Source organism: Cynocephalus volans, chromosome 6 (assembly GCF_027409185.1).
Source record: "Cynocephalus volans isolate mCynVol1 chromosome 6, mCynVol1.pri, whole genome shotgun sequence".
NCBI lineage: Eukaryota > Metazoa > Chordata > Mammalia > Dermoptera > Cynocephalidae > Cynocephalus > Cynocephalus volans.
This window is the reverse complement of record NC_084465.1, coordinates 111,358,414-111,502,592: the sequence shown is the minus strand read 5'-3', so window position 1 is coordinate 111,502,592 and position 144,179 is coordinate 111,358,414. Positions and strand designations below refer to the sequence as shown.

The 144,179-nt window shown below is 44.8% G+C and overlaps 2 protein-coding genes across 3 annotated transcripts; both read left to right on the top strand.

Moving 5' to 3' along the window:
- The first annotated feature begins 7,054 nt into the window (after positions 1-7,054).
- ITPRIPL2 (ITPRIP like 2) lies at positions 7,055-8,701 on the top strand. Its single transcript, XM_063098633.1, has one exon. It carries the CDS (start codon positions 7,055-7,057, stop codon positions 8,660-8,662), a length of 1,608 nt encoding a protein of 535 aa, XP_062954703.1. The 3' UTR covers positions 8,663-8,701.
- A 54,403-nt stretch (positions 8,702-63,104) lies between these two features.
- Positions 63,105-143,673, top strand: SYT17 (synaptotagmin 17). Of its 2 annotated transcripts, XM_063100911.1 has the most exons (8): positions 63,105-63,119; positions 66,916-66,933; positions 67,598-67,746; positions 73,989-74,137; positions 76,456-77,075; positions 110,128-110,248; positions 112,013-112,168; positions 143,477-143,673. In XM_063100911.1, the coding sequence occupies exons 1-8, from the start codon at positions 63,105-63,107 to the stop codon at positions 143,671-143,673; spliced, it is 1,425 nt and encodes a 474-aa protein (XP_062956981.1). The 2 variants fall into 2 exon arrangements, with proteins under 2 accessions (XP_062956981.1, XP_062956982.1); XM_063100912.1 differs by lacking the exons at positions 63,105-63,119; positions 66,916-66,933; positions 67,598-67,746; positions 143,477-143,673 and adding exons at positions 118,589-118,593; positions 129,755-129,762 and having other exon boundaries at positions 73,990-74,137; positions 112,013-112,172.
- The last annotated feature ends 506 nt before the right edge of the window (positions 143,674-144,179 follow it).

The window sequence follows — 144,179 nt, the reverse complement described above, 5'->3', positions numbered from 1 at the left end:
ATGGGTACAAAACTATGCTATCTACCCTAAGTGAATCATTGTGCATTATATGTGTGTACTGAAACAACATAATGTACCCCACAAATATGTACAAGTAAATGTTAAAATATTTTGAATAAACAATAAATTCAAGAAAAATGTCAATAGCCTCCTTACATTTCTACTGGCCCAAATCCTATTCATTCACTCATTCACTCACTCACTCACTCATTCATTCATTCATTCATTCAACAAAACTCTATAAAGTACCAAGTGTGGCGCTGGGTTCTGGGGATACCAAGATGAACATGGCAAAGTCCCTGCCTTCAGGAGCCTCATTACCTGGTTAGGAAGATCGACATGAATAGACATTAACCTGCCTTTTCCAATGTGAAAGAGAATAAAGCACAGGGGTTAAGAGCCGATCTCTGGAGTCACACTTGCCAGCTGTGTGACTTTGAATAAGTTACTTAACCTCTTTGAGCCTCACTTTTCTCATATGTGAAATGGCATTAATAATAGCACCAGCCTCATCAGGCTTGTTCTGAGCATTCCAAGAGCACCACATGGGAAGGGTCACATCTAGGAGGCATGCAATATATATACATAAAAAATGGACTGTCCTTCAAAGCCTGATCATTTGTCACCTCCCCATGAGCCTTCCCTGGTCCTCCCATGAGAAATGAGTTGCTTCCTCTTTCTGTTTTCCTCTCATCAGTGTTCCTCCAGGGGACACACCTCCAGGATATCAGAAACACTGGGAGGGATGTGTGTATATATTTGCTGAGCTATTTTTTTAAAAAAGAAAAAGGAGTGGCCTTTGTCAAATATTAAACATTAAAGGAGATTTTTAATGAAATAATTATCAAAAGTCTAAGGAACAGTGGCAGTTCTCTGAATCCACCCCCACAGTGTACCGTTTTTGTCCACAGGCTCAGAGCACCCTGTTTTGGTTCTTATTTTCATTTTTTTCCTCGCATTCTCCTCTGCCTGACATGCTGTAAGCACCCACAAATGTGGATAATAAATTAATGAATAAATGAATTTGTTTTTGTTCTGATACATACAGTAGACTTTCGAAGTGGAAAGTTCTGAAGCCTGTACCTGGAGCTCTTTGGAGGAAATGAGCTATGGAAACCAATTATAGGCAGGAAAAACAGTAGCAGTAATAAATCATTTACTTTCTTTAGTGGAGTGAATTGTGTCCCCCCCCCAAAAAAGATATATGTTCACATCGTAACCGCTGGAATTTGTGAATGTGACTTTATTTGGAAAGAGGGTCTTCATGGACATAATTAATTTATGGATCTTTAAGTTAAGTGTCCTTAAATTATGGATCTCCAGATGAAATCATTGGGATTACCCAGGTGATCTCTAAATCTAATTAAAGGTGTCCTTATAAGAAACAGAAAGGGCAGGGCTGGCTGGTTAGCTCAGTTGGTTAGAGCACAGTGTGATAACACCAAGGTCAAGGGTTTGGATCCCCATACCGGCCAGCTGCCAAAAAAAAGAAAAAAGAACCAGAAAGAGAGAAGACACAGACCCAGAGGAGAAGGCTATGTAAGGACAGAGGCAGAGATTTAAGTTATGCAGCCACAAATCACAGAAGCCTGGAGCCACCAGAAGCTGGAAGAGCAAGGAAGGAATCTCTCCTCCAGCCTTCGGAGGGAGCACGGCCCTGCAGACACCTCGATTTCAGATTTCTTCCCTGGGGAACTGTGGGAGAATACATTTCTGTTGTTCAAGCCCCCCGGTTTGTGGTAATTTTATTACAGCAGCCACAGGAAACTAACGTACTCAGCAAGTATTTATGCACGATTACTATGTCCTGGATCCTATTCTAGGAGCTGGAAATACACTAGTGAACAAGAAAATAGATGCACATTTCTGCTTTCATGGAGCTTATGTTACAGAAGAGGACACACAACAAATAAATATACAGACAGCAAACAGATATATAATGGGGCAGGAGGTGAAAAATATTTAGAAGGAAAGTAAAGCAGGTGAACCAATAGAGAGTAATGGGGGCTGCTGTTTTATGGGGGCGTGGGGTTAAGGAAGGGCTCTCTGGTAGGGTGACATTTCAGCAGAGACATGAAGGGAGCCAGGGAGTGAGCCATCAGTCTATCAGGGGAAAGGTCCTCAAGAAAAGGGAACAGCAAGTGCATGGGGGACGGTGAGTGCAAAGGCAGGTATGTGCTTGGGATATTCAGGCAACAGGGAGGTCATTGAGAGGGGAACAGAGAGTGTAGGGGAGGACGGCCAAGTAGTGGCATTTGTGTGTAGGGCTTCATAGCCCATGGGGAAGACTGTAGATTTTACTCAGGACAAACAGCAAGGCAGGTTTTTGAATAGAGAAGCAGCATGCTCTGACGTAGGTTTTAGAAAGATCAATCTGGCTGCTGGGTACAGAAGAGAATATGGGGGTCAAGAGTGGAAACAGAGAGACCAAGTAGAAGGTTGTATTAACAGGGCAGGTGAGAGACGAAGATGGCTTGGACTATGGTGGTGGTACACATGGTGGGAAGTGATTTCATTTGAAGATGTAACCAACAAGATTCTGTAATGGCAAATAATGATTGGATTTGATACACCAGATATGGTACTAAGACTACTTTAATCTCCCCAGCACCCTGATTCTTGTTATTATTATTAGTATTTTGGTTTAAACAAAGAGAATTTTATTTTTCACATCCTTGGCAGGGTTAGGGACCCAAGCTCCTTCTACATTGTTATTCCTCTTTGCTTTAGGACCGGGGTTGGCGAACTAAGGATGGTAGGCAAAATCTGGCATCTGTGTTTGGATGACCCTAAAGCTGAGAATGGTGTTTACATTTTTCAAATGGTTAAAAAAAATCAAAAGAAATATATTTCATGACACTTGAAACTTTTACGAAATTCAAATTTCAGTGTCCATAAATAAATTTTATTGAAACAGCTTTATCCATTCATTTACATATTGCCTATAGCTGTGTAGTGGGTTGAATTGCGTTCTCCAAAAAAGATATATTTAAGTCCTAACCTCTGGTATCTGTGAATGTGATCTTCTTTGGAATCAGGGTCTTTGCAGAGGTAATCAAGTTTTGATGGGGACTACTGGATTAGGATGGGCCCCATATTCAATGGCTGGTGTCTTCATAAGAAAAGGAAGGCAATTTGGATACAGAGACCCAGACATACACACAGGGATGAAGGCCATGTAAAGATGGATCCAGAGAATGGGATGACACAGCTACAAACCTAGGAATGCCAAGGATTGCCAGCAACCACTAGAAACTAGGAATAAGCAAGGAAGGATTCTTCTCTGAAGACTTCAGAGGGAGTCTGGTCTTGCTGACACTTTGATTTTGAATGTTCAGCCTCCAGAACTGTAAAAGAGAACATTTCTGTTGTTTTTAGTCACCCAGTTTATGGTACTTTGTTATGGCAGCCCAGGAAACCAATATGAGGGTACTTGGACAAGTTCATGGAAAAATTAAAAGATAATATGAATCTTTCCATGAACTTGCTGAAGTACCCTCATACAGCTGTTTTTGGGCTACAACAGCACTACTGAGTAGTAGTAGAGATAATATGGCCCACAAGTCTAAAATATTTCCTCTCTAGCTCTTTGTCTTTACCAAAAGTGTTTGCCAACCTCTGATCTAGAGGATCGCCCTTATTTGTATAGTTAGAGATAGCACACCACCATATTTGCTAGGAAAAAAAAAATAGATCACTCTGTTAGTATTTGATAGATGAGGAGATTGAAACGAAGCAAGGCTGAGACTGATCCAAATGAGGTGGCCATCTGTCACTTTCACAAGCTGAAACATCCCATCCCTCTTCTTCCAACCACAACACCATAACTTTCCTTAGGGAACACCTCTCCCCACAGTCCCCACAGTTTAAACAGGGCTGATCCCACCTCTTGGTTGCAGGGTTGGATACTTTATTAGTTTGTTTCTGTTGCTTATAACAAATACCTGAAATTGGGTAATTTGTAAAGAAGCAATATATATTGCTTACAGTTTCAGAGGCTAGGAAGTCCAAAGCCCAGGGAACACATCTATTGAGAGCCTTGTTTGTGGGTAATGACTCTTTATGTCACATGGAGGGTGATGGAAACAGAGAGAAAGCTAACTCTTCACTCCTCCTTTTAGAGTCCTCATAACCACGCCCACGACCACCATTAAACCATCAATGGATTAATCCATTTACTGAGCCACGGTCCTTACAATCTAATCACCTCCTCAAGGCCCCACCTTTCAATTACTATAACAGGATTTCCCACCCTCTTAACACTGTCATAGTGGGAGTTAAATTTCTAACACATGTTCTTTGAGGGACACAATTCAATCCACAGCAGATACCCAAGTGTATTACTCAGCTCAGGCTGCCTTAACAAATACCACAGACTGGGCGGCATCAATAAAAGAAATTTATTTTGTCATAGTTCTGGAGGCTAACAAGTCCAAGATCAAAGTCTGGTAGGGGTTCGGCTCCCAGTGAGAGCTCCCTTCTGGATTGAAGGCAGCCACCTTCTTGCTGTGTCCTCACATGGTCTTTCCTTAGTGCAAGTACATAGAGTGAAGGAGACCTCTTTCTCTTATAAGGCCACCAATCTTTATTTATTTATTTATTTATATTTTTTTACATTCTAAGATGTTGTTGTGGAGCAGTTGGTGGGGGAAGAGGGGAAAGGGAGGAGGATATGGTGGGAGGAGGAGGAAGGAGGGGGGTGCATAGTCAAGGCCCGTGGCAACCCCCTCATTCCAGCAGGGGAGCCTGGTGTGTTTCTTGTGGCAGCTTAGTAGGCAGTTGCTGGGCTGGGTGCAGACGTTGGGGAGGGGTGGTGTGGGCAAGGTCCTCAGCCCCCCACTGCCCCAGCTTGGGAGCCCAGGGTGCTTCCAAAGGCAACAAATCTTATCAGATTAGAACCCTACCATTATGACTGCATTTAACCTTAGTTACTGCCTAAAACTCCTATGTCCAAATACAGTCACACTCAGGATTAGAGCTTCAATTCATGGATTTGGGGGGGACATAACCCAGGCATGGATAATCAATGCATTCCCTTGCTTGGTAACTTCTAGCATATAACTCAAGTCTTAAGGCATGGCATTTTCTGCAACTTTCAGGAAAGCAAGGCTCTCTTTTCCTCTGCACTGAGGATAATGTGGGACTACAGCAGCTATAGCATATGGAGAGGACCCGCTAGAGGGTACAAACCACTTAGAAGAAAGCAGAGCTAAGTAGTGGAGGAAGAACAGGTCCTTATAGCATTGATGCACCTAGATCCAGCTGCACCTGAAACCCACAGATTTCTCACTTAACATGATATAATACATTTTTTTTTCTTAAGCCAGTTTGGGCTCTGTTTCTGTTATTTGCAACCTGAGAAATCTTGACTAATGGATTATGATGTCATAGCTAATAGCAGTGCAGAAGATATCCAAAAGTAGGTCTGCTTAGCTCTAAGAGGCTCAACCCAAGATTTTTGGGGAGTAATCCCAGATTTTAACCCAGGAGCGATCTTCTGACTCCTGGTTTCCAAATGGCACCTGGGTTCTGACACTTCTTAATGCGTTTTTAATTGCTTTCCTTGAATGGCAGTGGGGCCAGGGAAGTTGCAATGAGCATGAATAAACAAAGACAATTATTTAAATTAATCCAGATTATTTCAGGGAGCGCTCTCTGTTATGAAACAAAACAGGCTTTTCCTGGAACTGAGGTCCCAGTGTAGGCCCTGACAAAGGACCCAGACAAATTCTTAGATGAGTAAGGGACATTCCCTGGTGCCCCTCCCGGATGTCCTGCCCACCCCTTCTCTGGAGCCAGATGCCTGGATTCAAGGCATAGCTCTGCTAAACAGTTCAGCAAGCAGCTGAAACTGCCTATGCCCCAGTTTCCTTCTCTGACAACTAGGAGAAATAACAGTGTCCATTTCCTAGGACTAATGTGAGGAGTGAGTGAATACGTACAACGTGGTTGGGACAGCCCTGGCACACAGTAAGTCCTCTATAAGAACTATTATTATCCTTCTGCCCAAGGTAGGCTCCTCATGCGGGTCTTGCACCACTGTGACCTCTCGGCGATCCTCTGGCTTCCTTGGGGCAACCACGACCTTCTCCCTCCTTCATACAGTTTTGTTTCTTCCAGGGCATTTTCTCGCTGTGGGATCCTTCCTTTTTCTGATTCCTTTTTACAAGGCTGTAAGCCTCGCGAAAGGCAGACACCTTGTCTACCGTTCCCCGGCACCTCGTCTCCTGCCTGGCACATAGTAGGTGCTCAACGAATATTGGTTTAAATAAAGGACAGCAGCAGACGGCCGGGGGCCTCTTCCGTGCCAGGGCCTGCCACGCCGTCACGACTTGCTGGGGGGCGGACTTGGGAAAGTCTGGCTGTGGGCGCTTTTCTCCTCCTCGTCGACTTCCCAGTGTAACTTCACGAGAGCTCCCTGGACTAGGCCACCGCCCCGGAATCAGGGCCTTCGGGGAGGGAGGACGGGGGTGGCCCGCGGGGGGCCAGTTCCAAGCGCGTCCTTAAGTCCCTCCCAACGCCCCGAGTCTCTTCAAGGCGGAGGCCCGAGAGGGGGCGACCCCGCCCGCCCGCCTGCTCCACGCTGGGCTCCAGACTCCGGCATTTCCTCCCCGCTGGCTGGCACGGCCTCGCCTTCCCTCGGAAGAGGAAGCTCCCGGGGTCCGAGTAACGGGAACAGGCGCAGACGCGAGCGGCAGGAGGGCCAGGAGGCGGGTAGGAGGCGAGCCGGGCCGGGCCAGAAGCTGGCCGAGGCCAGCGCGCCGGGGCGCCGGGCGGGGAGCGCCGCGGGGCGGGACGCAGCGGGCCGCCGGCGCGGGGCGCGGCCCGGAGCCCGGGAGTGCAGGGCGGGCCGCAGCTGGAAGGAAAACTTGAGCTGGGAGAGGAGGCCGAGCTGGAGGACGGCTTCCCCCGACCCTGCGAGGGGGGAGCCGCCGCGGAGGCGAAGGAGACGGGCACAGCGGGGCCGCCCAGGCTCTGCGCGCATGCTGGGCCGGGGGCGCCGCCGGGGCTCGCGCCCTGGGCTGCTCGGTCCCCGCGGCCCCGGGCGCCCGGCATGTCGGTGCACTACACCCTCAATCTGCGCGTCTTCTGGCCCCTGGTGACCGGCCTGTGCACCGCCCTCGTGTGCCTCTACCATGTCCTGCGGGGAAGCGGGGGCGCCCTGGCTGAGCCCCCCGACGGCGCGGACGGCGGCTTCCCGCTGCTCAAGGTGGCCATCCTGCTCTTCCTCGGCTACGTCCTCCTGCGCTGTCGCCACGCTGTCCGGCAACGCTTCCTGCCCGGGTCTCCCCGCCTGGGGGGCCACTCTGCCTTCTCTACGAGACACTTCCGAGAGCCGGGCCTTGGTATTTTGCTGGAGAGTTACTATGAGCACGAGGTGCGCCTATCGCCGCACGTGCTGGGCCACAGCAAGGCTCACGTGAGCCGGATCGTGGGCGAGCTGGTGCGGGCTGGCCGCGCCCGAGGGTCCCCAGGCCCCATCCCCGGGGGAGCGCTGGCCTTGGCCTTCCGCGGAGACTTCATCCAGGTGGGCAGCGCCTATGAGCAGCATAAAATCCGCCGGCCTGATGGCTTCGACGTGCTGGTGCCGCTACGCCTCCCGCCGCTGGTGGCTCTGGAGCCGAGGAGCCTGGGCGCTGAGCCCGAGCTGGCCCCAGCCTTCCGCGGCTGCTTTGTATGCGCCCTCAAGGCACCGCCCTCCCCATCGGGGACTTCAGGGGGCCACTGGCTTCGGGACTGCAAACCCTTCGCTGATGGCTTCTGTGTGGACGTGCGCGGGCGGCGCCACCTCTCTGCCACGCTGGTGCTGCGCTGGTTCCAGTCGCACCTGCAGCGCTCCCTGGCCACTGTGCGCTACAGCCTGGAGGGGCGCTGTCGGGTCAGCCTGACCCCGGGCGGTCTGGAGCAGCCTCCCACCCTACACATCCTGCCCTGCCGCACCGACTATGGCTGCTGCCGCCTTTCCATGGCCGTGCGTCTCATCCCTGCCGTCCATCTGGGAGATGGAGTCTTCCTTGTGGCGCCACCACCGCCACCCTTTCCCAGCGGGCCCCTGTCGGAGTTCCCAGGAGGCCTACGCGCCGAGGCACTGTGGGGTGTGAACACTGCGCGCCAGGAGCAGAAACTGCTGAGCTGCCTGCAGGAACGGGCCCCTCCAGGTGCCTGCTACCTCAAGTGCCTGCAGTTGCTTAAGGCTCTGAGAGATCTGGGTGCCCGCGGGCTGGACCCGACGGCTGCCACCCAGTGGGGACGCATCCTGTCCTCATACGTGCTCAAGACGGCGCTGCTGACTGTGCTGCTGCGCCAGGGGTCCCCAGCGCAAGGCTGGGAGGAGGCGCACCTGGGCGAGTGCTTGGAAGAGTTGGTGCAGTTCCTTAGGGACTGCCTGCTGCGACGCCACACGCTCTTCCACTGTGTCCTAGGCCCTGGCGGGGCGGCCGCCGAGGTAGGATCCCTGCCCAAGGTGCTGCGCGAGGCCACCCCGGTTGACCTCCTGGCTGCTTTCGACAGGCATGCCCGGGAACTCGCGGCGGCACGGTTGCTGTCTACATGGCGAAGGCTGCCTCAGCTTCTCAGGCCCTATGGAGGTCCCCGCTATCTTGTCAGGTGCCCCCCACCCAGGAATCAGCGCACCCAGGGGTTCCCTGAAGATGAACCATAAATCCTGACAGCACCCCCACCTGACCAAATGTTCCTAAGTCTCTCCCACTGGGTGGGGGTAGGGATGGGGATGTCAGTGAAGCCAGAGAAATGCAAAATGAGCTGCAGAAGGTGCTGGAAGAGTTGGAGGATGCCACAAACTTTGGTGGCTTAAATGTTGTCCCCTGGCTCACAGTCCAGTATAGTCATGGCATCTTCTTCACACCTGGGCAAGCTATGGAAACAACGCAATTTCAGCAGCTAAGAGTTAGTCCAAGTGTTGATCTGTGTAGAATGATTCTGGAGAAGGATCCAGCTTTTAGGGAAGTACACCAGAGGAAGCAAGAACTAGCTGCAGGGAAAATTCCCTCTGTGGTTGTTAGACACAAATCTCTCTGCCCAAAAACTTAAAAAAAAAAAAAAAAGAAAGAAAGAAAAACAAAACTAATCTTTTTGACAAAACTACTTGCTAGGTACTGGGTTCCTGGTTGTCTTAAAAAAAATCTGAATCATCATCCACAAGTGGAAGTTCTATTCCAGGGGTTAATGTTCTGAGGAATATAATTTCCACTATTCAAATTAATATTAATATATTTTTTAAATGGTGCAATCACAAGCGTTTGACAGGATCGTCAGAAATTAAGTCACATGTGTTGAGAGGCAATCAAGAGTTGGGTAGAGAAACTTCCAGAGCAAATAGCACTTTATTTTGATCAATTCTCTCATTTTGTGATTATTGCTAGCACCAAGTGTTGCATCTGAAAGGGAAGCCAGTTACATTTATTATTAAGAAACGTGCAGTCTTGAAAAGCAGACAGCATGATTGCATAGCATACCTCCAGGCCACAAACTGGGACATGGACCAGTCAGTTAACACTTGTTCACTGAGCTCCTACTATGAGCCAGGCACGATGCAAAATATCAACAAAGTAGGTATGAGTACTTAAGAAAACTGGGGAAGGCATAAAACATTGTATGGAGAGAATCTTTGCCTGTAGAAGTGTTTCTCCAGGGCTGGCTAGAGAGCAGAAACCTTTTTTTTTTTTTTTAGAAAACTCCTTTGCAAAGAGATTTCTTTCTGAATTTAGTAAGCTAATGAAGAGGAAATACCTGCTGCAGTGCCTGGCATGTAGTTAGTGCTCTCAAACAATGCTCAGTGATGATTAGTGGTTAGAAGGTTCTTCTCCCTTGCCCAGGCAGCCTTACCTGGTCCCAAGAGGCCAACTTTAAGGAGTCATTGATTCAGCACAGGTCTTGCAAAACATTTCACTTAGAGTTCAGTATCTTGGGCTTTATGCTTCAAGATCAGTTATTCCCTGGTCGGTGGGCAGAGGAGACTAGTTAGGGGAAATTCGGGGAGAAACAGCCTTAAATAGCAGTCTGCTCTTTTTTCTCTTTGGGCATAAATATCCCTGGGTTGGGTGTATATTGTAGCCAGGAAGAGCTCACTCTTAAATCTTTCTTTGTCCTCCCAAATTTCAAATAGCCTTAAGTTACAGTTTAAGTTTAGAATGATCTATCATCCATTTGCCTGATTGGAAATGCAGCCAGTCCCAGTGTTATACTTTGGGGGGTTTTTTGTTGTTTTTTTTTTTAAACAAGGACATATACTTCCTTTGTCTCTTAAAGGTAAAACTTGGGAAACAAAAGTAGCTATGTGAACAGGGCCATTGTTTCATTTCTAAGCTCTTTTGAGGGCATTCTATAAGTCTACTTTCTTTGGGGGACCCACTTGGCCATTATGGGAAATTATTGTAAGTGATTTACAGGGAATCTTTCTCATCAGAGCTGCATCGCTTATATCCTCTGCAACTGTGGACTGAAAGAGAAACAGCTGCAAATGTGCTGTCTCCTTGAGGTTGTTTTGGGGATGGTACTCCTTGATACCACAAAGGTCATTCCTAGCTTTTGAGGTCAATGTTAGATCACAAGGGACTGCATTAAACAAAGGGATCAGTCTACTAACTTCCTGCAAAGATATAAACTGCACGTATTTTTTAAAGTTACTTTTCAAAATAAATGCCAAGAGTAGATCATATATATATATATATATATATATATATATATATATATATATATATATATATATATTTTTTTTTTTTTTTTTTTTTTTTTTTTTTACCGTACTTGGTCTTAACTTCCTCTGTAGTCAGTAAGTCTACTGGAGTCAGGGACAGCAAGGCTATTGGAGGGATTATAAAGCTTTAAAAGCTGTATTTTCCAAATATTTCTAGCTGAGTAATGGGTTACTTTTTTATCTTAATAGTGTTTTATAGTATAAATCTGATTACATACTGTTTTTGTAGTTTTATTTGTTTTGTTTTCAAGTTAATTACCCAAAACTTCATCCAGCCTCAAGATTTTTAAATTTTATTTTTTTTAATTAATGGGGCATTGTATTTGTGAATTTTTAAAATATTAATGTTTTATTTAAATACCATGCCGAGCAATTGTTCTCTGTCCATGGTAACCAAAACTTAGAGATTTCGATCAATTTTGATCAATGTTTAGTAATCCAAAACATGTACTGTGTACAAATGAAATAATATGACATTTAGCCAGGTGTGATGGTTGCCCAAGGCACTTAAATTAAGCTCAATTCTGTATTTTATTAGGGCTCCATCATGGCCTTCATCTGCAATGTACACATTTTTGGTGTATGCTTGGTACTAGAGATTCATATTTGCAAATATTCTCATACAAGAAGGCTCAACAAAAAAATAAATTAGTTGTCCAGCCAGTGCCTGAAGAAAAAGTTTTGGGGAAGATGACTCAGCCAATTTTGCAGCCAGATAGCCTTCAGTAACTCCCATCGACCAGTCTTGGGAGCCTTCCTGGAATGCTCGTGGGCTGAGAAACGCAGATGTTTTTTGCAAAACGAAACTGAAGCTGGAAGAAGGGAAAAGGCACATGAACAGAAAGAAACCTGAAGAATTCAAGAAGGAGGACTTAAGATGGAAGTAAAAGGAAAAGAGGAGAGATGAGGAGAAAATCCTATGGTGCAAGAGGGTGCGAGAGAGGTTTCGGTTAGGAAACACATTGCTAGGTATATGCTGTTTCCAACCAGGGATTGCAAACTCAGCAGCTTGCAGAAACAAGGGCAGGAATTAAATAAAGGGAAGGGGTGGCCTGGGTGGACTGTGCCCACCTTAAAGGGGGTAGCTATTACTCAGCTTCAAGCAGGAAAAGGGAAGAGAGGGGCTAGAAGTAGGATTTAAAAAAAAAAAACAACTTGATTTTTAAAGATAATTTTAAAATGTTCAAAATACCATGTGGGCCAAAGAAAACATATGGTTGAACCTTGGGCAGCTAGTTTGCGACTCCTGCCTTACACTGTTAATATACCCCCACCTCCCCCAAGTACGTATAAGGTTATGTATTTTTGTTATGGATATGGTGGTGTTATGTATATTTGGGGGTGTGATATTTCAAGTTGTCTTTATCTCTCAGAGCTAAGCTTTGTAATAGAAATGAACCAAAGGGGGAAAAAAAAAATTAACATGGCCACAGATAACACTTAACATACAGTTCTCAGGACCCTTGATCCTGGAGCTATTCTCTTTGAGTCAAATCTTCCATCAAACCATTTGGGGCTAGTTCTTGACATTTCCTTCCTGAGGATTTGGGGTAAACTCCTTGGCTCCATAGGAGTTTGCAGATGAGTAATCAGGAAGGATTGCAGAATAACTTGTTTCTTTGTATTTTATTCTTAAAATTATATTTTTATTAGTGATATCCTAACCTGTGCCTTTACGATGACGATTGGTGGCTGGGAACACCAGAAAAACAGTGCTGAGTCTTTGGGGGCAGTCTTCTTAGGGTTGTACCATTGCCACTGCCAAGAACACTGTTCCGATCAGACTTCTCTCCTAAATGCTTCTATCCCTTTTTGATTTGGCAGCACCCACCAACATGGACATCCTGGCACTCTGAAGGAATTAACCTAATGTGCTTCCAAAACATCTCATTCAGCATTATGGAGTAAGTCACTTTTTCTTTAACATGTGGCTTTGACCTTGATGAAGACCTTGACTTCTCGTCCCTACCCAGTTGGAGGAAGATTGTTACCTCCCTCTCCAGTGGTGGGAAAAATGAACCTCATTAACATATTCAGTGTCCTTCAAGAGGGAAACAAGTTTGGTGTTATCATCATGGTGGTCGTTAGTTTTTTTTTTTTTTAATTGCTTGTCTGTTATTTAGACATGACTTAATTATTATTATTTTTAATAAACCTACATAGCACATGATTGGGTGGGAAAAAAGCAAGTAGAAGTTGGGAGAGGGTAAAAAAATATGCGATCATGTATACAGAGAGAATAGACTACAGTGTGCAGCTACATTATATATAATCTGGTTTTTGAAGTATCAGATATTCAGGAATATTTTAGCACCTTTTGCTTTAAAAAAAAAGTGCCTTGATTCTGTTGTTTAACTCAAAACATTCCTCCTATTTTATTGTTATTTTTAATGTGTTTTCTGATCCCAAATTGTGTATGATGATGCAGTCTGGCACCTGCAGTCATACAGTATAAGTTTTGTTCCAATAACAGAGACCAAAGAGTTAATCACAAATAGTTCAGCTGCTACAATTGTGTGATTAAAAGGCATTTTAATTGCACTGAATTTTCCTGGCCCAAACAGTCAAGGCCCAATATTCATTTTCTATTTCAGGTTGGAGTAAATTTGCACTTTTAATCATATGGGTCATTTGGGGACCTTGTTCTTTTATATTTTGCTTTATTAATAAAGGAACTTGTAGAAACCTCTGCACTGGAGGGCAGCCTGTGCCTGTGCCAGCTTGTGGTTCTTTGCACAAACCTCAACTTCTTTTGGCATCTGGGTGTATTCCATGAGGTAAAGCTGGGGATAATTGTACAGATTTGGCTCGTATACAGGTGGGAAAAGATGCCAGTTCATAGCCCCGCAGGCAAGCATCTTGAGATCCTCCTGCCTTCCAGTCCTTTTCCTTACCTGGAACTTTCTGCCCTGCCCCTCCCCTGCCTCCTCTCCCTAACACAATTCAAGTCTTGGCCTGTGGCTAATTTATAGTTCAGGAATTTTGCCCAGAAATCTCTTAGGCCCTCGGGCCCTCTTGAAATGGTAAACATTTGCTAATATGAAAAACTACCAGGCTTAGCATGAGATGGAATCTTGGAGACTATGTATGATTCTTCAAAGCCTCAGAGCCAGGTGGCAGTTAGGAAAACCTGCTGCCACAGGCTGATTAAACAGTAGCTGTGTAGGACACTTGCCCAGGGGAACAGTGGTGGGTTTGTTCATTCAGGTTTCAACAAGTAATGCTGTCCCAGGGCACTGAGGACATACACAGACATGGCCTCTCTCTTATGAGCTCACAAACTGAGAAAGGCAGGCAATTAAAGAAGCCATCTCAAGTCTGGCTGGTTAGCTCAGTTGGTTAGAGCCAGGGTTCAATCCCTGTACTGTCCAGCTGCCCCCCAATAAAAGCTATTTTCATACAGTGCAATGGATGCTAGGTAGGGGAAAGTTTTGAAAACTCAGAAGCGGGGCACCTCATGCAGTTTAGGGGTTTCAAGAGGGCTGCTTGGAAGAAGTGATAGACGTCCAAGTTGAGATCCAAAGATAGGTAGGAATGAGCGAAGGGAGTTGGGCTGGCGAAGAAATGGATGGAACGCAGGTGAAAGGGACAGTCCTGTTTGGCTGGACAGTCGGGATGGGCAGAAGGGAGGAGGCTTCAGTGTCAAGGGATGAGGTGGGAGGGGTAGGAAGGGGCTAGGACACCGGGATCTGGGAGCCAGAGCTTGGCCAGCGGGAGTGTGCACTTCACCTGGGAGTCTTCTTAGAATGCAGGTTCTGAGTCAGCCAGTCTGGGGCAGGACCTGGGATTCCACCTTTCTAACAAGCTCCGTGGTGGTGGTGATGCTGCTGGCCCAGAGGCCACACACTCGCACACATGTACAAGGCTGCAGACCACACTGAGAATTTGGACTGATCCCTAGGGGACTAGCGAACCACCTTAGGCAAGACACCGCAGGGTCATGTTTAAGTCTGGCTTACTCTGGCTGCCACATAGAGAGTGGATTTTAAGCAGGGCTATTTTTGTCAATAAGGTTTTATTGGTTCACAGCCACACCCATTCATTTACATACTGTTTAGGGCTGTTTTCACACTGCCTGGGCAGAGTTAAGCAACTGCAACAGAGAGGAAATGGCCCTCAAAGCTGGAAATACTTACTCTCTGACCCTTCACAGAAAAAGTTGGCCAATTCCTGCAGCAAGACTGGAAGTAATCAGATCTGAGAGTTACTCTGGAGACAGAACCGTGGTATCCTTTAATGCCCAGACCTGTATTCAAATCTTGGTTATACCCTTCCCATCTGTGTGTCTCTCTTCAAGTTACCTAATCCTCTCTGAACCTCGATTCCCTCATCTATAAAATGGGATTAATAATAAAACTCCTTCCTCATAGGAGTGATTGAGGCATAAGTGAGATTTTGCATGCAAAGCGATTGGCACGTATTAGGCACCAGTATGAGTCACTATAGAAGCGACTACTGGAAAGGAATTTCCATTTTGTTGTGTCTCCAACCTCTTCCTCGGCTCCTTTTGCTGCTCATTCTTTCTCCAAGGTAGGATGCATTTCCGTGTTGTCCACTCCCACCCGTCTCTCTGCTAACCCGCTTTCGTTCATCTCTTTCCTTCATACGCATGGCATCCCCCACTATGAAAAGGTTTTAGTCTTGGTAGTATGGCAGGATGGTTACAAAAATAGTCCCTGTCTCCAGCCCTGTCTATACTTATGCCCTTTTCAGAGTGACTTTTTGCCTATCCCTTGAATCTGGAATGCATGTGACTTTCTCTAGTCAATAGAATGTGGAGGAGGGGACATGGTGCTAGTTCCACACCTAGGCCTCAACAGGCCTTGTCTGTTTCTTATTCTTATTGTTCTGTGGCCCCTGTGGGAATAACTAGCCTGCTGGAAGATGAGTAATCAGATGGCTCAATCAACCCTGTCACCAGAACTGACAGCCAGACAACTGTGAAACATTGGCCATCATATCCTAGACCAGCCTCACTATCCCCTCCCCACCCCTGTAACTGACCTGACCACTGACTGATGAAAACACTTGAGTGAGCCCAATGAAGATCAGCCATGCCTTGCCCAGGTCAGCAGAATCACCCAGCTGGCCCATAGACACTGAGCAATGATAGAGATATTAGTGCTTTACTCTCTCTCCCTCCCTCCCTCCCTCCCTCCCTCCCTCCCTCCCTCCCTCCCTCCCTTTCTTCCTTACTTCCTTCCTTTCCAGCTGGCCAGTAAAGGGATCAAATCCTGGACCTCGGTGTTATCAGCACCACACTCTAGCCAACTGAGCTAATCAGCCAGCCCCAGATACTTAGTGTTTTAAGCCACTGAGTTAGTGGTGGTTTGTTACTCAGCAATAACTAACTGATTTGGATGCTTAGGAAAATCTGGCATGAAAGGGCTGCCACTGGAGTAAATACAGGCAGTCCTTGACTTCACATTGGACTTTCTGACAAACTGATTTTTATACAGGTGCTTGACTGACACCCCAAACCACTTTTCCTGTAGTGAATCCAGGTTTCCCTCATCAACGGAAGCACAGTGGGGTGCTGGGTCTACCATTGAATGGTTGAGTTGTGGCACTGTCGCCATCCCTGTGCAAAGTATTCGTACAGCTGTATCAGTATGTTCCTGCATTTGCCCTTACCTGGTAAAAACAAATGGAAGCCAGGAAAATCAAAGTGCTGAGTTGGTGACAGGATGCCACATGTCTCAAAGGTAGGACAATTGAGACAATGAGTCAGTGTACCCAGTGTGCCAAAGCTACAGCCTCCGTCACTGGTGTTGAGCTGGTAGATGGTGTGTTCAGTAGTAAAGGAAAAGAACGACAACAAAGGGCTTAGGGGAAATTGTGTCAGTTAGGAATACCTTTGGCCACAGCTTACAAAAACCTACCCTATAGGAATGTAAACAAATATGGGCTTGTTTTTCTCATGTAGCCAGAAGCCTGGAGGAAGGCAGCCAGCAGATCAGGGATGAATCAGCACCCAGGCATCTTTCTGCTCTGACATTCCAGGTATTATCACTTTTATCTTCATACTTGTCACGTCAAGATCCCACTATGGCTACTACAGTTCCAGGCATTGTGACTTTGTTGAAAGAAGGGATAAAATATGGATTAGGGAACTCAGTAGACTTCCTCTCACATCTCCTTGGCCAGAATGGCATCACATGACCACTCCTAGCTGCAAGGGAAGCTGAGAAAGAGCCTCGCACATGGCTTACAGCAACCCTGAGCAAAATATGGAGGAAGAATGGGTATTAGTGGGTAAATAAGAGTCTGCCACAGAAATGCTAGAAACAAATAGCAGAAGATTGTGTCAAAGAAGTGAGAATTAGGGGATTTATCATTCCATAATGATATAATGTATACTTGCCTAAGTCTTAGCATATAGTAAATGCTCCACAAATGTTAGGATTGAAGTCTCAGTTCCACCATTCACTGGCTGCATTCTTTTGGCCAACTCAGTTAACTTGTTGGGACATCAATCCCATCATTTGTAAAATGAGTGATAATTTCTCCTTTTACAGGAGAATCAAGGGGTAATGCATGTGAAATTGAGAAGTGCTATCCAAATGTTAGCTGTGTTCTTCCTACCACCAAACTTCCTTCGTCACAGGACTGAGAATGAGTCTGCAGTTGTAAATGTTTGTTGTATGTGTCCCCAGAAGGGAGGACATCCAGTGAGAAGATCAACCACCCCCTTATCTCTTTCTTTCTTCTATAGTATGTCATCTTCCTATGAAATTTCTCCCCAGTTTGATTTTCATTGCTTGAATTCCAGGCAGAAAGCTTAGGCCAGTCATTCTCAATCCTGTCTCCATAACAATACTAGGGCTTTGTAAAAATATCCATGCTTGGGACCCCACCTTAGACCAATGAGACCAGAACTTCTGAAAGTGCAGCCCACACGTGGGTACTTTCTACAGCTCCCTGGATGATTTTAGAACACAGCCATGGTGGTGAACCACTGACTTCTGTCAGACAGCCTTTCTGGAACCTTTCAGTAGCATACCTGTGATCTCTCCACCAGCTATTGTGGAACTGCCAAGCTGTTGTATGTGAGGTTTGCTCTATGGCACAGACAGATGGGCAAGGATCAATGGTGGTGGTGGTGATGGTAGCGGAGGAGGAATAAAATCCTAGATTGGAATTCTTCTGCTGAGAGACACAAGGCAAGATATTGCTAAGCAGGCACAGGATTTAATCTTTCAGGTGGTTCCTCTTTTCTCCAACCTCGAGAAGATGGATACAATGTTTTTAAAAAAGGCATCAGAGTCATTCTGAAACTTCTCAGCAAAGAAGTTCTATATTCAGAGGGACAGTGCCCTCATTCTTTTAATCTTCTAGTCTGGAGAGAACATACATTACATCACAGCCTGTCCACAAAATGCTGACTCTTTTCATGAGTATTCAATGGTTTTGCTCACACTGTCTCTATCTCCATCCCCCACTCATTTTAGGTGTAGTGATTCTGAACTGGCACTTAAAAAAAAATTAAAGCCCATCAAGGCACCTTCCAGTGAAGCCAGGAAAAATCTAGGAGTCCCACTGCATTCCAGACACAGACTAAAAGCTTTTAAAGGCCTTATCCTTCAAAAGATTATTTTCATGGTTTATTTAATCACTGGTCTCCTCAAATTAAGAGCTATGCCTCTGATGGGCAACAGTTGATTCTTATAAACATGAAACCATTAAAACTTATTTTAAAAAACTCAAAATATTTCAATCATGGAGACAAAGAATTGTGATATTTGGAGATGGGAAGCCTTCAGGATACCTGCATGGCAAGAAAATGAAGGCTGAAAATACTGCTCCATAGTTTTAGCAAAGGAATTCTGATGATTATTTTTTCTCTGTTTCCAAAAGCAGTCTAATTAGTGTGGATCTCTACTTTACAAGTCTTGAAAATGCATTTGGGCTCCCTCTCACTAAACCCAGACGCACGAGACCAGCCATAGAGTCTGAGCCCTTCCCACGTGTGGCAGAAACACTTCTGCTTGCTGAATATCCATGCAGAACCCTCTATGGCCCAGGCCTCCTGCAGTTAGGCAGGGCCAAGTGACCTGTTTTGACCAGCATGTGAGGAGCAGAAGGGGCATGTGCATGATCCTGAAGAGGTGAGAAAGGCCATACGTTAAGATGGTGGCATCACAAGATGGACCTTGTCACTGCAAAGAGAACAGTTGTCCTAAAGAGTCACCCAACATACCAGAATTTGCATGAGTGAGAAATAAGCCTTTGTGATGTTAGGCTCCTGAAACAAATCATTGGGATTCTTTGTTACTGCAGCATAGCTCAGTCTAGCCTAACCCACCAGGATGCTGAAGAGAGCTCCTATCATAACCACATTTCAGAAGACCCCACTGGAATCTGACTGTGTGCCAGGCATTGTGCTGGCACTGGGGATAGAGTGGTTAGCAAGGCAGACACAGTCTCATTTGCCTACAGCTTACAGTCTGCTGCAGGAGACACATGCAAGTCAGATAAGCATGCCAGTGAGTGCTGAACAACGAACAGGTGAATGCTTTGAAGGAGAGAAACCAGTTTCTGTGACACTGTGAATCAAAGAGACCTAGTGTAGCCTGGGGAACTAGGCTAGGCTTCCCTAAAACCCTGAAGCCCAGCATACTAGCCCGTGGAGGTCTGTTTCAGGGTGTCACCTTGGGGAGCACTTACTGAGCGCAAAGCTCTGTGCCAAATGCTGGACACAGCAGTCCTAGGAGGTGGGACTAATACCAGCCCCATTTTACAGATGGGGAAATTGAGGCTCAGCGGAATGTGGTCATATGTCCCAAGGCCATTTACTAAGGAAGCGTAAACAATAATTTTCTTTCTTTTTTTTCTTGGCAGCTGGCCAGTATAGGGATCAGGGATCAAACCTGCAAACAGGAATTCAAACCTGCATCTGCTGACTCCATTACTAACACTCATTGCATTTCTGGCCCTTACAAACCAAGAAGGTTAGTCATGCAGAAAGGAGCCCCCGGAGTCCAACAGCAGGAGGCCAAAATGAACCAGCAGGCAGATGTTTACAAATTGCCTGGAAGAGCCACCCACTGCAGGAGGCGGGAGAAAGCTCTCCCCCCACCCCAACCCCTCCTTAAAAGCTTCAGGGTTCCTCTTTTATTTACAGAGTCCCCTCCCCTTTCCCCTCCCCCTCCCCCCTAGAGGGCTGACTTCATCCTCCTTTCAGCAGATGGGGAGGCGTGGGCTGCCGGCCCTACAGTAGCCCAGCCACTGACGATGGCTTTCCCCCAAACTTAACCCAGATGAAAACGACAGGGACACACCAGCTCTTTCTCCTCTTGGCTTTTTCCAATGCTTCCCTTTCTCTCTGGAATAGATACAGGAAGTCCTGGGGTGGCTGCACTGAAATGTTGGCTGGTATGAGCTTGTTGCTTTGTCTTTACAGAAGGACTAAGCTCGTTGGCCACATAGACACATCAACACTCATTCAGATGCAGCTTCGCATGCAGACGTGTGTGTGCACATATGAATGCACAGACAGATGAGTACACTTGTGAGCTCAGGCACATGACATAGCTAATGCTCATAGAGCACTTACTGTGTTCCAGGCAGTGTTCTAGGTCAGGGCAAACTATGGCCCATGGGCTAAATCCAGCCTGTGGCTAGTTTGGGTAAATAAAGTTTTATTGAAACACAGCCCTGCTCATTCTTTAACATATTATCCATGGCTGCTTTTGCATTGCAACAGTAGAGTTGGGTAATTGTGACAGTACCATATGACATTCAAAACCTAAAATATTAACAGGAAAAGTTTGCTGATCCCTGTTCTACGTACTTAAAAGCTCTGTGAGGTGTCACTTATGTACTGCTGCATGACTAACCACTCTAAAACTTAATGGCTTCAAAACCACCGCCACCATTACAGCTCGTGATTCTGTGTGTTCTCTGAGCTCAAATGGGCATTTCTGCTGCTCGTAATATTGGCTGGGACTACTGTCATCTGAGGCTCAATTGGGGTGGGACATTCATCCAGCAGGGCTCCATCCCTGGTGGGCGGTTGGTGCTGCTGCGTGCTGTGAGCTGAGCTGGAGCTGATGACTGCACACCTGGGTTTTCCCCCACGTGGCTTCCCCATTTGGCACTAGCTTCTCACAGCACAGCCACTGGGTTCCAAGAGGGGTGTTCCACACGTGCAGATGCAGAACAGCAGGTCTCTTAAGGCCCGCATTCTATTGATCAGAACAAATTATAGATCCAGCCCAGGTTCAAGGGGAAGGGACATTGACTCCACCTAACAATGGTCAGAGTGGCAAAAATCTACAGTCACCTTTAATGCACTACCGTAAGTACTATTATTGTCTTCATTTTAGAGATGAAGAAACTGAAGCACTGAAGGTTGAATATCTTGCTCACCAACACCAAGCTAGTAACACACAGACACTCACACTCACTTACACAAATATGCACATGCATACATATTCACACATTATGCAAATATCCATCACACATGCACAATTCACATACACACATGTACTTACATAGGCAGATGTGTACATCCTCATACGTGCACCAAATCCTCATGCAGGTTTACAGATACAAGCTTTCATATTGCACATGAACATTCACACATCTGCTTCACACACCTCTGCATATACACACACACTACCGGCCTGCACACATTCAGACACCCCCCTCAGATTCACAGTCGCATGTCTCCCCTTGCATGTACACACATGTGTACTCACCGTCTCCTCCCTCTCCACTGACCTCGCTGATTTCCTCCAATGACTGGGGGGATCCTTTCCTCCTTCCTTTAGTGTAAGGTGTTCTCCTGGTGCTGGAAAACGCTGCTGCTTAGACTTTGTACTAAGTCTCCCTCTACCTCCGAGGCCTGTGGGGGTCGGACCCTGGACCCCCAGCCCCACAGGGAATGGCCACAGGACTGGACACTCAGCGCCTCAGTATTTGCTGCCATATTGATGTTAGGTGTGGAGGAAATCACTGAGGCACAGAAAAGTTAAGTATGTTACCCAGTCACACAACACAGCAGCCATTGAGCTGGTGGTGCATGCTGACCTGCCAGCATTCAGGAGCCAGGCATGGGAAACTCAATGTGGTGGGAAGAATGAATGCGTTGAAAGTGCCCATTCAGCGGTGATTTTTACTAGTGGCTGTAGAAAGCAGGTAGAACAGAAACGGTCTCCAAAGCTTACAAGTCAACACCAGAGACTCAGAGAGACACACAAGATGTAGAAAAGACACATCCACCTTCCCTCCTTCATCTATCGCAGTTCTCTTCGGCCCTAGCCAGACATTACGGTGACCGGGGGAGATTTTTTAAAGCACTGATGCCTGGGTCCCACCCCCAGAGACTAGGATTCAATTGGTCTGGGCTGGGGACAGAGCATCTGGATTTTTTTTTTTTTTTTTTTTTAAAAGATGACCGGTAAGGGGATCTCAACCCTTGGCTTGGTGTTGTCAGCACCACGCTCAGCCAGTGAGCAAACCGGCCATCCCTATATAGGATCCGAACCCGTGGCCTTGGTGTTATCAGCACCGCACTCTACCGAGTGAGCCACGGGCCGGCCCAGAGCATCAGGATTTTTTAATGCTCTCAGATGATTCTAATGTGCAGCTGGGCTTGAAAACCACTGGTCCACGCATACCCCTTCTGTATGTAGATGACTATGCTGGGGGCTATAGAGTAGAAGTTGAAGGTTGCTTGCTGGAAGTTCAGAACAAATGGGTCTGCTTTAACAGCACAGCACCATTTGTTATGTTTTGTTCAAATTGGAAGGCTCCAGACAGGACATGCACGCTTTGTTTGTCTGCTCTTGAACACTACGTCCCGTTTCCTTCTGCTGCAACTCTATTTACTAGCCTGGCACCTGGAGACATTTGGTTTTGCCACCAGTGGGACCTGGCTTTGGCCAAGGTGACCAACACATCTCAGTTTACCCAGGACTTTACAAGTGTTAGCACCGAAGTCCTATGTCCTTGGATCCCCCTCAGTCCCAGAGAGTTGGTCATCCTACTCTGGCCCTACTTGTGAGAAAGACAGGCTCACAAAGAACTCTAAACACCTGCTCTCAATCTTGGCTGTAGATTGGGACACTTGGGGAGTGTCAATAAACACTATTACTGGCCCTCCAGTATGATATCCTTGCCACACACCCAGGTTACTACTACACCACTGGAGAGTCTGATGTAATTGACTGGGGTGCAGCTAAGGCATCTGGAGTTTTCAAAGCTCACCAAGTGATTCAAATGTGAAGCCAGGGGCAGAGAGCCCTCAGCAAGGTAAGAGAAAATCTGCTAAAGGGGGGACCACTCAGGGAAGGAGCCGATGAGTGAAGCCGCCCATGCAGGTGACATGAGACTGAATTCAGACTTGGGGAGATCAAGAGAAAGGACTTGCCAGGCAGAAAATGCAATCTGGTTTGACTTCAAACCTTGGGGGAAGTTTCTATACTTCTCTGAGCCTCAGTTTCCTCATCTGTAAAATGGGAAAGGTAATAGAACCATCCTCTTGGGTCACTGTGTGAATTAAATTAAATAAAGTATGCAAAGTATGTGGCACAGAACATAATTAATGGTCATTAATAATAATAAAGCTGCCATTAATTGAGGCCTCATTATGTGCTCAATACTGTGCTAAGTACCTTACAGTCTGTGTTTAGCTTGTCTGGGCTTAGGAGGTGGCTAGTGTTATTTCCACTTTAGAGTTAGGGTAGCCTTCAGATAAAGGGAGTGCAGGAGAACCTTCTGGTTCTGCTAGATTATTTTCAGAGAGACCTAGGCCAAGAAACAAGTGACCCAGAGAGGTCTGGCAATCTGGAAGGATGTGATTTAACCCTGGATTGGTTTTTCAAAATAGAGATAGCTTTCTGTTTGTGATCACAGAAGTGATACATACTTACTGTAAAAAGTTCAAATAATGCAGAAGTAGGTAGGGAAGAAGTAAAGAACATGGACACCTGTAGAATCTCAGGCCAAAGCTTCCTCATTCAGCAACCAGAAGTGGGAGAGAAGGGCTGCCCTATGAAGGCCCCTCTCCGCCCACCCTTGCCCATCCCTTCAGGACAAAAATATCAGTTCCCATGACATCATCTCCTTGCCTTGAGACTGTGGTGCTGGGGACAATGGCAGGATGTGGACTTCCAATTTAGCAATCTGACATCAGCCTAGTTGGAAGGAGCTTAGCCTGGAGCTGGGTCTTGTGCCTGACCATGGCTTTTGGGAGGGAACATTTCAGCTTGTTTCCAGAGCCAACCCCAGACTGACTAATAATAATGATGTTGGTTGAAAATTCACTATGCACCAGACATCACTCAAAAGGGGAATTAACTCATCGAACCCCTGTGATTATCGTGGCAGTTAGGTAGCATTACGCTCTTCTTACGGAAGAGGAAGCAGGCTCAGAAAGGTAAAGTAACTTGCCCGAGGTCACTCAGCTGGTAAACTGCTGAGCCAGGTCTGCTGCCCAAGTGATCTGGTGCCAGAACCATGTGTTCTTCATCATAAGGCTGATGTGATGCTCGGAACAACAAGATGGGGCTGGTGTATTTAGAATCTTCATCATGTAGTTGAGTAAGTGAGGGTTCTGGAAGGCTGAGTGATTTGCTCAAGGTCACGCAGCTAATACACAGGAGCTCTGGGAAAGGAGTTCAAGTTCATCTGACTTTGGAGCTTGTTCTTAGTGCTGAGTTTCCCCAATTCCAGCCCTTGAGGTTCCACCTTCATAGTCTTTGCTGTATCAGTGTACCTCCTACAATACGACTTATTAATCTCTCATCTTAACATTACTGCCATAGACTGAATGCTTGTGTCCTCCCAAATTTAGATATTGACACCTAATCCCCAATGTGATGGTATTAGGAGGTGGGGCCTTTGGGAGGTGAAGGTCATGAGGGTGGAGCCCTCATGAATGGGATTATTCCCCTTATAAAAGTGGCCCCAGAAACCTCCCTGGCCCCTTCTGCCATGTGAGGACATAGCAAAAAGACAGCTATTTATGAACCAGGAAACCAGCCCTCAGCAGACACCAAATCTGCTGGCACCTTGATCTTGGACTTCCCAGCCTCCAGAACTGTGAGAATAAATTTCTGTGCTTATAAACCACCCAGTTTATGGTTTTTTTGTTATAGCAGCCCAAACAGAATAAAACAGTTGCTTTTGTCCTCTAGCTTCATTCCAGACAATACCTGTGAAATTATTGGTTTAATGTGCTAGTTATACATATTTTTCTAATACATTAAAATAAGCACCTACTAAAGTAAAACATGTACATCACATGTTCCACCAATGGTACATGTGATCAGCTGTAAAAACACAATGGTCTCCCTGACCAGACATGAATTCTGCCCTTAAGGAGCCTGCAGGTGAGTGGGGGAGATGGAGAATGTTGTGTCCCCTCCCCCAATTCATATGCTGTAACCCTAAGCCTCAGTACTTCAGAATGTACCATTTTTGGAGATAAGGTCTTTAAAGAGGTGATTAAGTTAAAATGAGGCCATCAGGGTGTAGCCCGATATGACTGGTATCCCTATAAGGAGAGACAGAGAGAGATACCAGAAGTACACAAGCACAGAGAAAAGGCCAAGTGAGGACACAGCAAGAAGGCGGCCGTCTGCAAGGCAGGGAGAAAGGCCTCAGGAGAAACCCTGCCAACTCCCTGGTCTTGAACTTCCAGCCTCCAGGACTATAAGAAAATTCATTTCTGTTGTGTAAGCTACCCAGTCTGTGGTATTGTGTTATGGCAGCCTGAGCAAACGATGAGCAGATGAACACAGACACTTTCTCAAATCACATAGGTTTGAAATGGTCAGAGTAAGGGGCCACAGTGAGAGAGTGGGGTGTGGGGAGGGGCTGCAGTGTGAAGCAGCCAGGTACGTGTGTCCAAGCTGGTATCCCAAGGGATGGCAGAGGATGAGACATCTTATCCCAGGGCCATGGTCAAAGTTATAGACTCTGTACTAGTCCTTTTCTGTTGCTTATAACAGAATACCTGAAACTGGGTAATTTATAAATAGAAGGTATTTCTTACAGTTTCAGAGTCTGAGAAGTCTAAAGTCCAGGGAACATATCTGGTGAGGGCCTTGGTGGTGGTGGCTCTGCAGCTATGCAGGGTATCACATAGTGAAATGGCTGAGCAGGGAGAAGTTCTCCTTATAAAGTCATCAGAATCACGCTCATTACTCCATAAGTGGATCAATCCATTCACAAGGACAGAGTCCTCACAATCTAATCACCTCTTCAAGGCCCCACATTTCAATTACCATAGTAGGATTTCCTACCCTCAACACTGTTACAGTGGGGACTAATACATGAACCTTTGGGGGACACAATTCAATCCATAGCATTCTGCCCCAGCCCCCAAAGTTCATGTCCTTTTCACAGGTAGATACATTCATTTCATTCCCCTAGCCCCGAAGTCTCATCTTGTCCCAACACCAACTCAAAAAGTCCAAAGTCTTATCTGTGAGATCAAAACAAGTTATCTATTTCCAAGATACAATGGTGGGACAAGCACAGGGTACATATTCCCATTCAAAAAGGGAGACATAGGCCAGAACAGTGGGGTAATAGGTCCCAAATAGGTCTGAAACCCAGCAGGGTAGGCATCAAATCCTAAAGCTGAAGAATCTACCTTGACTCCAGGTCAGGCATCCTCTGCACACTGGAGCAGGAGTTGGGCCCCCAAATCCTCAAGCAACCCCACATCCAATGGCTTTCCTGGTTTCCACCCATGCTTTAACTCTCCCAGGCTGGTGTTGCCCACTGGTAACTCTATAGTTCTGGAGTCTCCATGGCACTAACACTCCCACGGCTCCATTAGACATGGCCCGGGTGAGAGTTTTCTGCTGTAACTCAACCTCACATTTCCACTCGGTATTGCTCTAGTGAAAGCTCTCTGCAGTAATACCACCCCTGTGACAGATCTCTTCCTGGGTCCCCAGCCTTTTCCATACATCCTTTGAAATCAGAGTGGAAGCTCTCACGCCTCCACAGCTCTGGCTTTTTGAGAGCCTGCAGACCCAACACCACGTGGATGCCATCAGAGCTTCTGGTTTGTGTCTTCTGAAGCTGTCAGTCCAGCCACATGTGGGACCAATTTAGCCATGGCTGGAGCATCTGGAGCAGTGGGGGTGTGAGGAGCAGCATCCCAAGGTGGCTCTGGACAGTGAGCCTAAGGAGGGTGCCTTGGGCCTGTTCCCTGAAACCATTCTGTCTCCCTAGGCCTCTGGGCCTGTGATAGAAGAGGCAGCCTCAGAGATCTCTGAAATGCATTCAAGGTCTTTCTTTCATTCTCTTGATAATCCCTTTCATCTGTACTAATCTCTTTAGCAAACAGTCTCTGGACTACACCCTTGGTTTCCTCTCCCAAGGACAGCTTTTCACTCTTTACGTGACCAGGCTGAGAGTTTTCCAATTTTTTTACTTTTTGCTTCCTTTTTAATTATAAATTTCACCTTTACTTCATGCCTTTCCTGCCATAATTCAGTGTAGGCTTTTGCAGGTAGTCACACGGCTGCCTGAATGCTTTGCTGCTTAGAAATTTCTTCTGCCTAATACTCTGGTTCATCACTTGTAAGTTCTGGATTCCATAAATCTTTTGGGCATGAACAGAATGCAGCCAAATACATTGCCAGTTCATAGCAAGGGTGACCTTTGCCCCAGTTTCCAATAAATTCCTTGTTTCTATGAGACCTCCCTAGAATGGTCTTTATAGTCCATATTTCTATCAGCATTCTGGTCACCACCATTTAACAGAGTCCCATACAGAGAGACTGATATGGAGTTTGGCTTTGTTTCTCTCCCTAGTTTTAGACCAAAGCTTGCAGATTCAAATGTCTACAGAGGCTGGAATTTATTTATACAAGTAAATTAAGAGAGTGAGGTGTAAGGAAAGAAAATTCAAGAAATCTGCTCAGACTATTGCTCACTTTTACACTTTGAGAGATAACTGGAGCACCAGCAGCTGTCTTGATCTATGAGGTGACCTTTCTGATGAAAGCCATGAGCTGAGGATGGCCAACCGTAAGATAGAGTCTGGATCCCTGATGACACCATGGAGACTCTGTTCTAGCCTTGAACTGATGATTCATCTACTCCTTTTATTTTTTGGCAGCTGGCCAGTGAGGGGATCCAGACCCTTGACCTTGGTGTTACTAGCACCATGCTCTAACCAAGTGAGCTAACCAGCCAGCCCCAAACTCCTTTTTTTTATATGTAAGAGAAATAAACTCTTATCCTTGTTAGATCTGCTATTTTGTTATAAGAAAGGGAACCTAATCCTCACTGATTCAGCTGCTTACAAAAATGGGAAGATATCACATTCAAATCCAAATTTCTTCACTTGAAAAATAAGATTAGCCACACTGGGCCCACGTTCTCATGTGGTAACAATGGGGCTGGGCTGAGGAGGGGCTACCCCCTTTAGATGGAGCATGAGTGTCCCCTGTCCAGTTCATACCATCCTCATGAATACCAATCAGTATGTGATATCCACTTAGTTCACCCATTTTTGTTGCCTGCCTGCCCCTGTAGCCATTTGAGTTTGTGACCCCTGACCTACCTTCTCTGAGTCTCTGTTTCCTCATTGACAAAATGGGGCTAACCACAGATCCTCCTACTTAGGCTTTTTGGGAAGATTAGATGAGTTGCTAGATGTAAAGTGCTTACCAAAGTGACAATCACAAGTCTCAGTAGTGAGAGCCCCTGCTATCATTATTACCATATCATCATCATCATCATTAGTATGGGAAAACATTTGACCTTTTTGGTGGTTGATTCAAAATTAGAAGGAGAGAAAGCAGAACAGCTTGGACTCCTGCTAAAATTTCTAAGGTGTGATCATGCCTGTGGGTGACTTTTCAGCCCAGGGACAGATTTTCCACATTTATTTAATCTCTCTCTTGAAAAGTGTTAGTAGCTCATTTTATCTATATAGGATGGAGCTGCTTTTGATCACTTCGATCAACTCGTGGCTTCTCCCTTCCCAAAGGAAAGAGCCACCCTTGGCTTCCTCCCACAAGGACTCCATATCTGTCAAGCCTCGATCCACCATTCCTGTTCTGAGCTGGGGCTGAGGGCAGGCCCACTAAGGAGAGGGGATTCTAGGTTAACCCACATTATATGGGGGGGCGGGTTTCCATCTCACACACACACCCCCCATTTTCCCAAGGCTGCTACCTCCTAGTGAGGGGATGATAAAAATAAAAGAGCATTTTGTGCTTTAATTCAAGGTTGGGAAGGAGACATGCAAATGATGGCAGAGGGCACCCTCAGTACGTGTAACAATGCTGCATCCACCTCTTTACTTGGAAGATTGCCTCCTGTGAACACCTGCAGCTCAGGCCCAAGGCTCCTATCTGGCTGTGGCAGGACACTCCATACACATGTAGGCCAAGAAGAAATGCTGGAGTGTTAGTTATCACATACCCAACACCAGAGCACCCAGCTATATAAAGCAAACATTATTAGATCTAAGGGAGAGATAGATTGCCACTCAAAAATAGTAGGGGACTTCAAAACCCTACTTTCAACAAAGAACAGATCATCTAGACAGAAAATAAACCAAAAAAAATCTGGATTAAACTGTACCATAGACCAAATGGACCTTACAGACATTTGCAGAACATTCTATCCAACAGCTGCAGAGTACACATTTTTCTCAAATGCACATGGAACATTCTCCAGGATGGATCAAAACAGGTCTACACAAATTTTAAAAGATTGACATCATATCAGGTATCTTTTCTGACCACAATGAAATAAAACTAGAAATCAACAAGAAGAAAAACTTCAGAAACCTCACAAATGCATGGAGATTAAATTGCATGTTCCTAAACAACCAATGGATTAGTGAAGAAATTAAAAGGGAGATTAGAAAAGAAATGCTGGAGTGTTAAAGCCCCAGGAGCAGTCCTCAACCAATGTCCATGGGACTGGTGGATAAATACCCCAGCTCCCTTGACTTTCAGGTGGGATGGTTCTGGAATGCATGCTTTGCACTGGCTCCCAAGGTTCCCTGTCAACATTGAACCTCATTTTCCACTGTAGGAACTTGCTTAGTGACACACCCTGTCTTGGCCACCTTCCCTTCATTGTTTCTTCCTCTCCCCTCCCTTTCATTGTTTCCTGGAATCACCTGTCAAATAAACTACATACAGTACCCACATTTCAATCCCTGTTTCCAGATCTGCTTCTCAGGGAGCCTAAACTAAATCAGTATGCACAGTCTGGACGTGGAGGTCACTGTGAGGGCTTCCACCTGCTCCCCGTTTCCACCCTGAGGATGGAAGGCTCCCCTTCCCCATCCAGATGTGGACTCAGACTGAGGTGAAGTGAGACCTGGTAGATGGGTGCAGGGAAAGGATCCAAGGAGTTGACAAGACTGAGGGATCGTAGAAAGAAGGGCCTGGGGAGCTCCAGCATGCCATGAGAATGGAAGAGGGAGTCCCAGGCCTTGGAAGATGGGCTGAATGGACTAGGGAAGCCCTTCCCACACCCCTATACCCATGGACTTTGCATTGGTGAAGTGAAGTACGAATGGCATGGTCTTCAGGATGCCATGTGCACCTGCTAGACAGTCTGACAATGAGGCTATGTTTTTCCTGGCTGTACCACTTTCCCCTCTGTACAGCAGGGGCTGGAGGTAGCAGTCACATAGTATGGCAGCTGTGAGTTCAAGCTCTGTATCTAAACTGACCTGGCATCAGATTCTGGCTTTCCTATTCACAAGCTGTGTGATCTTCAGCAAGTTACTTCACCCTCCTGAGCCTCAATTGTTATTTCCAGCAACACTGCAGTGAACACTCCTGTACATGTCTCCTTGGGAAATGGGCAGGAGCTTCTCTAGGGCACATCACTGGGGGCTGGAAGTGCTGAGTCTTAGTGTCTGAGAGACTTTGGTGTTATTCATGAGGACCAGGGGTGCTCTGCAGTTATTAACAATTTATGCTCCCATTAGAAGCAGTGTGTGTGTTTCCCTGATGCTCCTGTGTATCCTTCACAGACACAAATGGAATTGCAAAATGCATATTCTTCAATTTGCTTTGTTCCCCCCACCTACTGTATGTATTAGAAGTCTTTCCATATTAACACATCTAGACATGACTTTTTTTTAACCATTTTATTGAATTATAACATAATTATAGAAAAGTGCACAGCACAGAGTAAAAAACACCTGAATAATCACTACTTAAATCCAGAAACAGAACGTCGCCCTCATCCCAGAAGCTTCCCGCCCATTCTTCCCCCGCCCAACCAAAATGGGTTTATAAATACCATACTCTTTGTGTGTGTGTGTGTCTGGCTGCTTTGCTAAACATTCTGTTTGTGAGATTTGCCCATGTTGTTGCGTGTAGTGACATGTTAGCGATGTCTGGAGACATTTTTGGTTGTTGCAACTTGCAGAGGGGGTGTGTTACTGGCATCTAGTGTGTGGAGGCCAGGGATGCTGATAAATATACTACAAGGCACAGGACAGTCCCTGCAACAAAAATGATCTGGTCCCAAATGTCAGTAGTGCTGAAGTTGAGAATCCCTGCTGTAGCCTGGGCTAAGAACTTTGGATTTTATTCTAAGAGTGCAAAGAAACTTGGCTAGGTGTATGTTCAGCTTTACTAGACACTGCCAAACTATTTTTCCAAAGTGGTTGTGTCCTCCTTCTTCATAAATGCCCACGTCCTTTCCCATCATGTGGTCAGATCCTTTTACCTGTTCCCACTGATTAACTTGATGTTGTTTCCAGTCTTTTGGTCATTACACCAGTGCTGAAATGAAAACCCCTGTAATAATCTAGTTAGAGCGAATATCATATTTGGAAATAAACACATGCACTCTCTCTCTCTCTTTCTCTCTCTCTCTCTCTCTCTCTCACACACACACACACACACACACACACACACACACACACACACACACAGTTACTCTTTCTGGAGACTCCAGACAATAGGAACATGACCGAAATTTAATTTATATGTAAATTTCCTTCACTCCCTGCTTGTTTGACATAGATTCTGGCTTACAGAAATAGCTCTCATCTTCTTGGCTTTTGCCCCGGATTCACGTCTTGTGCATGTGAACACACGATCTGGAAAGATAAACAGGAAATCCCTCCCGGCATGGGAAAATGGAGAAGGCCTCTGTTCCTCTGAGAGTTGAGACTCAAAAAAACTATAACCTGGGTGGGGCCCAGGAGACCTAAAGCTGAAGTCCTCCTGCCTGCAAACAGGACTGGCCAGCTCAGGGGAAGATTTATAATTTTTTACCTCTGAATGCTTCATGGGAACTCATTCCACTTTGAAACTAATCTCTGGCATCTCGGTGCTTTTTATCTTTATCTAAAATCCAAGTAACGAGTAATGCTTTGATTTCAAATGCACTGCTTTAAATTATAACTATGTAGTATGAATTGATTATTTTCTCCTCACCTATTTTTCAAGTAGCTGGATTAACAATTTCTTTAAAGTTAACTCTAAATGTTACAGGAACAATAAAGTCAATAGAATAGGAATTTAGAAGTACATTCACATAAAGGAAGACTAAACCCAGATTCCTACAATTACTATTTATGAGAATTAAATTTATCTCTGAGCATTCTGGCAAAGCAGTAAGGGAAACAGTGCATCGTACAATTTCTTTTTATTTTTGGAAAAAAAAGCAATTTGTTTTGTTTTTTTTGCAACTGGCCAGTTTGGGGATCTGAACCCTTGACCTTGGTTTTATGACACCGTGCTCTAACCAACTGAACTAACCAGCCAGCTCTATTTCTTGTTTTCTAATCAAAGGAAAACTGCACATCATTAGCTGAGATAATTATTTTCTCGATCCCAAGTTTTGAAAGGAAAAGGGTATGAATTTTTTAAACTTATTCCTCCAGTCTGTTTTTCTGTCTTTGCTCTTTTTGCTTGCCCTGGATGGAGCATAGGTGCCATGTTGTTGCTACCATAAAACGATAGCTGCCCGACTGACCGCTTACTATGTGTCAGGAGGACTATGTGCTTTACACTTGGGACAGGGACTGTTGTTACCCCATTTATAGCTAAGAGAGCTGAGGCTCAGAGAGGTTAAGTAACAAACCCCAACTCATAGCTGGCAAGTAGTGGAGCTGACAGGTGGGCAGGGGTTATTGACCTCTGAGAAGAAAAATAACTTGTCCAAGTTCACACAGCTGGGAAGTGCCACTACTGGGATTCAAACTAGAGAATTTAGAGACCTTAAATGTCCCTAGCATCCATTAAGTGCCAGGCACACCTTAGGACATTTTGAGGAATTATGAGGGGGTGAAGAGATTAGCTGACAGATTTGGGCTTAATTCTGCCTCTTAATAGTCATAGGACCCTGGGCAATTACTTAACTCCTCTGAGCCTCAGCTTCCTCACCTGCAAAATGGGTAGATAATAGCTCCAACCTAAGAAGGTATTGTGGGAATTCAGTGAGTTGATGTCTGGTATGGCTTAGCACAGAGCCTGGCAAGGAGGGCGCCCATCAGTGTTAGCTCCCATCAATGCCAATGTCAGAAGCCCATCAATGTCCTCAAGAATTCTTTATGAAGCAGGAATCACCAGCTCTGTGCTTCAGGTGGGATCTATCTCTCTTCCCCCCTTTTAAGCCTTTCTTCTCCCCAGACTTATATTTCCCCACCCCTCTGTTTGTACCAGGGTGCTGAAGAGAATAAACCTGGGCAGGGGCTGGAGTTAAAACTAAGCTCCCTTTGAAATGACCAGTAGGTTCCAGTCATGAGCTGTCTTCAGTGGTTTTCCCAGCAAGCCTCACTGTAATACCTTATTTTTTTTAAAAATATTATGTTTCCCTGTTTACAAAGCCCTCATCTGCCCACCCATTACCTCACTGAACTTCTCCAGCAGTTCTGTGAAGGGGCAGGGATTTTCACTCCTATTTTATAGATGAAGAAAAGGAGGCTCAGAGAAGTTAAATGACTTCCCCAATGTCACTCAGCAGAGCAGATCCCATGCCTTCTGCCTCCAAGTTCAGGGCATTCTCTACTGAATCCTGCTGCAGGCCAGCAGTTAATAAAACTGTTTCCGGAAATAGTTAAGAGCCAGAGCCGGGAAAAACACATTTAGAATTGACCAAGAGGGAATTGAAAACAACACATGTCAAATCCCTGGCTTTTCTCCTGATGTGGCTGCTTGGTCATCATCCCCTGTTCCTCTGGTCCTTGTGTTTGCTCTATTGCCTTCACTCTCCCACCCAGCAGCAAAGTAGCAGACTGGTTCATTCATTCATTCATTCACTCACTCACTGTCCTAGTCCCCACGACCTCAGAATGTGACTGCATGTGAAGATAGGGCCTTTAAGGGGGTAATTAAGGTAGAATGAGGTCATATGGGCAGGCTGTAATAATCTACCACTGAACCACCAATGCTCACGAGGCTGTAATAATCTAATATGCCTGGTGTCCTTATAAGAGGAGATTAGAACAGACAACACACAGACCCAGGGCAACTGTGAGAAGACACAGCAAGAAGGCGGCTACCTGCAAGCCAAGGAGGGAGGCCTCAGGAGAAACTGAACCTGCCCACACCTTGAACTTGGATTTCCAGCCTTGAGAACTATGAGAAATAAATGTCTATTGTTTAATACACCCAGTCTGTGGTCCTTTATTATGGCAGCCTGGGCCGACTGATATGCTCACTTCTTCATCTTGTACACGTCTCGCCCCCTGCAGGTCCTTACTTAACTGTCACCCAGTGAGGCTTCCCTGACTATCCTCTTTAAAATTGCAACTCTACTGCCCCTTGCTTCATAATCTCTAGTTCCCTTCTCCACTTTACTTTTCTGTGTAGCACCTATCACTCTCTGGAAATCCATATATTTTCTTATTCATGTGTTTATTGCCCCCTCCCCCACTCTGGTATATAAGCACAATAAGAGCAGGGATTTTTTTGGTCTGTTTTGTTTACTGCTGGATCCACAGTGCCTAGAACAGGGCCTTGCTCACAATTGGTGCTCAATAAGTGTATCTTGAATTAATGAGGTCATGCACCCAGTCATCCAACCAACAAATAGTAATGTAGCTATGACTTAGTATGAGCCAGATGTTGTGCCAGGGGCTGGGATATACCTGGAGATTCTAGTCTCTTTCTCATCCTGGACCACATCACATTCACACCTGCAACCTCCATGTCCATCCCAGGTGTGGCCTGGAGGGGATGCTCGACCCATGCTTGTTGAATAACCATGTGTTGGGAGAAGGGACTTACCTATCCTGACACCTTGGACGTGGGAGTGGATGGTCTTATCCAGCGGTTGTGATGAGGCAGGTAATTTGTTACTTGTTAATAATGAAGTAGCAACATCTTCCAACATAGGGATAGAGGTAGTCTCCTGTCCTTGACTTGATTCACTATACCCTCCTGAGTGTGAGAAAAAGGATGGATGAGATGATGCTTTTCAAACAGAGAACTGCTCCAAACCCGCAGAACTTCTAGGACCTACAGTGATCCATCCCACATCTCCCCCACCGGCTTGCCATCCATGGCTTGGAGGTCTTTGAGTTGAGGTATTCCCTTAGAATTGCACACATTTGCCTGTCATTTTACCCATGGAGAAATTTGCACTAAGTTGGAAGACTAGGATGACTGAAAAGAGCATAAGCTTGAGGGCGCTTTCTGGGGTGTTGGGGATGTTCTGTATCTTGCTACAGAACAGGATTTGGGTGGCACAGCTGGGTGTCTTTGTCAGTACCCATTGATGGTGGACGTGAGATCTGTGCAATCACTCTATGTCAGTTTTTTACCCGTAAATATTGAACCCTAGGGAATGACAATCTTCTTGAAGTGTTTAGGGGGGCATTAAACTGACGTCTGCAACTTCCTTTGAAAGGCATCAAAAACCAAGATGGGTTAACAGATGGAAAGTGGGACAGACAGATTTGTGATAAAGAAGGTAGAGTCAGATATTAATGGAATAGTAAATGTCATCACTAAAATTCTTTCAACTTTTTGGAATTTTTGGACATTTTAATAATAAAATGTTGTGGGAGGGGTGGAAGCATGAGCCAAGTACTCACGGTCCTTCATGGGGTTGGGGGGTGCACAGGTCTCTTGGATGAGGTACTGAGGCCGAAGTGCTATTTTCAGAGTAGTCTCCCTGTCCTTCTGGTTTTATTTTCCTTTTTGATTAAAGAGTTGCAACATTGATGCCATCGTAAGCAGACAGAACTGGACTCCCAATTTATCATAATACTGTACAAGAGTACTTCAAAAAGTTTACAGAAATATTTGTATTATCTTTTCATTTTATTTTTCCATGAACTTTTCGAAGTACCCATATAAGTCTCAATTTAGGAAGTGGATGACAAGTATTTTAGAACACCATATTGTATTTCTTACATTGATAAATTTTTCTGTCTTAGACATACCACTCCTTCATTCATTCATTCACTCATTTATTCATCCACTCATTTCTTCTTTCTTTCTTTCCTCCTCCTTCTTTCCCTCCCTCCCTTCCATTTGTTCTTTCTTTCACTAATTCCTTTAATCACTCATTCATATAGGATGTTTCACCATAATAATTACTTAATATCAGACAAGTGAAATGTGAAATGATGCTTTTCATATTAATAATAACATGTCAAAATCTACACAATCTACATGGTATCATTTTAAATAATAAGGTTTATTTATGCTTATTTATCAATGGCACATTTGGAATAAGGTTGTCAGATTTAGCAAATAAAACCACAGAACACCCACATAGATTTGAATTTCAGATGACCAATAATTTTTTTTTTATATAAATATATCCTATGCAATGTTTGGGACGTACTTAAACTAAAAAGTCATTTTTCTGAAATTCAAATTTAACTGAGCTTCCTGTATCTTTCCTGGCAACTCTACACACAGGTTCACCTCACTTATATTACCTGTGGAGTAGACACCTGGAAAACATTAACACTGATTTTTAAACAACTTTTTATTTCTAAACAATCTTAGATTTACAGAAAAGTTGCAAAGATAGTACAGAGAGTTCCAGTATGATTTTCACCTAGTTATTCTGTTGTTTACCTTTTACAAAACCGTGGTAAATTTGTCAAAACTAAGAAATTCACATTGGTACAATATTACGTATTCACCAACTCCAGACTTTATTTGAATTTTATCAAGTATTACTGATGTCCTTTTTCTGAACTGGGATTCAATCCAGGATCCCACACTACATTGAATAAAACTGACTTTCTTTTAAAGTTAAATATTTTGGAAAGTGAGGTTGGATATGTTTATTTGCCTTTCCTTATAAAAGGGCAACTTTCTGAGATTTTTGCAACTGACTGTTTTAAGTTTTCATAGGCTGGTAAAATGTTTGCAGGAGGACCACAGCAAAAACAAATAAACACAATTTGAGGCATTGATTACTTCCTAACAAATTTCGATTTTGTTATAATCTGGATATGCTGATGGGAGTGCATTGCATGTGTGAATGTCATTTTGTACCTGAGCTGCGATTATAGTAGTATCATTTATTGAGCAATTACGATGTGCCACTATTGTGTTGTTGAGTGTGAGGGCAGGTATGCCCATCTTTGTAACCCCAAACCAGTGTCTGACATACAGTCTGTAGTCTGCAAACATTTACCAAACAAATGAAATATATAATTATTCTCCCCAGTCCACTACCATCAGTTTAACTGGTTTGAAAGTTAAGATTTTAAATGAGCCAGGTGAAGTTAAATTATGTTGTGGTAATAAATTAATCTCTGAATCTTAGTGGCTTAAGAAAACAAAGGTGAATTTCTCATTCTTCTGCATGCCTAAGAGGGCAGCAGGGGTATGGTGGGGATCTGCTCCACACGGTTATTCAGAGATTCAGGCTGACAGATGTTCACACACCTCAACCTCTGCATTCTTGGTCCCCAAAGGAGGATAAGAGAAAACTGAAGGTTGCAACCTGATTCTTAAATACATTGGTCACGGGGCCGGCTCCGTGGCTCACTCGGGAGAGTGCGGTGCTGATAACACCAAGGCTGTGGGTTTGGATCCTATATAGGGATGGCCGGTTAGCTCAGTGGCTGAGCGTGGTGCTGACAACACCAAGCCAAGGGTTAAGATCCCCTTACTGGTCATCTTTTAAAAAAAAAAAAATACATTGGTCACTTCTGTTATAGCTCATTGGTTAGATCTAGTTACATGGCCTCACCTACCAGAAAGGGAACTGTGAAATGTAGTCTTCCTTTGACCCAAAAAAGAGGAAAATGAAAGGGGGCTTGGTGGTCACCTGGCTTTGTGGATCATGTGTTTAATCACTCTCTTTAAGTGGAACCTATCTGTCATATGTAGCTAGGCTCCTCCAAGGTAGAGATCCTCCATGTCTGTACACTTGCCTCAATTCCCAGCACTGGGAATTTTTCATTGGCATGAAAAAGGTACATTGTCAGGGCTTGTTGACCAAATAGATATATAAACAAATCAATAGATGATTATCTCACTTTTCTCCTGGCTTTGGGCAGCACACACTCTGAGTCATATTTAATTCCCTCACTCCCAGGCTGAACTCTTTAAAAGACCCTAATTAGATTTTTAGAAGAAATAATACCCAACAGACAAACAAATGACAGGAGATTGCCTGTGGAGCTAAACTCCAGGCTGGAGAAATGTAATAAGAAGGCCGATTCCTCCAGGGACTAGACAGATATGGGAAAAAAGGTCATGCCAATTCATAGCAGACACTCTGCCCATAGTGTCCTTCAAGGATCAGAGCTTTATTCACTTTAGTCTGACAAGGAAGAGCTAATGCTTTTATGTTACTAAAAGGACAGACTTTGTTCCTGATGAAGTTAAGCTCCAGAGTTTTCTGGACTGTTCACAAGTGTGCCTCATAACCAAAAAGGCTGTATTATGGGGAATATGGGGACTATTTCAGAACCATTCCTATTCTGCAGTTTGCAAAGCAACAGGGTTTTCTGGGAAGGCATTAGGCGCTTTTGCGTTCTTGCCTATTTATTATTCTCCTGTGTGAATAAATATGTTTTGTCACAGTATTATAAAGGTTCTTACAAGGAACCTCAAAATCTTCCTAGAACAACCAGCTCACTTTGCAGATGAGGTTAACTTAGCATGATTTAATATCTGTGGCTGAGCAGGTTGTGCACTGCACAACTCTAGGGGGTTCTATTAACACAGCTGCTATATGAATGGCACCTCCTGGAATCATACAACTTGGTGTCCTATATGCTTCCACTGTGAAGAAAGAATTATCTCACACTGCTACATTAAAAAAAAAGACTTCTTGATGCTTTAAATTTTAAAAAAGTGTATAAATTTCAAGTATCATTCAACTGAGATGATTTACAGAACATTAGCATAGCTTTGCAAAGTGTGATTCTCAAATTCCTGAAGAGTTTCATATTTTCGTTCTCTTTCTGAAAGTCAGGATTCCATGCAGCTAAAGCTCAGACTCTGGAATCAGACAGAAATGAATGTGATTTGACCATTAATTAGCTGTGAACCTAGACAAATCACTTTGGCTCTCTAATATCAGGCTTTTCATTTGTAGTGTGAACATAATATTATCATTGGGTTGAGCAGTGTTACCTACAAGTTACTGATTCTTCCTCTTTCTCTGCCTGCTCTGAATTTGTTACAGGTAAGAGTGGGCTGGCCTTAGACTATGGATCATGGTTGGTCACTAAGCCAATCAATGGCACAATCCATTTCCTGCTTTCCCAGATTCTTTTGCAGCTAGGCATGGCCATGTGATCCTGCTTTGGCCAATGGGAGTGTTGCTTTCATTTCCACAATATTCCATTACTCTTAAGTGAAAGTCTCATTCTTTTACAGAGTTGGATAGATCTTGAAGGCTGGGTCCAACTGGGGAGAGAATCCATCTACCCAGCTCTGAATCAGAAATCAGAAACCAAGGTTCTCACTCCAGCCATGCCAATGGTCCTGTTGTGTGGTCCTGGGTCAGCCACTTTCCCATTGGGGATCTCAGTTTTCTCACCTATAAAGTGAGAGAGGTTGGATGGTGCCTGAGAAGTTATTTATTCATTTATGTAGGCAGAGAGCTCTTCAGACTGCATGCCTGTTCACTCCTGCCCATCACCCATTTAGCTCCTCTCCAAGGAGCAGGTGCTAATCGCCTCTGCTAGAGTCTCAGGCACTCCCTGGGTCACATGTCACTAGTGGGTCACTGTGGCAAAGGTTGCAGCTCTACTCTGTGACCATTTCATGAGGCTGGTAGTGCCCTGATCTAAGGGCCTGCCTGAGCTTCTGTGCATTCCCGTACATGATGGCCACTGGGTTGGGTTCCATATTAAGTTTGGTAAGACCCCAAGATTTATATTCACGGATTGAGAGGGGTGGGATAAGGAAGTCTGTTTAAATCTAGATTTTAAACAAAGATGCTCTAATCTAACTTTTTTAGGGAGTTCTACACTGGTGATTATTAGGCCCAGGTTCAACTATTAATAAAAAAGTGTTTTAATTCCATTTTAGCTGCTGTTCCTTGCATATGGCTCCCTAAGGAACTTGCATATGGCTCCCTAAGGAACTTTGGAAGTGGGGTGGAGTGGGAAGAGAGGGTGTAAAGAGATGAACAGGGGCAAGATTCAGATATTCCTGGATCCTTGTTATCAACAACATGAAAAAAAGGAGCAAAATCCCAATCCAAGCTAATCCTTACTTAACTTTAAACAAATATTTCTGGAACATCCATCTTGTGCCATGCTATAGCCAGCTCTAATGTTCTAAATCCTAAAATTCTACTACCTCGGTTGGAATCAACACTGAACCCAAAATTCCTGTCTTCCCAATGGTTTGTGGTTTCCTCTCCTGAGCCCTGAATACCAGTGGTGGCTCCATGGGGACAGACAGATGGGATTGGCTTTTCCCATGCCCAATTTTTATCACCCCATCCCATTTTTTAAATATGGGCATCTGGAATTTTCTTATTATGATGTGGTACTATATGTCCTCAACTTCAAGTCCTACAAGAGTCCCAACTCCAAGCCGCTCCTTGTGTAAAAATTCTGGAGCTACCTCTCCTGAGTAGCCCCCAAAGACTTACACTGGCTAAAGTAACAGAATGGGTTCTATTGGGAGCGAATACTTTCCTGAAAAGCAGACATCAGTCTGGCACGACTGAGTCCTGGCCCTGGCTCCCAGCAGCTTTGGGGGTTAGCTTTGCAACTGGTGCAGTTTATCGTAGGATCTAGGGACCCCAGGGCACTGTCATGTGTTGCACTTGTAAAGCAGAATGGGCTACGGTTGACGACATGGGCAGATGTTATTTAATTGGTCATGCACAGTATATTCTCGATCTTTTCCTCAGGCAGTTTTTAAAGAGGCAAAAAGAGGAAGTGGCTAGTTTATAGAAATTCCAGTGGGTGAACGGGTGGGATAAGAACTCCATTAAATAACTGTTCCCAGCAGTCTACTCTGGCAAGCTCTGTAACAGGTCTTCAGGAGACAGAGACGTGAAAAGGGGCAGTCTTTGCCCTTGAAGGGCTGGTGGCCTAGGGATGAAAGGGACATATAGGCAAGTAACTAAAATATAGGCTCGCTTTGTTTGGCACCTCTCATAATTTAATATTCCCATGAACTTGTTAAAATGCAAATGCTAATTCAGTAGAATCTCAGATTCTGTATTTCTTACAAGCTCCCAGGTGATGTTAATGCTGTTGGTCCTTGGATTACACTTTGATTGCCAAGGGACCAGGCATTGAAAGCAAGGCTCCTGGAGCCTGACAACCCTGAGTTTGAATCCTGACTCTTCCACTTATTAGCTGAGTGAGCTTGGGGAAGCCCCTTTACCTCTCTGAGCCTCAGTTTCCTCCTCTGTATAATGAGGATAATAATCCTTATTTCATGGTGGTGTGCATGAGGCATCAAATGTTATAATCTAAGGGTCAAGCTCCTAACCCAGTGCCCAGCACATAGTAAGTTCTTAACAAATAGTAGCTGTTACTGGGATAGGCTATGAAGAACTATTTTAGAATTCTGAAGGTAGTTCTGTGGGGTATTCAGGGAGGAGGTGGTGGCATTTGAGCTGAGTTAGGCAGAATGGGAAGAAGTAGAGGGCAAGGGGACAGCATAAGCAGATATCTTACAACTGGCAGCATGCTGGGTATAATTTTTCAAAATGTAGCATGACACAGAGCCGGCAGAGCCTCAGCTCTCCCTGCTCCTTCTGTTTCTTATTCATGCTTGCTGTACTGTTCTTCTGGAAGGGACATGTGTAGGAATCTGCGTAAAGCTGCTCTGTCCCATACGGTTTCCACCAGTGGCTAGGCCATGCTCGCACTGTGTCTAGTGCCACGTGTTGAAATGATACTATTTTGGATACACCGGGTTAAAGAAAATATATAATAAAATAAATTAGGCAAGAAGATATACTATTAAAATTAATTTCAGTTTCTTTTCACCCTTTTTTTTTTTTGAACACAAAATGATCGTGGGTCCTTTATTAAGAAAAATACGTCAATAAACTCACTATTAGCCTCCATTCTTCACATTTTACCACCTGAGCATAGTTCTAAATAACAGAATCAGGCTAATTATTGCTAAGAAAAAGAAAGTTTTGTTCTTTTAAAGGCCATCAGACCAAAGAAATCTGATGGTAAATAGGCTTTAGCCCAAAAAAAAAAAAAAAAAAAAAAAGCATCTCATATTTATAAAGCACCTTCAGTTTATATAATGCTTTCCTATCTGCTATTTTATGTAATGCAAAAACTTCTATTGAAGTAGGCAGGGCAGAGTCAGCTAACTTACACTCCATGCTAACTGCTATGCTAATTTTTATCTGATTTGATCCTCTCAATCTTGTGTTCATTCAACATTTGTTCATGGTTAGAATGTGATGTTATAACACCAAGGCCAAGGGTTTGGATACCTGTACCTGCCAGCTGCCAAAAAACAAAAATAAAAACATTTGTTAGTTCAGTTCAAATATTTGCATACCTACTGAGTGCCAGAAACTAAGTGCTGGCAATAAAGTGGGGAACAATAAGAACAAGGTCCTTGCCTGCACAGAGCTTACAAATAGTTTTATTTTATTTTTGGCAGTTAGCTGGTATGGGGATCTGTAGTGGATTGAATTATGTCCCCCCAGAACTCACTGAAGTTTGAATTGTATCCTCCACGTTTTATGTATTAGAAACTTAGCTCCCACTGTGACTGTTGGGAGGGTAGGAAATCCTAATATGGTAATTGAAAGGTGGAGCCTTGAAGAGGTGATTGGATTGTAGGTGTGTGCAGTAGTGAATGGATTAAAAATGGTGGTCAGGGGGGCATGGTTCTGAGGGCTTTAAAAGAAGAGGAGAGTCTGTCTTGCTCTCTGCTCTCTCTGCTTCCACCATCTTGCAATGAGAGACCCCTGGGTCACTGTTGCCACCACCAGATGGACTTTGGACTTCCCAGCCTCAGAAACTATAAGCAATAAATTTCATTTTCTCTATAAAAAAAAAAAGAAAGAAAAATACGTCAAAAAAATCCCTCTTGTTTTTTTGGCACCTTGACAATCAATTTGTCAGAAAAGGTAAGGATGACTGAGCCAGTAAAATTCAAGTTCTAATGTACTGCACTGGAATGACATGACCTCATACTGGATTTAGGGAACACATTAATAGTCATTTATTTTGCATGGCTTCTGATTTAACATAGTGTTACAACAGTGGGAAAGGTTAAATTATACCTTACTATACAATTATGGCTATTTTAATTATTATATTGCTGAGGAAATGATGTATTTATTCATTTGATCATATTAAGAAATAGGGTTCTTTTATTTATTTATTTAATTTTTTGGTGGCTGACCAGTAGGGGATCTGAACCCTTGACCTTGATGTTATAATATCTCACTCTAACCAACTGAGCTAACCAGCCAGCCCTAGAGTTCTTTTTTATTTATTTTTTTAATTTTATTTTGTCGATATACATTGTGGCTGATTATTGTGGCCCATCACCAAAACCTCCCTCCCTCCTTCATCTCCTCCCTCCCCCCGACCAATGTCCCCTCTGTTTGCTTGTTGTATCAACTTCAAGTAATTGTGGTTGTTATATCTTCTTCCCCCCTCGCATTTTTGTGTGTGTGTGTGTGTGTATGAATTTATATATTAATTTTTAGCTCCCACCAATAAGTGAGAACATGTGGTATTTCTCTTTCTGTGCCTGACTCGTTTCACTTAATATAATTCTCTCAAGGTCCATCCATGTTGTTGCAAATGGCAGTATATCATTCATTTTTATAGCTGAGTAGTATTCCATTATGTAGATGTACCACATTTTCCGTATCCACTCATCCGATGATGGACATTTGGGCTGGTTCCAACTCTTGGCTATTGTAAAGAGTGCTGCGATGAACATTGGGGAGCAGGTATACCTTCGACTTGATGATTTCCATTCTTCTGGGTATATTCCCAGCAGTGGGATAGCTGGGTCATATGGTAGATCTATCTGCAATTGTTTGAAGAACCTTCATACCATTTTCCATAGATGCTGCACCATTTTGCAGTCCCACCAACAATGTATGAGAGTTCCTTTTTCTCCGCAACCTCGCCAGCACTTATCGTTCAGAGTCTTTTGGATTTTAGCCATCCTAACTGGGGTTAGATGGTATCTCAGTGTGGTTTTGATTTGCATTTCCTGGATGCTGAGTGATGTTGAGCATTTTTTCATATGTCTGTTGGCCATTTGTATATCTTCCTTAGAGAAATGCCTACTTAGCTCTTTTGCCCATTTTTTAATTGGGTTGCTTGTTTTTTTCTTGTAAACTTGTTTGAGTTCCTTATATATTCTGGATATTAATCCTTTGTCAGATGTACATTTTGCAAATATTTTCTCCCACTCTGTTGGTTGTCTTTTAACTCTGTTAATTGTTTCTTTTGCTGTGCAGAAGCTTTTTAGTTTGATATAATCCCATTTGTTTATTTTTCCTTTGGTTGCCCGTGCTTTTGGGGTCGTATTCATGAAGTCTGTGCCCAGTCCTATTTCCTGAAGTGTTTCTCCTATGTTTTCTTTAAGAAGTTTTATTGTTTCAGGGTGTATATTTAAATCCTTAATCCATTTTGAGTTGATTTTAGTATATTCACCCTTTTTTTAAAAAAAAATGTGGCTACTAGAAAATTTAAAATGAAATCTATGGCTCACATTGTGTTTGCATTGACCAGTGCTGGTTTGGAGCCTCCATCTGCTCCTCACTGATTCCCTTGCTGGAGGCTGGGGCAGGGTTAATGGGAAGGCCTGGCCTGGGGACCTATGCCAGGGTAAGCTCCCAGTGTCTGGAACAGCAAGGAGAGCAGCCATGGAACAGAAGTGAGGGCTGAGTTTGAGGAAGTAAGATCAGTCACTGTACTACCAGAAGTTCATGCAGATGCTATGTATCAGTTAGCTCCAGCTGCATAACAAATGACCCCAAACCTAGTTGTGTAAAACAGCAGCCACTTGTCACTGCTTATGTGCCTATGGGTGAGTTGGACAGTTTGGCTCATCTAGACTTGGCTGAGCTGATATTTGATAGTGCCTCTTCATGGGCCTCTGATTTAATTGGTCTGTGGTGGGGTTTAGAAACCAGTAATGTATAAAAGCTCCTCAGGGGATTCTAAAGCAGCAAGGATGGAGAAGCGTAGAGCAGTAATTTTCAGACTTGTGCATGAATCGGAATCCCCTGGGGGACATATTAAAACATGGATTGCTGGGCTCCACTCCCAGAGTTTCTGATTCAGAAAGTTGGGGTTGGGTGCTAAGAATGTGCATTTTTTACAAGTTCCTATGGGGTGCTGATGCTACTGGGCTGGGACTACACTTTGGGAACTACTGCACAGGAAGAAACAGCTATGAGCAGTGATTAAAGGGGGCTTCTATAAGACATAATGGGGAAGTAGAACAACTGGGAGGAAGAAGAGGGGTAGAGAGGTAGTGAGGCAAGAGATTAGATGCAAGAGCCTTCAGTCCCTACTTCCAGGAGAAAGTAGCAAGGACAAGTGAGTTGTTGAACTCCCCAGAGAGGTTTTGGGGGATTTGAGAGAACTGGAGGTGGTGTCCAGCTTTCCATGACACAGCGTGGAGAGACTGCAGGTCTCAGAGAAACCTGCTTTGGCATGGCCCCATGTTCAAGGGCATGGGAGTGGCAGGTTAGCAAAGACTGGGGGAAGAGCCAGAGTGGAAGTGAACTTGAGCGCAGCCTCCAAAAGTCCTGACCAGTGCAGAAAATCTACCCAGGGGGTTACCACGGCCCCCTCCCCAGGGGCACAAAGGTTACTGTGAACCTTTAGGAACCTGGGATTGGGAAGAATTAACCACAGGGACACAAGGATGTAGATAATTATGGGACCCACTATCTCTGGCAACAGATTCCAGCATGAAATCCAGAACCCACCCAATGTAGTGTGGACCTGCAGCTCCTCAGTGGAAAGCAAAAAGGACAGAAGCTGACAGCAAGCAAAGCAGGGCCAGGAATAGGGTCAGGCAAGCAAGGCACCTGGGACATGACATTTAAGGGTGATGTAAGCATAAGGTCAACACTCCCCCTTGTCCCAGTCCCAGTGCAAGACAGGTGGGATGACACCACCCGACAGACTCTACAGTCTCCCCAGGAGGCTGTGAGGATTCTTCCATGTTCCCTGCATCCATCTTGGAAGGGGGACATCCCTTGGGCTGAGGGACAGAGTTCCATCAGTTTTGTTTCCTGGAAAAAAGACTGTTTTAATCAGCGGAGACCAGGTTATCTTTAATGGGCAAGTTTCCTGAACCAGGAAGGGAGTTTCAGACCCAGATAGGAAGAATGATGAAACCAGAAGCTTCCTCGTGTTGCACAACCGAATCATAGTATATAAGTGTCATGTTTGCTATGGGGTATTTCACCGTTGACGTAGTTGCATCAAAAGATTTTGACAAATGAAGATGATCTGTGTGAGAGAAGAAAAGGTTTGAGGTCTGACTGGTTGGCTCAGATGGACAGAACGTGGTGCTGAGAACACCAAGAACCAGGGTTCAATCCCTGTACCAGCCAGCTGTAAGAAAGAAAAGAAAAGAAAAGAAAGAAAGAAAGAAAGAAAGAAAGAAAGAAAGAAAGAAAGAAAGAAAGAAAGAAAGAAAGAAAGAAAGAAAGAAAGAAAGAAAGAAAGAAAGAAAGAAAGAAAGAAAGAAAGGAAAAGAAAGAAGGAAAAGGTTTAAGGGTTTGAGCCTTATAAGGCTTGGGTGGGGGGGCTTGGTCCAAGTCTCACATGTACCTGATGAGAATCCCATGTAAGATTTGGTGGAGGACAGGGGGATGTGTCTGTCTCTGAGAAGGTGGCTGAATCCACAGCATGAGAGCAGGCCTGGAAGAAAGCAGACCCACCCCACCCAGTAATTACATGGTTACCTACTGCAGCATTTTCTTTGGAGAAGAAGGGGGCTGAGGGGCAGGGACAGTCTCTCTCTGGGCCATGCCGGATCCAGGGGAAAGGCCTAGTATGATTATTGGCTGAATACACCCCAATAGGAGGGGTGAGGGGTACAGGCTTGGGTGTTGAATGCCATCATTTCTGAGACTGTGGTGGGTGCCTGCTCCCCTTGTCAGGGAGGTGGTCAGGAAGACAAAATGTGGTCCCAAGTGAAGTCAGTCCAGCCACAAAGAAGGGTCACTGTTAACTTGGGGTATGACAGTCAAGGGACACTTTCCCCTTCCTAATGCTTGATTCAACTCTTTTTTTTTTTTTAATGTATCCCAGCCTCTGTGAGGTTTTTATTGAACTCTAATAGTTCATAAAGCATTTTGTAGCACTGATCTAAAATACAAAGCATAAACTAAGCAGACATTTATGGCCAAATATAATTACATTCCCAAATAAAGAATTGTTTTTTATTCAGCACTATCTACTTTTATTCCGATTATCTACTAAGTGTGGTGGCTTTGTGATTACTTTCAAAGTGTGCTCATTTCTAAATTGTATTAATGATACCATTACCTCCTTATTCTGGTAGTATGTATTTCTGGAGACCATGACATTAGGCATTGATGGGAATTCAAGATTTCAATCTTATTCTCTCAGCCTGATCACTGAGTGATATCCCAGCTGCAGATGTATTAAAATAAAAAATAATTAATTAATCAAAGAAAAGGATGGTGACCAGTGAATATTCATAGATGCTGATGTCACTGGAATATGCTGAGGTGGACAGTTTAAGGAAAATTTCTTAGTGGTAAAGTACCCTTATTAAATTCTGGAAAGATTTAACCTTCTGTCAAAGTAAATGCCAGACCATTCTGTGGTACCACTCTTTTAACTCGGCTGTCCCCATTATGATCCCTCCCCTTCTCCAGCTTTCCATGCATTGTAGGCATTCTTGGTACGAGAGGTGAAGCCAGATCAGCAAAGGCCTTGAATGCTGGGTCAAGGGGTGGGTATTTATCCTGCAGGCAATGGGGACTATGGAAACTTCTGCACTGAGCACTGGCCTGGCTTGTATTCCCTACACCCCATGCTCAGGACAGTGCTGGCCCACAGAAATCCATGTTCAAGGTACTGTGTGGAATAAAAGATCCAAACAATGTTTTAGGAAGAGCTGGGAAGGTTTCTACCATTTTAGTACATTTTCTTCTCCAGCACTCTAAAACAATCTCTGACCCATCCTATCTCTGCAGGATGGATTGCACTTACTCATGTCTACTGATCACCCTTTGGTTTATTCAGTAATATTAGGGGCTCCAGCTTCATTGCTCTTAACTCCAAACCCACAGATATCTAGAGCAATGAGTAGTCAGGTAGGGTTTGACATTGGCTTCCACCAAAAGTATGTTGGTTGGCCTATCTTTGACTTTTTTTCCATGATAACCTTCAAGGTTGATCAATTTTCACAGAATTTGAACATTTAAAAAGGCATCAAAATGCAGCTTAAGATAATAATGTCTTCATTTTCTCCCTGTCTGGTCTCCAGGACTCTGTGAGGTTAGAAATAGCAGGAACTCTGCCCTCTGTCAGATCTGGATTCGGATCCCAGCTCTGCCACTTACTAGCTGTCTGACCTTGGATGATTTACTAAATAGTTCTTTGCCTCAGTTTTTTTCTTGAAAAATGGGGATACACTGCCTGTGTGCCTGGTTGACAGGGCTGTTTTGAGGACAGAAAGGCATATACATACATAAAATGTTTAGGGCAGTGCTTTGCCAAATAGTGAAGGCTCAATAAATGGAAACAGTTATTATTAAACACCATCAAGTGGCAACATCCGCGGTGGTTAGGGCTGTATCCCGGAAGCTACTTTCTTCATGTCTTCAAACTAAGTCCCACGAAGAATACTGGGGCTGTTTCTGGGCAAGAATGAGGGTAAACACCACGCGCACACTTTAGAGATTAAAACTATTAAAACCGTGAGTCTCTTTACATTTGCAGACTCTAGCCATGGAGATATTTGGATCTGAGCTTGCAGAGGGAGGTGGTTTTTTGTTTGTTTTTTGTTTGTTTATCATCTGTGTTGCTTTGTTTTGTCTTGTATTTTAGTTTTCAATCTTGGATACGAGGGGGGATTGGTGAAGGAAGAGGGAGTGCAAGAATGGCTCGGGGAAGAGGTACTGATGTTTAGTAGGTGGCATAATGAAGAGGAAATTTATGTCATGAGGACAGGACTCAGGTCATGAGCATGTGACCTGAGCACCGAGGGACCCCATGCTTGGTTTGATGCACTGCTGTCATTGTCTTGCAATCCTTAATAATTTTTTTTTTTAAAAGATGACCGATAAGGGGATCTCAACCCTTGGCTTGGTGTTGTCAGCACCACGCTCAGCCAGTGAGCGAACCGGCCATCCCTATGTAGGATCCGAACCCATGGCCTTGGTGGTATTAACACTGCACTCTCCCGAGTGAGCCACAGGCTGGCCTATCCTTAATAATTTTGAACGAGGGGCCTCACATTTCCATTTTATACTGAACCCCTCAAATTTCATGTAGCCAGTCCTGCAGAAGCATAAGGGTGAGAAATGGAAGGGAATCAGTGCTGAGCTGACTGCTGGCATGGATCATCCAGTGACTTTCACCTTTGGACCACACGCCACCCCAGAATCCTCTGCATTAGGAAGTCCCCTTGACTAGAGAGTGGGCTTGGATGACTGGCTTTCAGAAGGGATTTGAATATACTAGGTAGGCATTTTCCCATGAGCACCTGTTAAACTGTCGCTTATGACACTCACTGCCCTTAACCACTTGACATCTTGATACATTCTGACTTTTCTGCACATGGGAATATGTATAAGCTACCTGGTGTTTCCATCTTCTCGTCTTATTTACTTTGCAGGAACTGCCCTCTTCTTGTTCCATATGTTTCTAGTGGGATGCCAGTCATGGTGCACTGCCCCCATCCATGGGCATGGGCACGTGACCCAGGCTGGACCAATCATAGTGCTATACCCCCCACCCACCCACCTGCAATTGATCCAGAGTCATGCCAAAGTTGAAGCGACCTCTATCCTCTTTTGATTGCATTGACGTGGAAATTGCAGGTCACCAAGAGACAGACTAATCAGAGTATTTCACTCTTCCTCAATCCCCTGTAGTCACAATGCAAGATTTTACTCCCACTGTTCCTGTTCCCTACGTGAATATGACATTTGTCAATTGCTCTGATGGGCAGGGATCCCTGGAGCTGGTGCAATTTACTCAGAGACAAGGTCAGACCACAAAGATTCTGCAAACACAACCAGAAAACCATTTCAAAAGGTCAGAATATTATGACCCCTTTTATTGCCTTACTAGGACAGAAATCGGGCCAATCTAATGTATTAATTAATTTATTTATAATTTTCATTTATATTTGTGACACCAAAGGGTGCTTTTCATTGATCTTTCATAAAAACATATCTAAAAAGTGAGGAAGCATAATTCTCAAAGAGAGTTGAACAGAAGATCCTTTAGACATAGAACCAAAAAATATCTAGCAAGGAGATTTCATTTTCTTTTTTATTTAATTTTTTTTTCCTTTAGCCTTTCATTTTTATTTTTTCTGGTGGCTGGCCGGTAGGGGAATCTGAACCCTTGACCTTGATGTTATAACATGGCATTCTAACCAACTGAGCTAACTGGCCAGCCTTTATTTTCTTTTTTAAAACAACTTTGTTGATGTATAATTTACATACCATAAAATTCACCCATTTTAAGCGTGCAATTTAATGATTTCTAGCGATTCACAGTCATGCAACCATCACCACAATACAGTTTTAGAACATTTCCATCGTCCCCCAAAAACCTTTTTGTGCCTGTCTGCATTCATTCCCTATTCCCACCCCCAGCCCCAGGAAACCACCAATCTTCTTTCTGTCTTTATAGATTTTCCCTTTCTGGACATTTCATATAAATGGAGTCATATAATATGTGGTCTCTTTTCTCTGGCTTCTTTCATTTAGTGTAATGTTTTTGAGGTTATCTGTGTTGTAGCATGTATCATAGTTCCTTTTTATTGCAGACAAGTATTCCGTTATATGGCTATACCACTTTTTGTTTATTATTCATCCATCGAAGGACTTTTGTGTTGTTTCCACTTTGGGGCAATTTATGAATAATGCTTCTGTGAACATTCACATATAAATAAGTCTTTGTGTGGAGCAATGGCCCTGTAGACAATGCTGAAATCTTCTTCACCACAAAGAAGCAAGCTCTTTCCTGGAATAGTGGATAGCCCTTGGTGAACCTTACTTGAGAACAATGGATAGTGTTAAAACTCACCTACTACCCACGAAAAGGTGAAATTGTTACAGGGGATGTCAGAAGGCTTCAGGCTCTCTGTGGGAGGTTTTCCCACATTTCCCTTAGTAAGGAGGGACAAGACCCAAGTGGGCCTCTTTCCCTGGATTAATTTATATGAATGTCTGCAAAAATCTCCGTTTTCATTGAGATTGCTTTGCTCAGAAAATGTAAAGTTGGCACTCACAAGTGCCACTTGTCCACTATATGGAGGGAGACCATCAGCAGACTTTCCTTCCCTCCTTCCTTCCACAATATTGTTGAGTGCCTTCTACATGCTAGACACTGTTTTAGGTCTTATGGATATAGCAGTGGAAGAAACAGACAAAAACCCCTGTGCTTGTGATGCCAGAGGAGAGAGTCTAGGAGGACCAATAGTCAGCCTCAACCACCCCATCCTCTTACCAGGTTTTTGACTCCACCACAGAAAAGAACTCAAGAGGAGAGTCACAGCAGAAAGTAAGAACAGGTTTAATGTGATGAGTAAGAGATACAGATTTTACAGAGAAGAGTGTGACATAGCTCCAGAGACTGAGCAGGGTCCGCACCAGGTCTGACATAAAAGTAACAAATATACACTGAAAATTTAGTACAGAGTGTAGGCTGGCTCAAAAGAGTGAGCAGACACTTCCTGAAAGTAAGTTTGATATCAAAAGAAAAATACTCCACAGGCAGACTGTAGGCTGGCCCAGAGAGTGAGCAACAGCCCCACCTTCTGCCAGGATTCAGCTTTTGTAGTTTGCTACCTAATACATATTCATGATATCTAATGAATATTCAATTAAGAGGGGAGTCCCAGTTACGTAACAGAGTCCTACACATGCTCAGTTGGTCTCTTTTTGGAGCATGTTCATTGGTCAAATCCTGTCACATGCACTGAACATATTCAAGAATATTCTGTGCTCTTTAGCACCTCTAGTGGAAGGTCATTCAAAGGATAAACTCCCTTCCAGCACGCTCAGTCACTGGGGTCATATAAGCCTGTATAAATTCCTCTTACTGAGCATGCGCAGCTACTAGAGTTGCATAAGCCAGTCCCTTGTGGTCTCAATCTGCCTGTGTTGGTGCTGAAAACAGGTCCAACAAGCAATAGTAACTCTCCTCCAGGGGAGGGTATAGGGGAGGGGCCTGAAACCTTGGGGAGTGTCTTGAAGCCCAGAGGCATGTCCTGAAGCCCAAACCCAGAGGTGTGTCCTGGATCCCTCCTATCTCACTTGCAGAAGTTTCTTCTAGTTGGGGAGACAGACCATAAAACATATTAAAAATATAAGATATATCATATGATGATATGTGTCATGGAGAAAAATTAAGCAGGAAAAGAGATTAGGGAGCTCCTGGGAGAGGGTGAAGTTTGCTATTTTAAAGAGAAAAGTCAGGGAAGATCAGGTTGAGAAAGTTACATTTGAGCAAACCTGAAATATTATCTAATGTGGTCTAACAAATTACCATATACTTAGCTATTTAAAAGAACATATATTCATTATCTCACAGTTTCTGTGGGCCAGGAGTCTGCATGGCTTAGTTGGAGACTCTGCTTCAGGATCTCTCACAAGTCTTTAATCAAGGAGGTGGATGGGGTTGGGGTCTCATCTGAAAGCTCAGCAGGGGAAACATCTGCTTCTGTGCTCACATGGTGGTTGGCAGAATTTTAGTTCCTCTAGGGCTATTGCACTGAGGGTCTCAGCTCCTAGCTAGGCACCATCATTTCCTTACCATGTGGGTCTCTCCAACCTGGCAACTTGCTTCACGAAAGCCAGCAAGGGGGAGAGTCTGCTACCAAGACAGAAACTACTGCCTTATGTAGCCTAATCACAGAAGCAACATCCCATCACCTGTGATAGGTCCTGCCTGTACTCAGCGGAAGCAGATGACACAAGTGTGTCAATCCAGGAGGTGAGGATCACTGTGGACCATCTAAGAAGCTGCCTTTCATGGAGAGGTGAAGAAGTGAGCCGTGGGGGATTTTAGAGGAAAAAGTGTAACAGGCAGAAGGTACAAGTGCAAAGGACCTGGGGTGGGAGCTTGCCTGGTGTTCAGGGAACAGCACAGAGGCCCGTATGGCTAGAGTGGAGTGAGGGGAGGTTAGTAGAGATGAGGACAGAAGGGTAGGTAAAGGGGAGCCAGGTTATATGGGATCTTTTTGAATTTCACTTTACGTGAGATGGGAAGTTACTGGAGGGTTTTGAGCAGAGGAATGACATGATCTGGCTTATGTTTTTACAGCTCACTTGGGCTGCTGTTTGAGAATAGGAAGTATCATACGGGGGTGGGTAATGGAGAAAACAGGGAGACCAGTTAGGAAGCTACTGAAATAATCTAGGGGAGAGGTGATGAGACATTCATAAGAGTGGAAGAGATGAGAACTTGTCAGATTTGGGGTATATTTTGAAAGTAAAGAGGAAGGGATTTAACAGGGCTTTGCTGACTGGATATAGGGTACAAGAGAATATATATACAGTATTTGTCTGTCTGTCTATCTATCTACCTACCTTCCTCCATACCTATCCATCCATCCCTTGCATCTATCATCTGTCATCTGTCGTCTATCATCGATCTGTCTATCTCAAGGATGACTTCAAGCATTCTGACTTGAGTAACTTGAAGAAGGAAGATTGTGGGACAGGCAGGATTAGGGGGTAGGGAGGCCATCACAAATTTGGTTTTGGAATACAAAATTTCTTACACTTCTTAGACAGGGGTGGGAAAATTTTTTTCTGTAAAAGACCAGACAGTAAATATTTTGGTATTTGCAAGCCATACGGTCTCTGTCACAACTACTCAACCTTGTCATTTTTGCATAAAAACTGCCATGGAAAATACATGTTTCAACAAAACTGTATTTACAAAAACAGGTGGGAGGCCAGATTTGGTCACAGTTTGCCAACCCCCGTTCTTAAATATGCAGGAGGGGAACTGGAGCAGCGCTTATACATGGTGTCCTGGAGTTTAGAGAAGATATCTGGGCTAGAAATACATATGGGGGATTTCTATAGACAGACTGAAGCAGAAATGGGAGGTGGAGAGATAGAGAACCAGCAGCATGGTTTGAGCTCCTGAATCCAGTTCCATCTGAAATTCAGGTGCATAATCAATCATGTAGATTACAGCTGGGCAGCCATGTGCCCAGTCAAACTCTATTTCCATAAGAGAAAGGAGATGGATTTTTGTGGGTACCTTGCATTTTCTGCTACTTACAAGCCTCTAGAATGCAGGCAGTTGGTCAAAGCAGAGGTAAGAAGAGAGAGAGCACCTTGTCATGCATGATTGACTATGTCCCCAATCATTAGAGGCCCAGCACCATCACGTGGGAACTGATCACTGAGAGGAAGGGAAATCGCACAGCTGAGTGGGTAACACATGCCAAACACTATGCCAGAAGCTTCCATCTCCTTTATTTTATCTGCACCTCCAACCACATGGGACATACATGCCCAGTTACTGATGAAGAAACTGACGCTGACAAAACTGGTCAGTGGCAGAGTCCCTATTTGAACCCAGGTCTCTATGACTCCACATTCTTTCTACTGTGTCCCACTTGCCTTGGGACAGGTGTCTATCTGCTCTCTGGTCTTTTCCATGCTTCCTGTTGGAAGTGAGCTGAGCCCTCAGGTGTGTGCAGGAGTAAATGCATCTATTTTAGATCCTCGCTACTCACGCTATGGTCTGTGGGCCAGCAACATCAGCATCACTTACAGCTTGTTAGAAATGCAGAATCTCAGGCCCTGGCCAGACCTGCTGAATCAGAAACTTGCATTTAACAAGATCCCTAGGTGAGTGGAAAGCACAGTAAGGTTCAAGCCTTAGTTGGAATCATGTGGAGGGTTTGTTGATCCCTAGTGCTTCTGATTCAGTCAGTTTGGGGTGGGGCCTGAGATTCTGCATTTCTAGCAAGGTCCCAGGCAATGCTGCTGCTGCTGCTGGCCCAGGGACCATGCTTTGAGAACCACTGGTTGTCATTGCGCCAGGTGCCAGGGATCAGGGCTGAGTAAGACAAGATCCCTGTCTCAAAGTTGCTCACCACATCAGACCCTCCTCCCTGCCTCTGGGTGAGACACAGCAGATCCAAAGCTTCTTTGCTTGTCATAAATTCTAGGAAAACAGATTTCACGTGCTGCCTCTTGTATCCATATCAGTGATGCCAATGTGTATGCCCGCTCTGGTATTCTCTTCTATTTCTGAAGTGAAATGCCATCTCTGTACCTCCTAGCATAGCTGAGAGAGCAAACAGGTGGTCACCAGCTTCCTGCTAATAACCCTTCATATGTTTGCAGCCTGGTATTAAATCGCCCTCAGATTTTCCTTCCTGAAGACTAAATAATTAGCTATCCTTTTCTGAATCATGGACCGGAGAGGGTTTGGCTGACTGTGGCTACCAGCCTCAGTCAAAAGCATGTGTGGTGGAAATTCTGGAACCAGTGCGGAGGCAGGAAGTGGGATGGGGTGGGGGCTTCAGGGGGTTTCAAAAGCTAGACCATCAGTCTCCTTCACCTAAGCAAGATCCTTAGGAGTGATGCCAGCAGACAGCACACGAGATGAAGAGATGTCTGGTAGAATGCAGGGACCAGCTGGAGGTCACGCTTCACGGGTGAGTCAAACATCTTCAGGGCTTGTGGGTACCGTTAGGCCCATCCCCCACCTCAGGGCAGTCTCTCACCCTTACCCATTCTGGTCAGTGGAACATCACTCCTGGGCAGCCTGGCTGGTGGTGAGCATCCTCCCACATAGGAAATGTGTGAACATCACAAAGATGATGTCCCAGTGTACCAAGGTCAAGGTCAAGGCCAAGGTGAAAGTTTGACCCACCTGCATAAGCAGCTCCTGGGAAGCTAGTTAGGGAATGTAGATCCCCAGTCTCCGCTCCTAAATCTAATGCATCAGAATCTCCGGGTGAGGAATTTGAGTATGGGGAATTTAACAAGACAGCCCCCACTTCTATGTACGATCAAGTCTGAGAACAATTGTTCCCGTCCGATGTAGCTCTTTCTTCTCAGTCTTGGTCATAAAATAGGAAAACTGTTTAGGGTAAATAAAGCACCTAGTGCAGTTATTAGTAATAATATAACCAGTCTGTGTGATGTGTGTATATTTTGAAAATAAAAAATAGTAGCCAGCATTTATTGAGTACCTCCTGGTGGCAGACATTGTGCTAAGGGATAGATATAGATTGGCCTGTTGGATCCTCACCTCCATGAAATGGTGGCTGTTAGTATCCCATTCACTAAGGAGGAAGCTGAGGTCACAGAAATATGTTCAAGCTCACACTGCTAGGAAGTGGCAGGAGGATTGACTCAGACCCAGAATTTTAACCTCCATGTTGTCCCTTCTTCCTGACACGCTCTTCCTTTCCAACTATAAAATAAAATAGCAGGCACCGAGGCCACAGATTAAATGTCTGCTTTCAGGGGAAGAAACAGAACCACTCATCGCGACCTATGCACCAGGGTTTCAAATGCATGTTTGTCACTTGCTTTCTCTCACACCAGCCCTGATAGGAAAGTGTCATGTCTGTCCAGCAGGTGAGGGAAACTGAGGCTGGCAGAAGTGAAGGGGCTTTTTCGAGGTCACACAGGTATTCTGCTGGTGAGGCTGGACTACAAGCTAGATCTCTTGCCATCAAGCCACACTGGCGAGGATGGAGAGGAAAGGGGTCTGGCTTCCACGCCGGGTCACTGGCTACATCAGCTCTGTGGATCATACTTAACAGGTGGCTGCTATTCCTATTGCAGACTAGATATTTAATTAGCCTGGAGCCTTCTCACTTCCCTGACATTCAGAAAAACTGCCCAGGGTTACAGGTACAGCTAAAACAGGATCTGAATGACATGTTTGGGAAGCTGTGTAATTAAAACTGATTTAAGAGACACGTGTCGTCAGCCTGCGTGGCAGAAATAGAAAGTCACCTAACCAGAATCTCTGTTGCCCAGATGGATGCCAGAGACTGCTTTTGCTGTTTCGGTGCTTTTTAATTATAGTAGGTATTTTGAGGACTGTGGTTTGCATTACCACCTCTAACTCTCTTCTGAAGGATCCTGAAGACCATTATTATGTGCTTGCATCTAAAATCCAGGGCTGGGTGTGCCAGGGAGAAGGTGAGAGGCCTGGTTCCTTTTAGAAGCTGGAGATGGAGGTGAGTCCAGAAGTGCCAGCAGGAGGTGACTGAAGCCTCACTCCCTGATCATCAGCTCTAAGTGTTATTCTGTGTTAGGAGGTGCTGATTCAGGAATCATCTAATCTGTCCATTGGACATCTCCGCCTGGATGTTGTATCATGGGCATGTTGTTTTTTTCTCCCAGCTCCTCCTCCTCTCCACGTGGTCCTTGTGGGTTCATGGCTCATGATGCCCACATGTCTCTGGTCACCTGCTCCAGGGTGACTCTAGCAGAGTGCTGGGTCCTCTGGTCACAGTAGGCATGTGACCTAAGCAGGACCAATCAGAGATTTCTCATAAGATTTTATATAAAGACTCTATTCCTTTTCCAGCATAAACTGTAACAATATGAACTTAAAACTACTAGTAGCCATTTTTCTATCATGTGAAAGAAACCTATTTCAGGACAAAAAAAATCTAATGTTCAGACAGAAGCTGTGAAAAGGTAAGATATGCTTGTATATGAAGAGCCTTTATGATTTTAATTGCATCCCTGTCTCCAGCCATGCATGTAGGATTTGCCCTTGGATTTTCTAGTCGATGAGCCCATAAATCCTTTTTTTTTTTTAATTTAAAAATTTTTAATGTATATGTTTATGGGGTGCAGTTTGTTGTTTCAATACATGAATATATTGTATAATAATCAGAACAGTTAGCATATCTATCACTTAAACATTTATCATTTCTTTGTGGTTATAACATTCGAGATCCTCTTTTCTAGCTGTCTTGAAATAAATGACATATATTATTAGTTATTGTCACCCTAGAGCACCAGAACTTATTCTTTCTCTCTGACTGCAACTTCGTAACTTTGTACCAGTCCCTGGCGCCCTGTCGCTGCTCCCTTTCCCTGCCTCCGGTAACCACTATTCTACTATTTCTTGCTTTTGTCCCCCTTTTATTTTTCTTAATTGACCCGTGATAATTATACATATTTATGGAATACAATATGATATTTGGGTGCATTCATACTGTGTACAATGATCACATCAGGGTATTTAGCATCTGCCTCTCAGAGATCAACTTTTTTTAGCTTCCACATATAAGTGAGAACATGTGGTATTTCCCTCTCTGTGCCTGGCTTATTTTGCTTAACTTAATTTTCTCCAAGCTCATTCTTGTAGCTGCACATGGCAGAATTTCATCTTTTTTTATGGCTGAGTATTGTGTATATATACCACATTTTCTTTATCCAGTCATCTGTAGAGGGACATTTAGGTTGGTTCGTATCTTGGCTATTGTGAATGGAGCTGTGATAAACACGGGAGTACAGGTGTCCCTTCAACTTGTTGATTTCAATTCCTTTGGATATATACCCAGCAGTGGGATTGCTGCACTGTACAGTAGTTCTACCTGTAGTTGTTTGAGAAATCTCCATACTGTTTTGCATAATGGCTTTACTAATTTATATTCCCATCAAAAACGTATAAGAGTTCCTCTTTCTCTGCACCCTCGCCAGCATTTGTTATTTTCTCTTTTTGATAACAGTCATTCTAACTGGGGTTAGTTTATATCACATTATGGTTTTGACTTGCATTTCTTTAGTGATTAGTGATGCTGAGCATTTTTTCATATATTGTTGCCCATCTGTATATCTTCTTTCAAAAAATTTCCACTCAGTTTCTTTATCCATTTAATTGGATTATTAGGGTTTTTTTTTTCTATTAAATTGCTTGAGTTCTATGTATATTCTGAATACTAATCTCTTGTCCGTAAATCCTTTTTTGCTCAAGCTGGATTGAATTGGGGTTCTTTTGGGAACCCTAGATAATACACCCTCCTCCTGCCCCAGCAAACCTGCCCTCCTCCAGCCTTCTCTGCCTTCCACCACCTCATCACTGACAGCTCAGTTACTGCACTGATTCACTTCCATTACCTAAGGTCAGACCTGCAGTCACTTCTTACCTGGGTTGTTACAGCAGCTTCCTCATTGGCCTCCCTGCCTCCAGGCTTGTCTACTTGATGCCCAGAGACAGACAGACAGACACACACACACATGCATGTACACACACACACACACACACATACACACACACACACACCCTGCCAAACTCTTTCTGATCATGATCCTTCCCTCTAAGGGGTAGCTTAGGAGGCTGCCTGACACCTGGCCCCTCCTACCTGTTGAACCTCACCTGGCACCTCTGTTCCTACGCTCCAGTCTGAGAACTACTTGCAGCTCCCACTCTCACCTCCAAGCACATGCACATGCCACTTTCAGGGGTCTGCAATCCTTTCTGTGCCACGGAACCCTGGGCAGTCTGTTGAAGCCTACAGATCCCATCTCAGAATAATGTTTTTAAAATCATGGCATAGAATCCATAAGATATTAAAATTATAATTGCATTGATGTACAGTTATAAAAATATTTAAACAAATTTCAGTATGGTAATGTATATGCTTCTTTATTAATGCACTAAATAGAAAGATCTACTGGTGGGCCTCATAACTATTATAATTTTCAAGCAGCAAAGAGTATAAATGAAATTTCAAGTTATGTGCAACAACTGTAATGTGATATGAATACACATGATTTCTGTTGATGACAAAGTCCCAGGTAAGTGTTCGTACTGTTTTGGTTTGGTAACTGCAGTCATAATGGAAGGAAATACTAAATTTCAGTCAGAGGCTAGTGACAATGGAGATGTAACTTTTTTCCTAATTTCATGGATCCCCCTGAAATCTATCCATGGACCCCCCCCATTAAGCACCATTGTGCTCTAAAATAATCTCCCCCTCTTCAGTTCTGTGGGATTCGGCTTAACAGCAGCTCCTCCAGGAAGACTTCTCTGACCCTCATCACACTAGGTTGGTACCCCTTCTCTGTGCCCCCAAAGTCCCCTGAGCCTCCCTTGATCACACCACCGGGCACATAATTCCATGCAGTTGTCTACCTCCTGGACTGGAGGCTTTTCCACTGAGATCTACAAAAGTGCCAGCTGCCTCGTCCAAAAAGGCAGCCTTGTTCTGAGTCAAAGCAGGACTATGACAAGCAGGAAGTGGCTCACAGAGCTTGGGACCCTGGGTTCCAGTCTCAGAGTGACATCTGACACTCCCCTGATGAAGGGCTGAGGATGGTGTAGCCATGAGGAACTGGGCCTTTATTGCTAAACAGATCTGCATTCTTATCCTATCCCTGTCACTTGTCACCGGGTTACCTTGGGCAGCTCACTCTGCCTCTCATCTCAGAACTCCAGCTTCCACACCTGTAAAATGGGGACGATGACAGTACCCACCTTGTAGGGCTCCGGTAGGGATTAAACAAGAATGAATGCGAGGTGCTCGGCACTCGGTCATAATAACCACTTGACTTGAGAGGTGAACCATCCATGTTCACTGTTATTACCTTCCATTTACTCGTTCGATGAGCATTTATTAAGCATCTCTTGTGCCAGGTGCTTTGCATACAATGAAAGCATTTGGTAATATCAGAGGTAGTTTCTATTATTCCCATTTTAATAACCTCTTCCCTTGGAAGAGGGATGCTTAGTGTTCTCAGACAATTTCAGGTCTTAAGGGATTAAGGTACCAAACTAACCCTAAGAGGTTCGTCCTCCTTCCTCCAAGATCAGGCATTGTGAGGCTAGGGGAAAGACTCAGATTTAGGCTGTGGGGGTTTGAATCCCAGCGCCTGGAAGCCGTATACACCCTAGGCAAGTTACTTCACCTCTTTATGCCTCCTTTTTTTTTTTTCTTCCACATCTAGAAAGTGCCTACCTCATGGTTATCAGAGGATTAAAAGACTGAATTTGTGTAAAGGGCTGAAAGCAACGCTTCGCACGCAGACCTCCAGAAAGGTTAGCTATTATTATTCGGGGGAACACCTAGCAAACTCCTCTGCCTCCCTCAAGTCCCCCCAGGGAGCACCCATCCCAGTAGGCACCCCTCCTCCCTGAAGCTGGCTCTCCACCAAGCACCCCTTCCCATCAGCCCTGGAGAAAAATTGCGGATACATACCGGTAAGGTGGTTTATTAGGAGTGCAGACGTGTGGGTTCAAAGGCCACCGCCTCCTGCTACCAGCTGCCAGGCTGAAGACTTCGTACTTCAGTCTCATCTGTAATTTGGGGATAATCGCAGCTCCTCCCTAGTGAAGAGGAGTCGACAGCAAGGACAAAAACATGTATTGAGTGTCTGCTTTGGTCAGGCACTGTGTTAGATGTCTAGGAGCGATCAAGGTACACGAGAATAAATGAAAAAATGCCTGTGAAGTGCTGAGCATACAGCTGCCGAATGCATGTGTTACATGCTGTGTGCTGTAAAAATTTCATGCTCAAAGACATATATGTATGCTAGATTTTTACACAAAATATATACATATGAATATTACTGTACATCCTTTATTATTCCTTACCCATTCACTTTCTCATTTATTCCCACAAAACAGCGCTGGAGGACAGGCAGGGCAGAGATTTTATTCCACTTTTACCGGTGAAAGGACAGAGGCGCTGGAAGGTTAAAATTAAAAGGCTAAGCTGGTGACCGGCAACTGGAGATCGCCGGGCAGTTAAAAAAGAGAACCAGCGGAGGGCAATGTTCCACCTCAGATCTCTCGGTGGAGAGCCAGACCGAGCTCGGTGCCCTTGGGATGGGAGGACCGATTTCGGGGAGGCCTCAGGGCCAGGGTGCCGGAGCCCGGAGGGCAGGGGGGAGGGCGGGCGGTGGACACGCCCAGGGCGCACGCGGGCTCGCTCGGAGCTGCCCGCGGGCAGAGGCGCGCACGAAGCGGGGCAGGACGCTGGGTGGCGCTGCCGGGCCGCCCCGCGCCAGACCTGTTGCGCACTGGGCGCAACTCTGGCAGGCTTAGGGGAAAGGGGTGCTCCGTTCTCCCCGCGCGCCCCCTGCAACCCCAGCCGCATCCCCTCCCTCGGGGCGCCCTAAGCCCACCTGAAATTGGGGCTCCCATTCATCTGGCCTCTGCGTACTTCACCGCAACCGTTCTAGGCGTGTCGGGTGGGGCAGGAATAAAGTTTTTCCAACCGGTTTAGGGAGAGGGCTGGATCGGGAGGACCCTCCCAGCTCCAGACTGCATGGCTGGCTGCATTGTGCCCCCTCGGCTTCACGGCCGCCCCGGGGGCTCTGCTTTCGGTAGGTGCCAGCCCCGGCGCCGGCCGGCTGGGCTGACCTGTGCACCGCCCCCTCCCACCCCTTTCCCCATCCCCTTCCCCGTCCCCTCCCCCGCCTCCCGCGCACTCGGGCCCCAGCGTCTCCGGCCCCGCCTGCGCCGGGGTCGCTGCAGTCCCCGCGGCTGCCCCGGGCTCCCTGCCCAGGCGCCCCAGCCTTATTCCCGCCTGGGGAGCGCCTCGTGCGGGGGAGCGCGGGACAGCCAGGGAGGCCGAGGCGGGGGCCCCGGGCGCCCCAGCTCTCCGAAGCGGGGAGGCGGCCCCCACTCCGGGAGCCGGAACGCAGGGAAAGGCAAGGACGGGGCGGCCGGCGGAGGGGCGGGCGCCGCTCATCAACCACGCCAGTCACGTCTGGGGCCACCCGGCTGCCTTTTTCTTCCTTTCCCCCTTTGCTTGCTCCCCGCTTCCCGGTTGGCGACAGCAAAGTGGCCGTGGCGGCGCCATGCCCGGGCCGGAGTGAGTGCGCGCGGGTGAAAATGGCGTACATCCAGGTAGGGCTGAGGCTGGGGGGCGAGGTCCGGGGTGCGGGTGGGGGTGCCGCGCCCCCTCCGGCTGGGAGCGCGCCCAAGGGAGGCCACAAGGCTAGGCTCCCACAAACTTGCCACGAGAAACAGGGTGCCCGAGCGCAGGCAACCTGTGCAGCAGCGGCGGTGCGCCCCAGGAGAGGAGGCTGGGGACCCCCTAAACCCCGGGAGGGAGGGCCCTTTGCGGACTCTGCACGCGCGCCTTCGCTTCCTGGGGAAGGGATGGGGGCTGGGGCGGACTTTTCCTCCCCCCTCCCCCGCCCCTCCCCCTGGCACCCCACCCCAGGGGAGGGGCCGCGGGGAGGGCAGCCCGGGGCGCGCCAGCCACCCGGCCCGCCGGCGGCCGTTGCCGTGGTGACGGCTCGGGCTAATTGGCCGGCGGAGCGAGCCTGAGGCAGCTGTTCCGGCCAGGAGGGACAAGGACGTCGTCTCTACCAGGCTCTGGGTGCTGAGGGGTGGGGGACACACGGAGGCCAGAGGCGCGTTGGCGGGGGGCGGGCAGACGGTTACTCTAGTGCATTGCATTGGGGTCTGGGAGTTGTGGACCCCCATCACCTTGAAGAAACTCCCCCAAGAATACTTGGGCTGAAATAATTTCCAAACACCTTCTTGAGGGGTGGAGCGTGGGAGGTGGGTGCTTGATTAAGAGACCTTTCTTGTCTGCAAGAAGGAAAGTGGCGACAGGTCAATGCCAAGGTCACGCATCAGACCCGATGAGCTGCTTGCTTCTAGGGCTGGCTCCTCCGAGTCCGGCAGACATGCCTACAGGCTCCCACGTCCAGAGTACATCAGGCCTGGCATCTTGCCTCCTCTGGCACAGCTGGGGGGCTACTGCCCCCCCCCCGCCCCCGTTCCCCTCTGGCTCTTACAACCCCTCATCTTGTCCTCAGACTTTTCAGCCTGCCAGGAACTCTGTGCTCTGTTGCCTGGCAGAGCCTCTCCCGTTCCTCTCTGGCTTAGATTCACTGGATTGGCTTCCCTTTCATGGAATTGCTAGGTCTTCTCTTCAAGTTCAACGAAGGTCACATTTACCATCCTCCTACTATGTGCTGAATGTTGTTGATGGGACTTTTCAGTAGTTGCTTGACAAAACACTTGGGTGACCACCTACTATGTCTCAGCATTGGGAATACAATGCTGAAAACAGCACGGTCCGTGCTCCTCTGAATGCACAATCTAGTGAAAAATGAACATTATAACAGGCTTCTATGACTCTTAATGACCACTTTTAGCACAGAGAAATTAAGTGACTTGCCCAAGGCTGCACAGCTGCTTAGGGGTCAAGATGGGATGGAGGGGATTGGTGGGGTATATTGTTTAGCATCTCATATGGGGATGGCCCACAGATGTTAGCTTTCCTTCTAGAACAAGGTGTTAAACTTTTCCTGTAAAGTTCCAGATAGTAAATATTTTTTTCTTCGAGGCTCACGTGAGCTCTGTCACAACTACTCAACTCTGACTGTAGCGCTAAAGCAGCCATAGACAGTAGTAAACAAGTGGACTATGTTCCAATAAAACTTTATTTGTGGACACTGAAATTTGAGTTTTATATACTTTGTACAAGTCAAGAAGTATTAATCTTTTAATTTTTTTCAATCATTTAAAAACGTACAAGTGATTCTTAGCTTGAGGGCTGTACAAACACAGACCATAGGGCAGCATTGGGCCGGCGAGCTTTAGTTTGCCAACCTCTGTTTAGAATATGTGGGTTCTCTTTCCTCCTTTCTGGCTTGAATTAGTTCTCTTCCATGGGTGTCAGACATATGACCCAGGGGACCCAATGCGAGGAAAGACAGCGAGCCTGGGGACATCAGTACATCTCACCTTTCCTCTTTCTTCATCTTCCTTGGTTTCTGTTTCTCCTGGACACTCAACTTGTCCTTGGGCCTTGAGAAAGCTGAGTGGCTGTTCCTCAGCCGGGGCAGGAGGTGGCCTTGTCTCTGTTTATCGGTTTTGTAAGTGATTCTCTTTTGATCACCACATGCCCAGGAAGTGCTTCTGTGAATTAAGAGAAGGGGCTTGTATTGTCGTGAAAAACCATCACTTTATCCTAAACATTTAGAGCACCTTCTCATACAAGCCCACGAGGGCATAGATTTTTGGTGCTTTGTTTACTGCTGTATCTTCCAGGACGATGCCTGGTTCCCACCAAGTTCCACTGGGTCTTGACAACCACGTGATTCTCATCACAGAAAGGGTGCATTTTATTTTGCAGCCAGGCAGCACATGAACATTTACATAGTCAGTGTCCTATCTCATGTCAACGGCACCCCTTTGAGATAAGGAGTAGCTCTTCCACTAAAGAAAAGAAGTAACCGAAGCTCAGAGAGGCCCCCTGACTTGCCCAAGTCATGTGTCTATTGGTGATGAGGCTGGGAATAGTACGTGGTTATGTGACACCTTGGCACTGTCAGGTCATGTTTACTGTTTGGTTTGAGTTTTGGTTTTGGAGGAGTTTATGATAAGCTGCAGTTATTCCCTTACCACTGCAAGGATTTTGAATTCTTCACGGGTCACATACTGTACTATTATTACATTAATATTTTTTCTATAAATGGACTCACTTTTTTTTTACTTCAAAAAGTCATATGAAAAGGAAACTTTATGTCACTGCCATAGTAGATAACCAGGGTCATGTGATATAAGCAGACGGTAACTGGAAAAATCAACACAATGGGAATAATGCCCTGTTTTTAAATTCTAGTGGGGTATGGCTGTCTCTAAGGCTCTGAGCTGGGAGTCTGCCTTCTTCGTTTAAAAGGAACGGGGGAAGGATTAGTGTTAGAAAGATGTTAACATACGGGCCGAGCCCGTGGCGCTCTCGGGAGAGTGCGGCGCTGGGAGCGCGGTGACGCTCCCGCCGTATATAGGAATGGCCGGTACACTCACTGGCTGAGTGTCACGAAAAAGACAGAAAAAAAAAAAAAGATGTTAACATACAATGGTACCAGATTGAAACTTTCTCCTTCTTGAAAGAGAATGGAAAAAGACAATCACTTTCTCCCTCTTGATTCAAAGTTCTGAGTTAGGGCATCACCTCCGTTCATCTCTGGGATGGGTCCTAGGCTGGGAGGCAGGACTGCTGCTAACCTACCTAGTTCACTCACCCGTTTGGAAAGCCATCTGGAAGAGGAACAGGGAGTCTGTGCCTTGGGAATCTGTGAGAATAAGATGAGGAGGGACCACAAAAGGCAGTGAGGTCCTCCATCCTCAAGAGGACCAGATATGTCTTCCTTTTGGGTTCCCTGTATTTGTGGGTGGTCATATGAAACTCCCCCTCCCCATCACCATTGGAGCAGAATTGGAGGGTAGGGCCTCCGGGAGGGCGGGGGCGCCAAGTAACATCCACTCTGTGACTGCCTGCGTGTTAGCTAATCATGTCCTTTTGGGTTGGCTTCATGGCTATTTCTGTATAGGAAGGTTTGCTATTCTCCTGAAGTGTGGCTGCATTGGATAGATGACTATCTATCCACCCGCTCTGATTCATAACAGCACACGGTGCAAATCAAATCGAAATGCTAAAGTTTCCCATTTATTCGGTGCTGGTTAACCAGGAGGCTACCAGCAGCCCTGAAAATAGCAGCAATACCTTGTTAGGAAGTGAGCTCCCTTCCCAGGATGGTAAGTGGAAAGATGCAGGGCTTTTTTAAAGATCTTTTGTGAGTTGCTGGAATATTGCTAAACTGGTCTTGTCTCTTTCTTTTTGTAACCCCTGCACCCCCTTTCCACCCCCTGGCTTCATCGTGGATCTCTAAAAGGGCAGTTGGAACCATTAAACGAGGTGGGTTAATTTGATGATTTGCTTGCTCTGGTTTCTAATCAAGAAATGCTTGCCTTTCATTTCGGAGCCTTCTGTGGGGCTGTGAGGATATTGTTAAACAATAAACAGATTTTGATCCCAGCATAGTTTCCATTGCTTTCTACCGAAAGGAGATCCCGGTGAAAAGACACTCGTTGACGAGACAGGTTTCCCTCTCCACCCCTGCTTGTTCCGTTTGATTATCTGTCTGTTTACGTTCATGTCACGAAAAGATTCTTTTCTTTTTTTTTTTTTGAATATTTTTTCTTTGCCTTCAAGAAGACAGAGTCATATTCATTGTGTTTCGAGAGCATATTGTGTAGCCCTCATGATGTTGTATAAACCACCCACATGTCAGGAAGGACGTTCACATAAACTACAAAAGAAAATACCTGCAAATGTTTTGCTCGCTATTAATGGCTCCAGCGAGTTGGTGTTTGCCATTTTGTACCTGCAGATGGTAAACAGAAATGGAAAACATTTTGTTCTGAGTATTCAGCTGCAGAGACAGAACTTCCTGAATGTCTTTATTTCTCACTGGGGATCGGCTGCTTGTAATTTTGGGTGTCATTTCTCCTCCCCCTTCCTCACCCTCCTCACCTCCCCTCTCCCCCTCTCCTCTACCCACCTCCCCCAATGGCCTCAGGGTTTTCTTTCTAGAATCTCTGATCTGCTGCTGTGCAGATGGACTTGCCGGCACTGCTGTCAGAAGTGCTACGAGTCCAGCTGTTGCCAGTCCAGTGAGGATGAAGTTGAAATTCTGGGACCTTTCCCTGCCCAGACTCCTCCCTGGCTGTAAGTAAAAATGCTCTGAACTTCCTTGAAATCAATCTCAAGACCTTTCTTTTTTATTTTTCTAAGAGGGTAGGGGTGGGGGGATTGTGGCCGTAAGAGGGAAGATTTGGGGGTACGGGAGAGGGGAAGGCTGAGTTGCCATTGACATCTTTGCTGCAATGAGGAAGTGTTCTGTGCCCCTCGTTTCATTTGGCAAGCTGGTGGGACCAGCTGGTGGTGGAGTTTTAGTTTAGTTAGTTTAACCAGGCTTCCGAGATATGAACCATGTAATGCTAAGCGTGGGGGCACTTCTAGTCACAGTGAGTGTTGTTCCAAGCGGAAAGAGAGATCTGTGAGCATCTATATTCTTCAAGGGATGACCGATTCTAAGGGTTTCCATCCAAGTCAGTGCGACAAGTTGTCCTAGCACTCAGGCCCATGTCTGCACATAGCAGATGTTTAATAAATATTTGTGGCATGGATAGATAGATGGAATGGACAAACATGTGCCTTTTTGGTGGTCTGAACAATAACCTTGGAATCAGGGAAGCAGATAAGCAACTCCAGGCTCCGTCCCGTCCTCCAACGCTGTTTATGTTCTCCCTGGCATCTTTCATTTTATTTCCAATTTGCTCTCCTCCCGCGCCTGCATACAACATCTCCATCTGCCAGTCGCTCAGATATTTTGGGAATGCAGTTTTGAAGCTTCTCAGCCACGTGTCTGGTCCACCTCTCTGTGGCTGGGAGAGGGTCTAGAGTCTGAGTAGAGTCAGGAAGGTCAGGGCTGGGAAGGACCTGGAAGTCATCAAGTACAACTTCTCATGGGACAGAGGGGCAGGTCCAGAGAGGGAGAGTGACACACCAGGACTCACACAGCTGGAGCTTAGGGTTGGGGGAAGGGTCATCTCAGCTAAATCCTTGGGCTGAGATTCCAGAAGCCTCTGGTGCTGTCTTTCCCTCTAAGTTGGGGTCATGTTTTTTCTTCTTAGAAGCAAATATCAAATATTTTCATAGCCCAGTGCAAAGTGACTGTGTCAAATGATGTGAGTTCAAATCCTGTTTCCGCTACTATTTTCTAGTCCTGTGACCTTGGGCAAGTTGCTTGTTCTTTGTGTGCCTTGGTTTCCCATCTGTAAAATGGGGATGACAAAAAGAAAAGCATTTGTCTTGTAGGGAATTCGTAGATGGAAAAGTACTTAAGAATGCTTGACACCAGGCCGAGCCCGTGGCACACTCGGGAGAGTGCGGCGCTGGGAGCGTAGCGACGCTCCCGCCGTGGGTTCGGATCCTATATGGGAATGGCCGGGGCACTCAGCGGTCACGAAAAAGACAAAAAAAAAAAAAAAAAAAAAAAGAATGCTTGACACCTTGTCGATAGTCATCAATGTGATTCTTTTTCCTATTTTGGTCTTAGTTTCTTTGTCTATAAAATGGGAAGAGTAAAAGAACTTATAGGCTTGTTATTAAGAGTAAATGAAATATGCACACAACAGGCTTAGCACAGTAGTAAGAGCTCTGTGAGGTTTCATTTCTGCCATTATTAGATATTGATAGAAATTCATTAAACTGATGTGAAGGCAGTGTCAGGGAACTCTCGCATTATTCATAAGTTGTAGCCTGAATCCTACAGGTGTGTGTAGAGTTGAGATGTTTGGTGAAGGCAACTCATTAATCAAGAGATAATTCCCTTTTTCCAGTGGCTTATGTGGCAGAGGTTGGTTCAGCCCATCTGATGTCTTTACATCTATGCACACAAGATGCCAACTCCATGAGGACAGAGTGCAGGGATTTTTGTCAGTCTTGTTCACTCAACAAAATAGTTGTTGACTGACTGACTAATCTATAGGCAGAAATTGAATCCTGGAAGTGCCAATCATCCAGTTGAAAAATTAATGTCAGTTCCTTTGGTAGTTATTTCTCAAGCACACACTGTGTTGCAAGCACTGTGGTATGCACAAGGCTGGATAGGGTCCTCTTAGCATGCTCAGGGGATTTTAAATCTTATGTAGGAGTTAAGCAGTTGTGTAAGTCCAGTTGCCCCGTAGAGTCGTGCATTCACACTTCACATACCATATGACAGTCCTGCCTTAGGTTGTATTATGGAAAAATCCAGGGATAATGTCTTCAGGGGCAATAGCTGGATCCAGGGGCTCAAATGATGTTATTGTACTCTCTGTCTCTCTCTGTCTCTGTCTCTCTCTCTCTCTGTGTCTCTCTCTCTCTCTGTTTCGTCTGTATTGGTTTCATTCTTAAGCTTGCTTCCTCCACATGGCAGCACTAGACTTACATCATATCGTCTCTGCATCAAAAAAGCCAGGAAAAGAAAAGACTCATTGGCCTAGCTCGAATCATGTGCCAATCACTTGACCCAATCACTTTCTCAGAGGTTTGTTTTTTGTTTGTTTATTTTGCAGCTGGCCTGTACAGGGATCTAAACCCCTGACCTTGCTTTACAACACCATACTCTAACCAACTGAGCTAAGCGGCCAGCCCCCCAATTACTTTCACATGGAGGAAATGGTGTTAGTATCCTGCTGGGTAGCCTGCCCACCCTGGAACCAGGGAAAGCATCATTCCCACCAGAAACACATGAACTAAGCCAGTAGGCCAGGGGTTGGCAAACTTTTTCTGTAAAGGGTCAGATAATAGTTATTTTAGCCTCATGGGCTATATGATCTCTGTTACAACTACTTACTTCTACCATTGTTGTGTGAAAGCAGTCATAGACAATATGCAAATGAATGGTCTTGGCTATGTTGCAGTAACACTTCATTTACAAAATCAGGCCGCAGATTTGGCTCTGTAGTTTGCTGACTTCTGTAGCAGACAACTTGGATGTTGTGACGAGCAAGGAGGGAATGGATCCAGGGTAGGTAAACACTACACGTGGATGCTACTTCTAGGAATAGTTGGGGGCATCACAGAAAATGGGCCTGTAGGCTCAGGTTGTATAGGATCCTGAATGCCAGATGAAGGAATTTGGATTTTCTTTTGTACAGTGGACACCCCTTATAGACATTGAGAGTCACAGTGGGGTACCTGTTTGCCCCTAGATACCTAGATGTTGAGTGTTACAGATGCAAAGCCCAGGTGCTAACACTGAGTTGAAGGACAGTTGTGTTTCGCCTTAACTGCTGAACTTTTGTGCAAGTAGGGGACTATTTTGGGGGCAAGGGGTTGGGAGCCTCTGGGAAGACATTTCTTTTGGTATTGCCACAAGTAGAGAAGTGGACTAGAACTTTCCCAGCAGGGCCAACACACCACACAACTCCAGGTGGCGCCATTCACATGGTGACCATTATGAATGGCGCCACCCAGAGTTGTGTGGTCTACAGCCTGAACAGCTGTACATGACCTTCGTGCTTCCCAGGATGAACCAGGTCTCCTGTGAACCCTAGGTAGTACTTGCATTGTTGGCACTCAACCCAATGCAAAATGGTAAGAGAAATCTGTAAAGGGGAGGCGGGTTACGTCATTCAGAAAGCAAATTTATGGCTTGTGATCTCCCAGATTTGTTTACCAAGTGGGCAGCTGCAAGTTATCAAACAGGCAGAGGTGGAAGTGTCAGGTGCACGCACGGGCTTTGCAGTGCTGTTCCTGCTGTGACATCTGAGTCGATGAGCTGGGCCTTTGTGTGTGCTCTATGTGTGATCTTGGGGGACACACTGCTAATTTTCATATATTCTCATGTCATAGGGGCCCCCAGCTTTCTTTGGCTGAGCTGGTCTGGTGAGGATCAGGGACACTGTACAATCTGACTGGTTCCTTTTGGGGCAGTGCCAGAAAGAAGTCAAGTTGTTTATTTGTTTGTCAAACAAGTGCATGTTGAGTATCCGCTATGTGCAAAGCTCTTAGAGTCCCTGCTCAGCAGTGTGAAGCTTGCCCTCCAGAGTTTGGCATTGCTGGGCTCAATTGGGGTGCTTACCATTCAACAGTGGTGCAAATTAATTATCCATCCCTCCCTCACCCCGGGCTTCCATTTGTCGTCTGTCAAGGGGGTAGGGGTGGTTAATAATAACCAGCTCCTGGATTGTTTTAAGCGTGAAATGAGATGCTTCACATGGAGCATTTAGCACAGTGCTGGCACATAGTAGGTGGTCAACACCTGATACATCTGATCATAATCAATACAGATCCCACCATGAAGAAGCATCTCCTGGTTTGGGGGTGTGTGACAAGACGTGCACTGAGATCATTGTGACACAAGACAAATCAGATAAGAGCCACAGGAAGGGTGCATTCATTCATTCACTCATGGAGAAAAGAAATGTGGGACACCCCAAATGTGCCAGGCACCATGCTAAGGCAAGGTGAATACAACAGACACTGTTCCTGCCCTCATGGAGCTATGGCTTACTGTCACACGCAGAAGATAAGCCAGTAAGCCACAGCTAAAGTTTAGTTATGGCTGTATTGAGAGGGGATAAAAAGGAGGTGCAGGGATATGGGCTGATGGGGGTGGGACGAGGTGACAGAGCAGGGTAGGGACCTCTCTGAGGAGGTGCCATTGAAGCAGAGACCTGAATGATGAGAAGGAGCCAGATGGGCAGAGGGGACAGGAAAAGCATTCTCCCTCCCATAGCAGGAGGCACTTCTGTATTGATTATGATTGAAGGTACCAGCATGGCTCAGCATGTTTGAGGGCAGGGAGGCCTGGAGGCTGCAGAGGAGGGGTTGGTGGCTCAGGACACACACAGGTGATGGTGTTTAAGCTGACCCTCGAAGGCTGGTGGGACTTTACATGTGGTGGTGGCTGCTGCAGTGAAGTGTGGGAAACGGGACCATACAGGTAGCAGGTGCCCCAGTGACAGTGACATTTTCGTCCTGCCCTTCTCAGAAGATGCTGCTGCTTTTGTTTAAGGGAGAGCAAGAAGATTGATTGATACAGATGATCTCATGTCTGTGTGCTCCTTCTCCTTCCCCAGTCACCCGCATTTCATCTGCTGCCTTCACCTTTTGCAGACCAGAAGCAGGAAATGTTCTAAGCACCTGTTCTATTTTTCCCCTTATAAGGTACATGGTCTTGTCCTGGCTATGACCCTTATATTGCTTTTGAAGAACGTCAGATCAGTTTCACTTGGTGTCAGGATGCATCGGAAGGCCTCACAGAACTCACAACTCAATTGTTCAAGACGAGTTTCCCCACAGGCTTAAATGTCAACTTAGTACAGGATGAAGTCTCAGAAGGGGTAAATCTGCAGCCATCGTGGCTTAGGGGCCTGTTATTAGCAGCAGTAGTCTGACAGCCTCATTCCCAGCTTTTCCTCTCCTCGTTTCCCTTTCCCCCAGTATCTTTCCCTAGCTTTATGAGTATTGGGGGAATCTTAAAGCCACCCCTGTTGTAATAATACCAGCTAAAATGTGAAGCACCTACCAGCTACGTACCAAGCACTGTTCTAAGCATTTTGTATGTTTTAACATGTTCAGTGTTTACAGCAGCCATATAAGGTGGGTACTGTTATTATTCCCATTTTACAGACGGGGAAACAGAGGCACAGAGAGGGGACGGTACTTGTCCAGGTTCACCCAGGCAGGGTTCAAAGCGGAGGTTGTGCTCTTAATTGCTACCCTGTATCATCATCTCCTTTGCTGACCACGTCTTACATCCCCCGCCCCAGTTTCTTAGCATTTCTCATCATCTTTGGAAGCACATTGAATCATGGAGGCTGCAGCTAATTCATAGCTGTTTCTTCACATTGAACTTCTGTTCTTAAATCATTGATTCTCAGGGCCATTTTGTAGCTGTAGCCCTGCCACTCAAAGAACCCTCAAGTGACATTGTTATAGGATATTTTTTAAAGTTGTTCAATTATAGACACAGTGACTGTTGAAACTGCAGGACACTCATCACCAAAAGTCACTTTCAGAATCAGAAATTTGGATGCATATAAACAACCACATGGTTCATTCCAGACTAAAGATTGACAGGTCTGGGTCTCCACTTGGCCAAAGTGGTGCCCCCATGTGGCCATAGCTTGACAAAGTTTACACATCCCTCCACCCAACCTCAGCTTTGAAATTATGCATATTCTTGACAGATTGTTCTGCATTGGGAATATTTCTTCACATCCTTTCACACTTTGTGCAAAAAGCAAGACGCCGTTGAGAGTTTAAAGATACCACACTATTTCAAATTTGCATTATTCCACATTACATAAAATGGGTCTGAGAAACGTTTCATCATTATTCTCACCCCCAGGGGACAGAGATGCTAGTCCCTGGGGGTTTCTTGACAGCCATTGCCTCCTGTTCCCCTCCTATAGGATGGCCAGCCGGAGCAGTGACAAAGATGGTGACTCTGTCCACACAGCCAGTGATGTCCCACTGACCCCACGGACCAACTCCCCGGATGGGAGACGCTCATCCTCAGACACATCCAAGTCCACGTACAGCCTGACCCGGAGGATTTCAAGTAAGTATCTCTGCTGTGACTGTCTGGGGCCCTGGATGGCTTTCTCAAGACACTCAGCAGAGTCCCCAAGGAGAGATATGAAGGGCAGGATTTTTGCTGGGGGGGAGGAGGCAGAGTGGGATGACAGGTCCCAGGAGACAGGGTGACAGAGAGTAGTGACAGTGTGACAGAGGAGTGCACCGCACTGGATTTCTGCTGAGTTTAGTCAAAAGCAATCATTTTGATTAACTTTTGCTTTTATTAATCACAAGTTTGATTGAATTGGCTCAATTGATTGACATTGTCAGCATAGGTCATTTCAGATCCTGAAATGTGAGTGTTACCATGTTCGACAGCAGGGCTTCCTAATTAGGTGACTTTGAGGACCAGGCAGGTTGTGTCAGTAGCTGAGTACAGAGGGTTGGATAAACATTGCCCTAAAGTAGTGACAAATAGCAGCTGGTTCTCTGTCTGGAGGGGTACTAGGGCAGGGTCAGGACTGTGGCCAAGTGGAAAGCTAATGCCCCATTGAAAGGGGGTGAGTAGCTGCTACTCAGCTCTAGTCACTGGTAGCCGTGTGGACTTGTTGGCTCAGCATTGCCTGATCTTTCTAAAGAGAAACTGGTAATGTGGGTTTTTATATGAAATTTTCTTACTTTAAACCTAAACAAATTGTATGTATAGGTCAAGTTTGGACACCTCCTTTGTCCACTCTGTTGTGTAGTTTATGCATTTGACCAAATGGTGTGATTTGGGTGGGGAGGAGAAAGGAGGATAAATCCAGAAACTCCTAATCTCCTTTCACCCCACAAGAATATCTCTGATATCTCATTTAGCTAATGTCTGAAATTTACTTAATGGAGGCAAAACACTTTTAAAATTTATGAAACAAGTCCACTCAGGTGGAAATAATTGGTGTCTGATCTTTCTTGGGAGTAGATGGGGAAGAAAAAAATAGAAAAAAAAAAGTTCAAGGGCTTGAAATAGTGAAACGGAGGTGATATCAGACTTCTTTAGGCTTAGTCCTTCCCTCTGTGAAATGGGAGGGCTGGTCTAAACCTGTGTGGTCCAATACAGCAGCCACCAGCCACACGTAGTTATCAGTGTAAAATACACACTGGACTTCAAAGACAGTATAAAAAAAACAAGAATTTAAAGTGTGTCACTAAAATGTTTTTATATTGGTTACATGGCGAAATGATAACATTTTAGATATAGTGAGTTAAATAAAATAGATTGTTAAAATTCATTTTGCCCGTTTCTTTGCACGTTTTCAAAGTTGTGGCTGCCAGAACATTTTAAGTTACCCATGTGGCTTGCGTTTCTGGTTCGCATTGTATTTTTATGGACAGTGCTGGTCTAGATGATTTCTAAGTCATGTGCCCAGCTCTGAACATAGGTGATTTTCATTTAGCACACATTTATCAGAGTACCTCCCATGCATCAGGCAAGAGTCTCATGAGGTTAGCTGGCAAGACAGATGTTTGGGCAATTCACAAGAATGCCCTGCGATCATTGCTAGAATAGAGGGGTGAGCAAAGATTAGAATGATGAGCTTGGGGGCAATGAACTCTTCTGCATCATGGAGTAGAGGTGGTCCCTAAGCAATGAGCTTGAGTATGATCCCTGAAGAAGTACAATTGTTATTACTGATTGAGCTCTTACCATGGGCACATTCTGTGCTGGGCCCTTTCCATGCATCAGCTCAGTGAATCTTCACAGTAGTCTTTGAGGTAGGTGCTACTATTGACTCCATTTTACAGATGGGAAAACTGAGTCCCAGAGAGTCACAGGGCTTATTCCTAGTGAGCCATATGGCTCACAGGTAAGTAGCCAAGCTGGAATCTACACCAGACACTCTGGCCCCAGAGCCCACTCTCTTAAAGTGGGAGCAGCACAGGGTAATGGTTAGAGCCAGACCCTGGGGCCAGGCAGGTCAGGCTGCCTCCTGGCTCCTCTGCTTCCAGATATGTGACCTTTGGGAAATAACTTAAAGTTTTGGTTTTTTTGTCTATAAAGTGGGGATAATAGAAATTATCTAATAATTCAAGGGGATGTGAAGATTATAATTGCATACTTGAGATGATTTAATCTACACAACCCATTTAGAACAGTGCCTGGCGCTTGGCTGCTGTGATGATGGTGATGGTGACGATAATGCTGCCAATACTGCCTCTTATAGAGTAAATAACAGTATTTCAGAGCATGCAGAGAAAATGGCAAAGAACATTTTGAAGCAGAGAAAACATGAGAATCTGTGAACCGTTGCCGATGTCTTCACTTGACCCAATCTGCCCCACATGTGGCTTAATTCATTGTTATTTCTGGTGGCTCTTTAGGTCTAGAGTCAAGACGACCCAGCTCCCCACTCATCGATATTAAACCCATCGAGTTTGGGATTCTCAGTGCCAAGAAGGAACCCATCCAGCCTTCAGTGCTCAGACGGACCTATACCCCGGATGACTATTTCAGGAAGTTTGAGCCCCGGCTCTACTCCCTTGACTCCAGCAGCGACGACGTGGACTCTCTAACAGACGAGGAGATCTTATCCAAGTACCAGTTGGGCATGCTGCACTTCAGCACCCAGTACGACTTGCTGCACAATCACCTCACAGTGAGGGTGATCGAGGCCAGGGACCTGCCACCTCCTATCTCCCATGATGGCTCTCGCCAGGACATGGCACATTCCAACCCTTATGTCAAGATCTGTCTCCTGCCAGACCAGAAAAACTCTAAGCAGACCGGGGTCAAGCGCAAGACCCAGAAGCCCGTGTTTGAGGAGCGCTACACCTTCGAGATCCCCTTCCTAGAAGCCCAGAGGAGGACCCTGCTCCTCACTGTGGTGGATTTTGATAAGTTCTCCCGCCACTGTGTCATTGGCAAAGTTTCTGTGCCTTTGTGTGAAGTTGACCTGGTGAAGGGCGGGCACTGGTGGAAGGCGCTGATTCCCAGTTCTCAGGTAAGGGATGGATTTGCAGGGTCTCCTCCTGGGAGCTTGGGGAAAAAAATGTTTATGTTTATTTTATTTTGCTATTTTAAAAAATTGGAGGGGATTTTTAAAACTTATTATTTCGAAATAGTGTTGACACACAAAAAGTTGCAAAAGTAGTACATTGAGTTCTTGTGTCTTCTCTGTCTAGTGTCCCCCCATTGAGGATGTCTTCCACGACCACAGTTCATTAGCAACACTGGGAAACAGACATTGGTGACCAGCCTAGAACTTATGCAGATTTCACCGGTTTTTACATGCCCCGCTCTTTGTGTGAGTGAGTGTGTGTGTGCGTGTGTGGTTCTGCGAAATTTTATCACATGAATAGATTCATGTAACCACCACCACTCTAGCAGCTTTCTTGTCATTGATGTTGGGTTATTTAATAAGGAGAATGATAGTCTGGAGTATAAAGCTATCAGTCGCTTTGACTTTCAGAAATTGATTTGGGGAAAAAAAAAGTGAGGGCTAGAAATCAGGATGATGCATGGATATTCTTCAGGCAAGTTGTTAGATTGGCTTCCTTTCCCCATCCAGCCCAGGCAAATGCAGTTGGCTGCTCAGGAAGCCACCCACAGACCAGGTTGTGTCCCTGCTAGGCTGCTGGGCATTCCCATGTGCTGGAGGATAAATCTACAGCTATTGTGGGGAGAGGACAGGGGGAAGCCAAGGAAAGGAGAGAACCCATCCAGGAGGAGGTCCTTCTAGCCCATCCACACTGGGGACATCAATCCTGTGTGACACAGCAGGATTATTTTGCATCAGACATTGTCAAGATGCCTCTTAAAGCTGTGCTCTACTGGCCAGAGATCTGATGACGCAGTGTCACACCTGGAGTGCAGGCGTTAAGCCTGAGGACTGGAGGGATCGTTGCACTGTCAGAATGTGTGTGAGTGTGTGTGTGTGAGTGTGTGTGTGTCTGTATGTGTCTTCATAGATAGACTTATCCCTCTCAGTTTGGATTCCCCAAGAAGATCGTGAGGCAAAGGAGGTCACTTAGAGAGGCGACGCCAGTAGGAAACACCAGGAGGGAGTGGGAAAGTCACATAAAGGATGCATTATCGAGCTGGCCATCACTGGGGGCGACTGAACCTTAAACCTGCTGGGGAAAGCGGGAGTCCATGCAAAATACACACAGCAAAGGAGCGCAGGAGCTGGGGTGTTTATATTCTAACTCCTGGCCGTCACTGAATGGGGGCTGCTGGCAGCTGGGGAGGTTGACTCCCTGGCTCTTCCGGCCTGTTGCACTGGCAGGTAAAGAGATCTCTGGCATTCACCAGTGCAGAATAATGCAAGAGCCGGTGGCTGGATGCCAGGTGGCCTGGCAGGCAGTCCCTCTCGCTGCCTTCTTGCCCACCATATGGTCAGGGTACACTGGTGCTTTCTGTGCATCTTCCTTGGTATTTGACATCATTGGGTTTTCAAAGAATTAACCTGTCTCAACCATCTACAAACTTACAGTTTAAAGACGGGGACCCACTAGACAAAGTCAGCTTTTTCTTGCCAGGCTCTGTTCTTCACCGCAGTGGAAGACCCTGGTAACACAGAATCCGACGTGTGCACACCCACCTCCTCAGGTCTTTGCTGTGGTGTCATCTTTTCAGTGAAGTCTTCTGGCCATGTCTCTGTAGTCTGGCTCCATCCTTCCTTCCCAGTCCCGTGGGATGGCCTGATGCAGACACAGGAATGGGAGATGGAGAACCGGGGAGGGAACTTGGCCATCGTTAGGCTGATGAGAGTTGCCTTTCCATGGGAGCTACTGGTTGAGTTGTGAAGAAAATGGCCTTGGGCCCACCCTCCCAGCACTTCCTTGCTGTGCAGTGCATTCCTCTGCATCCCCACAGGTGTAGTGGAGGTAGAAATGCCACCATCCAGGTGTGAGGTCAGGCACCAACCAGATGACCTGGTTAAAGGGCCTGGTGGGTGGGAAGCCCTCCACAGCAGTGGCTCTGATTGTCAGGAGAGGACATCTACTCTGAGCCGGTTCACAGCAAGCCTGTGGGGCCTTGGCTTCCAGAACACCAAGCTGCAGTCACACCCAGGGGTACATCTAATTGGGATGGACACAGGTGGCAAGTGTTTCTGATGGGGGCTGGTGTGGCTTCATGAAGCAGAGGAGCTGGCATTTCATGATCCGAGTTAATTTCTGAACCACCTGCCTTCCTCCTTCCATCTGAAGAGGGACAGCAGGGCCTGTCTTGTGTCGCTGCGGAGCAGGCTTCTCCCTGGCGAGCCAGCGGGCTGGCTTCTCAGCCTCGGTCTCAGCTGCAGGCATCACCTCAGCATCACAGGCCACCTCTGGGTGCCTCTAGGAATGAAAAGTAAGTGTCAGATTGAGATATTTCAGGTGGGTCAACCACCTGGGTGCTCGTCTGGTTTGCGCTCGCTCTTTCGCATGGGGGCTTCCAACCCTGTCGCTGGTGCAGTTATCAGGTAGAAAGTGGCTGTTAATTCCTATCACTATGGGTTTGGCTCTTAAATCCTGGCTGTGAACTCTGTTATTTCTCTGGGTCCTAATTAAGATGGATGTTTTCTTAGGGTTGCTCAAAGTAGTTTGTGAGAGAGTCATGGACCCTTGAAATTCTTTTTTTTTTCCCTTCTTCACCCTTCTTTATTACTCTTTATTCCTTCTTTACTGGCTTTCTTTTTTTCTATTTTTCTTGAAGTCCCATGATGTGCCAGGGATCTCTAGTCGGATTAATAAAATGATATCATACAATTCCTGTGAGCCAGGAACTCCCAGTCTAGTGGGGAAGACAGATCAGTAAGCAGCAAACCGTAATGCGATCTGCTGCATGCAGTAACAAAGGTCCAACGAAGACTCGTTTTACTAAGAGTGGTCAAATTTGCCCCTAAAAATCCCTTAGGAAAGTGCCATGTTGGAGACTGAGCGCCCATCTCTCAGTAATTCCAACACAGTAGGTCCTCCAGCGTAGCAACAGACATGCTCACAAGCATTTAGGAGCAAATGGATGTAAGCAGAAGTTTTAAATTTTGATGAAATCATGTTGTACGAATATTTCTCTTTAAATCTCAGAGCCATACTTAACAAGGCAAGTAGCTCCGACAAAGAAAGGCTTATGGAAACTGACTGAGGGAAGAGTAGACTCCTGTCGCCCATTCATATTTACTCTGGAATTTATGCCCTTTGAGTGGAAAGGCCATTTGTCTTTGGCTGAGTTCCCTGGAAGCAGAGCCTGAGACAGGGACTTGGTATGGATTGGTTTCCTGGGGCTGCCATAACAACACACCGCAAACTGGGTGGCTTAAAAGAACAGTAATTTATTGTCTCAGTTCTGGAGGCTAGAAGTCCAAGATCAAGGTGTCAGCAGGGCCGGGCTCCCTCTGAAACCTGGAGGGGAACCCTTTCTTGGTCTCTCCCTGGCTTCTGGTGGCTGCAGCAATCCCTAGCATTGCATGGCTTGCAGCTGCACCCTCCAGTCTCTGCCTGTGTCACCACATAGCTGTCTTCTCCGTGTGTGTCTGACGCATCTCTTCTTATAAGGGCACCAGACATATTGGATTAGGACCTACCTTAACTTCAGTGTGACCTCATCTGAATTTAAATGACATCTGCAATGACCATATTTCCAAAGAAGTTTACATTCTGAGGTTCTGGGGATTTGGATTTTAACATAACTTTTTGAGGGGACACAATTCAACCCAAAGCAGAGTGCATGAGAAAAACCTGCAAGGAAGGAAACCAAACAGGATAGGTAAAGGGTAACAGCCAAGGGAGGATGTGGTTTTCAGTCAAACCTAACCTCAACCTGATCTATGATGGGGGGACTCTGGATGATAAACTTGTACTTCAGAGTTGTTCCTTCTTGAGACAAGGGAGCCAGCCTTTTGTAGCCCCATATCAGCCACTCATTTGCTATGAGCCAGAGTGGGAAATTTTATTTTCAGCAGATTGGCCATGGGCCTATTCAAAGCTCCTATTACTCTAGGATGGTGTTTCTGAACCAGGGACAACTTAGAGACATTTTGGGGTTGGTGGGTGGGAGGTGCTGCTGGCATCTAGTGGGAAGAGACCAGGGATGCTACTAAGCACCCTACAGTGCACAGGACAGCCCCCGCCACAAAGAATAATCCAGCCAGACATGTCAATAATGCCAAGGTTGAGAAACCCTGCTATGGAACAAGGGGAGAATGGGTATTGGGGGGACAATGGCAGGGTCTGCTGTCCATTCCATATGTGGAAAAGGAGATACTGGTCCTGAACAAAAACCTTCATCAAGCAAAAATATGGCTTGTATTAGAGACAGAGGACAAAGTCCTCACACAGTGCTCTGAGGCTGTTGAAGTGGATGTAACTGCTGGTTTCCATTGGAGGCCGGCATCTGCCTTCCCCCAATCATTTGGTCGCTCAGTTGAGTGAGAGGGGTAGGATCCAGCTGGTGTGTAAGAAGTATTCAGTGTCTCATTTCCAGCCTGTCTGAATGACAGACAGGGCAGAGTAACTCTTAGGGTCTAGTTCCACTTCCTCTGCCTTGGAGATCCCAAGGGGAAGGAGGACGGGTGGCTTGTAGGGCCAGCGTGGATAAGCACCCTCTGTCCCACAGCAGAATGTCCCACCTGTCTTGTGCCTTTGAACGTTGCATCTTTGATCTTGGCATTCAGGAAATTGGCAGCTAATGGAGCTACAGCGTTTTTTGGGTCTCACTGATAAGGTTTGGCCAGAAGATAATGGAAATAAGGACGTAGAAATACGAAGCGTGAAGGCTGATTGGCACAGGCATGAAATTACACTGGCCAGTAAGAGAAATCCTGCCCATCTAAGTGGATCGAAGGCCATTTAGAGGCGAAATTTGTGTGGGTGCAACTCTTTTTTAAAAAATTATTCGTTTTAATTGTGCTAAAATATGCATAACATAAAATTTACCATCTTAACCATTTTTAAGTGTTCACTTCAGTGGCATTAAGTACGTTCACATTTTTGTACAACCATCACCATCATCCACCTCCAGAACTCTTTTTATCTTGCAAAACTGAGACTTTACCCACTAAACAATAACTCCCTGTTGCCCCCTCCCCCCATCCCTGGCAACCACCATTCTACTTTCTGTCTACAAGTTTGACTACTCTAGGTACCTCATGTAAGTGCACTTATACAATATTTGCCTTGTAACTGGCTTATTTCACTTAGCGTGATGTTCTCAAGGTTCATCTGTGTTGTAGCATGTGTCAAAATTTCCTTCCTTTTTAAGGCTGAATAATATTCCTAGTGTGTGTGTGTGTGTGTGTGTGTGTGTGTCTGTGTGTCTGTGTGAGAAAGAGAGAGAGAGAGAGAAAATCACATTTTGTTTGTCCATCCATTCATCCATCAGTGAACATGGGCTGCTTCCACTTTTTGGCTCTTGTGATTAATACTGCTATGAACATGGGTGTGCAAATATCTGTCTGATCAACTCTTTTTTTTTTGAGCCATAATAATAACTAGGATGTAGGCATTTCATTTTCTCTTGAAATCACGTGGCTTTGGGAAGGAAGGCCGAGGGTGCTGGAGAGATTAGATGCCTGTGGTCATACGGGAGCCACACAGAGTGTTAGGAAGGCTTCACAGGGAGATGCATTTGTCAAGACTCACCAAGTACCCTTAAGGTTTGTGCATTTCACTGTATATAAATTCAGTCTTAAAAAAAGCATGATAAACATTGAACTCTAGTTGATGATGTGCCTGCTGAAATGTTTAGGGGTGCTGTGGTCTGAATGTTTGCATTCCCCCAAAATTTGTATGTTGAAATCCTAACCCCTAGGGTGATGGTATTAAGAGGTGGGGATTTTGGGATGGTGATTAGGCTATGAGAGTAGAGCCCTCATGGATGGTTAGTGCCCATATAAAAGAGGCCCCAGAGAGCTGTCTTGTCCCATCCTCCATGTGAGGATACAGTGAGAAGGCACCATAATTGGGGTCCAGGCCCCCACCAGACACCAGATCTGCTGGTGGCTTGATCTTGGACTTCATAGCCTCAAAAACTGTGAGAAAAAATTACTGTTGTTTTTAAGCCACCCGTTTATGGTATTTTTGTTACAGCTGTCTGAACAGACTAAAACAAGGGGGAAGTGTACTGATGGTCTGCAACTTACTTTGAAATGCATTCAAAAAAGACAGAGTGATGGCTAGACAGATATGCAAATATAGCACTTTTTTAATTGTGGAATTATTAATACCAACAACTTAATTGTAGAATCCAGGTGATGTATCTAAAGGTGTTCACGGTTTAGTTCTTTCAGCTCTTCGGTATTTGAAACTGTTCGGGAGAAAATGTTGGGGAGCAGAAGATAGCAGGAAGCAGAGGCACCAGTTAGGAATGCTTGCTGGGGCCTTCAGGTGAGAGGTGGTCTGGACATGGTGTGAAGTGGAGGTGACAGAGATGCAGTGTGAAGTCTGAGTCTTTGATGTCCAGGACCAGCCCTTAGACAGCAAATTCCAGCTTCAAAGGGACTATAAACAGGGGCTACGAAACAGAGCATGGTTTCGACTACTGCACCTGCTGTCGTCGTTCTCTTACTTTAACAAGCATCAGAGACACCAGGCAGCTGTGACTGTGGAGCTTCCCACACCTCAGCTTCGCTAATTCTGATTTCCTAGGTTTTGGATCAGAGGCCCCGAATCAGAGGCAGTTTAGTGAATGTGCCGGGAGATGTGAATGCAGGTGAACTCTGGACCTCACTCTGAGAAACACTGGGTGGCTGGTACAGGTTGGAAAGGGTTTGGCCATTCGAGCTGGACAGACTTGGGTTTGAAGCTTGGCTCTGCCACTTACTGGTGGGATGTTGTAATGGTTTAATGAGATGGCATGACGAGTGGTGTGCCCAGGTCGCTTGAGTGTGCAGGGTTCGCCCAGTATACGGCCACCATTATGATGATGTTTTATGGAGCCATTCTGGGAAGGAGCAGACTCAAGTTAGAGGTCTCTCAGAACTTCTTGGGGGATAATTCTGAGTTGTGTCAGGGAGCAGTGTCTTATATTATAAAACCCGATTGCCCGCTGAGGAGGAATGTTTGATTTAAGCCTGGGAGAACAAAATGTATTTAGTCAAAAGTGATATTTACACACTGGAATGCTGGATATTTATGTTTCTGAAAATTGCTTTAACCTGAGATTTGCTCTGGCCAAAGGAAAACCTTTTAAACCTTTGATCCTATAACTCAGGGCCCTGTGTCTTAGGAAGCAGAGTCTGTGCAGGTTACCACTGACCAAGCTGTCTTCTCTGATGGCCACTGACCCATAGGAAAGTCATCTGTCATTCTAGGTTGGGCTCCCCCTAGAAATAGACCTCAAGACAAAGATGTGGGTGCAAATATTTTATTTGGGAGGTGATACCAAGAAAAACCAGGAGGGAAGAGGGGAAATAAGACCAACAAATGGTGTATTATCAGGCAAGTTACCGCTGTGGGTGACTGGACTTAATTCTACCGGGGGACTCGGCAGGACCTAAAGCAGCGAGGGAGCTGCGGTATTTACTCGCCAGTCCCCATCAGGCATGGGTTCCGAGATGCTTTCAGGTGTCTTTAATTCCTGGGCCACCTCCAGCTTGGTGAATGCAAGTAGAGAGGATTCCAGTGGCCAGAGAGATCCTCAGGCAGAGAGCTGCAGGAGTGACAACAGGAAGCTCAGCCGACTCTGATCTGGACAGGACTGGGTGCTGGGTGGCATCTCCAGCATCGCTGACCTCCATCTTATCACCTCCCGGGCTCAGAATGCAGGACCATCTGTGCTCTTTCCTTTCAGTGCTTGCCACCCTCTCCCTTTCTCCTTTCCTCTGATCAGGAAGGTGCAAAGCAGATGAACAAGATCCCTGGCTAAGCAGATGCCCGTAAGGAATAAGATGCTAGCATCCCCTTCTTGCAGAGGTGCCCGATCTGTAGCAGTGACTCTCGTGGCAGTCATGTCAATCAGCTTTTGAGCAGGGGTGGGAGGGCAGGGTCATCCATAGCTCCCCTCACTCAACCAGCACTCCCTGTCCCCCCATCCCTTGTACTTGGAGAGACTGGGAACGGGGAAGGTGTGGACGCTGCAGAACCAGTCCCTGCCTCTTACAAATCCCAGGGGGAGGTGTTGGGCTTCACTTGTGGCTGGCTCCTTGGTACTTCTCCCTGGTCCTCACCTTTGGGCCCAAACAGCCAGTTCTGGGGTCAACAGGAAACGTCCCCACTCAGCATTCTGTCAACGCACAGGGAAAGGCTTGGCCAGACCCTGGGGCAGAGTAACTACTCCATAGACATCAACTTTTGTTGTTAGTCTCAGTATCTTTAGCACTTGGAAGGAGCTCAGATGTTTTGAATCAAATAAATATTTTTGTGTAAAGAGCATTAGCTTCTGAATTACACTGACCTAGTTAAAAGTCCCAGCTTCACCATTTACCAACTGTGTGAACTTGGGTTCAACTCCTCGCCTACAAACTAGGGGTGATAAGTCTTACTTACTGCACAGGGAATTGGGGGAGTACGTGGAGATAACGATAATGGCTAGCGCTTCCACAGCACTCACTATGTGGCCAGCATTCCTCTAAGTGCTTTCATTGTGTTAACTATAATCATCATCCCATTATGTAGATGAGGAAACTGAGGCATGTGATATGGAACATGCCCGAGGCCACAAAACTGGAATTTGAATCCAGGCCGCCCAGCTGCAGAGACTGTGCTCTTTGCCACTCTCGGCTACTGCAGGGCCTCTTGATAAGCCAAGATCAGGCTGCAAAGCACCTGGCGCATACTATACACTGACTAAATGGTGATTGGGAACCCAGGCACTGGGAGGTGGCAGAGAGAGAGCTGAGGACGGAGGATGCCAAGAAGAGGAAGGGGAGACTGCGGGGGGGGGGGGGGGGGCGGGCATTTGAGATTGAAGCTGGGAGAAATTGGCCTTCAAATCTGATTTGTTTCAGTATATGCTACTTTGGTCTTAATGAAGCCCCAGGCAGACAGTAGATAGGAGGAACTTAGGACTTTTTTTTTTTTTTTTTTTAAGAATTTACACTTTTAGGGCATTTTTAGGTTCACAGAAAAATTGAGAGGAAGGTACAGAGATTTCCCATATAGCCCCGCCCCCCCCATCTCCACTATTATCAACATCCCCCACCAGATGGAACATTCATTAACAATGGATGAGCCCACACTGACCCGTCATTAATCACCCATAGAGCCCGTAGTTTACATAAGGGTTCACTCTTGGTACTACAGAGGTGTCTTCAAAAAGTTCATGGAAAGATTGGCATTATCTTTTAATTCTGTTTTTCCACGAACTTTTCAAAGTACTCTTGTACCTTGTGTGGGTTAGGACAAATGGATAATGACATGTATCCGCCGTGGTTGTATCATGCAGAGTAGTTTTACTGGGACTTTTTTCTAAAGCAAAAGTAGTTGGTAATTTGAGGTGCCTGGAGTTCTGTGCTGACTGGACCTGGTCGCTGGAAACCGCCTGGAGTTATAAACGCCCCAGCCTGCCTTGTCAGCTGCCAAAAACAGCCCTGTAAACAGAGACACCTAATTGCATTTCACATTTGAGATCATTCTCCACCTGATACTGTACCAGCCAAGGCCTTTGACAAGGCAAATGTCAGTTTTTTAATGAGAATCCCTCTTCCACTTGCCCTGAGCTGCTGTCAGCCTTGACCCTCTCAGTAGAATCCTGGCCTTTGTGTGTATAATAAAATTGTTCCCTGCCCAGCTTTTGGTGAACAGCAGTGTTTTGGCAACACTGTGCAGTCAGAGCTGGGCCCAGGCCAGAACCTCACAAAGCAGCCATTAACAAGGAATTTCTTTTCACGTGGGCTTTCTTGTTTTTCCTCCTCAAATAGAAATTGATTTTACATTTCAGACACCAACATGTACTTTTGATTCCTAATTATGACATGAACTAGAAGAGGAACCAGAGATGATTTGAACCAACTTTTATACATGAGAGAACTGCAGCACAGAGGGGTTGAGTGACTTGCCTAAGGTCACACAGCCTTCAGTGACAGAAACAGGACTAGAGGTAGGTTACCTGATTTCCAGGCAAGAGGTCTTGTCACTGTGCCAACTGCTTTACTCCACAAGGGGAGTGATCTAGTGATGGCTAAGAGCACAGGTCCTCGAATCATACAGACCTGGGTTCAAATCCCGGCTTTGCCACCCACTAGAGGTATGGGCTTGGGTGAGTTACTTATCATCTCTAAGCCACTTTCTTTGTCTGTAAAAGAGGATCATGTGGTTTGCTGGAGCCAGCTTATACTCACAGAGCTGATTGTTAAATTTTTAGGAATTTTGGAAGCCAGTTGCTGTCACATTGGAGCATGAGATCAGCTGCTTTTCCCCCCAAGAGAGTTAAACACTTACCACCACAACACTGATCATAGGAGTACTTACTTCAAAGGGTTCTTCTGGGCAGTCAGAGAGCGGCTTTATGTTAGGTGCAAAGCAAAGAACCTGGCACATGTATACAGTGGTGCCATATTGTGATCAAGATTGTGGACCTGCAGTCCCATAATCTTCAAGTCAGAACCAGCCCAACCACTTCCAGTGGTGTGACCTTGGGCAGTTACTCAATGTCATCAATAATAATAACTGCTGACTCTTCCCAAGTGCATACCATGGACCAGGTACTGTTCTAAGGGCTTTCCATTTAAGTTTGAAAACAGCCCACGGACTATCATTATCTCCATTTTATCGTTAAAGAAACGGAGGCACTGAAAGTTGGAATACCTTGCCCAAGGCCATGAAGTTAGTGAACAGAGGGGGCTGCACTCAAATCCTGACAGCTGCTCTTAACTTCTACCTGATCTTGCTGAGATTCAGCTTCCTTCACTGAAAAATGGCAAGAATAACAACCCCGACCTCAAGGGCTGTAGTTGAGGTGGCGACTGATAACATCTGTGGTGTTCACACAGGCTTGGCACATAGCAAGGCCTGAGTTAATGTGAACTTACTACTGGCAACACTAAATAAATGTTGCTGTCAGTCATTACTATGATGCTTACACTAAGATCTTCTATCTAAGAGATCGTGACTCAGCTTGACCAAGGAGGATAAAGCAACATTTCCCAAACAAGCAATTTACTTACTCTAGCCAGAGTTGAGAAGTTGAGGCTCTGAGCTCTGAGTGATCAGTGGGTTGGGTGGTTCAGGTGTCTTTAGAGAGAACATGGGGATTCTTTTCTGAGAGGGAAAGGATGAAAGTCTCCAGGGGCTGTCGACATTGATTGGGCACATACATCTAGTAGGTTCTGGGCCTCCAAGCATGAATGAGGCCTGCTCCCTGCCCTCAAGACTCTCATCATCATATAATAAATAGAGAACATTTGTCAGGTGCTTTCTGTTCCCAACACTGTGTGAAGCATTTTCCATACATGGTCCTGCCAAGTACTCACACAAGCCTGTAAATTACAGTGATCATCCCATTTTACACAGGAGGAAACTGAGGTCCAGGTTGGTGAGTGACATGCCTGGGGTTATTCAGTGACTGTATGGTGGAGCTGAGACTTGAACTTAGGCAGGGCCACTCCTGAGCTCAGCATTTCCTCATTACCTGGAGTCATCTATGAGAAACAGTCATGTGAGCTGGCCCCGTGGCTCACTAGGGAGAGTGCGGCGCTGGTAGTGCTGAGGCTGCGGGTTCGGATCCTATATAGGGATGGCTGGTGCCCTCACTGGTTGAGCGTGGTGCGGACAACACCGTGCCAAGGGTTGCGATCCCCTTACTGGTCAAAAAAAAAAAAAGAAACAGTCATGTCCATTAATATATATGAGTATGATACAAGATGAAAATTAGTGGGGCTGTAAGACAAGGGTCTTGTCATTTCAAGCAGCAGCAAAACTGACTCTGGCCAGCTTAAGGGGAATGATGAATCAAATGATAATAGATTCACTTATTAAATGCTGGGCTCTAAGCCGTCCAAATGTATTAACCTGTTTAATTCTCACAACAACTATGTGATAGGTGCCGTTATCATCCTCATAGTACAGATAGAAAACTGAGGCCAGGGAGTTAGGAAACTTGCACGCAGCCACCCAGTTAGTAAATGACAAAGCCAGGATTCATGTCAGGCTGTCTGGGAGAAAGAGAGGGTGACAATGAAGGACAATGAAGTAGTTCAAAGAACCAAAAGAAGAATTGAGTCACCAAGGCACAAGGGCAGGTCTGGGACTCACCAGGCTTTGACCTCATCTGAAGTTTAGGGTCCTCATCCAGGCTAACTGGTTGTATTAGTCTGTTTATGTTGCTTATAACAAAATACCTGAAACTTGGTGATTTATAAAGAAAAACGACATTTATTGCTTACATTTTCTGAGGCTGGGAAGTCCAAAGTCCATCTGGCGACAGTGACTCAGGAGTTTCACATTGCAAGGTGAGGGAAGCAGAAAGAGCAGAGAGAGAGAGACAGAATTTCTTCTTCTTTTAAAGCCCTCAGAACCATGCCCCTGACCACCATTTTTAATCCATTCACTACTGCACAGTCCTACAATCCAATCACCTCTTCAAGGCTCCACCTTTCAATTACCATAATAGGATTTCCCACCCTCTTAACAGTCACAAGGGGGGCTAAGTTTCTAATACATAAAATTTAGGGGACACTATTCAAGCTTCAATGAATTTGGGGGGACATAATTCAATCCACTACACTGGTGTTGGCAGAATTCAGTTTAGAGTAGTTGTAGGACTGAGCTCTCAGCTTGTAGAGGCCACCCATTGTTCCTTGCCATGTGGACCTCTCCACACATGGTAGTTTGCTTTTTCAAGGCCAGTTTGAACCAGAGCTGGAGCACATATGCCGCTCCTGCTCCTTTGATGAGGTCAGGCCCACCTGGGATAGTCTTCCTTTTGATGAACTCAAAGTTAACTGAAGAGGGACCTTAACTACAACTGCAAAACTTCTTCCCATTGCTATATGATAACTTAATCATGGGAGTGCTATTCTTTCATATTCGTAGGTCCCACCCATATTCAAAGGAAGGGGATTGTAGAGGGTGTCTACACCAGGAGGTGGGAGTCTTGGGGGCCATCTCAGAATTCTGCCTACTATACCCCTGTGGGGGAGGAGTCTGATTGGATGGTTTGGTCACTTGGCCATCTCTGAGCCACTCAACATGGCTAGGGTTTGGTCACATGGTCATCTCTGAGCCAATCATCATGGCTAGGGTTTGGTCACATGGCCATCTCTGAACCAATCATCATGGCTAGGGAGAGGTGGGGTGGGTGGGGCCAAATGCCCAGGGTTAGCCCCACCCAAATCCCAGCAAGAGAGATGCTGATATGAGAGGAAGGGGGAGGGGCAGGAGTGCTAAAGAGACAAAAGCAAAAGAAACCTCCTGTAGGGCCCCCCAAAACCAAAGACAGAGAGAAAGCACCATTTTTCATAACAGTATAACCGTGAGGGCTTCTAAGGGCAGCAGACGTAAGAAAAGAAAGCAGCTACAAGGGATGCCATGTGCTTGCTTTCTTGGGCACATACATCTAGCAAGTTCCAGGGCTATGAGCATGAATGAGGCCTGCTCCCTGCCCTGGAGACTCTCAATCAGTCAGTAGATGTATTAGATTCCTACCACGAGCCAGATCCTGGACTAGGCAATGGAGTGCAGTGGTAAGAGGGTGGGCTTTGAAGTCTGACAGAACTGAGCTCCAGTCCTGGTTTGACCCCGGCACCTTCATCCACTCAACAGATATTTACTGAGCACTTGCTTAGGCTGGGCACTAGTGTCTCAGGGGACGCTCACTGTGTGACCTTGGGGAACGTACATGACTTCTCTGAGCCCCAGTTTTCAGTGAGGAAAGCGGGGATAAAAGCTAAAAAGCATAGTTGTCAAGAGTGCAGAATCTGGAGCCAGTTTCCTTAGGCTCATATCCTGTAAACTGTTTTACTCAATATTTTGGACACTAAATGTGTGTGTGTTTTCCCACACCAGCCAATTCTCCATTTCTCTAGACACCAGCTGGGTGTCTACAATTCAGTTCAATTCTGACACTATCCTGAGTTAGCGTGGACCCCACACGTTAAGGGCTCAGTTTCGCAAGACCGCCCCTAACTCAGATGCCAGTTGTAAGTCCCAGGTTGTCTCCTGAACTTATGACCAACTGGTTATAAATGGGGGGTTCCCATGACTCCCTCCTCAGGCTCGATAATTTGCTAGAATGGCTCACAGAACTCAGGAAGGCACTTTACTTACTATTACCACTTCGTTATAAAAGATATAGCTCAGGAACAGGCAGATGGAAGTGATGCCTAGGGCACGGTTCAAGGTGGTGAGGTGTGGGAGCTTCTGTGCCCTCTCCCAGCATGCCATCCTCTTAGCTCCTCAGTGTGTTCACCAGCCTGAAAGCTCCTTGAATTCCATCTTTGCGGGGTTTCCATGGAGGTTGATGAAATCTTTGGTCATTGGTGATCAATTCAACTTCCATCCCTTCTCCCCTCCCCAAAGGTCTCAGAGTGAGGCTGGAAGTTGCAACCCTCTGATCTTGCCTTGGTCTTTCTGGTGACCAGCCCCCACCCTGAAGCTATCTGGGGACCCCCCCAACAGTCATCTTAATCGCATACAAAAAGACACCCATCACTGTGGAGGTTCCACGAGTTTTAGGGGCTGTGTGCCAGGAACCAGAGTCAGAGACCAAATATGTATTTCCTATTCACGTCCTGGCTCTGCCACCTGCTTGCTGTGCAGTGTCAGACACGTGCCTGAGCTTCCAGTACCTGTGTTTGCTCATAGGTACAATGAGGACAGTCTAGACTGAAGATGACAGAACCCAGAATACTAAGTTTTGTCCCACGCCGACACCTCCCTGGGATGGGGCTCCTGGGCGACTCGTCCGCCGCTCTGTGCCCAGTGCTGCGGCAGCTCCTGGCTCAGAGTGGGTCTTCTGCTCGTGGAATTAATGGCAAATAACATTGGTTCTAAGAGGTCAGTCTGAGGCCTGTGGGAGCACATGGGAGGGGCACCTGCCCTACTGTGGGTAGGATGGGAGTGGGAGGGGGGTTGGGTGGTCTGGAACATTCCGTTTGCCTGGTTGTCATTTGACCCCATGGGGAATGGCGCAACATGATGGAGGGAAGTGGAAGTGGGGAGTGAAGTCCCCAGAGACCAGGTCATGGATCTTAGTGTTTGTCCTGTGGGGGGTGGGTGTCATTAAAAGATAAAAAATAAAAGAGACCCCTGGTCAGGTTTGAAGTTTAGGTTGCCCCTCTGGAGTAGTGCACGAGATGGATTTAGAGCATACTTCTCACCACGGCACTCTTGTCACCTTGGGTCCCTCGTTCTGTGTTGTGGGGGCTGTCCTGTGCCTAGTAAGACATTAACAGCATCCCTGGCCTCCACCCCTGGGATGCCAGTAGCTCCCTCTCCCCTGGTTGTCATAACCAAAAATGTCTCCAGCTGAATGTCACCTGTAGGACACGATCAGCCAGTTGAGAACCACCCAGACAAAGATGTGCAGGAATGGAGCGAGGTGCTATTTGATGTGTGGGGGAGGCATCCTGGTGTGACTGGGGTGGGATGGTAGGCTCCGGGTCCAGGGCGTTTAGGAGTTGGAGGTGGGATGAGGCACGAGGGTGAGGGAGGACTCTAAAGTCTCACTCAGCTTGCTGGGTTAAGGGGCTTGCTGGCCAGGGGTGCTGGATGGGGAGGTGGGGGGAGCCGGCGATCACAGGTGGAGGTGGCGATGATTGGTTCAGTTTGGGGTGGGGGGAGTTGAGAATGACCATGGAGTGCCCCTGTGGAGATTCCCAGTGGACTAAAGCTAAAAAATCCCTTAGCGATCACATACGATCCCGTGACTTGAAACACCTGTGTTATCAGTATTTCGAGGGCACTGAAATTAAAAATACTAATTCCCAGATCCCTCCCCTGAAGAATCTGATAATAGAAACCATGGGCATCAAGAAAATTGCTAAGAAACACTATATAAAGAACAGAAAAGGTGGCCAGAGGTTGAATTCTGGGGAAAACTGTTTAGGGCCAGGGGAAAAAGAACGTGAATGATGAAGACCAAGGAACACATAGAAGCTCGAAGACAAGAGCAAAAGCGGGATAGACCAGTGGCACGGGAACCAACGGGAGAATTTCAAGAAAGGGCTGGACTTCGCTATGATGTCATGGGGTGTATAGTATGTCTCTTGCTTTTTCCAGGAAGAAAGGAAGCGAGGCTCGGGGAGGTTCAGAGCTGGGATTGCAGAATAGGTCTGTGACTCCGGCCTGTTTCTTAATCTACCGCTGTATTCACTCCTGGGGCTGATGTAACAAATCACCATAAGCTGGGTGGCTTAAAACAACAGGAATTTATACACTCACAGCTCTGGAGGCTCAGAGTCCAAAGTCAAGGTGTGGGCAGGGTTGGCTTCTTGTGGAGGCTCAGAGGGAGAAACTGCCCCATGCCTCTGTCCCGCTGCAGGTGACTGCGGCAACTCTTGGCTCCTTGGCTCGTGGCTGCATCACTCTTGTCTCTGCCTCTGTCTTTGCATGGCTTTCTCCTCTGTGTGTCAGTGTCTCTTCTCATAAATCCAGGCATATTGGATTTAGGACCCACCTAGTGTGACCTCATGTTCTCTTGATTATGTCTGCCAAGTCCCCATTTCCAAATCAGGTACCAGAGGTTAGCACGTTTTGGGGGGGTTTTGTTTTGTTTTGTTTTGTTTTTTATTTAAAAGATGAACTGTAAGGGGATCTTAACCCTTGACTTGGTGTTGTCAGTACCACGCTCTCCCAAGTGAGCTAACCGGACATCCCTATACCGGGATCTGAACCCGTGGCCTCAGTGCTATCAGCACCACACTCTCCCAAGTGAGCCACAGGCCGGCCCTACATTTTTGAAACGTATCTTATCAGAGGACACAAATTCAACCCATAACGATCACACTACCCCCAGATACCACGGCAGGAAAGAGAAGTGGGTGAGAATGTAGAAGATGCAGCCCTTCCCCTCAGAGGAATAATAGTACATAAAAAGTTAAAATATGAGAGGTGTAGAAGAGCAAGTAACTTCAATGTGAATGGAAGAGGGAGTCAGAAGGAGAGAAGCTAGAACCATCGGAAGAGGAAGGAGATTTTTTAAAATGCAGATCTAATTAGGTGTCTCTCTCTGCCTAAAGCCATCTGTGGCTCCCTATTCCTCAGAAGAAGTGCAAACTCCTTACCTGGCAGCAAGTAATGATCTGACCTCTTTGCCCTCAACTCTGGCCTCTGCCAGCCTTCCCACATCCCCTCCTTCACTTGCTCATGTTGGCCTTTTCGGTCGTGCATGTGCCCTGCTCCTGGGCCCCTCCTGCCTCAGCTCAGCTCAGCTCAGCGCCACTTCTGCAGGGGAGCCTTATCAAGGTCAGATCCCATAGCACCCCCTCACTCTTCACAGCACATACCAGTGTGCTAATTAAATAATTGCATATTAACTAATCATGCGTGATCATTAATAATTAAGGAATTGTTTATGCTCAGGAATTCCATTACAGAGACCTTGCCTGTCTTGGTTGCTGCTGTGTCCTTTTTGCTGGCCCAGTCGCCCAGTCGATGGATAATTACTGAGCACCTACCATGTGCTAGCTGTGTGCCCGACATGTAGTAGATTCTCAATAAATATCTGTTGACTGGGTGGTTGGGCTGGATCTGAGGCTGGGGAGGAGATGGGGAGACACAAAAGCAGAAGGACGCTTTCTAGGCAGAAGTGGAAGGAGTAGAAGGCATAAAAGGCTGGGGCTGGAGCTGGCTGCTGGCTGGAAGACCCTCCCTTAGCTTCTCTGTAAGTACCCTGGCCCATCCTGGCTGTTGCTACTTCTGCTCAACAGGGGACTCTCTCTAACTATAATCTGTCCACTGTTGGCCCTGCACTATGGGCACCAGGTAGCTGGAGGCAAGTCTTCCTGCCTGTCGTTTCAGGTTTGGGACAAGAGTGTTGTGTGTTCTAGAATAATCACTGTGTTATGGGTAAATGTGTCCCCCAAAGTCATGACTGGAACTTAATCCCCACTGTGACAGAGTTAAGAGGGTGGCAAATCCTATTATGGTCATTGAAAGGTGGGGCCTTTAAGAGGTGATTAGATTGTGAGGACCATGCCATAGTGAACGAATTAATCCATTGATGGTTTAATGGTGGTCATGGGAGTGGTTATGATTGTTTTATAAGGAGAGCAAGTGAGGAATTCTCTCTCTTGCTCAAGCCGTCTGCCATGTGACACCCTGCGTGGCTGTAGCGTCATCTCAAAGAACAAGGCCCTCACTAGATGTGTTCCCTGGACTTTGCACCTCCCAGCCTCCAAAACTGTAAGGAACACATTTTATTTCTTTATAAATTATCCAGTTGCAGGTATTCTGTTATAAGCAACGGAAATAGACTAATGTACTCTGCTAACAGGTTTCTCTGCAGCAAGACACTCACTGGAAGCCCGAGTTAGGATAGAATGAATATGTCACTCTTTTGAAATGCTCAAGGGGATCTGAAGCAGGTTGATCTAATCTCAATGGCCGTTGAGTCATAGACATAAGCTCTCAAACATCAAAAGATCGAGCTGCTCTCACATCTTCCCTGGAAGGCTCAGCTTCATACACAGGATGGAAGCAAATGTTTCACTTGCCAACATTCACTGAGTCTCTGCTATGGACCAGAGACACTGACGAGACAGGGGGAAAGTGAAGTAAGGTCACCACCCCCCATGCGCTCACAGCCTTGTGGGGCAGAAAGTCGGGGAAAGGTGGTCACTACCCCCAAAATGAAACAGAGCTTTACCACACACCAAACAAACACCAAAATCGAGTAGAGATAGTCGAAAACTTACATTGGAAAGGCCAAACTTTAAGTTTTAGAAGGAAATAAAGGAGGAGCTCTTTATGACCTTAGCATAGCAAAGCAACCCCCTAAAAGGTCATAAAATAGGGCTGGCCAGTAAGCTCAGTTGTTTATAGCGCTACCTTGGAACACCAAGGTCACAGGTTCGGGTCCCCATACTGGCCAGACACCACAAACAAACAAAAAAGTCCAAATAAAAGGTCATAAAATAAAGTGTGAAACATAGAGGGGAAAGATGGATGTGTTCTACTACATGAAAACAATGAACTTCTGCTTATCAGAAAACATGGTAAAAAGAATTAAAGGGCAAGCCACAAACTGGGACGGCGTGTTTGCTACATATGTGTATTAGTTTGCAAGCGCTGTTGGAACAAAGCACCACAAACTGGAGGCTTAAATGACAGACATTTACTCTCACAATTCTGGAGGAGTGTCGGCAGGGCCATGCTCCCTCTGAAGGCGCTGGGGAAGGATGTTTCTGTTCCAGCCTCATACCCAGCGTCCGGTGGTTTGCTGGAGATTGTTGCTGTTCCTTGGCTTATAGACAGACCTCTGCATCTGTGTGCGTGTCTGCATCCAAATTTCCTTTTTTATAAGGACTTTGGTCATACTGGATATAGGGCCCACCCTACTCCAATATGACCTCATCTTAACTAATTATCTCTGCAAGGACCCTATTTCCAAATAAGGTCACATTCTGAGATACATAATATTGAAAGGCCCTTTTGTAAATTAATAAGAGGAAGACAAATATAAAAAAAATGAGCAAAAGAAATGAACAGAGAAAGTGTGAATAGCTGATAAATGTGAAAAGGTGGTCATCATATTTAGCAGCCGGGAAATCACAAACTAAACCCACAATAAGATACCCATCAGACAAGAATGATTAAAAAGGCTGACAATCACAATCACATATAATCTAGTGTGAAATGTATATTATCTCACACATTGTGGGCGTATAGCGGAGGGGCATTGAACTTACACAGAAAGCCAGAAAGTCAACATCTGTTCAATTAAGTCGGTATGTGAAGATATTCAGTCAAAAAATGCAAACAAGCAATACGGTGCCATCTTACACATATAGGTTTTAGCAGTCATGCTGATTCCATGCCTGTTTGTTAAAACGTTGCTACACATCGCTGGTGACATTGTGGGGAGACTTCTGAGCACCCCTCTGCTGGTGTCTGTGAAGTTAGTTCAGCCCTTTTGGAAATCAGTGTGGCAGTTTATATCAAGTGGCAGGAAAATATCTTTTGATATTCATTGGACCAGTGATCCCACTGCCAGGTTTTATTAGAAGGATGTAGTCTAAAAGGAGAAAAATAATTAACTACCCAATTTAGATCCTTAAAAATAATCTAAGTATCTAGCAATAGGAAAATGGTTAAAATAAATTACAGTATTTCAGCCTAAGGGAATATCATATGTGGACCTTAAAAATGATACTTAAGATGTCTAGGTAGTAACATGGAAAATGTGTGTATTTATTTATGGGAATTTCAGAATCCGCCTTTGTGCAGCTATGCAAATGTTGCATTGTGTATTGACAAGGACTGGGGGAAAAAAACCTGAAATGGGGAAAAAAAAATACAGCATTTGATGAAATGTATAACGTGCTGGGATTATGGTTGTATCTTGTTTTTGTTTTTGTTTTTTTAAAATCCGTTCCTATTTGAATGTTGTTAGTGCAGTAAATTCAGAGACAAAAGGCTTCTTCCAACCTGTGAGATCAAAGGCAGAGAGGAACACACAGCAGCTGTGTTTGGGCATCTCAGAAGTTGTGTGCACACATCTGAAACCCTCTGCTAGGTGAGCCAGAGCAGAGGGCCATTTAGAAGCACTTCAAAAAAAGCTGGCGGGAGGAGAGCCGGGCTCTTGTTTTTCCCAGAAAATGTTTTTTGTCCCAGATGGTTTTCTTTGATTTCCTTTTTATTGATTAGAACTTAACTGTGTTCAAAGGCTGCAGGAAGAGAGAATTTTGTCTGGGGAGAGAGCTGAGCAGCGTTTGCACAAGCGGCTGCTGGGAAGCTTGCGGGGCAGCTTCTGGATTCATTTGAGTAATTTACAGTCTATTTTGGTTCTCCCTAGCCCACCCCACGTGGCTCAACCAAATTAAGCTCATCGGGCTCTTACAAAAAAGGAAACGAGGCCTGCTTATTTGTGACATTGCCTCGACAAGGGAAAAGGTAGAAATGACACCAGTCACCCAATTCCTTCTTCCATGTCTGTTTCAATTCTCTGGAGGTTGGATAGGGCAGGTCGCCCCTTTCAGACCACGCAACAGCTCAGCCTCCATTGCTCATTCACGGTCATCTGGACTGAAGTTATTCCAGGTGCTGTGTATATAGAGATGGACAGATGGGCACTGTCCTTACCTTTATGGAGAACAAGAAAATAGTAGGTAAGGGCAAAGGGTTGTGAAAGAAACAAAACAAGGTGACAAGATCGAAAATGATGGAGGCAGGGGGCTATTTCCAATCAGGTAGTCATGGAAAGCTCACATGAGGAGGTGACATTTGAGCTGAGATTCCCAGGGAATAGCAGGTGCAAGCCCCGGGGGCAGGATTCGTGGTGTGTTTTAGAGGAATAGAAAGAAGGCAGATATGGCTGTAGGATGAGGTCTCAGATGTAGGCAGGGGTCAAATCATTTAGGTCTTTGTAGATTCTTGTAGACCAGTGGTTCTCCATGGGGTGATTTTGCTCTCAGGGGATATTTGGCAGTATCTGGAGATGTTTTGTGTTGTTATAACTGGGGGCGAGGAAGTGCTACTGGCATCTAGTGGATAGAGGTCAAGGATGCTGGTAAACACCCTGCGGTGCTCAGGACAGCCCTCGCAACACAGAATTATCCAGCCCAAGACGACAATAGTGCCAAGGTTGACAAATCCCATAGTCCTTGACTAGGCTAAGGACTTTGAATTTTATTCCAAAAGTGATGGACTGTTTTAAACAGGGAAGTAAGAAAATGGCATGGTTTGGTTTCTTTTATAAATGTGGAATATTGACCTAAATTATTTGAGCTTTGACATTCAAACCGTATCTGACAAAATTTGAATAAGAGATGGGAGACTTCACAGAGCTGGAGATCCTCCCAGAACAAGCAATCCATTCTCCTTGGGACAGCCCAGCCCACTTCCTGGGAGGACTTTAGTATTGAGTGTTTGGGTTTCTGCTTGCTGTGAGGAAGAAAGTCCCAAGGAGAGAGTAAAGGAAATCTTAGCTCAAACTTTCTGGGCTCTGGCTTGCAGCTGGTGTTTGACCTCTTCAGGTCCAGAAGAGACTCTAGCTCAACTGGGCAGGGAATGGACTTTTCTGATACCTTTTGGAGAAAAGCTCAAATTATTTGGTTCCTATTTACAGTTTGTTCAAGCTAGAATCGTGTCAGAAAAAAATCTGAATCAGCCCAAGATTCATAGGTTTAGCTTGAGATTTCTCAGCTTCAGCACTATTGATATTGAGGACAACATTGCCCCAGGTTGATGCATGTTTAATATGCCAGCACTTCACAGGTATCTGCAAAGGTCATCATTAATTCACGGGATCCTCCTGGGGGTGCAGGTTGAGAAGCTACTGAACTAGATGGTCCTGCTTTCTGTTCCCACTTTCTAGATTCCTTATCAGCTGGCTGCTGGTCAGCTTTTAAATTGAGCATCAGATACTTCTTCTAGGGAAGAGGGACTAAGAAGATTGGGCTGCAGGGACTCCCCAGGAATATTTTTGCCCTCAGGTTGTTAGAGCTGCAGTTTTGATGTCTGAGTGACTGATGCTGTTCCTGCATGCCACACATCCTGGGGCAGAGGCCTTAAGTAGAGTGGAGATTTTCCACTTTCTAGGGCTGGGTTAAGATAAGACCTTGAGACCCCACACCCTGAAAATTATGGATCCCCTTACCATATGTCATTCAAGGTAATAATAGTTCTCACTACTTCTCATCATGTCTCGTTTCTCAATGATTACTCCAGTGTTGCTTCTAAATTTTATCAAATTCTTGCCAAGGGCTGGCCAGTTAGCTCAGTTGGTTGGAGCACAGCCTTGTAACACCAAGGTCAGGGGTTCGGATTCCCGTACTGGCCAGCTGCCGAAAAAAAAATTCTTGCCAAAAAATACATTTCTCTCTTTTACTTGAAGTGGAGGTGGGGATGTCACCTGCTGCTGGGGGGCCCAGAGCACACACCTATTCTGCCTAAGGAGGAAGCCAATGTTGTCTTTGCCGCTTAATAGCAACAAACCAGGAGTGCAAATGAATGAGGGTGATGTTATTTGTAAGGAGAATTCTTACTAACTTATTTTAAAACTCCAAATTATTAACCATCTTCGACTACTTTATTATTAATAGCAAATTACTTGGGACTTTATATAATGAAATCGAGAACTTCAGGGTAAGGTGGCTACAGTGAGGTTTTACCTCCTGTTCCATCTGTATGGGGCGTCCTTCCCTGCAGTATTTGCTGGTCAAGATTCTACTGTCTTTCAAGGTTTAACTCAAAAGCTTCCTCTTCCACGAAGGCTTCCCTAAACATACCTCTCCCAAGAATGGATTGCACTTCTCTCTGTTGAGCGTGGTTAATTGAGGTGAAATTTAACTATTTTAAAATGTATAATTCAGTGGCATTTAGTACATTCTCAATAGTGTGAAGCCGTCACCTTGAATTCCAGAACATTCCTATCACCCAGAGGAGACTTGGTCTCATTAAGTAGTCTCTCTGCATTCCCTCTCCTCCCAGATCCCGGCAACCACTAATCTGCTTACAATCTCTAAGGTTTTACCTATTCTGAATATCTCACGAATGGTATCATACAATACATGCTCTTTTGCATCTGGTTTCTTTCTCTTAGCAGGTTTTCAAGGTTCATCTACATTGTAGCATATATCAGTGCTTCTTTCCTTTCTATGACTGAGTAACATTTCACTGTATGGATGTCCATCTGTTGATGGACATTTGGGGTGTTTCCACCTTCGAGCTATCGTTAGTAGTGCTGCAGTGAACATTCATGTACAAGTTTTTCTGTGGACACATGTTTTCTATTCTCTTGGGTATGTCCTGAAGAGTGGAATTGCTGGATCCTATGGTAACTCTTTGTTTAACCTTTTGAGACACCACCAACCTGTTTGCCTTTTTTTTTTTTTTTAACATACAATACGATTCCATTTATTTATTTATTTTCTTTTTTAAATTTTATTTTGTCAATATACAATATGGTTGATTATTGTGGCCTATCACCGAAATCTCCCTCCCTCTTCCCTCTCCCCCCTCCCACCCAACAATGTCCTTTCTGTATGCTTGTCGCATCAACTTCAAGGAATTGAAATTGTTATGTCTTCTTCTCCCCCCTGGTTTTTTTCTTTTGTGTGTGTGTGTGTGTGTGTGTGTGTATCTGTGTGAATTTATTTATTTATTTTTAGCTCCCACCAATAAGTGAGAACATGTGGTATTTCTCTTTCTGTGCCTGACTCGTTTCACTTAATATAATTCTCTCAAGGTCCATCCATGTTGTTGCAAATGGCAGTATTTCATTCTTTTTTATAGCTGAGTACTATTCCATTGTGTAGATATACCACATTTTCCGTATCCACTCATCCAATGATGGATATTTGGGCTGGTTCCAACTCTTGGCTATTGTAAAGAATGCTGCAATGAACATTGGGGAACAGGTATACCTTCGACTTGATGATTTCCATTCTTCTGGATATATTCCCAGCAGTGGGATAGCTGGGTCATATGGTAGATCTATCTGCAATTGTTTGAGGAACCTCCATACCATTTTCGATAGAGACTGCACCATTTTGCAGTCCCACCAACAATGTATGAGAGTTCCTTTTTCTCTGCAACCTCACCAGCATTTATCATTCAGAGTCTTTTGGATTTTAGCCATCCTAACTGGGGTGAGATGGTATCTCAGTGTAGTTTTGATTTGCATTTCCCGGATGCTGAGTGATGTTGAGCATTTTTTCATATGTCTGTTGGCCATTTGTATATCTTTCTTAGAGAAATGCCTACTTAGCTCTTTTGCCCATTTTTTAATTGGGTTGCTTGTTTTTTCCTTGTAAAGTTGTTTGAGTTCCTTGCATATTCTGGATATTAATCCTTTGTCAGATGTATATTTTGCAAATATTTTCTCCCACTCTGTTGGTTGTCTTTTAACTCTGTTAATTGTTTCTTTTGCTCTGCAGAAGCTCTTTAGTTTGATATAATCCCATTTGTTTATGTTTCCTTTGGTTGCCCGTGCTTTTGGGGTCGTATTCATGAAGTCTGTGTCTGGTCCTATTTCCTGAAGTGTCTTTCCTATGTTTTCTTTAAGAAGTTTTATTGTTTCAGGGTGTATATTTAATTCTTTAATCCATTTTGAGTTGACTTTAGTGTATGGTGAAAGGTATGGGTCTAGTTTCATTCTCCTACATATTGATATCCAGTTCTCCCATCACCATTTGCTAAAGAGGCAGCCTCTTCCCCAGTGTATAGGCTTGGTGCCTTTGTCAAAGATCAGATGGCTGTAGGTGTGTGGGTTGATTTCTGGATTCTCTTTTCTATTCTATTGATCAGTATGCCTGTTTTTATGCTAGTACCATACTGTTTTAGTTATTATAGTTTTGTAGTATAGTTTAAAGTCAGGTAGTGTTATGCCACCAGCTTTTTTTTTTTTTTTGCTCAGCGTTGCTTTGCATGGTCTTTTGTTATTCCATATAAATATCTGGATAGTTCGTTCCATTTCTGAGAAAAATGTCATTGGAATTTTGATGGGGATTGCATTGAATTTGTATATCACTTTGGGTAGTATGGACATTTTCACTATGTTGATTCTTCCAATCCAAGAGCATTGGATATCTTTCCATCTTCTTGTATCCTCTCTAATTTCTCTCAGCAGCGGTTTGTAGTTCTCATGATAGAGATTTTTCACACCCTTGGTTAACTCAATTCCTAAGTATTTTATTTTTTTGGTGGCTATTGTAAATGGGAGGCTTTCTTGATTTCTCTTTCTGCATGTTCACTATTGGAGAATAGAAATGCTACTGATTTTTGTGTGTTGATTTTGTATCCTGCTACTGTGCTGAAATCATTTATCAACTCCAAGAGTTTTTCTGTAGAGGCATTAGGCTGTTCGATATATAGGATCATGTCATCTGCAAACAGGGACAGTTAGACTTCATCTTTTCCAATCTGGATGCCCTTTATTTCCTTCTCTTCTCTGATTGCTCTGGCTAGTACTTCCAACACTATGTTGAATAGGAGTGGTGAGAGTGGGCATCCTTGTCTAGTTCCTGTTCTTAAAGGAAAAGCTTTCAGCTTTTCCCCATTCAGGATGATATTGGCAGTGGGTTTATCATATATGGCCTTAATTAAATTATCTTGAGATAGTTTCCCTCTATACCTAACTTATAGAGGGTCTTTGTCATGAATGAGTGCTGAACTTTATCAAATGCTTTTTCAGCATCTATAGAGATGATCATATGGTCCTTGTGTTTGAGTTTATTAATATGGTGTATCACATTTATTGATTTGCGTATGTTGAGCCAACCTTGCATCCCTGGGATGAATCCCACTTGATCGTAATGAATAATTTTGTGTATGTGTTGCTGTATTCTGTTTGCTAGTATTTTAGTGAGGATTTTTGCATCTATATTCATCAAGGATATCGGCCTGTAGTTTTCTTTTTTGGTTATATCTTTACCTGGTTTTGGTATCAGGATGATGTTTGCTTCATAGAATGAGTTTGGGAGATTTGTATCTGTTTCAATCTTTTGGAATAGCTTGTAAAGAATCGGTGTCAATTCCTCTTTGAATGTTTGGTAAAATTCTGCTGTGTATCCATCTGGTCCTGGGCTTTTCTTTGTTGGGAGACTTCTGATAACAGCTTCAATCTCCTTTATTGTTATTGGTCTGTTCAAATTTTCTACTTCTTCATGGTTCAGTTTTGGGAGCTTGTGTGTGTCCAGAAATTTATCCATTTCTTCCAGATTTTCAAATTCGTTGGCGTATAGTTGTTTATAGTAGTCTCAAATGATTCCTTGTATTTCAGATGAATCAGTTGTAATATCACCTTTTTCATTTCTGATTTTTGTTATTTGAGTCTTCTCTCTTCTTTTTGTTAGCCATGCTAATGGTTTGTCAATTTTATTTATCTTTTCAAAAAACCAACTTTTTGATTCATTGATCTTTTGTATTGTTTTTTGGGTTTCAATTTCATTCAGTTCTGCTCTGATCTTAATTATTTCTTTCCATCTGCTAACTTTAGTTTTGGATTGTTCTTGTTTTTCTAGTTCTTTAAGGTGAAGTGTTAGGTTGTTCACTTGCCATCTTTCCATTCTTCTGAGGTGAGCAGAAATTTAATGCAATAAATTTCCCCCTTAATACTGCTTTTGCAGTATCCCACAGGTTTTGGTATGATGTATCATTATTTTCATTAGTTTCAATAAATTTTTTGATTTCCTGCTTGATTTCTTCTTGGACCCATATGTCATTAAGTAGAATGCTGTTTAATTTCCATGTGTTTGTATAGTTTCCAGAATTTCGTTTGTTATTGATTTCTAATTTTAATCCATTGTGGTCTGAGAAGATACATGGGATAATTCCAATTTTTTTGAATTTATTGAGACTTGATTTGTGACCTAATATGTGATCTATCCTGGAGAATGATCCATGTGCTGATGAGAAGAATGAATATTCTGAGGTTGTTGGATGGAATTTTCTGTAGATATCTGCCAAGTCCAATTGGTCTAAAGTATTGTTTAGATCTTGTGTTTCTCTGCTGATTCTTTGCCTAGATGATCTGTCTAATATTGACAGTGGGGTGTTCAGGTCCCCTGCTATTATGGTATTAGTGTCTATCTCCTTCTTTAGGTCTAATAGAGTTTGTTTTATAAATCTGGCTGCTCCAACATTGGGTGCATACATATTTATGATTGTTATGTCTTCTTGATGGATCAATCCTTTTATCATTATGTAGTGTCCCTCATTGTCTCTTTTTATGGTTTTTAGTTTAAAGTCTATTTTATCAGATATAAGAATAGCTACTCCAGCTCATTTTTCTTTTCTGTTTGCATGGTAAATCTTTTTCCATCCTTTCACTCTCAGTCTATGTGAGTCTTTATGGGTGAGGTGGGTCTCTTGAAGGCAGCATGTAGTTGGGTCCTCCTTTTTAATCCAGTTGGCCAGTCTGTGTCTTTTGATTGGAGAATTTAAGCCTTTTACATTAAGAGTTGTTATTGAAAAGTGTTGATTTATTCCTAGCATTTTATTGATTATTGTTTGGTTGTCTTAGGTGTCTTTTGTTCCTTGCTTTCTGATTTACTGTTTGTTTTCTGTGTTTGTTGGTTCCTTGGGTTGTAGATAGCCTTTTTGTTTGTTTGCTTTCTCTTCATGAATGCCATTTTTATTATACTAGTGGGTTTAGATTTTTCTTGGGTTTTTATGGCAGTGGTAGTTATTTTTCAGGAACCAAACCCAGTACTCCCTTGAGAATTTCTTGTAAGGGTGGTCGTGTGTTGGTGAACTCCCACAGTTTTTGTTTGTCTGAGAAATATACTATTTGCCCTTCATTTTGGAAGGATAGCCTTGCAGGGTAGAGTATTGTTGGCTGGCAATCTCTGTCTTTTAGTATTTTGAATATATCATCTCATTCCTTTCTGGCTTTTAGGGTTTGTGATGAAAAGTCTGATGTTAGTCTGAATGCGGCTCCCTTATAGATGATTTGATGCTTCTCTCTTGCAGCTTTTAAGATTCTCTCTTTGTCTTTGAGTTTTGCCAATTTGACTATAACATGTCTTGGAGAAGACCTTTTTGGGTTGAATATGTTTGGAGATCGTTGAGCTTCCTGGATCTGAAGATCTGTGATTTTTCCTATACCTGAGAAGTTTTCTGCCACTATTTTGTTGAATATGTTTTCAATGCAATCTCCTTTTTCCTCCCCTTCTGGTATACCCATGACTCGGATATTTGAGTGCTTAAGGTTGTCTGATATCTCTCTCAGATTTTCTTCAATGCCTTTGATTCTTTTTTGTTTTCTTTTCTTTTTTTTTTTTTTTGTCTGCTTGTGTTATTTCAAACAGCCCATCTTCAAGTTCAGAGGTTCTCTCTTCAACTTCCGCAAGCCTGCTGGTTAAACTCTCCATTGTGTTTTTTATTTCGCTGAATAACTTCTTCAGTTCGGCAAGTTCTGCTACATCTTTTTTCAGGGCATTGATTTCCTTGTAGATTTCTTCTTTCAGGTCCTGTATACTTTTCCTCATTTCATCATGATGTCTAGCTGAGTTTTCTTGTATCTCATTCAGTTTCCTTAGAATTATCACTCGAAATTCCTTGTCAGTCATTTCAAGGGCTTCTTGTTCTATAGGATCTAGAGCTTGAGAGTTATTACCCTTTGGTGGTGTACTTTCTTGATTTTTCATATTTCTGGTATCTTTTCTTTGACGTTTATTCATTGTGGCAGGGGGTTTCGCAGTCCACAGGTTTGACACTATTGTCTGACAAGGATGTTGCTGTGGTTGCCAATTTGGTATGGCTGCCTCAGTGACTGCTCAGTTGGCCACTAGTGCCTTGTGTGTGTGGTTGCCTCGGGTCTTGGGCCTCTCCGGGGAGCCACCTCTCTGGTCAGCTTGGACTCGGCAGGGCTGCTGGGTCACAGGGTGGTACCACAGGGTGTGTGGTCTCTGATGAGCTTCCATGTACTGATCTGGACCTTGTTATTCGTGGAGACTTCCCATCTCAGTTACAGGCAACTTCATTCTGGAGCTGGTTTGGTCGGGCAGGCACCACTGCCAACACACTGGAATCAAAATTCTCCATTTTCTGCTTAATCACTTTTTGATGGAAATTCAACCAGTGGCTTGATATACACTTCTCAGTGAGCAGATTCTTCATAAATCAAAAAGTCTTTTATCTTCCTCTTCTTACTGCACTTCTAGAGGAGGAGGAAGAGAAGACTCCGACAGGACAGTCACCGGGCCCAGCTCGGAAGGACTGGCGCTTGCCGCCGGACTCACAGACGACGAGGCTGAACCACTCAGAGGCTGGGGACGATTGGCCTGACCTCGTACCAGGGGAAGCCGAGCCCTTCCATGCCTAAGGAGAAGCTGCGGTGGGAGTCGGCGGACTCGGGCAGTTCTCCTGAGGTCCCCTCGGTCCAAGTCCCTGTTTACCATTTTAGACTCCCACCAGCAGTGTGCAAGGTTTACAGTTCTCCACATCCTGGCCAACACTTGTGATTTTCTGTGTGTGTTTTCAAAAATAATACAAGTAATACAAAGGGAAGAAAACTCAAAACAGTAGTTTACTAGGGAGCAAAATAAGTCATGATTCTTCATTGGTACCTGACCCCAATACCCAAACTGCCTTGAACTAGCTCGTCCAGAGAAAGCCCTCCTGCCCAGTGGGCTACTAGGGGCAATGTGGAAGGCCTGAAGGCAGAAGGTGGGGCTTACTTTGCTACAGCAAGAAGAGGCTTGAATGAGAGGAGCAGACCTGGCTACCGTCTGCAGCCAGAAGCTGGTTGATTTAAAGGGAGACAAGTTTCACTCTGATGTTTAAGCCTGGGAGGAGAAAAGTCCAGGAGGATGTGGATGGTGTCTCCCTGGCTAGGGCTTCTGCAGAATTCTCAGCATTGCTTGCCTGAGGATAAATGTGGCTGCAGGGTTATGTCCTAAGGGCATGCATCTTCCAGGCCCTTGCAAACCAGCAAGAAGCCCCCAGCAACTGTGTAAGGGACTCTGAACTTCCTTTATTACTCAGCTCACTAAGTTGACCATTTCTTTCTTGAATATCTGCAAACTCGTATGCCCAGGGGAGGGCAGCAGGGATGTAAAGGGGTGAAGGACAGGCAGGGCATAGTGATGCGAAGGAGGCAGATCTGGTCCCACTGTGGCCAGATGTTGTGTGAAGGAAAAAATTATTCAGTGACACTTGTTCAAGCACGGTAAAGCAGACTTATTCAGGACTATTGCAATAGGTAGAAAAATCCCACTGCCATGGGCTTTTGCAGTGGGGCAGAGAGATTGGGGTCAACTCCAAATACAGCATGGGCACATGGGAATTTATAGCCAACAAGCAGGGTGGGTATCAGTGGATGGAGAATTACATTAGTCCCCCTTTATCTGCAGGGGATATGTTCCAAGACCCGCTTTGGATGTCTGAAACCACGGATAGTACCAAACTTTACTATGTTTTTTCCTGTACATACATATCTATGATAATGTTTAACTTATAAATTAGGCACATTAAGAGATTAACAGATGTGACTAATAATAAAATAGGACAATGATTGCAACACACTGTGATAAAAGTTATGTGAATGTGGTCTCTCTCTCTTTCAAAATATCTTATTGTACTGTACTCACCCTTCTTCTTGTTGACCACAGAAGGGTGGAAAGTGAAACCGTGGATAAGGGGGGACTACTGTCCTAAGAGGAAGCATCAGGGATAAGGGAGATTCTATCTAAATCAACCTAACAGGATTCTTGCTGAAGACAAGCCAGGGTGATCAGACATCACCTGGGGAGATGGTGGAGGATGAGGAACCAGATTAGATATCGAGCGTGATCAGACAGTGAGGGTGGCGGGGTTCTTGCTAAATTGACTTAGCAGGGTTTTTGCTAAAACTGGATTTTGCAAGGAAGCACACAGATCGGAATAGAGAAGGTTCAGGAGCCTGATAAAAGTTCAGTCAAGCAAAGAATCTTTGTCGGTTGCCAGGAGAGAACGTGGGCCCAGCATTGCCTGACCCTCTTGTTTTTCAAGCAAGGCAAGAAATCCAGATTTTTTTTTAAATGTGAGATATCTTGATTCTTGAATTATATAATAATTAGCAAGTAATTATCTGTTCAAACATGATGTGAACCAAACAAAACACATCTGGAGGCTGGCAGTTTGCTACCTCTGAGTTAACGTGTGAGGTTGTTTCTTGTTTGTTGGGGGACTAACTCACTTGGTACAGAAACCTTTTGGTTTGATTATTCATCATATTGAGTATCTACCGTGTGCTAAGCATTGTTCTAGAGCTGCTACTTGGCATTAATTTGCTAAAATGAATGACACCAAAAGGTGGGAGGGAGGGGGAGAGAGAGAGAGAGATCTCTTATTTTTCAGAGATGCACATTGAAATACTACAGATAAAGTAATATGATGTCTGGGAGTTCCTTCAGAATAATGCGGGTAGTTGAATGAGGGTATAGGTGAATTGAAATTGACCATGACATGATAATTTTTGAAGCTGAGTGGTGGTGGGCATGTGGAGGTTCCTTAATACTCTTCCACCCTTTTCTGACTATAACTGGAAATTTCCCATACTAAAAATGTTTATTTTAATATCCTTATCATTATTAGAGATGAACCGAAGGATATATAGGTAAAATGACATCATGTCTGGGACTTAGTTTAAAATATTCAGCTAAAAGTTTTCATGAGTAGGGGTCTAGATGAAACATCATTTGGCAAAATGTTGATAACTTACACATTTGAGTGATGGATATAAGGAGATTCGTTATGCTAGTCTATTAATCTGTATATAGTTGAAATTTTCTACAATAAATTTTTTTTAAAAAGAACAGAAAAGTGGAGGGTCTCCTCTTTTCTAGGCACTTTTGGCAGTATGGAGTCATGAACTTGGGTGTTCATATGAATTTTTCATCAGAGTGGTGGAATTGACATTGAGGGAATAAATGCTCTTCAACCAGGTGTCACAGTGTCAAGTGTGACATGGTGAGGCTAGAAGCATGGGCTCTGTTGTGGGCTACAGACTAAGAACAGATTTCTCACCCAGATAGTTACTCTGCAGGGTATCCCACATCCCAGGTATCCTGTTGGAAGGCAGAATAACACAGTGGTCAGAGTACCTGGAATCAGCCTCCCTGGTTCCAAGTGACAGCTCTACCACTTTCTAGCTGTGTGGTCTTTGATGTTTTATTCAACCTCAGTTCCTTCATCTATTAACTGGGGTTAATACTAACACTTCACAGACTCATTATGATTATTAAATTAGTTATTACATGTAAAGCACTTAGCATAGTACGTGGTACTGTGTAACATTTATTTTTTATTATTATTGATGCTTTTGTTATTGTTGTTGATGTTAAGCATTCTAAGAGCAGAAAAAAGTTTCTGAGACAGATGGAAAAAACAATTGGAGGCAGAGGCTAAAAGAAGTTAAAGAAAGTGGTAACCGCTGTCAATTGATTCACCACAGCAACCTGAATGTGAGCTGCCGGAATCAATTTCCCACATAGTGGGTGCAAAAGGAATAAAAGAAAAAAGCAACTTTCTGACCATTTCTTTTCTCCACAGAATGAAGTGGAGTTGGGGGAGCTGCTTCTGTCACTGAATTATCTCCCAAGTGCTGGGAGACTAAATGTTGACGTCATTCGAGCCAAGCAACTTCTTCAGACAGATGTGAGCCAAGGTTCAGGTACAGTGGGAACCTCTCTTTTCCCCCACTTCTTTAATGGGGCATCTATGTTTGTTTGGGAGACCTAATTTTTTTTCTTGCATCCTGACTTCTAATGATAAGAACTTGTGAGGATAGGTAGCACCCAGACCTAAAATGCTAGTTTAAGAAGGAAAATAAATTATCAGCTGTCCTTTAGAATGAGGCAGATAAACGATGCCATCTCAGTAACCTGTTTGAATTGAGGAATTGACTGAGAGTAGGTGTGAATGCTACAGAAAATCTAGATCCTCTTTGAACACATGCAGCCCCCAAAGAAGTTACTTGCCTTTCCAAATGCTATGCCTGCAATAGAGACACCCTGTTCTAGGTGGCAATAGTGTGCACTGACTATGCATTCTAAACAGAGAGTGGTGGACACATCCTGAGGCTTTTTCCCAGCTCATTTAACATGTACCATAAACCTATAAATCCCAGCTCTGAAAGTACTGTTGCATTTAAAGTTTCTACTTTATAGCAAAACCAATCAAATATGACTTAATGAAATGGAACAAATTCCGTTCCATCTGTATGTAGCTTCTCCCATGACAGCAAAGGATATTATTGTGAAAGCAGCCATGGTCACTGGGATCTCTTCAGCTTAGTGGTGGAAATGCTGTCTTCTCTAAAGGCAATAGCTAAAATAAATTACTTTTGCTATAAGGTGATAGCTGCATCTGGAAGACACCTTGCATTCTCAAAAGCCACAAACAGAAGTTTAGAAGGGGCCAGTGAAGGAAATGGTATTAGGACTGGAGAGCTTCAGACTCACCATAATGAGAGAGTCAATATGGAAAAGTGATTAAGGATTCTGGAGTCAAACTGCCTGGAACCAAATTTCAGTTTTAACTGCTTGCAAATGATGCAGGCTTGGGGAAGTTACTTAATCTCCGTACTTCTCAATTTCTTCACCTTAAAAATTGACATAATGGTAGTATTCATCTCATTGGGTTGTTTAAACAAACATTAAATTAGATAATTTATATGAGTCCCTTTGTAAACTGTAAAATGATCGAAGGATGGTAGTTTTAATTCTTCCATCTCTATTCTCCTGTATATGGGCTCACTAACATGATTAATGGGTTTCCATGGACAGAAAGCAGGACAGGCTCTGAATCTGGTTCTGCCTCCATCAGCCAGATCTTAAGCAAATCATTTCTCATCTTGAGTCCTCAGTTTTCTCAACTATAAAATGAACACAATGCCTGATGCATGGAAGGAGTTCAATAAATATTAGATGGCTGGAGGAAGAGAGAAAGGGAAGAGCAGATAAGCAGATGGATGGACAAATGATGGATGGATAATAGGTAGATGGATTGGAAGAATGAATGAATGAAAGGAGGGGTGGATGCCCAGACTTATGGATGGACAGATTAATGGATCATTGGATGAATTGATGGAAAAAATAGAGAAATGAAAAGATGGATGGATGGTTGGGTTGTCAGATAGATGGGAACTTGGATGGATGAATGGATAGAAGGATGGATTGAAGAATGGATAGATAAAAGAATGGTGAAATGACGAGTGAGTTAGTGAACTGACAAATAGATGGGAGGATGGATGGATAGATAGATGGATGCATAGACCGATGGATGGGCTGACAGGTGGATGAGATGTTGAGCGGATGTATGGATAGAAGAATGGATGAGTAAAAGGATGGATGGTTGGGAAGTTGAATGGATGAATGGCTAGACATATTAGATTTCATGATCTCTAACATTCTGTGATGCTGTGTCCAATTTTCAGACCCCTTTGTGAAAATACAGCTGGTGCATGGGCTCAAGCTTGTGAAAACCAAGAAGACATCCTTTTTAAGAGGCACAATAGATCCTTTCTACAATGAGTCCTTCAGCTTCAAAGTTCCCCAAGAAGAACTAGAAAATGCTAGCCTAGTATTTACAGGTAGGTAGCATTCCAGACCCTGATGAACCCCGGGTGAGGCATGTTCAACCTATTGTTCAAGAGACAGAAGGCATCTAGAGAGAGTTATGTCTAAGAACTTCATGTCTGGTGTTCAACTACCTGGGTTTGAATCCACTTACCATCTGTGAACTTTAGCAAGATTCATAGAGTCATATAACATAATTGTTACAAATGTGGACTCTGAAGCCAGATTTCCTGGCACTGCCACATAATAATGAGGCCTACAGAAAATTACTTAACACCTCTGAGCCTCAGTTGCCTCATCTATAAAATGTGGACAATAGTAGTACTTGTGTCATAGGTTTGTTGTGAAGAGTAAATGACTTAAGACTTTGGAATAGTAGCTGGTATAGCGTAAGTACTCACTGTATGTTAGCTTTGATGCTAATGATGGTTCAAGTTGCTTTCAGTCTAATAGAGAAGCATATGAGAAAACAAGGCCACCTAACTCAGAGAGGGGGATTGTGAAAGTCTTCCCAGAGTATATAGTATTTAAGTAGAGGTTTCATGAGCCACTGTCTGGTAGAATTTTGTCTGTTTTTTCAGGGTGTAATTGAATCTCTTGTTTCCACCCCAAGCTGTAGTAACTTAAAACAACAAACATTTACTATCTCATAGTTCCTGTGGGTCAGGAATCCAGGCATAGGTTTGCTGTGTGGTTCTGGCCGAATATCTTTAACAAGGTTGCAATCAAGGCATTGTCAGGAGCTGCTATCTCATCTGAAGGCTCAACCAGGGAAGATCTGTTTTCAAACTCACTCACATAGTTGTCAGCAGGATTTAGTTCCCCGCAGGCTGTTGAATGGGGGCCTCAGTTCTGTCTGGTTGTTGACCAGTGACCTTTCTTGGTTCCTTGCCACATGGGCTTCTCCATAGGCAACTCACATCATAGCAGAGGGCTTCCATCAGAGCAGTCAAGTGAGGGAGCAAGAGAGAGCAAGAAGTCATTTTGTAATGTAATCTTGGAAATGATATCCTATCACTTTTGCCATGTTCTATTCATTAGAAACAGGTCACTAGGTCCAGCCCACACTCAAGAGGAGAGGATTACACAGAACATGAAGAGTGGGAGGTGGAATCACCAGGAGCTCTCTTAGAAGCTGCCCAACACAGCACAGTTAGACTTAGTGGGAGTACTCATTATTATTTCTTATGTCCTAACATGGTAGGTGCTTCCCTCTGTCATTGCTAATATTTATCATGACCTACCCTGTCAAGCCAATATCATTATCCTTTACTTGCAACTCTGGGGACTGAAGCCTCAAACCTAGGCAATCCACTCAAATTCTCAAGTTAGGAGAATCAGGATTCCAGCTCTGGTCTCGCTAGCTCCACCATTCAAGGGTTCTGCATTTCCTGAAGCACCCAGCTAGTGCTGGCATTGGTGATTCGACATCAGCCTTTGAGGAGTTTTGCTGGAGGGCAACTGGGAACTCTCCTCTGTTTAGATATAGTCTAGACTCCTTGGCTGTAGTCTTCCAAGAGATCAAGCCATGGCTAAAAACTCCTTTCATGCAAGGCTTACTCTACGCCAGCTTGTTTCTTTTCATCATCTAGATTGCAAATGTCCATCCTCTGAGACCCCTCCAAGGCAGGTTGGTTCTGGGCTTCATCAGGGCCTGTCACCCAGAGAGTCTGCATCCATCCTGCCCTGTGCAGTATAATGATGCTATCTAATGCAGCCTGTGATGTTGCTGTCCAGATGGAGTCACAAACAGACGAGGGCCCCACCCTCTCCAAGGTTTCACGCCAGGACAGAAGACAGTGACTCTGTTGAATCCTTAAACGGTGAGCAGCCAGGCAGCGGGAAATATGTTGAACCAAGACACAGATCAAAGCATGAAATATCTTTTCCTAAGTCCCTACTGAGAATAAAGGACTTCCTGTTGTATGCTTAGATGAGGAGGGGACCCCAGAGGGCATTGAGATCCCACATGGAAAGCCCTGACACTTTTATATTTTACTTAAAATTTTATTACAAAAGTAGTACGTTTTTTATGAGTGAGGCAGGGAAAGATGTGTAAGGGCAGAGGATCAGAGGAGCTTAGGGGTGAAGTGCAGGGCCAGGGAGCCCTTGCCTGGGTCCTGGCTTTGCCACTCACCTGCCTTGGTGGCCTTGGGCAAGATCTGTGTGCTTAGGTTTTCTCATCTGTAAAATGGGATAACAATACGAGGGCACCTCAAAGGATTGTTATGTGGATTAAATGAGACCAACACACGTGCAATGCTGAGCTCTGTGCCTGTCACATAGTGAGCACTCTATAAATTAACTGTTATTAAAAGGAAAGTTCACTGTCCTCCTCATCCCCTTCTAGTTCTTTCTCTGTGAAGTCACCATTTTTAACGTCCTGGTGTGTATCATTGCACACTTGTTTTCCTCATTTGCACAAACATTATCCACATATAGAGGATTCAGTTCTTTTAAAAAGTTACTCATAAATTCAGCAAGTGTGTATTAAACACCTTCTCTGTACCAGACACTGTTTTCAAGTGCTGGGAATAGAACAGTGAATGAAACAGACACAGTCCTTGCTCTCATGGAGGATACTGGGACCATTACACAGATGTCACTCTGAAACTTGCTTTTAATTAGCAATGAATGTGTTCAGTCCCTCTACATCCATACAAGTACAAATGATGTAACTCTTTATTCTTAATAACTGCGCTATAGACTGTTGCCTGGTGTGCTATGATAAAGAGGTTTTTCATGCCGGGAGAGTGGGGTATAACAGAGCTTCAGAGAACGTGATAATTCTGGAGCTCCTCCCCAGAAAAAGAAACAGAAGTACAAAAAACTTTGCATATGGTTGCAGACATTTTTTGAACCCCTTGAGTCCCATATGGTCACCCCATTAAGCAAAAGCCTCAAACTGGAGGGACAGTCACACCCTACTCCCTCAATACATCTCTTTTTCAACCCACAGCGTGTCAGGTGGCAATTGTCAGCTGCTCCACCAGACAAGGCCCCCACTCTCCATTCACAAAAGACCTGCTTCTCTCATCTAAGTGTTAGGATTTTGGTTCCTGGCTCAGAGGTTCATGTTTCTCAGGTTAAAAAACCATTGAAATGTTCTTTCTGGAGAAGGAAGCATTGTATGCCTCCCTGCCCTCTTAAGTCGGGGATTCTCAACCCGGGCTACACTTTAGAATCAGCTGGGAGCTTCAAAATGCCATCAATGGCCACACCCCATCCCCAGAGACACAAATTCAACTGGACTAAGCTGGCACCTGGGCGTCGATGTATAGCTATATTTTTAAAGCACCCCAGATATTTCTTTTTATTTATTATTTTTTAAAATTTATTTCATTTATTGAATCAAAATCGATTATACATATTTTGGAGGTTGAACACTGAGATATGTTGATTAAATCAATATTACTAGCATATATATTGTTAAAAATCATAATTATTCTTTATGCCCCTTGTCCAATCTCTCCCCATCCCCAATTCCCTCCCCCTCCCCCTCTAATTGCCCTAGATTTCTTCTCTCCTTCTGAAAGAATAATGTTTACTCTGTTAATTTGTTGCCTACATGATCTGTCCAATGCTGAGAGATGTGATCAGGTCCCCCAATATTATCATAGAGCAGATGCTGCTTCTGTCACTGTGAAATGGGTTTTGTGGAAAGAGACATCCTCTTCTTTTCTTTGTCTCTGCTGGTGACTCTTCTTGTGTGAATGCACTCCAGTGGCTGGCGGACCATCTGCGTGGTGGTTGTGGTGTCTAGCCACTTTTGCGGGAGCCATGTTTATTGTGGTGGCTGTGGTGGGCCACCCATGTGGAGGTGCTGTTTTTGGTATGCTCCTTGGCACTGGTGGTATGACTGGTTGTGGGTGTGTCTAGTCCCCATCTCCATGCCTCTGGTCCCTGGGCAGGCCCCAAGGCGCTGGTGCCAGGTGTCTGGTTGTGGGAGGGGTGGCCGGTCCCCTTCTCCATGCCCCGGGTCTCTGGGAAGGACCCAAGGTACTGGTGCCATGACCCCAGATATTTCTAATGTTCAATCGGGGTTCAGAACCAAAGCTGTGAATGGAAATCCCAGCTGGAGTTGCATTTTACATAAAGGGTACTGGCTAGAATAATAAAAGAAATGTAGATTGAGCCAGGGCATTTCTAGGCAAAGCTACAATTCTGATTCCAATCTGTAAGGTTCTAACTTGCTTTATGTGTCAACTGAGGAAAAGGGTTGTCATATCCAGGCTGAGGATCTGAAATCCAGCCCATTAGCGTGTTTTCAAACACTTCATAACAAAAGTAAGGTTGATCTGCAATTTAAGCATTTACCGAGAATCTCTGGTAAAAAGCTTGTAATTAGCAGGTCGGCTGGGCTTTCTGAACAGTTCTTTTTCTGTGTGGGATGAGGATTCTTCTGCAGTTTTCAATCAGGTGATTTCTGCAGCTGAAGTTAAAAAAAAAAAAAAAAAAAAGGAAAGAAAATGGGGAAAATTGCTTTTCAACTCCTGAGATAGCAACACGCAGTCCAGAGGCTTTCTGGGAAATTCAGGAAGGTTTACTGAACCAAAGTAAGGTGGAGTTGGCCACTGAGATGATTGGGCTGTTATTGGATTTACGGGGGAAAAGAAAGAAAGACATGCAGCTTAATCTTAATGGCAATTTTTTAAAAAATTAAAAATAGAATTACCATATGATCCAGCAATTCCACTTCTGAGAATATACCCAAAAGATTTGAAAGCAGGAACCCAAACAGATACTTGTACATCCATGTTCTTGGCAACATTATTCACAGCAGCCAAAAGCTGGAAACAATGCAAGTGTCCACCATGGATGGATGGATAAACAAAAGATGGTCTATACACACAATGGGATATTATTCAGCCTTAAAAAGGAGGGAAATTCTGACACATGCTACACCGTGGACAAACATGGAAGACATTGCATTTATATGAGGTACCTAGAGTAGTCCCAATCAAAGGGACAGAAAATAAAATTCACATTCTAGGGGTGAATGGGGACTTCTTGTTTAATGGGGACAGTGTTTCAGTTTGGGATGATAAAGAAAGTTCTGGAGATGAATGATGGTGATGGTTGCACAACAGCGTGAATTCCTTAATGCCATTGAAGTGTACAGCTAAAAATGGTAAATTTTATGTTACATGTGTTTTACTGCAATTAGAAAAGAAGACAAAGAAGAGAAATGCAGCTAGAGCGCTGCAGAACCCGAGCGATTCAGAGAGGTTCCCTGGATGCTGATGTGGGCCCCTTGCAAGCCCTTCTGCTCCCTAAGAAAAGACACCGTTCTTTCATTGCCCCTGGGAGGGAGTATAGAATAGTGGTTGGACCGGGCCATTGGCTGAGGTTCGTATTAGCCACTTACTTGCTGTGTGATCTTGGGACTTTGCTTGATCTCTCTTTGCCTTGGCTCCTTATCTCTAAAATGGAGATAATGCTGCTTACTTCATTAGGTTGTTGTAAAGTCCAAATGAGTTAGTACATGTAAAGGCTTAGAACTGGGGTTGGCTCAGGGAAAGCACTCTTTAAGTATTAACTATTATTATTACTTCAAAGACACCAAATATATCCAGCCAGATGCTACCTTGAGTCTCATCTAAAAGAAGTCTGGGTCACTTTTCTGTTTCCCTTCCTCCCAGTGTTAGAGGAGACCCTCTGTCTTCTTGGAGGAGAAGAAATCCAACCCCTAAATCAGAAGGAACCAAATTTTATGTCATGCTCCTCTAGCCCTCTACCTCTCTCAGTTTCCCCTAAGTGCCCTGGACTTCCTGGACTTCCGAAAGGCACTCCAAACTCTTCTTCCCTTGGCAAATTTAGTCAAGAAGCACTTGGCTTAGGGACAGTTCCCAATGCCTGGGGAAAAGGGTGGAGGCATTCCTGCATGCAGGCAGCTTGTATAGCAGGGATGGGAGGGGGTGGGACCCAGCTCCTTGGGACAGGAGCTGACACCTGGGTGTCAGTCTCCACTGGTTGATTTTTTTTGAGTACCTACTATGTGGGCACTGTGCTAGATGCTACATATTCAATAGAGAACAAGATATTCATGGCCTGTTTCCTCATGGAGCTTGATTCTAGTAAGGGGACAGACAGACATTAATCAAATGCCACACCAATAACAATTGAATTGTGGATTGGTCTGAGGGTAATGAAGGAGAGATGTAGAGCATATTGCAGAGTGTCTGGCCTAGGCTGGGGAGTGAGAGGAGATAGCACATGAGCTGGGAGCAGAAGGGCAAAGGGGCATTAGTCAGCAGAGAGCGTTGTCAGGGGAAAGTAAGGCAGGGCTCCAGCCCCAGAAGAGAAATCGAGGCCAACTTCATACTTCAACCTGGGAGCTAATGGGTGGCCAGGGACCCATTCCCTGCTGCCCACCTGTCCTGTTAAGAGCTTCTCAAGGCATCTGGGCATAGCCTTGGGGGGCGGGGCATCAGTAATAGTCAGTCCTGGGCCACTATGGAATATCAGAGAAGGGAATCCAGGCAGTGACTGACGCCCCTAGCTTTCTGCCAACCTTGATGTCTCTAGCTAGGACCAGAGAGCATGGCATCCCAGACTGTCACATGCATGAGCATCTCCCAGGGATTTGTTAAAATGCAGATTCTAACTCAGGAGGCCTGAAGTGGAGCCTGGAATTCTGCATTTCTAACAGATCCCAGGTGATGCTGTGAGTCTGTAGACCACACTGGGGAGCAAATACAGGTTGAGTATCCCTTATCTGAAATGCTTGGGACCAGAAGCGTTCCTGTTTTCAGATTTTTTTTTGGATTTTGGAATATTTGTATATACCTAATGAGAAATCTTGGGGATGGGACCCAAGTCTAAACATGAAATTTATTTGTTTCATATAGACCTTACACACATATTCGATACACTATTTTTGATAATTTTGTGCATGAAACACATGACCCCACACGAGGTCGGGTGTGGAATTTTCCACTTGTGGGATCATGTCAGCCTGCAAAACATTTTGGATTTTGGAACATTCTAGATTTCGGGTTTTCAGATTAGAGATGCTCAGTCCATACACAGAAGACACAGGAAATGCAGTGGGGTGACAACGACCGTGCCACATGTGCTAAAAGCATAAAAGTCTCCAGCACTAGTCCCTACCCCCACATATCATATGACTCCCTAACCCTGTCTGTACTCTAGTGTTCCCAAAGGGGACTTTTAAAAAGTCCTCATGTCCAGGCCCCAGCCCAGAGAATCTGAATCAACATGAGGTTGTTTTTTTGTTTTCTGGGAGGTTGTCTGCATTTTTCACAGCTCCCCAGGTGGCTCTGGTGCACAGCCTGGCTTGGCCAGCCTTTGCCTGTACTGTCCTGCCTCCCTCCCCACCCCACTGTCTATTTGGAGGCCTCCCAGGCTCCTCTGTGAGATTGAGTTCCAAGGCACCTGGTCTGTGTTGCACAATTGCTTGGCTTTTGCAGCTGTAGTATTATATTGGTTAATTGAATCTGCTGGTGGGATGAGATGGGTGGGTATACACATTGGGGAATGGGCAGGAGGCTTGGAGGACAGGGCTTGCCACCCTTTGCCTGGAAAGACCCCAATTTGAATGGGCACCAGAGGACATGTTTAAAAAGTATTGGGGTTTGGAAGTAGAACAGTGGAGAAGCTGGGGGTCTCGAGTGGAGGAGAGAAGAGGAAACAAGTCTGAGAGGGGCATAGCCATTCTGGGAGATCTCAAAACTCCCTTAAGATCGAGAGATGCTGTGGGTTTGTTCTGGGGCACAGATGCTTCCCGAAGCCCTGCCCCTAGCACCAGCCCAGCCCTGCATAGCTCCTCCCAGCAGCCCCCCATCAGCTTCGCCTTCCCCACTTCCAGCCTGACTTAGTGGGCACCAGACCCAGCTCTGCCTTCTGGAAAGAGGGTTGCATGGCCTTTCAGAATATGACTTAGCATGAGCCACAGACTGGTTCACTTTCACCTTTCCACCTAGCAGGTGTGTGATGCTGTGCAAATCATGCCCCTTTTCAGAATTTTAGTTTTCTTCTCTGCTATGAGCTTCCAATCTCAATACTATATAAAAAGCTTCAGACAGTGCCTTGTACATAGTGCTCAATAAATACCGGATATGATGATGGTGATGATAATATAATGGTGGTGGTGATGATGATGATGATGATGATGATGATGGTGATGATTGACAGACCCTGCCACAGAAGAGCAGACCCTGGAATTACACAGACTTGGGTTTGAATCTTGGTCCCATCATTAACTAGCTGTGTGACCTCGAGCAAGTGACTCTAGATCTCTGAGCTCTAGCTTCTTCCTCTTGTATGAAATGTAGCAAATCATCCCTATTATGGAAATTAAAAACAAATTGGCACATGGACCTATCCAGCCCAGAAACGGCCATTTAGAAAATCATATCTGCTCCTGTAATCATTACGGTGTGTGAGAGTTGAAATGTTGGTGCTTTTTAGGTTAATAGCTCAGCCCAGCTGCCTGTGGTTTTCTCCCCAGCATTTCCTCATCTAATCACTATCAACCCCAAACTGCCAGCCGGTACAGTGTCCAGAAGCCAGGGATTGATGCTGAATCTGTGCCAACCCAGCCACAGAACCAGACTGGAGTATAGGGAAGATTGCAGAGAGAAGGAGCTTGAGAAGGGATTCCATAAACCTAGGTATGAATTCCTGGGCTCATCTCTGAGCTGCACATGAGTGGATATCACTGTAAACAGTCTACTAAAGACTTTGAGAACTGAACTACAGGGTAGACCACCACCTAGGTCCCTGAGGGGACACATCTGAGGGACATTGCAAAGGCTCTGAAAACTGAACTGACATTGGAATAACAGTACACAAAAGGCAGGTTAGAACTTGTGGCCCAATGGGCCGGCCCTGAGGCTCACTGGGGAGAGTGCGGCGCTGGTAGCACAAAGGCCACGGGTTCGGATCCGATATAGGGATGGCTGGTGCACTCTCTGGCTAAGCGTGGTGCAGACCACACCATGCCGAGGGTTGCAATTCCCTTACGGGTCAAAAAAAAGAACTTGTGGCCCAAACCTAACCTGGCCAAATGCTAAAAAATCAACATGTTCAATAAGATTTGAACAAGACCTAGAGTCTCATAATTTGCAAAATGTCGAGGATACAATCCAAGATGACTTGATTTATGAAGAATCAGCAAAATCTGACAAATTCTTAGAGAAAATATAATCAAGAGATGCCAACCACAAGATGGCTCAGATGGTACAATTATTAAAGACTTTAAAGTAGCTGTTATCACCATGCTCCAAGAAATAAGGGTGGACCCTCTTGAAAAGAATGGTAAGACAGAATGTCAGCAGATCAACAGAGAAGCAGAAGATATATACCAAAAAAAAAAAAAAAAAAGAACCAAGCAGAAATTTTAGAGCTGAAAAAGTTCAATAACTGAAATAAAATATTCACTGGATGGGCTCAATAGCAGAATGGAGATGACAGAGGAAAGAGTTAGTGAGCTCGAAATCACATCAAGAGAAATTATGCAATCTGAACAACAAAGATTGAAAAGATCGGGGGAAAAGAGAACACAGGGGAAAATAGAGACCTATGGAGAAATATCAAAAAGTCTACAGTTCATGTCATGTGAATCCCAGAGGGAGAGAAGCAAAGCAGTGCCTTGGTATAGGGGTGGGCAATTCACCCCAGAGGACCCCTGAGTTCCTTACCAGGTGGCTGGGCCCCCAGCTCAGCCAAACCACTACTGTTTGTTCTCCTGTGTGTTCATCGTCTCATTTAATCTTTCAACAAACATATAAGGTATAATCTAATTTATGACCATTTTTTAGTTGGGGAAACCTGAAGCTCAGAGAAGGTAAGGGCAATGACTTCAGCCAACTGCATATTCTGAGGGAACAGTCACCAAAAGACTGCCCTCACTTAAGATACCGGTTGCATGTTTGAGGGTCCCCAGGACCACCTCCCTTCAGACCAATTGGATACAAATTCGGGTCCCCACAACCACCCTGAGGTTCGCCAATTTGCTGGAATGACTTGCAGAACTCAGGAAAGTTCTATGGTGACTGCAGTTTTATTATAGTGAATGAATACAAATTAAAATCAGCCAGGGGAGGAGATGCACAGGGCAAAGTCCAGAAGGGTCCAACTCTGAGGTTCCAGTCACCCTCCTGTGCAGCCATGGATGGTGTTACCTCCTCCTGGTCACTGTGTGTGACAATACACAGAGTACTGCCAACCAGGGAAACTTACCGAGCCTTTGGTGGTCAGAATTTTTACTGGGGCTTGATCCCATACTGTCAGAGGTGTCTGACGCTTAGTGTCCAGCCCCTCCTAGAAGTCTGGCTAATACCTTTCATCATCAGTTTCTCCGGAGGTCTGAACTGGTAGTGCAAGGGCCTAATAAATCACATTGCTAGACTGTCTGTTGGCCAAAGCTCCCAGGCAGCAAAGACACTCCTCTTTGGCAGGGCATCCTAGGAGCCTAGCAATCACTTCTCAGGAGCCCAGGGCAAAGGCCAGACCTCTCTTTGGATAAGATTAATTCTTCCCTACACAGGAAGTAACTAGGAACTTGTGCAAAGTCATCTAGCTGGTGAGCGGTTGAGCTGAGCTTCCAGCTAAAGCTATTTGGTTCCAAAACTCTCCTTGCTCTTAACCACTACACTTGGACGTGCGTGTGGGTCACGTGGGGATCTTGCTGAGATGTACATTCTGATGCAGTAAGTCTTGGGTGGCACCTGAGTATCTGTGTTTCTAGTAAGCTGCAGGTAACACCAATACTGGTCTGAGGACCACATTTTGAATTGCAAGACTTGCTCCATTCCCCCACATTACCCCAATGTGGCCAGAGCAGGGAGGCCATGTGAGTTTGCAGAAATAGCAGGGGGAAGATCAAGCAGAGCTCTGTAGGACAGGAAGACTGCAGAGGACAGAACTCCAGCCAGGTGGTCAGCAGATGGAAACAGAACCCATCACGCTGGGCTCCCATGGCAGAGCCCCAAGCCACAGTGGCACCCCCAACTCAGCTTCTCCTCTCGAGAGCTCCACTGAGGCTGCCAAAGTCCGCCCAGGCAGTAAAACTTGGCTGGATCTTAAATATTCATTTTGGGTTCCAGTGGCAGCCTTTGAAGACCAGGCCAGCTGCCAGGGCTCCTGGGGATTTTATTCCATTTGAATGGCTGGTTAATGATTTCTGTGCTTTGCGAATGGAGCCTCATTGCAGGCAGATCCCCAGGGGGAGGGCATCAGGGAGCTGAGGTTTTATCCTGCTACACATGTCCCTGCAGGGCCCGAAGGCCAGGTTTCAGGCGTGCTTTCTGCCTCAGTGCTGGAAGTGATAGTGGGTCTGCAGCCGCAGCCAGCGTCTGTGTATGGAATAAAATCAGACACCAAGAGTGTCCTTTCCAGACATGCCTTCTGCTCACTTCCTCGCCCTGGCTTCACCAACCCAGAGCTGCCAGTCAGCAGGAGAAGGTTTAACCTTTAAAATGCCAGGGCCTGCGGGGCACAGGCTATAGTGTCACCTGTCTGCCGACATTTAGAGGAAACCTTTTGTGGTAGTGAAAATAGCTTTGGCTTAGAAATCAGAAGACCAGACTCTCAGGGCTCAGTTGCTGTATCATTTTGAGCAGAACCTTTTCATCTCTTTGAGCTTCTATTTTTCATCTATCAGATGCATATAAAACCTAACTCATGGTGGTTCATGCAGTATTTGACAGTAATGTTAGCAAACACTTATATAGCGCTTCCTAATGCCAGGCTCTGCTGCAGGTGTTTCACATGAATTAACTCATTTAATCCTCCTAGCAACACTATGACATAGCAATCATTATTCTTACCATTTTATGGATGAGGAAGCTGATGGCGTAAGTAGCTTGCCTGAGATCCTGGAGCCAGGATTCAAACCCAGGTTGTCCGGACCAGAATCTAGGCTGGGTAATATTGTCTCAAATATTTACCTAGCCTCTATTCTGTTGCAGTGCTGTGTTAGTTGCTGAAGAAACAGCAGAAAAACGGAAATAATCTATCCTTTCATGATGCTGGCATTCTAGGTGGGGAGAAACAAACAATAAACAAATACATAAATAATAATAGCTTGAGATGACAGAAAGGGCCTGGAGAATTACTTTAAATTGGGTAATAGAAACCGAGAGAGCGCCCACTATGCAAAGATGGGGAGAGGAATAGGCATGTGCAAAGGCCCTGGGGCAGGAATGAGCTTCTTTTGTTCAAAGAAGAGAAAGGAGAGTGTCCAGAACATAGTTAATGAAGGGAGTAAGTTATGCATTGAGGTAAGACACTAGGGGCCATGGTAAGGACCTTAGATGATAAGTATTTATTGAACACCTACTGTGTGCCTAAGGTTGTTAGGCACCAAGGAAACAAGTGAATGAAATGGATGTGGCTCCTGGCTTCAGAAAGGACTGGTGAGATGGCGGGCACACAGGGCTTAGCACATGGCAGATGCTCAGTGGGTGTCATTTTCTCTTTTCCTGTTTGTAAGTCGACATGAAAACTGCTTCCCTGGGTTTCTCCCTCCCCCCACCCTCCACCCTGCCCACTGTATTAGAGCAGGACAGAATATAGTTGGCTTCTAATGAAAATTGCTTTTAGATACAGCCTTAGGCAAGGGCATTATTTACCAAGCAAAATGAGTGGGTGGGTAGTGGGCAAAAGGGCACGGCTTCCCCTCTAACTTCCTGAACAGATGCCCCACACTGGTCAGGGAAGGGTCTTTGGGGTCTCATTGTTGGTCACCTCCTTTAGGGTCCTGAGTTTCAGAACAGGACCAGCAGTCAGGAACACTGTCTGCTGACTTGGCTGCTGAGGTTCCCATTATGTGTCTGCTTTGAGATTTTATTCTGCTTAATTTTACTGGGGCTGGAGAAGCAGGACAGGCAGCCTGTGATGATTCTTAGGTGGGTTCCTCTTCCATCCTTGTTCAAGGTCACCCTCCTTGGGTAAGCAGGGGCCAGGACACTTAAGATATGCCTGGACAACCTTATGATGAAATGAGGGTCTTTAGTCTCATTACAAGAGGTGTCCCTAAAACCCAATGAGTCCTTAAGACATTTGAGGACCAGGGCAGATCATACTTGTCCAAGTTACCGAGTGTGGCTTGGAAAAGAAGACACAGAAGGGATCACGGGAAGGGCTCCTAACTTGTGGGGCAGGAATTCAGTAGTAGCTCTTTGTCCACTAATAATAATAGCCAACACTTATTAAAGGTTTACCATCCTCCAGCACTGTCCCAAGCTCTTTGTATTGTGCAGTCTCAGTTGACCTCACAACAACCAAATGGGGTAGGTACTATTATTATCCCATTTTACAGGGGAGGAAACTGAAGCTCAGAGAGCTCAAGAGACTTGCTAAAAAGTCATTGTATTAGTTAAGGTAAGGCTAGCTGCTGTAATAGATCGACCACCAGGTTTTGTGGTTTGACACCATAGAAACTTATTTCTTACTCACACAATAGTCATTTGCAGGTCTTTTCCGGAGTGGCCTTCTTCACAGTGATTCAGTGTCCCAGGCTCCTTCTGTCTCGTGGCTCTGCCATCTTCTCAGGCCTTGGAAGGTTTCACCTCCAGCTGGTGGGGGATGGGGGGGAGTTGAGGGTGGCATGGAATGTTTTAATGGGCCAGTCCTGGAAGTAACGTACAATCATTTCCTGTTCCACTCACATTCGGTTGGCTGGAACTCCCCGCAGGGATGTGTAGCCTGTGCCCTGAACAAACTCACTCTGCTGCTTCCCTGAGCACTTGTTGCCTCTGAGTTCATGGTCAAGGCCAGCAGTGGGGGAGTCCCACAACACCAAGTTCCGGGCTGGCAATAGCATGGAATTCCTTTTGGCTGGCAAGTCTCAGGCACCTGCTGACTTATGGAAGCAGTTAGGTCAGTGGTTCTCAAGCTTGGATGATTGCCTCCCCCAGGGGACATTTGGCAATGCCTGGAGGTATTTTTGGTGTTTCCAACCCAGAGAATGCTACTGTTATCTAGCAGGTAGAGGCCAGGGATGAAGCTAAACATCCTACAATTCACGGACAGCCCCTCACAACAAAAAAACGATCTGGCCCCTAAGGTCTATGGTGCCAAGGTTAAGAAACCTGAGCTAGAACAGTGTCATTCTGTCGATCTCCTGGAGTTTACAGCATGCGGTGGTGACCTCCACGAGGGGTGGAGAAGGGCAGGTTGATAAGGGCTCAGAGCCTATCAGCTCCTGTTCTGCACCTGTTTAAGGCTCATTTACTCTCCTTGTAGCATTTAACCTCTCATCACTCCCAGTAGTTTCTCTTTAGCTGCCTGAGTGGGAAGAATTCGGGGCAGAGCACGTTGAGTGAATCTGTGCTTGTCTGTGTAGATATTTCAATGCTTCCCTGTCTCTGCCCATAAAAACTTGTGCAAACAGAAATGTCTTGTTCTGCAAACAAGCCCCATTCCCCCAGGTAACATGTCCTGGGCAGATGGACTGCAGCTCAGCCTAGCCAGAGGGAGGTCTTGGGAAGATGAACAGAGAATGCCACCTGCATGTGGTGACATGAAGAGGTTACCCGGGAAGGAGGAGCACTGATGGTTTTTAATATTGTTATTATAAAAGATATATATTTCTACATACTGTGTGTACGTGTGTATATATGCATATACATACATATGAGGGTACTTCAAAAAATTCATGGAAAGATTCATATTATCTCTTAATTCTGTTTCTCCACTAACCTTTTGAAGTACTCTCATAGTATACATATTATTTAGATATAATTTATATATTTTATTTTATATGTATGTATTATGTAATATTTCTGTAAATATATCAATGTTATTAATATAGCGATAATAAAATTAATGAACCTATATCAATTAATAAATATTTGTATATATAAAATATATAAATTTATACATATATATGTGCAAAACCATAAAAGGGAGGAGTAGAATAAAAAGTAAAAGTCCCTAATTTCCCCTACTTAGAGGTAACAACTTTTAAAAATTGACTGTCGCCACCTTCCAGGAATGTATGCACTCACATGTATATGCATGTAGGTATGTGTGTATATGTATGTGGGCACTTATGTGTGTGCACATGCATGTATCTCCACATTCTTTTATTAGCATCAAAATATATATATGTTTCTGCAACTTACTCTTTTCACTTAGTATATCTGGGACATTTCTCCTTATTAGCATGTATTTATTCATTCAACAAATATTTATGAGTACCTCTTATGAGCCAGGCCCTGTGGATACAACAGTGAACAAATTAGACAAAAATCCCGGTGTCATCAGGTTAATACTTGAATGCAGGAAGACAGGCCATATAAGAAACAAATAACTGAATTATGCAGTTTAGAGATGGTGTCATGTGCTAAGGAGAAAAAAGAAGTAGAGAAAGGAGATCGAGGGGGAAGGGGTTGATTTTTTTCAAAGGGTGGCCAGGGAAGGCCTCATGGAGGAGAAGGTGCCCTTTGAGCCAAGATGTGAAGGAGATCAGAGATGTGCCATGTGGATGTTGTAGAAACGCATTCCAGGCAATGGGAACAGCAGATGCAAAGAGATCACGTGGCTGGTGTAGAGAATAGAACCTCTAATTATTATTAATAACTTCCATTAAGTCAATGAGTTGAAGAATAATTTATGTAATGAGTCTCCTGTTGGCAAACATTGAGGTTAATTCCTTTTTGTTTGTTCTTAACAGTTAGATACCTTATTGGAGTAAACATCCTCACACATATTTCTTTGCAGATGTGTCCAAGTGTACCATGAGCTAAAATGCTAGCAGTGGGATTCCTGGGTCAAAGCATATAGTTTTGTCAGTTTTGATAGCTATTGTCAAAATTTGAAGTCCAGGAAAAAAAGCGGCACAATTTTTACTTCTTCTTGAAGCATGCGATTGAAACAGATGACTTGGACAAATGTTTTAGCGCCTCTGTTGCCCAGGGAGATCTCAACTCCTGCCCCCCAAGATTCTTGCAATGATAAAATAAGCAAGCTTTGAAAATTCTTAAGTTCTGAACAACCATGAGGTGACATTTTAATCATTCCTCTTTACCTTTAAAAAGCACTTTTTAAATTATTTAAAAATTTGCCTCAGATTTGATTTTAGTTTTCATTTCTTATTTGGCATAGACAAAGCAGTTCCACACTGGTTGCTGCCTTCAAAAATCTGTGCTATGGGGGTTATTTTATTTTTTTTTTGTAATGAAATGAGTAGAAAAGTGATAAATGGATTTCATCAAGATTTAAAACTTTTGTTCTTGAACAGACATAGTTAAGAAAATAAAAAGGCAAGCCACACCCCAAGAGAAATCTTTTGCAAAACATATATCAACAAAGAGCCTGAATCCAGAATATATAAAGAGGTCTTGTAACTGAATGAGATGAACAGTTCACACGCCAATAAAAAATGGGCAAAAGATTTGAAAAGGCACACTTCACAAAAGAGGATACCCAGATGGCAAAGCATCACATGAAAAGATGCTGCTCTTCATTAATCATCAGAAACACATATTAAAACCACAGTAGGATAACACTGCACACCCCCTAGTACAGCTAAGTTTAAAAGACTGAAAATACCAAGTGTTGACAAGGATGTGGAGCAACTGGAATTCTCATGCATTTCTGGTGAGAATGCAAGGTGCTACAGCCACTTTGGAAAACAGTTATGAAAGTGACTTATACGGTAAAATATACATATACCACACAATCCAGGAATTCTACTTCTAGGTATTTACCCAAGAGAAATGAAAATATATGTCCACAAAAAGATCTTGTACATAGATACTCTTAGAAACGTTATTTGTAATAGCCCCCAAAGTGGAAACACTCCAAATGTCCATCAACTGGTGAAAGGATAGACAAATTGTGATATATCCATGCATTAGAATATTACTCAGCAATAAAAAGGAATGAAATATTAATACATGTAACATGTACCCATGGATGAATCTCAAAGACATTATGCTAAGTGAATGCAAACGACTATATGCATATACTGTATGATTCCATTTTTATGGAATTCTAGTAAAGGCAAAACTATAGTGAAAGAAAACAGCTGAGAGGGAACTACTTGGATTTAGGACCTGCTTGGGTCAGGTAGGGGAGGGAAGGAACTTTTTTTAGGGAGAGAGAATGATTCTATCTTGAGTATGATAGTATTTACATGATTACATACAGTGATGAAAATTCATCTAATTGTACACTTGAAAATGAATGGATTTTGTCCTATGTAAATAATATCTTAATTAACAAAACCAAAGGGAAATTTTTAAAAAATGAAACAAGTGGATATAAGTGGCTTCAATTTGCATCTCTCTGCTGACTAATGGTGTGGAACATCTTTTCAGCTGCTTTTTATGTGGAAAGAGGAAGGCACTAAAGGTGGGAGGATGCTCTGAGTGGGATCCAGTGTACACATTGGTCCAAGCACAGTTGAACCTTTTGTTTGGTGTTGCGAGTAGACAGGATTCTGGACCCTTCAGTTCAGGCCTAGGATGGTGTTTCTGGCCATGTGTCGTCTGGTTATTGTGGTCACAGGGATAACCTGGCAGGACCCACAGACGGCTCCTGGCCATCTATCCAGGTAGTCTTATTTTGTTCATTTCTTTGTCCCTGATGGTTCTCCAAGTTCTTCTTGCTTTAGGATCCAACAGCCACATGACCAGCCTGTGAACTGAGTAGTCACACAATTCCTGGGGTCATCAGTCCTTGGGTACCCCAACCTGGAAATGGATATTTCTGTGGCATAAGCGAGCCAAGAAAGGCTATAAAACTAGGATGACTGAGTTGTTTCCGTGTCTGGTGGGTTGTATTGGGGGGGGTGCAACATTTTATTAAGAAACTTTGTGAACAGATTGAAATAATTGTTCCGTGAATAACCATATTCCCACCACCTAGATTTTACAATGAACGTTTTGCTGTTTGCTTTATAATACATCTACCCATCCCCCTTCTCATCTCTCAACTCATATTATCATGCATTTCAAAGTCAATTGCAGACATTAGTCCCGTTTGTTTTTGAAAGTCAACTTTTTGTTGAAGTATAACATACATACGGAAACGTGCATCAATCTTAAAGGTACAATTTATGAATTTTCACAGAATAAACACACCCATGTGACCAGTACCCACATAAAGAAACAGAACATTTTCAGAAATTCCCTCTATCCCCTTTCGATTACTACCCTCTCCCCTGGGGTATCCACTATTCTGACTTTTCCCACCATACATTCGTTCTGCCTCTTTTTGACCTTTATGTAAATGGATCCTACCACTTCTTTTGCTCAACATGATCTTCGTGAAATTTATTCATCTAATTGTGTGTAGTTATAGTTTTTCCACTTTCATTTTTGAGCTAGCATTTCCGTATGTGACTCTACCCCAATTTATATATCCATTCTAGAAGTAGGGTGACTTTTAAACACACTAGCATGTGCCCATCAAAATAAGCATCATTTCTTTCAAAAGCATAATTTAGAATGCTACATGTGGCAAGAGGTGAAGTTAAGAGTAGGGACTTACTTACAGGAGGTCATGAGCACCTGAGTTCAAGCCCCAGCTCTACCACTGTACCATGGGCTGGGTTTCAAGTTGCCCTCCACCTATCACTAGGATTTGATGCTTTGTCTTACACTAGGATATGAGACAAATGCCACGTTGACCCACATTATAGGTTAAGAAATAGACTCTGTTGGAGAATAAGGAAAAATTTTATAGGACTAGAAAAGCAGAGGTTTGGATTCCTCCACCCAGCTACCGTCCTTCGGAGAGATGTGCCAGGGCCAGGCATTGCAGGCCTGCAGTATGTGTCTGTGTTCCAGTGCCAGGCCTTGGTGGCCGTCATCCATCCCACCATTTGATAGGCAAGGGAGAGCAGGTGGCCTTGTTGGGGACATCGCCGGTGGTTTAGCATCAGCCAGGTTTGGAGGATTGCAGTTCATATGAAGAGTCTGGGGTGCTAGCTGCCCAGCAACCAGAGACTGTAGGGCCCTTGGGAAATTACAGTCTCTTGTCCCTGGGGAGGTGGGGGGATGGAGGCGAGGAAGCCTTCAGGGTGGAGGGAAGATGGTCCCAGATAGTTCATGGTCCAGCCATCCCTCCTGAGCTCCTGAGATCACTTTCAGACAGTTCTGCTCATTGCACTTACAGCCTGAGCCTCAGTCTCCTTATCTGCAAAGTGGGAGAATATCAGAACCTTCCTCCTAGGTTGCTGTGAGTATCCAATGAGATTGTGCATACGAAGGCCCTCTAACTGTTGGCTGCTGTTCTTTAAGCAACATTACCATTATTCAAAACAAGTCTGAGAATTCTCTTTTGAAATTACCCCCAGAGCCTGCCCAGTATTAAAAGAAAACATAAATAATTGTGGCAGAATTCTTCATCTTTTGAAGTGAAACATGTATTTTTTAACAGCTTAAGTCTGGAAAACTAAGTGGTTCATACAGGTCAAGCTCAGCACACCTTCATTTTTTATTTTTTTAAATCAGAAGTGAGGCATCATTCTCAAGAAATGAGGCTGCTTTCTTTGAGTGTTTTTAAGGGTTTTAAAGTGTTTTTAAGTTAAAAACCTTTTAACTTAAGGTTTGCATAAGGATACTTGCCCTAGACCACTGGCCGCACATTAGGGCCACCTGGAGAAACTTTTTAAAAATACAGATGCCTGGGTGCCACCTCCAGAGATTGTATCAATTGGCCAGGGATCTCCCCTCCCCCATCATCATAGTTTTAAAAAGCTCCCCAGGTGATTGTCATGTGCAGTTCAGCTGGGAACAAAGCTAAACTCCAGCACGTATCAGAATCACTCAGAGATTTGTTAAAACAAATTTCTGGGCCCCCTCCCCAGAGTTTTTGATTTGATAGATCTGGGTGGGCCTGAGAACTTGCATTTCTACCAAGTTTCTAGGTGATGTTGATACTGCTGGTCTGGGGATCACACTTGGAGAACTGCTGCTCTAGATAGACTAGAGGTTAGCCAACTATGGCCCACTTCCTATTTTTGTAAATAAAGTTTTATTGGAACACAGCCATGCTCATGCATCAACATATTCTCTTTGACCAGCAGCAAAGTTGACCACTTGTGACAGAGACCGTAGGTGGCCTGCGAAGCCTATAATATTTACTGTCTGTTTCTTTATGGGAAAAGTGTGACTACCCTGGCCCTAGAGTAACACCTCTGGACTCTCTTTCAATCCTTTATCCACTCCTCCCAGGGATAATTAACTTGTCTGACTGGGAACATGGTGAGTTTGTATCTAGAGATCCCCCGTCCTCTGACAGATGGGGTGATGGTGTTCAGGGTCTCCTTGCCACCCTCCTCTCTTGGGTACCTGCTTGCTCACAGTAGTCACCATTCTTAGTGAGCCTGCTGGTCAGGCTTCACCCTGCAGGGAAAAGACCTACACAGTTGTGATCAGAGAAGTTTAATTCAAGGAGAGCAAATAGTAGGGTCAGGCCCCTGTCTGCAATCCAGCTCAGCCAGGAGTCCAACTGATATTTGGATTCTGCATCTCACCTGACTGCGTGTGAGAATCACCTGGGGAGCATTTGAAAAACGCTGGCATGCAGTCCCGCACTGCCAAATCAACCGATCAACCGAACCCCCAGGCACTGAGGGGGGAAGATTTGATTCATTATTCCCTGAAACTTCAACAGGTATCTTGCAACGAGCTCTGGAGACAGTTTGTAGTGAACATTTCCCCCAAAGCCATGCCAGCATCTCTGAAACAAATGTACAAAGATGATCCTCATTCCAATATATAAATTTGGGTCGTTCATGTAAAAACAAGCACATTGCTTTATAGTCACCTTTAAATGCTTCCTCCTAGATGGTGTGATTCACACACAGATCTGAAAGTGATTCTTCAACCCATATGTTGACTTAATAAACGCAGGCTCCACGTGGCTCAGTCTCCACATGGAGGCATAAAAAAGTGGTCCAACAGCCCCAAAGAACTTTAAAAGAAATTTCAGTCTTGACTTCCATCTCTTGAGGAAGGAGAAAGAGATCTAATTCATAAGCCACATCAACATTTCTCAGAAGTCTCTTCCTCCACGCCCCTATTTTCTCTCACCCTGAATTTGCTCTGGAATTTCTTCTATGCTGAATGCCCAGGCCCTCGCTAGCTCAACTGAGGTGACTTCTCTCCTGCCCCCTCCCAAGTCTCCTAGCTCCTTGTCCCTGTAGATCTGCATAGCTTCTTGAGTCTCCGTGGCTTTCCTTTGGGAATGTAATCAGGGCGGGAATCTGGTATAAATGGAGGGAAATTCCATCATTCATTCTTTTCCCTTAAGTCAGGGTATAGGGCTAGGGCTGGAAGAATAATTCCAACTTTCTCTAACTCCAATAGAGTGACACCTTTCTCTGCATGTCCTCCTGGTAGGCGATACTGTTTTACATTAACCACACATCTTGGCTTGGGTAACACCTGTGGGTCATGTTTACCATATCCTCGTAACACAGGCTTTACTGTCTGTATTCCCTTAAGTCAGGGTATAGGGCTAGGGCTGGAAGAATAATTCCAACTTTCTCTAACTCCAATAGAGTGACACCTTTCTCTGCATGTCCTCCTGGTAGGCGATACTGTTTTACATTAACCACACATCTTGGCTTGGGTAACACCTGTGGGTCATGTTTACCATATCCTCGTAACACAGGCTTTACTGTCTGTATTCGCAGCCAAAACTCTCCAACTGTTGTTTGCAAGTGCAAACCATAAAGTACATCCATACCCAAGATGTATTCAGCTACTGGGGATATATATACAGTATATACACGAGGGGGCAATCATCCTATGCTCAGTGGCAATGACACAGCTTTGACCTCAATAGTTTGTCCTCCATAGCCATCTACATGAACTGTGGCCCCTGGAAACCTATCTGGATTGCCATATATCAGGCTACATTCTGCACCTGTATCCACCAACGCCAAAACACACTGCACATTTGTCCTTGACCAATTTATTGCCAATTCAACATGAGGCCTCCGGTCCTCGCCTGCCCTCAAAAGACTAGTACCGTGGCCTGCTCCCTATTCGAAATTGAACATTTCATCCGCCTCCTCAGGAGCAACCAAAAAATCCTTTAAATCCACTGAACGGACCTTGCTACCTGTTTCTGGACGTTTAGTGAAATGCTGTTCAGGGCGCAATTGCTGCCACAAGGCAAACAGAACTGCATTTGGCACCCAGTCAATTTTCTTGCTATCAACCCCTGCTGTAGGCAAGTCAAGCCATGTCTGCTTATGGCTGGTCTTGCTTGGTCCCCTCGGGATAAAATCCTGAGCATTTCTTGGGGGGTTGGTCTTAACCACCTTTTGGACCCCTTTTGCTTGTCTCCTATCCTCCACTTCACCCCAGCTGGCTATCATGGTTGTTACTTCATGTATAGGACGACCAATGTATGGGGCCAGTATGGCCATCAGCGACCCAAAGGACATTGACGGGGCATTTTGCAACACTATGTCTCTCATGCTGCCTGTAACACTTTCATCATCCGCCCATGGGTGTTCACATTAAACATGGACTGCCACGTCCCTAGTTCCCAAACTATTTGAACCAACTCAGCATATGTTTGCCATTTACTAACAATTTTGGGCAGTTCTCCAGCATTTGCCCACATGGTTCAGGCAGCTGCATTCACCCATTTCATTGAGGAGTGATTACCTGGCCCTTGTGTGTATCTATGGCTGTTCTATAGCCACTGCCTCAGGGACGGGTGCATGGTGATGGAGGTCAAGTCTTCCATGTCCTCACCAGAGCATATCACACTCTCCACCCCTAGGTCCCATAACCTCAGCAGCCAAGCAGCCAGGGCTGTCCCCTGTTTTGGCTGAAACTGTCTCCCCAAGTCCACTAATTCAACCCAGGTATATGGGACATAGGTGGTGAATTGGGTCACCTGTGGATTGCCCACTACTTGTCCACCCAGTCCCATAGGCTGCTTGGGTTTCACTTTCTGATGCACGACAGGTTGTGCCTGGAGACACACAGTCTCCCCCAACTCACCACTGGGTTTGTCATCCTCCCTGGAGTGAAAGACAGGAGTGGCCAGTTGCTGCACATCATCCTCCAGGACAATTGTCTACGCTTCCAACAACTCTGGTTTCTTCAAGTCTCGATCAGTTTGCAGCATAGTGAGCAGTAGCCAGGCTCCGGTCAGCAGAAAAGTGGCCACCGGGCACCACATACTCAAGGACAGCCACACTTCCTCCCCCTCCCGAGGGGCTCTCCACTGTAGTGCCTGGTCTATGCTGCCTTGTAGTATATAGTGAGCAGCAACCAGATCCCGATCAACAGGAAAGTGGCCACAGGGCACAACATATTCAAAAGTAGCCACATTTCCTCCTCCTCCCAAGGGCTTCTGGCTCCTGTACCTGCTCAGCATCCTGCTGACTATGCCAGTTGTAAAGCTAGGACTAGGGCCTGAAGCTCACAGACCCCTCAAGCCCATTCACAAACCCTTCACATGCAGGTCTATGAGCTAGGTAACAGGAAAATGTCCTTGGAGCCTTGGTTGAAGAAAGAATAGTCTTTATTCAGCACACACACGTCTAAGAGCTAGGCTGTCCAAAGGGAAACTGAGCAGCTGCCAGCAAAGAAAACGTGCTCTATTTTTAGATGCGAGCTCTCCCAAGCTTCTGCTTCATACTCTGAAGAACACACAAGAATAGCAACAAGCTAAAAGTACCCAGGCACACATGTGCACTAACTCCATCCCCACACAACTTGTTTACAAAGAATGTGCTGCACCACTCCCAACTGGACCCGAGGCAAGGGGGCCTGACTAAACTACTCTATTTTCCTCACACAGGGTTTTTCAAGCTCAGCACTTGTTGACATTTTGGGCTGGATTATTCTTGGTTGTGGGGGGCTGTCCTGTGCATTGTAGGTTGTTTAGTGGCAACCCTGTGCTCTCCCCACTACATGCCAGTAGCACCCCTCCATCCAGGGTGTGACAATAAAAAACGTCTCCAGACATTGCCAAATTGGTGAGGGGAGAGAGGGGCAAACTGGCCCCAATTGAGAATGACCTCATTAAAGAACTCAGCAATTCACTTTAAGCCAGTATAGCCTGCAGATCCAAGCAGAGGGGGCCTCTGCTTGGGCCCTGTTCTTTAAGTGGGGTGAGGGGTCCACAGGCAAGGAGTCCATGGAATGAAGAGTCCAAGGTGTCAAGGAGCCCATGTCTACCTTTCTGGGTCATCTCTGTGTACTGGGATCTCAGAATTTCTCAACCAGAAGGCCCCAGTCTGTCCAGAGCCTGCTCAGGGCTCTTCTGGGTCCATCCTCAGGAAGGTGGGCTGTGATGCCAGTTCATGCCCACTAGGCCCAAGGAGATAATAAAATGGAGATAACAGTAGTACTTACCTCATGGGGCTGTTGTGTGGGTTAAATAATTTAGTGTACTGGAAGCCCATAGAACAGGGGCTGGTAGCTGATAAACACTATGTAAGTGTTAGGTGCTATTATGATATTTTTCCTATCAGTGGTCCCTAAACATAAGACAACTTCCTTCCTTATCTGCTGCTTGACCAAAGAAGTCACTAGAGGCAAACCCGACTGCACCGACTCCTAGACAGAGGAGGTCTCAACCTCACACCTCTTGGTGTGAGGGTCTCCAACTTGGAAGGCTTTCATGGGATTGTCTGGGGCCACTCTGACCTTTGGCACCTTTTGTCTCACATGTGGGTCGAGGATCTAACTCCCCTTCAGGCACACACAGGTACAACAGATCTCTACCCCTCATCTCGTCCTTGCCACATGTGAGGGTCAAGGGGTGGGAGGAATGGGTGAGACTATTCTTTTTTGAGATAAGAAAAGGAGAAATAATGCTGAGCTTTTGGTTTTCATTCCTATTGTGCCACATGCTGGCTAGGTCACCTTGGAAAGTCAACCTCTTAACCCCTCTGAGCCTGGAACAAAATGGGAATAAAAAGAGTATCTTCCCTAATGAGGTTGTGGTGTGGCTTTAAGTTTGAAAAAAAAAATAAGGACACAGAGTGCTTTACTCAGTACCTAGTACACAGAACTCAGGATTCGGTGTAGCTGATTTTTAATTATTATAATATGGTTATCTAAATTGTCATTATGACTGTTGGAAGCAAAAACACGGAGAAAAAAGTTCTGTCCAAGCATCTGCTGTGAATCACAAAATGAGCCAAGAAATCTTGAAAAACATCACCCTTAAGTCGTGGATGAAACGTCTTCAAACCAGAGAAATGTCATAGCTGAAAGGGGCCTTAAAACCTTCTTATTCCCACCTGTTGTATAAATGGGGAAACCAAGGCTCAGGAGAGGGATATGATCTGTCTTGTCTTGAAGAAAAACCTGAAACAGCTTCTAGGTTTCAGAAAGAATTAAAAAGAGGGAAGCTGTAGATTGAGAAAGTTTTGCAAAAGTTGAGGAGACCTCCTGCGTTTGGTTGTGTCCTACCTGGCCTGTGGGGAGGAAGGGAGAAGGGAGGACAGGGTCTGGGACTTCAGGTAACTCATGAACATCCTGATGGAATGTGGAGATCCCTCCTCGGTGACAAATTAGGAAAGACTATTAAATAGACTAAGACCAGCCTTGACGGCTTAGTGCATTTTTTCAGAAATAGGGGAGCAGCTTAACCCAGCACTCAAGATAGGGATCTCAGGGGACAGAGATGAGTGTGAGGTTCGGGCCATACCTACACAGTGTGCTGCCGGGCTCACAGCTGCATATGGGGGGCAGGGAGAGCCTGGAGCACAGATGCACGTCCTTCATCACCATGTGAACCCAACGTGCAAAACGGGGGGAGCTGTCTGCTCCTGCTGGTAAATCAGTTTTTTTTTTTTTTCTTTTAATTTGCAGTGTTTATCACACCCACATTCTAAGTCATCCAGCTTCCCTTCCAGAACCGGCTGCCTTGGCAAACTAAATTAGCAACAAAACGAGTTTAGCTCTTATGGTGAAGAACAAGCTCATTTGACAGCAAATATCAACATGTGAAAGCCTCAACTTGCCCCTGACTCATTCGGGGCACCTAGATTTTTGACTGGAGCAGTGAGTGGTCTTCCTTCGCCTCTCTGGACCTCAGTCTCCACAGCTGTGAAATGGGCTCGTGATAGCAATTGCCTTCTAGCAGTAGTTCTCAATGGAAGGGGGGATTGTGCGTTTGGCCGTGTCTGGAGATATTTTTGGTAGTCACAGCAGAGATGGGGGGTTGCTGCTGGCATTTAGTGGGCAGAGGTCATAGGTGCTGCTAAACATCCTACAGCACTCAGGACAGCCCCTCACAACACAGAATGGTCTGGCCCACAATGTCAATACTGCTGAGGGTGAGAAACCCTGCTCTAGAGGGTGGATGTGTAGATTAAATGAGTAAATCTGTGTGATGTGCCTAGCCCTGGGCCTAACACATAGTAGGTGCTTAATGAAGCAATGCTACCCCCCCATGCTCCTTCAAAGCCTGACCTTAGGGCTGGCCCGTGGCTCACTCGGGAGAGTGTGGTGCTGATAACACCAAGGCCACGGGTTCGGATCCTTATATAGGGATGGCCAGTTAGCTCACTTGGGAGAGCGTGGTGCTGACAATATCAAGTCAAGGGTTAAGATCCCCTTACTAATCTTTAAAAAAAATTTCTAAAAACAAAGCCGGACCTTTGGGCCCTGGTGGGTGCCTCTCATCTACTTTTGTTTTCCTAGTCGTGTTTCCCCAACCTGAATTGCCATGGTGAATGAATGGCACCATTAAAGTAGACAGGTGTGTTGATAATTCTTTACAGGTAAGTTGGGTCCAAAATTCCAGAAAGTGGAATAGGCAGGGTATGTCCATACACTGTCTGAAGTTGGGAACTGGACTCTGAGGTACTTTCCTGTCCCCGGAGGGTGACCCTCTGAGACCGTAGCCTTCAGGGTGCTAGACACCCATCGAGGTTAGGGAGAGACACAGTGTGACCGGGTACCACAGCAAGTGCTTACGGGAGGTGCTATTCTATAGTCATTGGAGGAGGGGAACTAAAAGTGTTTTGTGGGACTAAATTTTCCATGTACTGGACAGTTTCCCCTTAAACTTTAAAAAAGGCTTAAGAACTTTAACTGTGTTTGATACAAAATTTTCCATATTTCTTTTGTCCCATTAAGCAGAATATCGAGTGTTCTTATGGATTCAAAGACATAATAATAAAAATAAGTTATTACACAGTGAATATCCTGCTGCTCTGTGAAGGAATAAAGGGTCGTTTTCCCCCTTATCACATGGTCCTGTTCTACTGTACTTTTTTTTTTGAGTTCTTGTATCTGTCTGGTAGTGACAATCCACTATATTAATTTAGATTACTCCACATGGAGAAACCAGATGACCAAGTTTATTTGAATTATGTCTAAACCCGTGAAGAGTAAGTAGGTTCTTAGAGAAGGCCCTCTTCATGGATTTTGTGCATAGACTTTTGGACATCTATTCTGATAGATGGTTTAGATACTTTTTGCTTCTGGTTGTTGTGAAATTGCTTCTGGATGACTCAGGTACACTTAGAAAATATACATTGTCCAGTAATCTATTAGTAACTATGTTAAAATGAGTCCCCCATAACAGTCAGTAGGACTATTTGGGGGGATGCCTTACAACAAAATTTTTAGTCGTGTTTCTGAAGAGAAGGAATTTAAGGATATAGTTATAAAGAATTGGCTTCCTTCACTGGTTATTTATTTCAAATACTGTGAGGTTTTTCACCAACCAGGTGGGTGACTTGATTTCCTTATCTATAAAATGGTCCCACTGTTTCTGAGCCCCGTTTTGGATTTTACATGTCTAGGCTTAATGCTCTAGCCTCTCCATCAACACACTCCTTAGAATTTACAGTGATGACAAATCTTGATATTCTCCAGGGCAACTTTTATAATAGAAGTCATTAGTTTTATTCTGCCTCAGCTTATTATAATTTGCAATTTAAATCTTTGATTTTGTAAAACACCGTTAAGATTGCCGTAACTTTACCAAGTGATTTGCAAGTGCTGACGCCTGCCAATTAACTCAGATGGCCATAGCAAGGACTGCTTCCCATCAGAAAGGCTGAATCACATTCAAGCTTCCACGTTTCAAGGGCCAAATAATTCACCAGCCAAGTTACTTTGCAAATTGGGGTAAGAAGCGTAGGATATTAGACTTCCTTTTAGTTTTCTTCCCTTCTGGCGATTTAGATGTGAATTCTCTAATAGCAACTTATTTTTCCTTTGTTTTCTTTCTGAAATAATGTGTACTTGTTACATACTTATATAATACAGAAAGTAGAAATTTCCCTGTTCCCCCCCCCCACCCACCCACCCCTAAGAGAGCTATTCTTAACAGTTTGGTGAACATTCCTTCAGATATTGTCATTTTTTAAAATATATTAACATTCTTTTGAACAAAAAGAGATTGCATTTACATAGACTGTTTTGTAACTTGCTTTTGTCTCCTAGCAATACATGTTGGAGATTTTTCTGTTTCATATATATAGGTCTGTCTAATTTTTAACAGTGACATGGATTTCCATGGTATTATTACATCAGAAATTATCTAATTGGTCCCCTCCAGTCTTAGTTCAGGTGCCTCCCAAAGCCGATCCTAATATAATGACTTGGAGCATGTTGGCTACTAAGGAGGTGGACCCAGGAAGCAGCGATAAGGGAGTGGGAAATGAGACAGGAACAGAAGGCAAACTAATCAAGATGTTTGATGAGTGGGTATCTATAGTTCAGGAGGCCCTCAAAACCAACCTCAGGTTCAGTGGTTCACTATAAGGACTCACAGAACTCAGAAAAGTTGTTATGCTCCGTTTAATACAGTAAAAGGGTACAGACTAAAATCAGCAAAGTGAAAGATTGCCACTATGGTCTGCACGTTTATGGTCCCCCCCACTCCCACCAAAATTTGTATGTTGAATCCTAATCCCTAATATGGTAGTAATAAGAGATGGGGCCCTTGGTGGTGATTAGGTCATGAGGGCCCTACCTTCATGAATGGTTTCAGCAACCTTATAAAAAGGACCCAGAGCACTGCCTTGCTCCTCCCACCATGTGGGAACTCCGTGAGAAGGCACCATCTATGAAGCAGAGAGTGGGTCCTCACCAGACACCCAATCTGCTGGAGCCTTGATCTTGGACTTCAACCTCCAGAACTGTGAGAAATAAATTTCTGTTGTTTATAAGCCACCCAGTTTATGGCATTTTGTTATAGCAGCCCAAACAGCCTAAGATATCAACTTTGCCCTTGTAGCACAAAAGCTGCATTATGCAAAAAAGCACTATGTAAGCAAATGGGTTTGACTGTGTTCCAATAAAACTTTATTTACAAAAGCAGGTGGCAGGCCAGATTTGGTTGGGAGGCTCTCATTTGCCAACCCTTGCTATATAAAATATCCTTGTATGTATATCTTTGTCCATTTGTACAGACAGTTCTTTGGGATAAGTTCCTGTAAGTGAAATTGCTGGATCACAAGTTAGAACATTTTAATTTTGAACAGATACTATGAACATCCCCAAAAGCTTAACCAACTTGTTCTTCCACCAACAGCATGAATGTGATTGAGGTTTCCTTTCTTAAATGCCTTTCCCAAAGAAGTAAAACCTATACTCATCTATGAGGTTTCTACTTTGTCATTTTTGAGATTTGGAGAGGCAGAGGAAGATAGAACATTTTGCTCCCAGAGAAGAAAAACCATGGCACCTGAAATGGCCTCATAATAGTATTTTGTTTTAGATTCTAGGCCCACAGGGAAAAAGACTCTGGGAACTTGTTCTCGTTTGCTGAGATCAAACCTTACACTGCCCACTAGGCCTGGTTCCAAAAGTCCCGAGTGTTACCTATTCAAAAAAATTTTTTTTTCACATGCATCAGAGAGCTTCTTAGCAATGTGCTTTATTAAGCAAAGTTCCTTTCCTAATATTTCCCTTCCTTTGTAAGGGATTGGCATGTAAATGAGATCTACCCATGCATACTGAGCATGTTACCAAATGTACAAAAAATATACATGGTCCAATTTTTCTCCACAGAGCTTACAGGTACTGTTTATTCTTGATAGAGATGATATGGTGTTTCATTTACCCTAGTTCACCCTAAGTCCTTTTGGTTTTTAGACAATGGATGAGGGTTTTGTTCTTCCACTTTTCTTTTTTTTCTCCCATTTTCATCATTTGGAATTCTTGGCATGAACCCCACAGGGGAGAACAGAGGCTCGTCAGCATTCAAGCTCTGTTTTTGGCTGCATATCTTAGCTGGTTTATTTGATAATCGGCATCCCTCCTGGGATCTGGCCTGCCTTTGCACAGCTCACGCTGGGTGAATCTGTGATATTTCCCATTCTGTAGCCCTTCATTTATAACACAGACACAGCCTGCTTTCCCATTAGTGAAATGCATGCCTGGACTACCCACATGCAGATAAAGAATTAGGCGGAACTTGGCCCGGAAGATAAATCAAGTTAACCATCTCATTAGGCTTGAAAGACACAAATTAAGCTTGCATTGAAATTAACAGAAGAGCCTTCCAAAGAGATATTCGGCACAAGGGGTGAAAGAAATTGCCATAGCCATTTCTCTCGGCAAACTTGCCTTCATGTGTGGAACAGAGGAAACATGAGGCCTCTTTCACAAAAGATCAACAGACAGAAATTTAAGATCAAAATAGCAGTAGAAGATTTAGTGAGCACTTACCACGTGCTAGGCACTGTGTGCTGAGAGGTTTACACACATTATTTCATCAAAACCTCACATTGACTTGTGAGATAAAGTGCTACTAAGATGCCTATTTAACCAAAGAGGAAACTGAAGCTCAGAGAGGTTATGTCACTTACCTTGGAAACCCAGAGCTCTGTCAAATGACAGAGCCAGGATTTGCCCCAGGATGTCTGGCCCCATGGCCCATGGTTTAACCTAGTGGTTCTCATCTGGGATGCACTGGCTCTCCAGGGAACATTTGGCCATGTCTGGAGACTTTTTGGATTTCACAGCTGCCAGGGGAGGGGGTGGTACTGCTGCTGGCATCTAGTGGGTAGAGGCCAATGATGCTGCAAACATCCTACAGTGCAGAGGATAGTCCTCCATGTCAACAGTGTTGCAAATGAGAAACTGGTTTAACCACTCAACTGGACTACAGTGACAGCTCGCTGTCCCATTAGAACAATGCATTTATAGAGCTCCGTAGGCAGTGTGGGGAGGCAGTGGGGCATAAGTTTAAAGAGAGGCTCCCAGAAGGATGAGATTGGGAAATCAGGGAATTCTATGAAAAGAAATAAAGTCACCGAAGCGACGACCCTGTGTTTGTGGTTGAGGAATGGGTAGACTAATGGCCTCTGTCTTGTCCCTGCCTCCCCGTTCTGTTTCTGTCCCTCTTTCTTGCCCCCCCCCCCCGCATGTCCTCGTCCCTCTGCTCCCTAGTGTTCGGCCACAACATGAAGAGCAGCAATGACTTCATTGGAAGGATCGTCATCGGCCAATACTCTTCGGGCCCCTCTGAATCCAACCACTGGCGACGGATGCTCAACACCCACCGCACAGCCGTGGAGCAGTGGCACAGTCTGAGGTCGCGAGCCGAGTGTGACCGCGTGTCTCCTGCCTCCCTGGAGGTGACCTGAGGGCAGCCAGACGGCAGCTTTCATTTGTGAAAAAAAAAAGAAAAAGAAAAAAGACAAAAAAAGTCTCACATACCTTCTACAACCACACCTGTGTACACACAACACATAAACACACACACACACACACACACACACACACACACACACACACACACACACACACACACACCCTAAATCCTCTCACAACTGAGAGGAAGCTATTAATCACAAAATGGCGGCCCTCAATGAGCAAGGCCTGAGAACTTTCCGGAAACCCCATCCATATATCACAAGCTGAGCGGGCTCTGCTGTGGGACTTGTTGGCAGTACCTGCTCTTGATACCCCTGCCCCGAAAAGCACTTTCAACCCTCAGACCAGAGAAAGGACCTCCCAAAGGGTGCCAACCTCCGTCAAGACTAAATTTACCAAGGGTTTGGCCAGTGTGTGGGAGGTCTGACCCTCCACTCCCAAAACACGCACCCACTGGGTAACTTCTGAACAGGCCAGTGTTCCCTGGGATTCTTCA

Coding starts and splice junctions, on each gene's coding strand:
- SYT17 (XM_063100911.1), top strand. Junction 110,249..112,012: donor AGATGTGAGCCAAGGTTCAG/GTACAGTGGGAA, acceptor TCCAATTTTCAG/ACCCCTTTGTGAAAATACAG. Junction 112,169..143,476: donor TGCTAGCCTAGTATTTACAG/GTAGGTAGCATT, acceptor TCTGCTCCCTAG/TGTTCGGCCACAACATGAAG.
- ITPRIPL2 (XM_063098633.1), top strand. CDS start 7,055: ATGTCGGTGCACTACACCCTCAATCTGCGCGTCTTCTGGCCCCTGGTG.